This window comes from Scardinius erythrophthalmus (assembly GCF_964197995.2).
Source record: "Scardinius erythrophthalmus genome assembly, chromosome: 11".
Lineage (NCBI taxonomy): Eukaryota > Metazoa > Chordata > Actinopteri > Cypriniformes > Leuciscidae > Scardinius > Scardinius erythrophthalmus.
The window spans coordinates 44,669,492-44,813,670 of record NC_138231.1 but is presented as its reverse complement, the minus strand read 5'-3'; the positions used below and the strand labels follow the sequence as shown (position 1 = coordinate 44,813,670).

General features: G+C 40.8%; 4 protein-coding genes and 1 long non-coding RNA gene across 6 annotated transcripts; all 5 read left to right on the top strand.

Moving 5' to 3' along the window:
• Window positions 1-37,889: 37,889 nt before the first annotated feature.
• On the top strand, window positions 37,890-54,423 carry lrfn2b (leucine rich repeat and fibronectin type III domain containing 2b; the record flags this gene model as incomplete). The annotated part of the gene is made up of 2 exons (XM_081379645.1): window positions 37,890-39,283; window positions 53,457-54,423. Exons 1-2 carry the CDS (start codon window positions 37,908-37,910, stop codon window positions 54,421-54,423), a joined length of 2,343 nt encoding a protein of 780 aa, XP_081235771.1. The 5' UTR covers window positions 37,890-37,907.
• A 17,841-nt stretch (window positions 54,424-72,264) lies between these two features.
• olfcb1 (olfactory receptor C family, b1) lies at window positions 72,265-84,599 on the top strand (the record flags this gene model as incomplete). The annotated part of the gene is made up of 6 exons (XM_081378996.1): window positions 72,265-72,461; window positions 74,468-74,759; window positions 76,665-77,420; window positions 80,039-80,242; window positions 80,331-80,448; window positions 83,461-84,599. 6 exons carry the CDS (start codon window positions 72,265-72,267, stop codon window positions 84,597-84,599), a joined length of 2,706 nt encoding a protein of 901 aa, XP_081235122.1.
• A 1,183-nt stretch (window positions 84,600-85,782) lies between these two features.
• On the top strand, window positions 85,783-95,098 carry pcare2 (photoreceptor cilium actin regulator 2). Of its 2 annotated transcripts, none has more exons than XM_081378950.1 (2): window positions 85,783-88,583; window positions 94,446-95,098. In XM_081378950.1, the coding sequence occupies exons 1-2, from the start codon at window positions 85,999-86,001 to the stop codon at window positions 94,504-94,506; spliced, it is 2,646 nt and encodes an 881-aa protein (XP_081235076.1). In that variant the 5' UTR covers window positions 85,783-85,998; the 3' UTR covers window positions 94,507-95,098. The 2 variants fall into 2 exon arrangements, with proteins under 2 accessions (XP_081235076.1, XP_081235077.1); XM_081378951.1 differs by lacking the exon at window positions 94,446-95,098 and adding an exon at window positions 91,247-91,262.
• Window positions 95,099-120,403: 25,305 nt separating this feature from the next.
• On the top strand, window positions 120,404-121,789 carry LOC308698476. Its single transcript, XR_014031065.1, has 4 exons — window positions 120,404-120,503; window positions 120,572-120,705; window positions 120,779-120,871; window positions 120,955-121,789. It is a non-coding gene; the product is annotated as an uncharacterized lncRNA (long non-coding RNA).
• A 5,432-nt stretch (window positions 121,790-127,221) lies between these two features.
• Window positions 127,222-137,576, top strand: LOC308698404 (NLR family CARD domain-containing protein 3-like; the record flags this gene model as incomplete). Its single annotated transcript, XM_081378440.1, has 3 exons — window positions 127,222-127,308; window positions 132,952-133,139; window positions 135,713-137,576. Exons 2-3 carry the CDS (start codon window positions 132,973-132,975, stop codon window positions 137,574-137,576), a joined length of 2,031 nt encoding a protein of 676 aa, XP_081234566.1. The 5' UTR covers window positions 127,222-127,308; window positions 132,952-132,972.
• Between the last annotated feature and the right edge of the window lie 6,603 nt (window positions 137,577-144,179).

Here is a 144,179-nt window from a genome sequence, read left to right as displayed (position 1 = left end):
CTCGAGACAGATCTCAGTTTAAATAAAAAGTTTGTAATATACTTTAAAAATTCTCATTAGTATTGTAAGAAAACACTAATTTTACCTGGTCAAAAACAGCTCTGTTTTCAGCACGCCGTTCAAGTGCATGTGTCTTTAAATGATAATGAGCTTTGCTCACCCCGCCCCTCTGTTCTGTGCGTACACCGTTTGAAATAATAACACAATATCCATAACGCCTTGTTCATTATAAATGTGGGATTATGAATTATATTGAGAACGTCGTACATAGAAAACATGCCGTAATGTACCCTGAGTGTAAACCTTAGATGCATTCATCTTGAAGCGTGCAGCAAGGTTTGCAAATTTGCAAAGATTAATATAAATATTAATATAAAGGTTAATAAAACATTACACTCACTTCTGGAGGTTCAGCAGGAACACGTTGGTACTGATCCGTTTTTTCTCGTTTGTAAAGCTGTCTGGTGTGAAATGATTCGTGCAAACATGAAAGCATGGACGATCCCTCAAGGGGAATCCCCACATCAATCCTTTGGGCATATCCCTTCAAAAACAAAACTCGGCCACTGCGTCTTCAACGGTTCGGATTTAGGAACATCAAAATGACTGCTGTGTTCCTTATTACACCGAAGAACAATCGCAGACGCCATTCTGCTCATAGACAGCGCTCCAGTGAGGGTATCAACAATGACGTGCGGGCAATGATTGACAGCTCGCTCACGAGCGAGGGCGGGTCTGTGTTGAAACGCTGCTGTCACTCACCAATCGTGGGAGGGGCGTCGATTTTGTGACGTCACAAAATCGAACGGCTTGATTTCAGAGAGGGTCAAACATTAAAAGGAGATTAAAAAAAAAACACTGGATAACACTGGATGGATTTTTATCATTTTATGATGGTTGTGTACAGGCACTGCCAACACACATTTCAGTACAATCAACTTGTAAAAGTGCATGTACCATTATATGACCCCTTTAATATAATTTAAACGGATGAGTTATAAAAATATTCAACATTAGCTTTATAGACCAAAGCCACTTTTTGCACCAGACTGTAAACACATTTCTTTCTGCTGTAAATTTGGGCATTTTAACATGGGGGTTTATGGGATTGAGTCTCTTTTGGAGCCTGTCTCGAGTGGCCAGTCGATGAACTGAAGTTTAAGTCACTTCCTTGGTCTGTACAGGCTTATTAACACCCCTCGTTTACATTGACTGATTGGAAATGAGTGGAGCTGCTTCTCTTCAGACCCGCAGAAACTCTGTCCTCAACAGGTCAAAAAGTACACTTTAACATACTTTTAAATATCAATACTTGATATTGGAGGGGACATAAAAGCAGGACCCCCCCTCCCTTCCCCCTTCAAAAAACTTTTCTCCCACAGTTTTATGTCCCGAACACAAGAATTGTGAACTCTGCGTCTGCGGATGGACTTGAGGTTTAATGTGGTGATGTGAAGACTGAGCTCAGAACAGGTTTGGTTTCATCAGAAAGCACAGGGATTTACAGACTCTGTCCAGCCTCAGGCCAGAGACTCCCACTGCTCATCTCCTTCACTCATCATTATTGCCAGTCTTCTTTATCTTTCAGTACTCCACATTCACATTCAGTCCCATCTAACCCAACGCTGCAGCTTCCCAGAGCCCACTGCAGCAAGCACACATCCCCAGTCCCGCGGCACAGGCTGATTCTGTGAGGACTGGCTGGTTCACACTGAGGTGTTAGTGATGATGATGATGACATGTTGTCCAGTCGGGCAGCCCTAAGGGTTTGTTGAAATGACCAGCATCAGCAGCCTTGAGTTTCTCTTATCATTAAATTCTGTCCCAGGTTGTAAAAGTATTAAATATTCTTCTTATAATGAAATAAATTAATTGTATAAAAAGTAATTTCTTTAAAGGCCCACTGAAGTGCCTTGGAACGTGCAGCTTTGTTTGATGCGTTAACATAATTTCCACTGAAACAGGAAGCTAAGGCAGAGGCGGGACATTGAATGGCCCCTCCCCCTTTTCAAATAGCGAAACACGTTTGGTTTACCTCACAGACTGACAGCACCATGGCAGTGAATCCGAGCGCTGATGATACGCTGGATTCAATTGTAGAGATGTGACTGAATTCTAGCCATTTCATTCATTGGAACCCGGAATAAAACTGGAGCATTTGAGCAACTGAACACACATCTCCAACCCATATAGCTCTGTGATGTGTCAACGCCGGTCGCTTGGGCCAGGTGGTGTTTATAGCATATGGGGCAGAGCTTTAGATTCTAGAGAGCATTTGATTGGACAGAAGATGTGATGAGAAGCTGAAGTCCGCGGTGATGTCATAAAAAATTGTGATCCATTTTAGTGGAAGTGAGAGACTTTAAGTTTTGAATGCTTATATCTTCTAAATGCGAATTTTATCATTGTTTTGGAACACACCAGCTTATTCATGACCTTAAGGCTAACATATTCATACCAAAAGCTAAAACACTTACATTTTGATTTCCGGGGGCCTTTAAAATGAATGCATTTAATCCTGCCCTCTGAGCTTTATGTACTGTGTATGTCTGGTAATAATGTAATGATTCGGCACATGATGCCCACACACAGACACAAAGCTGTAGTCATGTGATTGTGTCAGTGAGTGTGTTGTCCCACATGATCATGAGAGAACATGAGATAACATGAGAACGCTCACTTGATGCTCTCCTCTCCTCAGGAAGTGTCATCAGCCTCACACATGATCATGAGAGAACACTCACCTGATGCTCTCCTCTCCTCAGGAGTGTCATCAGCCTCACACATGATCATGAGAGAACATGAGAACGCTCACTTGATGCTCTCCTCTCCTCAGGAGTGTCATCAGCCTCACACATGATCATGAGAGAACATGAGAACGCTCACCTGATGCTCTCCTCTCCTCAGGAGTGTCATCAGCCTCACACATGATCATGAGAGAACATGAGAACGCTCACTTGATGCTCTCCTCTCCTCAGGAGTGTCATCAGCCTCACACATGATCATGAGAGAACATGAGAACGCTCACCTGATGCTCTCCTCTCCTCAGGAGTGTCATCAGCCTCACACATGATCATGAGAGAACATGAGAACGCTCACTTGATGCTCTCCTCTCCTCAGGTGTGTCATCAGCCTCACACATGATCATGAGAGAACATGAGAACGCTCACTTGATGCTCTCCTCTCCTCAGGTGTGTCATCAGCCTCACACATGATCATGAGAGAACATGAGAACGCTCACTTGATGCTCTCCTCTCCTCAGGAGTGTCATCAGCCTCACACATGATCATGAGAGAACATGAGAACGCTCACTTGATGCTCTCCTCTCCTCAGGTGTGTCATCAGCCTCACACATGATCATGAGAGAACATGAGAACGCTCACCTGATGCTCTCCTCTCCTCAGGAGTGTCATCAGCCTCACACATGATCATGAGAGAACATGAGAACGCTCACTTGATGCTCTCCTCTCCTCAGGAGTGTCATCAGCCTCACACATGATCATGAGAGAACATGAGAACGCTCACTTGATGCTCTCCTCTCCTCAGGAGTGTCATCAGCCTCACACATGATCATGAGAGAACATGAGAACGCTCACCTGATGCTCTCCTCTCCTCAGGAGTGTCATCAGCCTCACACATGATCATGAGAGAACACTCACCTGATGCTCTCCTCTCCTCAGGTGTGTCATCATCATCTTCAGCTGGAGACGGGAGGATCCTGAGACGGACTGACTCTATGTCTGAGCAGCGGCTCCATACAGGTAACAGCATCATTCCTGACGTCTCTGCTGACTCTCACTGACAAAGTACAGTTAGTGGTGTAACAATATATCGTGTCACAATATATATCATAATATATCACAATACAAATATATAACGTGGATAGTTCACCCAAAATTAAAATTACTGTGAGAAAAAAATTCAAGTTTACAGAGTTTTAGTGTCAGTACTACATTACATTAAACTACTACAGTGCTATGCATAGGTTTAGGCATCCATGCTAAAGTTGACTAAAAAGAGGAATAAAAAATCATCTTTTGGAAATTGAACTTAAAGGGCACCTATTATGCAAAATTCACTTTTACATGGTGTTTGAACATAAATGTGTGTTGGCATTGTGTGAGCAAAACCACCCTAGAATGATAAAAATCCACCCAGTAGTTTTTTTACTATCTCAATAAATCATAAGCACTGTCTCAGAACACCCTGTTCTAGATTTCCCTCACTGTGACGTAGAAATGAGCTAAGCCCCACCGACGTGATTTGATTGACATCTGGTTTTGGCATAGACCCCGCCCTCGGTGATCTGCATCCTCAGCGACAGCCGGTAATGTCTCCTAAGAAGTGTGTTGTGGGATGTAAGAATGGACATACTAGTCTTCACTGACATCAGAGCCACTGAAAACGCAGCGGATGGATTTTATTTATGAAGAAAAGGCACCACTTAAACTTCCTAAATACGAGATTCATTTTCTGACTGACTGTTTAGTGAACGAGGGTCAAAGTTAATCCTAGAGTGTGGATCGTTGCCTACAGTTCGCGATCCAACGTCACCTCCAGAAAAAGTAAGTGTATTTTATGATTTTTGAGCAAATAGTCATTTCAATCGATGTCAGCAAGTTCAACAACAAATGCGTCTAAAGCTATTTATTGTCGTCGTCAACTCGTCATAGGATGTCTCAACAAACAACGTCAGACAGTTTTATGTCACGTAGGCATTTTTTTTTGCAGCATTTACAAATGTAAATAAATTAAGGTCTGCTCTATCTCCATAGACAGTAGGCTATATAAACGTCTATCTCCCTCCCCTTAAGAAATAAATAAAAAAATTCGTTTGTACTTCACAGTAGTGTGTGTGTGTGTGTAGTTTCAAAAAATTGCGCGAACGTTATCACAGTTCGTGTGTGTGTGTGTGTGTGTGTGTGTGTGTGTGTGTGTGTTGCACATCCATAATGGCAAAAGGGACGCGATTATACAGAAATGTATCAAATAACCACTCCGAGACGTTTAGTCCATTCTCATTCGTGTTTATTCTGTGCCGGACTCTCTTCATCATCTGGGTCCAGCAGCAGGGCGGGGATATGCAGCTCATTTACATTTAAAGTGGTAGACGCCAAAACAGCTCTTTTTAAAACAGGCCCCAAAAATGACATTTTCAAATGGTTATAATAAATTAACTGTGGCGTATTTTGTGCTGAAACTTCACAAATGCATTCTGTGGACACCCAAGGCCAATATTACATCTTCTAAAAAGGGGCATAATAGGTGCCCTTTAATGCCTTAATTTAAAAAATTAGGAAAAATCCAACCTTTAAGGACACCAATTTTCTTTGTGAATGAATAATGTATCGTAAATAAATAAATGTTCTTCCTTAAAATACAGGGTGCATAAGTTTGGACACCCCTATGTTAAATTCCCATAGAGGCAGGCAGATTTTTATTTTTAAGTATTTTAAAAAAAAAAATTTTTTAGGATACTATGCATCCTGATAAAGTTCCCTTGGCCTTTGAAATTAAAATAGCCCCACATCATCACATAGCCTTCACCATACCTTGAGATTGTTATGGTTTTATTTCAGTTAGCCTAATAGCTAGTTTGATTTGCATTGCTCTCAATTTTAATTCCAAAGGCCAAGGGAACTTTATCAGGATGCATAGTATCCTAAAAATTTTTTTTTTTTAAATACTTAAAAATAAAAATCTGCCTGCCTCTATGGGAATTTAACATAGGGGTGTCCAAACTTATGCACCCTGTATTTTAAGGAAGAACATTTATTTATTTATGATACATTATTCATTCACAAAGAAAATTGGTGTCCTTAAAGGTTGGATTTTTCCTAATTTTTTAAATTAAGGCATTAAGTTCAATTTCCAAAAGATGATTTTTTATTCCTCTTTTTAGTCAACTTTAGCATGGATGCCTAAACTTATGCATAGCACTGTATATGTAATGTTGAATAAATAATAATGCAATGTGGGAATATTTTGGGGTTCTGATAATGCCAAATGTCTGATGTTACCAGTAAAAAGTGGCCTACATTATTTAAATATATCTAGTCAGAATGAAAGCATGGTTGTGTAAAATAATTCTGTATTTTCAGCTTCAGAATTATGAATATTGTTATTCTGGTGTCTCTATTGTCCTGTGCATTGGGTTGTCCCCAGCATCATGTCCAAACCTATTAATTTACCCCACAATGTAATACCAAATTTAACATTTTAATCAACTACATTTTTTGTTGACCTTTTATCACATGTCTTGGAGTATAATAATATTGTATTGTGAGTTCAGTATCGTGATTTGTATCGAATCGTGACATGAGGGGATCGTTACACTCCTGTGTACAGTGTTAACATAAGTAGAATATGTCAGTCATTCCCTCTTAGCAGCCACTGATCCTGAAACCTTACATAACTTCTGCTATTAGAGTCATTCAACTGTGAATATCTGCGACACACAGCAGTCCTGCTTCAGGCCAGATCTCTCAACTCTCCTGCAGAAATGAAGGCCAAATGTCTAATAAATCATATAAAAACAGTGCACTTTTATCCTGATTGCTTTTGAACCGTCAGAATCATGGATTCAGATCTCTGGTGTTCAGCCCAGATCCCGCCGCACATTAACTTCTGTGCAGAGCTGATAAACACTTCCTGCAGGATTTATATCTGCACACCAAGAATTAATTGAACATGAAAATATTAATATATTGTATATGACAGCATGATCATCAACGTTTGTGGCAGATGGCGTGTCAAACATTGTACAGTGATGATGGCAGTCCATAGGAGTATGTGCTTTTAGACACGCATACGTGTGCAGCTTGTGTTTGTGCTATTCATCTATACATCATGGGTGTTATTTGAGCTGGAGGAACAGGATTCATCCCACTAAATAATCTTTCTTTTGGGACCACTCTAGTGTTGGACTTTACATGAAAAAGCAATAGCAGCAGACAGTTTATCTGTGGCTTGTTCTGGAGGGACACTGCTTACCGCAGGAGTCCTGTCAGGATCAGTGTTATTTTTAGAGCGGCAGCTTTGTTTGGGAAGTGTTTCCCAGCGGGATTATCTGCCCTGTTGGAGGCATTCGAGTACCTCGCTGTTTTAATCTCTCAGTGTGACTGTAAGTGATAATAGATTATGATGGCAGAGCTGATCCCGCAGTGACCACAGCTCAACCTTAATCCGGCATCCTTACGGATCGCTTCAGTCCAATCTAGAGGGATGAGCAGAGCGGCTCCTCACTCCTCTCAGAAGATCATTTATGGTCAGCACTGGACCGGCCATCTTTGGCTTCTCTCACTTTGATCCTCTGGGAAATTTCATCAGTGGGATGCAGAACTGATCCGTTCAGTATTAAAGTGCTGTCGCTTCCTTCCCAGAGAAATTGGCAATTGATTTTGCTTTCAAAAGAGGAGCTTTTAGTGTGACGTCCAGAACGAGAGAGATTGAAGTGGATTCGTTTCTTTTCTGACCTCTGTGTCCAAAACGGCGTCCACTATGAAAGCATCTCTCCCTCGGTGTGGATGTGAACTATTCATGCACTGATAACCCATTTGCAATGCAGATTTATTACATACTCTAGGGATTAGGCTGATCAGTGTCCTCCCATTATGGAGGAAAAGCTTTCAAAACTCAACAATATACTGCAAGCAATATACATAGTACATCTTTGGTACATTTTTCAGCCTCTATTCCCTTTTATCTGAGATGAATGGGAACGCTAACGGACAGAGGTCTCCAGGTCACATATTGTACATCAAACTCTTATTTGATAAGTAATCTAGTGTTGAGGGTTTGATGAGTAATATAGTGTTAAGGGTTTGAGAAGTAATCTAGTGTTAAGGGTTTGTTTAGTAATCTAGTGTTGAGGGTTCGTTCAGTAATCTAGTGTTGAGGGTTTGATAAGTAATCTAGTGTTGAGGGTTTGAGAAGTAATCTAGTGTTATGGGTTTGTTTAGTAATCTAGTGTTGAGGGTTCGTTCAGTAATCTAGTGTTGACGGTTCATTAAGTAATCTAGTGTTAAGGATTTGTTTAGTAATCTAGTGTTGATGGTTTGTTAAGTAATCCAGTGTTGAGGGTTTGTTCAGTAATCTACTGTTGAGGGTTCATTAAGTAATCTAGTGTTGAGGGTTTGTTAACCTGTATACACCTATACATCATTAAAAAGATATAATACTCAAGTTTCAGTATTTGACCACTATTGTATTCTGAGAAACTTGTAGCGACAGTTATTTCTTAATTTCTGTCAGGAGTTATGAAATGAAAAAATGAGTCGATACCTTCAATATGAATTATGCGCGTCAGCCGCTTTCATTCATAAAAAAAACTCTGTGCTGTCGTCATGACAGCGATACACAAAACAACGTCCCTCAGGGCTTTTAGCTCAAAAATGTGCAGATTTGGAGAAATATTGATAGATTCTCATAGGTTTACATCAGATTTCTATTGACAGGAATAATATTTATTGAATTTATACCCAAATGCGTCGATGTAATCTTTATGAGCGTTTGGCACTCTCATTTACTTTGTTTTCAATTCATACCAATAGCCTGAGGGCGCTATATGCACAATAATAACCCATATATGGAACATGAAGAAGAGCCATGATCATGTGACATTCCAGGACGTCACTGATACACACAAAGCTAACAAGAGATCGTGCTGTATCATGCAGATACAGATATTTTGAAGACAATAAACATGATTGCAATGATATTTGAGTTACCTGTGTTTTTCAAGCCTTGCCAGGTATTTTCATAATAATAGATTATATTTATAATGTAATGCTAATCTATAGACCATCATTGTGCAGAATATGATCAAATAGTATATTTTCTGTCAGATTTTTTTTTATCTGATGTCAAATTAGATCACAGAAGATTATTTAAAACACTTCACTTGCGTTTTAAAGTAAGTTTGGAGCACAAACATGGTTTTAATCTCATAAATTGTCATATATTGATGGTGTGCTAAGCTAACATGCTAGCTAGCTCTAGGTGCTTCTATCTTGAAAAAAATAAACTAAATACAGAGTTTTAGACTTATCATCTTCAGATTTTAAACGTAAAATGGGGCGACAGTGGCTCAGTGGTTCATGTAGATTGTCTACAAACCGAGAGGTTGGTGGTTCAATCCCCGGTTCCACCTGACCAAGTGTCGAGGTGTCCATGAGCAAGACACCTAACCCCAGCTGCTCCCGGCGAGCTGGATGGCGCCTTGCATGGCTGACACCGCCGTCGGTGTGTGAATGAGTGAGTGAATGGGTGAATGTGAGGCTATGTAAAGCGCTTTGGTGGCCATAGGTCTGTGAAAGCGCTATATAAATGCAGTCCATTTACCATTTACCAAAATGTTTAGACAGATGGCTTTAGCTGTAGTGCATTTCTAGATTGCTACAGGGTCAACTTCAATTTGATTTTTATGAAGATGTTTCATAAAAATAAATTTCTAATAACTTTACAAAACTTTAAAGCTATTTATAACAATTTTTTTCATTATGACAATAATTATTTCTACATTTACAATAAACTGCCAGGTGTCAGCTTTCAAATGAGATCATACTTGTGCTTTTAGTACAAAGGGATCATGAACTGTATCTGTTTCAGTTTGGGTATGTCATTTCTGGGGATTTTTCAAAAGTGGGGTTGCAGCTTAACAGGTTAAGTAATCTAGTGTTGAGGGTTTGTTCAGTAATCTAGTGTTGAGGGTTCATTAAGTAATCTAGTGTTGAGGGTTTGTTCAGTAATCTAGTGTTGAGGGTTCATTAAGTAATCTAGTGTTGAGGGTTTGAGAAGTAATCTAGTGTTGATGGTTCGTTCAGTAATCTAGTGTTGAGGGTTTGAGAAGTAATCTAGTGTTGATGGTTCGTTAAGTAATCTAGTGTTAAGGGTTCGTTAAGTAATATAGTGTTGATGATTCGTTAAGTAATCTAGTGTTGAGGGTTCGTTCAGTAATCTAGTGTTAAGGGTTCGTTAAGTAATATAGTGTTGATGGTTCGTTAAGAAATCTAGTGTTGAGGGTTTGTTCAGTTATCTAGTGTTGAGGGTTCATTAAGTAATCTAGTGTTAAGGATTTGTTCAGTAATCTAGTGTTGATGGTTTGTTAAGTAATCTAGTGTTGAGGGTTTGAGAAGTAATCTAGTGTTGAGGGTTTGTTAAGTAATCTAGTGTTGAGGGTTTGTTCAGTAATCTAGTGTTGAGGGTTCATTAAGTAATCTAGTGTTGAGGGTTCGTTCAGTAATCTAGTGTTAAGGGTTCGTTCAGTAATCTAGTGTTGAGGGTTTGTTCAGTAATCTAGTGTTGAGGGTTCATTAAGTAATCTAGTGTTGAGGGTTTGTTCAGTAATCTAGTGTTGAGGATTTGTTCAGTAATCTAGTGTTGAGGGTTTTTTCAGTAATCTAGTGTTGAGGGTTCATTAAGTAATCTAGTGTTGAGGGTTTGAGAAGTAATCTAGTGTTGAGGGTTTGAGAAGTAATCTAGTGTTGAGGGTTCATTAAGTAATCTAGTGTTGAGGGTTTGAGAAGTAATCTAGTGTTGATGGTTTGTTCAGTAATCTAGTGTTGAGGGTTTGTTCAGTAATCTAGTGTTGAGGGTTCGTTAAGTAATCTAGTGTTGAGGGTTCATTAAGTAATCTAGTGTTGAGGGTTCGTTAAGTAATCTAGTGTTGAGGGTTTGTTCAGTAATCTAGTGTTGAGGGTTCATTAACCCTCTGGGGACCAAGGTGTTTTTGGGGCCCTTGAGATGTTCTGACATGCCTTGACATTTGTGCTTTTTTCAGTTATTTATAAACATGTTAATGGCAAAGGTGTAAATTCACTCTATATAGCACAAACAGGGCTACCATAATATGCGAGCAACTTGTATGTAGATGTTTGTATTTTTAAGAGAATAATGTTTATGCGTGGTTATTGGAAAAAATTAAAATGAAAGTTGCTGAATTAAGACCACAAAACACATTAAATATGTGTCCACAAGACTTTTGACTAATGGATGTTGTCCCTTTGAGTTCTAGCTTCAAAATTATGTGAAAATAGTCTTGCTTTATCGTTCACAAAAAAAAATACATTGATTTAAATGGTGTAAAACAGGTTTTGCTTGGAAAGCCAATATGCGAGGGGGAGGAGTAGTTTACAACTTGGATTACAATGTCCCACCCACTCTGCATAATGACTCTGCCTAATGAACCATTCTTTCAGGTGTGACACTGACTAAGCCACAATGCAAGGACAAAAGATATATTTAGAAGAAGACTTATATTGACCATTTAAGATTTCGCTTACATCTCTCTTGTAAATATGTTTTGCTATTTTATTAAAAATGTTACAATTACAACAATAATTACAATTTCAACAATATTTCAAGTGTACTCTTTCTTTGTAAAAAAATAAAAATAAAAAAGATTATAGGCCTACATTTTATCATATGTATTCTTTAGTTTGAATATAGCCAACATTGAAACATCTAACATCTTAGTCTATGACTTTATTTTTGACAAATATATATATATATATATATATATATATATATATATATATATATATATATATATAATGTTAGATATGAGCAGAAATTGCTAAACAAAAGCTTATTTGATGTGGCACAGTGGCAGTATATTCTACAGTAGCCTAAAAACTGTACCCAAATCTAGTCAACAAGTGACTGACTGTAACGTTGTTTTTATGAAATATTAGGGCATATAAATGCTAATTTGCAGTTTAATACATTGCTTATACAAATACATTTTATTTCAACATATTCCAGTCGATTTTTACTCATCAGTAGGCTATAGCAAAGCAGTTTATTCTTTCACACACAGACGCGCAATTTATATTTAGGCTAAACAGTCTTTACAAATATGTACCCTTCATTCATCTCACAGAAAGGCGAGTCATATTATAGAAATGCGATTCATCTTTTTGCGGTTTGCATAGGCCTACACTAACGTTATTCCAACGTTATTCCACACTTGAGAAAAGAAAACAGCCTACCTCACTCCTCAGCGGGATCTGCTCCTCATATCAGGAGATATTGCTCCTCATATCAGCACTGTTCTGAGGAATCTTTTCTCCATAAGGTAGGCTATATTATGCCTTACTCGATCACGACGCGCTTTGTTTACAGCTGATGTGGGCGTTTCACAGGTCTGCAATAGTTCTCAGAATTTGCGTTTGAATAGCTCGCGCTCTCCGGGGAGTGGTCACATTACTGTGAATTAGCTTGTAATGAGCTCGACTGGAGTCGCTCTCTTTTTATACAGATTACAGAAGCTGAGAATATTTGTTTTTTATATAAGTTACTTCATTTAAAAGATGCGATCTCAAGCTTTATGCCCGTGGGTCTGTTTGCCTGTTTGACTGAATTTTCGCGGAGTTATAGATCATTTTCGAACGCGTTTCAAATGGGAGTTTACTGACAGAGAGAAGGCAGAAATCGCATCATGTTAATTTTTCTTTATTTGTCAAAAAGCAAAACACTTTATTTTTATTGTGAGTATACAGAAAAAAAATAGAAACTGAACAGGATCGATTGATGTATTACACGAAAATGAAAGATCAAAATTAACAGAGCATTTAGTGTTTATTTTCATTGCTAAAAAAAAACGAGCAAAACGCGCGGGCGCGGGCGCGGGCGCGGGCGCGTTTTTGGTCCCCAGAGGGTTAAGTAATCTAGTAATGAGGGTTTGTTCAGTAAAATAGTGTTGATGGTTCGTTAAGTAATATAGTGTTGAGGGTTTGAGAAGTAATCTAGTGTTGATGGTTCGTTAAGTAATCTAGTGTTGAGGGTTTGAGAAGTAATCTAGTGTTGATGGTTTGTTCAGTAATCTAGTGTTGAGGGTTCATTAAGTAATCTAGTGTTAATGGTTCGTTTAGTAATCTAGTGTTTAGGGTTTGTTAAGTAATCTAGTGTTGAGGGTTCGTTCAGTAATCTAGTGTTGAGGGTTTGTTCAGTAATCTAGTGTTGAGGGTTTGTTAAGTAATCTAGTGTTGAGGGTTCGTTCAGTAATCTAGTGTTAAGGGTTTGTTCAGTAATCTAGTGTTGATGGTTCGTTAAGTAATCTAGTGTTAAGGGTTCGTTCAGTAATCTAGTGTTGATGGTTCGTTCAGTAATCTAGTGTTGAGGGTTCATTAAGTAATCTAGTGTTAATGGTTCGTTTAGTAATCTATTGTTGAGGGTTCATTAAGTAATCTAGTGTTAATGGTTTGTTTAGTAATCTAGTGTTGAGGGTTCATTAAGTAATCTAGTGTTAATGGTTTGTTCAGTAATCTAGTGTTAAGGGTTTGTTAAGTAATCTAGTGTTGAGGGTTCGTTTAGTAATCTAGTGTTGAGGGTTCGTTAAGTAATCTAGTGTTGAGGGTTCGTTCAGTAATCTAGTGTTGAGGGTTTGTTAAGTAATCTAGTGTTAAGGGTTTGTTCAGTAATATAGTGTTGATGGTTCGTTAAGTAATCTAGTGTTAAGGGTTCGTTCAGTAAAATAGTGTTGATGGTTCGTTAAGTAATATAGTGTTGAGGGTTTGAGAAGTAATCTAGTGTTGATGGTTCGTTAAGTAATCTAGTGTTAAGGGTTCGTTCAGTAAAATAGTGTTGATGGTTCGTTAATTAATCTAGTGTTGAGGGTTTGAGAAGTAATCTAGTGTTGATGGTTCGTTAAGTAATCTAGTGTTGAGGGTTTGAGAAGTAATCTAGTGTTGATGGTTCGTTAAGTAATCTAGTGTTGAGGGTTTGAGAAGTAATCTAGTGTTGATGGTTCGTTCACTAATCTAGTGTTGAGGGTTCATTAAGTAATCTAGTGTTAATGGTTTGTTTAGTAATCTAGTGTTAAGGGTTTGTTAAGTAATCTAGTGTTGAGGGTTCGTTCAGTAATCTAGTGTTGAGGGTTTGTTCAGTAATCTAGTGTTGAGGGTTTGATAAGTAAACTAGTGTTGAGGGTTTGAGAAGTAATATAGTGTTGATGGTTCATTAAGTAATCTAGTGTTAAGGGTTTGTTAAGTAATCTAGTGTTGAGGGTTCGTTCAGTAATCTAGTGTTAAGGGTTCGTTAAGTAATCTAGTGTTGATGGTTCGTTAAGTAATCTAGTGTTGAGGGTTCGTTCAGTAATCTAGCGTTGAGGGTTCGTTCAGTAACATAGTGTTGATGGTTCGTTAAGTAATCTAGTGTTGATGGTTCGTTCAGTAATCTAGTGTTAAGAGTTCGTTCAGTAATCTAGTGTTGAGGGTTCATTAAGTAATCTAGTGTTGAGGGTTTGTTCAGTAATCTAGTGTTGAGGGTTCATTAAGTAATCTAGTGTTGAGGGTTTGAGAAGTAATCTAGTGTTGATGGTTCGTTCAGTAATCTAGTGTTGAGGGTTTGAGAAGTAATCTAGTGTTGATGGTTCGTTAAGTAATCTAGTGTTAAGGGTTCGTTAAGTAATATAGTGTTGATGATTCGTTAAGTAATCTAGTGTTGAGGGTTCGTTCAGTAATCTAGTGTTAAGGGTTCGTTAAGTAATATAGTGTTGATGGTTCGTTAAGAAATCTAGTGTTGAGGGTTTGTTCAGTTATCTAGTGTTGAGGGTTCATTAAGTAATCTAGTGTTAAGGATTTGTTCAGTAATCTAGTGTTGATGGTTTGTTAAGTAATCTAGTGTTGAGGGTTTGAGAAGTAATCTAGTGTTGAGGGTTCGTTAAGTAATCTAGTGTTGAGGGTTCGTTCAGTAATCTAGTGTTAAGGGTTCGTTAAGTAATCTAGTGTTGAGGGTTTGTTCAGTAATCTAGTGTTGAGGGTTCATTAAGTAATCTAGTGTTGAGGGTTTGTTCAGTAATCTAGTGTTGAGGATTTGTTCAGTAATCTAGTGTTGAGGGTTTTTTCAGTAATCTAGTGTTGAGGGTTCATTAAGTAATCTAGTGTTGAGGGTTTGAGAAGTAATCTAGTGTTGAGGGTTTGAGAAGTAATCTAGTGTTGAGGGTTCATTAAGTAATCTAGTGTTGAGGGTTTGAGAAGTAATCTAGTGTTGATGGTTTGTTCAGTAATCTAGTGTTGAGGGTTTGTTCAGTAATCTAGTGTTGAGGGTTCGTTAAGTAATCTAGTGTTGAGGGTTCATTAAGTAATCTAGTGTTGAGGGTTCGTTAAGTAATCTAGTGTTGAGGGTTTGTTCAGTAATCTAGTGTTGAGGGTTCATTAACCCTCTGGGGACCAAGGTGTTTTTGGGGCCCTTGAGATGTTCTGACATGCCTTGACATTTGTGCTTTTTTCAGTTATTTATAAACATGTTAATGGCAAAGGTGTAAATTCACTCTATATAGCACAAACAGGGCTACCATAATATGCGAGCAACTTGTATGTAGATGTTTGTATTTTTAAGAGAATAATGTTTATGCGTGGTTATTGGAAAAAATTAAAATGAAAGTTGCTGAATTAAGACCACAAAACACATTAAATATGTGTCCACAAGACTTTTGACTAATGGATGTTGTCCCTTTGAGTTCTAGCTTCAAAATTATGTGAAAATAGTCTTGCTTTATCGTTCACAAAAAAAAATACATTGATTTAAATGGTGTAAAACAGGTTTTGCTTGGAAAGCCAATATGCGAGGGGGAGGAGTAGTTTACAACTTGGATTACAATGTCCCACCCACTCTGCATAATGACTCTGCCTAATGAACCATTCTTTCAGGTGTGACACTGACTAAGCCACAATGCAAGGACAAAAGATATATTTAGAAGAAGACTTATATTGACCATTTAAGATTTCGCTTACATCTCTCTTGTAAATATGTTTTGCTATTTTATTAAAAATGTTACAATTACAACAATAATTACAATTTCAACAATATTTCAAGTGTACTCTTTCTTTGTAAAAAAATAAAAATAAAAAAGATTATAGGCCTACATTTTATCATATGTATTCTTTAGTTTGAATATAGCCAACATTGAAACATCTAACATCTTAGTCTATGACTTTATTTTTGACAAATATATATATACATATATATATATATATATATAATGTTAGATATGAGCAGAAATTGCTAAACAAAAGCTTATTTGATGTGGCACAGTGGCAGTATATTCTACAGTAGCCTAAAAACTGTACCCAAATCTAGTCAACAAGTGACTGACTGTAACGTTGTTTTTATGAAATATTAGGGCATATAAATGCTAATTTGCAGTTTAATACATTGCTTATACAAATACATTTTATTTCAACATATTCCAGTCGATTTTTACTCATCAGTAGGCTATAGCAAAGCAGTTTATTCTTTCACACACAGACGCGCAATTTATATTTAGGCTAAACAGTCTTTACAAATATGTACCCTTCATTCATCTCACAGAAAGGCGAGTCATATTATAGAAATGCGATTCATCTTTTTGCGGTTTGCATAGGCCTACACTAACGTTATTCCAACGTTATTCCACACTTGAGAAAAGAAAACAGCCTACCTCACTCCTCAGCGGGATCTGCTCCTCATATCAGGAGATATTGCTCCTCATATCAGCACTGTTCTGAGGAATCTTTTCTCCATAAGGTAGGCTATATTATGCCTTACTCGATCGCGACGCGCTTTGTTTACAGCTGATGTGGGCGTTTCACAGGTCTGCAATAGTTCTCAGAATTTGCGTTTGAATAGCTCGCGCTCTCCGGGGAGTGGTCACATTACTGTGAATTAGCTTGTAATGAGCTCGACTGGAGTCGCTCTCTTTTTATACAGATTACAGAAGCTGAGAATATTTGTTTTTTATATAAGTTACTTCATTTAAAAGATGCGATCTCAAGCTTTATGCCCGTGGGTCTGTTTGCCTGTTTGACTGAATTTTCGCGGAGTTATAGATCATTTTCGAACGCGTTTCAAATGGGAGTTTACTGACAGAGAGAAGGCAGAAATCGCATCATGTTAATTTTTCTTTATTTGTCAAAAAGCAAAACACTTTATTTTTATTGTGAGTATACAGAAAAAAAATAGAAACTGAACAGGATCGATTGATGTATTACACGAAAATGAAAGATCAAAATTAACAGAGCATTTAGTGTTTATTTTCATTGCTAAAAAAAAACGAGCAAAACGCGCGGGCGCGGGCGCGAGCGCGGGCGCGGGCGCGTTTTTGGTCCCCAGAGGGTTAAGTAATCTAGTAATGAGGGTTTGTTCAGTAAAATAGTGTTGATGGTTCGTTAAGTAATATAGTGTTGAGGGTTTGAGAAGTAATCTAGTGTTGATGGTTCGTTAAGTAATCTAGTGTTGAGGGTTTGAGAAGTAATCTAGTGTTGATGGTTTGTTCAGTAATCTAGTGTTGAGGGTTCATTAAGTAATCTAGTGTTAATGGTTCGTTTAGTAATCTAGTGTTTAGGGTTTGTTAAGTAATCTAGTGTTGAGGGTTCGTTCAGTAATCTAGTGTTGAGGGTTTGTTCAGTAATCTAGTGTTGAGGGTTTGTTAAGTAATCTAGTGTTGAGGGTTCGTTCAGTAATCTAGTGTTAAGGGTTTGTTCAGTAATCTAGTGTTGATGGTTCGTTAAGTAATCTAGTGTTAAGGGTTCGTTCAGTAATCTAGTGTTGATGGTTCGTTCAGTAATCTAGTGTTGAGGGTTCATTAAGTAATCTAGTGTTAATGGTTCGTTTAGTAATCTATTGTTGAGGGTTCATTAAGTAATCTAGTGTTAATGGTTTGTTTAGTAATCTAGTGTTGAGGGTTCATTAAGTAATCTAGTGTTAATGGTTTGTTCAGTAATCTAGTGTTAAGGGTTTGTTAAGTAATCTAGTGTTGAGGGTTCGTTTAGTAATCTAGTGTTGAGGGTTCGTTAAGTAATCTAGTGTTGAGGGTTCGTTCAGTAATCTAGTGTTGAGGGTTTGTTAAGTAATCTAGTGTTAAGGGTTTGTTCAGTAATATAGTGTTGATGGTTCGTTAAGTAATCTAGTGTTAAGGGTTCGTTCAGTAAAATAGTGTTGATGGTTCGTTAAGTAATATAGTGTTGAGGGTTTGAGAAGTAATCTAGTGTTGATGGTTCGTTAAGTAATCTAGTGTTAAGGGTTCGTTCAGTAAAATAGTGTTGATGGTTCGTTAATTAATCTAGTGTTGAGGGTTTGAGAAGTAATCTAGTGTTGATGGTTCGTTAAGTAATCTAGTGTTGAGGGTTTGAGAAGTAATCTAGTGTTGATGGTTCGTTCACTAATCTAGTGTTGAGGGTTCATTAAGTAATCTAGTGTTAATGGTTTGTTTAGTAATCTAGTGTTAAGGGTTTGTTAAGTAATCTAGTGTTGAGGGTTCGTTCAGTAATCTAGTGTTGAGGGTTTGTTCAGTAATCTAGTGTTGAGGGTTTGATAAGTAAACTAGTGTTGAGGGTTTGAGAAGTAATATAGTGTTGATGGTTCATTAAGTAATCTAGTGTTAAGGGTTTGTTAAGTAATCTAGTGTTGAGGGTTCGTTCAGTAATCTAGTGTTAAGGGTTCGTTAAGTAATCTAGTGTTGATGGTTCGTTAAGTAATCTAGTGTTGAGGGTTCGTTCAGTAATCTAGCGTTGAGGGTTCGTTCAGTAACATAGTGTTGATGGTTCGTTAAGTAATCTAGTGTTGATGGTTCGTTCAGTAATCTAGTGTTAAGAGTTCGTTCAGTAATCTAGTGTTGATGGTTCGTTAAGTAATCTAGTGTTGATGGTTCGTTCAGTAATCTAGTGTTAAGGATTTGTTAAGTAATCTAGTGTTGAGGGTTTGATAAGTAATCTTGTGTTGCGGGTTTGATAAGTAATGTAGTGTTAAGGGTTTGAGAAGTGATCTAGTGTTGAGGGTTTGATAAGTAATCTCGTGTTGAGGGTTTGATGAGTAACCTAGTGTTAAGGGTTCGTTAAGTAATCTAGTGTTAAGGGTTCGTTTAGTAATCTAGTGTTAAGGGTTCGTTAAGTAATCTAGTGTTGATGGTTTGTTCCCTTTTAAGAGGAGCGGGGGGAGAAATGATGGTGTAGCTCAGCACACAGAAATGATCTAATATTAGAGTAAAAGCGAGGCCACTGAGAGTATTTTCTCCTCTTAGCAACGGCTCTGCTCATGATAATGGAGCACATGTTCGTTAGTCTATTGATAGTTCATTAACACTCTTCAGCGGTGCTTTGTTTGCTCTGCCTACGCCTGTTCAGCTTTCTGTAGGTGGAAGCACAAAATCAAGCTCAGCTGCTCTGTTTTCTTTCCCTGCTTGTGATCCTCGGCTCATAACATGCCTTTTTATGTTGTTTTAACCTTTCTTAAAGGTCACTTATGTCAATTAAGGTAATTTATGTGCAAAAACAGTCATTGATGCACAAATACACAAATAAATAATCATTTGTGTATTTGTGCATCAATGACTGTTTTTGTGACACTGGCTGAAATACTCAGTTTTAGTAATACATCTCCTTTAAAGTGACCACATTATGCCTATTTCCAAGTTTACAATTTCAATTTTGGGGTCTGCTAGAATACATTTACATGACATACAATACTCTTTTCACCCTCAGTCTGAAACGCTCTGTTTTATTTTATTGTCTCTTTAAATCCTGTCTTTCCAGAAAAGCCCAGTGTGCTCTGAAGGGACCAAAAAAAAAAAAAAAAAAAAAACATATTCTAATAATTTATTTATTCTACTGACATCCTGTTCCTCTGTATGAGAGATCTGCAAAGTTCAGACTTGCCAAGCCCGACTCAGGAGAAAGACTCCCAAGGACGCGAGTCCGGTAATTCTGCAAATGGAACAGCGCGTTCTTCAAAGGGTCACTCAGCTCGCTCTGCTACTCCGGTTATCTCTGTATGTACATTTTAGGCAACAATAAAACTGAATATGTTATAAAACACCACTCTGCCTCTTTTTGTTTTCATTTAATGAAATCTTAAACATTATAGCCACACAAATGTGTTTCAGGCAATGTGTATTGATTATATTCACTGCATGTATAACGTAATTTATAACAACACGAAATATAAAACACAACCCTGCCTCTTTTCGTTTAAATTTTAAAAATATTAAACTTATTAATATGGTTCAGGCAATATGTGCATTTGTACTCTAATCATCTTCACTGTAATAAAATAAAAAATTACAAAACTCAACCCTGTCTCTTTTTGTTAAATTTCAGTTTTACCAATAATAGCCATTATAAATGTATAAGTAAAAAGTACAAGAAGCTATACAATAAGAAATAAAGCAAACAATTCAGTCAAATATACAAAGTCAGCGCTCTAGTCTAACATTTCAACGGTAAAGTTAAATAGCCTAAGTATAAAGTAAAATAAAAAATAAAAAGAACAAATTATAGATTCACGAGACCAAAGATCGGCCGTTAGGTCTACACAAGATGCATTATATCTCATGTTTAACCACTACAGAGATGTCAGAGTCAGCAGCAAACGTCAGAAGGACTAGCCGAGGAAAGGCTGTTCCAGGCGGGGTACATGAGCACCGAGCGCCTGGTGATCGCCTGGATCTCACAACCTGGATCTCACAACCTGGATAACATTTTCGTAAATCTTTATGAATAAACCACAGATTTCAGCTTTAAACAATTACATTCTTGCCTGAAAAACTCTTAAAACTACATTTCGTGACACAATAACAGTAGTTTTGTATTCAACTGTATATTAAAAATTGGTACCTCTTATGTAGTCATTCCCCTTGTAGCACGCGCAGGTGACGATTCTCTGTCAACCAATCAACGTTCTGCAGTGAGTCTAGCCCTGCCCTTTAGTACCGTACCATTGTGCTAGGAACCCATCGGAAGGGTACCGAAAAAGTGGTACGGCACGGTTCAGCATTTTGGTACCATTCACAACTTTTAACAGTGGAAACGCAAATAATTGCATACCGTACTGTTCCGCTCAGTGGAAATGAGCCATTACTGTAACTGACACTAATCACATTACATAATGAATATTGGTGTGTTTCCACAAGCCCTGTGAGAACCTGGTGGGGTATAAAGCTGCTCACTGAAGTGGGACGGGACTTTCTGTTTCCCGAACATTAAAGGTGCTGTATGGGATTTCAGACATTCTGCTGGTGGAGACGTTGTTCTGAAGAGATCGAGTTTAAAGGGGCTTATCCTACACTCTTGGAGCATATAATCCCACTTATCATGTTAGTCAAGGTTTCGGTGTGTGGCCTCATGAAAGGTGAAGAAGATAGCGAGAGAGAGAGAGAAGTGGCACATGTTTTCTACTTATACACCTGAATCTGCTGATTGTTGCCTGGCAAACAGTTACTACAGGTGTTCAGTGTTACTGCTAACAGATGACAGACCCATCAGGATTTTACAGACCTTTTTTCCCAAAAATGGGTGTGATATTTACAGGAAATTTTAGATGAACATGGTAACATGTTCTTGGAGGCAGACGTAAAAAGCACTCTAGGGCTGTCAAATAAAAATTTTAATTTTGAATATTCTTTGAATTTAAAAAAACCTGCACATTAGAATTTTTGGAATGTTGAGAGACGTGCAAGACATGATGATGATGATGATGATGACAATGTAGCTGACGCGGTGTGTTTCTGTTAGCTTATCCAGTATACAGTGCTGGATTGCGTTGTTAATGTGAAAAATGGCATGAAAAGGCTCTTCCTGCTGATGAAAACCCTCTCTTTTTAAAGTATTGCCTTTAGAATTCAAATATAATTTGAATGTTGCTAATATTTCAGAAAGAAATTCGAATTTAGCTTTTCAGTCATTTTGACAGCCCTAAAGCACTCCACAGGCTAATGTGTTGAACGGGGCTGTTATTGTGTAAGGCCTCGTCTCCAGGCAGACCCTGAGGGCTGATCATGTAAATAATTAAAGACAGCAGCATCTCAGCAATGCTCTTTATGGTTGATCTCATCTGAAGACTCATTACGCTCTCGCCAACATCCCTGTACAGTCGGTTACGCAGCACTCATTCGCTCTATCCCAACAGTGTGCATGAAGTTTTAATGAGAACGTACCCATCTGGCAATGACCAATGAATTAGGGACAATTCTGGTTTGATTGCAGTTTTATTCCACTTTTCTATTTGCAAGATTAAGTCTTGGTGATTCTTGCTAAGTCAGCTAGGGTTGAGTATGTTGTGAGTAGTGTTAACAGTTGTTAATGTGGGCTGAAATGCAGTAACATCAGTGGACAGTACAGACTAATCAATTAATAGTTTTCTCGTGACGTCACACCCATAAAGGAACACACACCTCCAGGGCAAAACAAGGCTTTCCTCCACTGCCCGCCTGTCCAGGTTCACCAGGTTTGTACTAAGTACTAATGTAGACAGTGATATTACAAGAAAAATTCAGTATACACCTTATTGATGATGTATAATAAATACAGGCAAGCGATGAACCCTGAATATAAACGCAATGCACACCTTCTCGTTAAAGGAACACTCCGACTTTTTGGGACTTTAGCTTATTCACAGTATCCCCCAGAGTTAGATAAGTCCATACATACCTTTTTCATTTCTGTGCGTTCTGTAAGTGTTATTTGACGCACCCACCGCTAGCCGAGCTTAGCACAAAGACTGGATGTAAATGGATAGTGTTAGCATAGTAATCCCAATAAGTGACAAAATAATGCAAACATTTTCCTATTTACATGTTGTGATCTGTATAGTCACAGCGTGTACAAATAACAAGGCTATATGAGACAGAGACCATTTTTAATCGTATAAATACTGGGAACTATATTCTCACTAGGCGTAGGAGCACAGCTACTTGGGCGGAGTGATTAGCGCAGCTCACGAGACGCCCTGACTGTTGATGGTTCCGTAAACAAAACAAACGTGACAGACTAGCTAGTAGCGAACGCGACTCGTGATCATGGCTGACTTTGAGGAATTGTCAGAGGAATTTTACTGTGTATCAGACCAAGATCCAGAACCACATAGTTTTGAGCCAGAATACACAGACGAGGAGTTACAAACTTTGGAAGCTGTAAGACAAGATGCCGAACAGATTGATGTCGAAGGGAGAATCAGAACGAACACGGACTGGTGGTGTAAATGTGGAATATGCCGACAGAAACCGAGTGCCTTTGTTGTAATGAATGGGACCGGGTATTGCCATCAGTGTCAAGGCTTGATGAGTGATGATCAAGCACACAATCTGTCACGGTTGTGAATTCGTTGTTTCCTCTGTGTCTCGTGTCATTGTTGTTTACATGTCTGTGAGTTTGCGTGAGTGGGCGTTGTCCCGCTCACGTGTTTGTTCAGTGCTCCAGCTGCTCGCAATCTTCTCATTCTCCACCTCAGCTGATTCACATTACCGTTCCCTATTTATACTCACTCACCTCTCCATTCCAGTGTCCATCCGTTGTTTGCCTGTTCCTGCCTGTATGTTCGTGTCGTCTTCCGGGTTGTCGTGTCTACAGTGGATCCCTGTTGTTTCACCGCACCCGAGCACAGACCACCGAGCACCTGCACTCAGCACCGAGCACTTGACCATCGAAGTCCCTGTGTGTCCGAGTCTGAGCGTCTTCCCCTGTGTGGACCGTCCGGAGCTGCTGTTTACTCGCGAGATCGCGACCACGCCTTGAGAGGAACCTTCTTTCCTGAATTGTCTTATTCTGTGTTGAAGTTCCAATAAATATATTGTTCACCCGCAATTGCTTCCAGTTTTGTATCATGACAGAACGGATGGACCAAACGATGGGAGCAGCGGGTGATTCATCGGCTTCCTTAGAGGATTTCATTCGAGTGTGCATCGGCCGGATGGATGCACAGGAGCGCAGCCAGGGGGAGACAGGACGCGCCATCCAGACTCTGGTCACACAGGTGTCCGAGCTCACCCAGCGATTCCATCAGCTACAACCCCCCACTGCGCCAGCACCTCCAGCAGCACTTGCAGTTCCCCCCACACCACCCGTGCCTCTCTCCCAGTCGGAACCCAGACTGCCCACGCCTGAATTATACTCTGGTGAGCCGAATTTCTGCCGTCCATTTCTGACACGTTGCAGTATGCATTTCTCATTACAGCCCAGAACTTTCGAAAAGGAGGAGGCGAAAGTAGCCTTCGTGCTGACGCTATTGACTGGGAGAGCGGCGCTTTGGGGAACTGCAGTGTGGGAGAATCGAGACCAGTGCTGCTCCTCGTTCCAAGCCCTCTCGGCGGAAATGAGACGGGTCTTCGATCGAGCCGTCGAGGGGAAGGAGGCTGCCAGGGTCTTGACTGACCTACGTCAAGGAGACCGATCGGTGTCAGATTATTCCATCGAGTTTAAGACCCTGGCGGCCGGGTGTCGCTGGAACGAGGAGGCGCAGTGGGACCATTTCCTGCATGGGCTGGCCGAACGTGTCCAGAGAGAAATCTACGCCCTGGACCTTCCTTCAACGCTCAATGGACTCATAGACCTGGCCCTGAGAGTGGACGCCCGTCTGTCCAGGATAGGGCAGAGAACAGCCACCAACCCAGTTCCGAGTAGGAGTGAGAACCAGCGGTCCAGCGGCCTGGACACGTTCGGCTCCCACGATCCCGAGCCCATGCAGGTGGGGCGAGCTCGGCTTTCCCGGGAGGAGAAAGAAAGGCGGAGATCCCAGGGCCTTTGTCTCTATTGTGGTGGCAACGGACATTATGCCTACAGCTGTCCAGTAAAAGGCCCAGCCCGATAGTAAGTTTGAGGCTACTATCGGGTGGGATCTCCGCAGGTAAGACCTCATCCACTTCCACCATCCTCCCGGTAAGACTGAGATGGTCAACTCTGGATCACCACTGCACTGCACTCATTGACTCTGGGGCAGAAGGTAACTTTTTGGATCATCAGTTTGCACTTCAATTACAGATTCCCCTTCATACACTTTCCCAGAAGATCACTGTCAACGCATTGAACGGACAGACTTTACCCCCCATCTCCTTGGTCACCGAGAAACTTACACTCATCACTTCTGGAAATCATGCTGAAACCATATCGTTTTACATCACTGACTCTCAACTCACACCCATAGTTTTAGGACACCCTTGGCTCAGTTTACACAACCCCCGCATCGATTGGAAGAGACGTACCATCTCAGCTTGGAGCACTGAGTGTCACAGTTCGTGTCTTGTGTCTGCTTGTTCTGTTGTTTCTGTTCCTGTGTTACAGGAGGAAGCGGTGGATTTATCAAACGTGCCCGAGGAGTACCGTGACCTGAGTGAAGTGTTCAGTAAGTCTAGAGCTGCTTCTCTCCCTCCGCATCGTCCCTATGACTGTGCTATAGATTTATTGCCAGGTAAGTCTCCGCCTAAGGGCAAGATTTATTCACTTTCAGTTCCTGAGAGAGAGGTTATGGAGAAATATATTTCTGATTCTCTAGCAACCGGGTTCATCCGCCCTTCCTCTTCTCCAGCGGGGGCGGGGTTCTTTTTTGTGGGGAAGAAGGACGGGTCTCTGCGACCTTGCATTGATTACCGAGGGCTGAATAACATCACGGTAAAGAATACTTATCCTTTGCCGTTGATGTCTTCAGCCTTCGAGAGGTTGCAGGGAGCGTCTCTCTTCACTAAATTGGACTTGCGTAATGCTTATCATTTGGTCCGCATCAGGGAGGGGGACGAATGGAAGACTGCTTTTAACACCCCCAGGGGGCATTTTGAATATTTGGTTATGCCTTTTGGGCTTTCCAATAGTCCCGCAGTCTTCCAGGCACTAGTCAATGATGTGTTGCGAGACATGATCGATCAGTTCATATATGTTTACCTGGATGACATATTGATTTTTTCTTCGTCTCTCCAGGAACATGTGCAACACGTACGACTAGTACTTCAGAGGTTGCTAGAGAATGGGCTTTTTGTCAAGGCGGAGAAATGCGTTTTCCATGCACAGTCAGTTCCTTTCCTGGGACACATCGTGTCGTCTGAAGGTATGCTTATGGACCCTGACAAGGTTAAGGCTGTGGTAGAGTGGCCAATCCCAGATTCCCGCAAGGCCCTGCAGCGGTTTCTGGGATTCGCCAACTTCTATCGGCGTTTTATTCGCAATTTCAGCCAACTAGCCGCACCTCTGACCGCCTTGACCTCTCCCAGAACTGCGTTCAGGTGGTCAGACGCAGCTGAGGCTGCGTTTGCCAAACTCAAGAGCCGCTTTGTTTCAGCTCCCATTCTCATAGCCCCTGATGCTTCACGTCAGTTCGTGGTAGAGGTCGATGCGTCGGAGGTGGGGGTAGGTGCAGTGCTTTCACAACGTTCACCTTCAGACGACAGAATGCATCCCTGCGCGTTTTTGTCACATCGATTATCTCCTGCCGAACGAAACTATGACATTGGTAACCGGGAGTTGTTGGCAGTCAAGTTAGCTTTGGAGGAATGGCGTCACTGGTTAGAGGGTTCAGGGGTACCCTTTACAGTCTGGACTGATCACAAGAATTTGGAGTACATTAGAACCGCTAAAAGATTGAACTCCAGGCAGGCTCGGTGGGCACTTTTTTTCGGTCGTTTCGATTTTACACTTTCCTATCGTCCGGGTTCCAAAAACGTCAAACCCGATTCTTTGTCGCGTATTTTTGATCGTCCCGAACACGAAGCTACTCCTGAGCGCATTTTTCCTGAGAACCTGATTATCTCTTCGCTCACATGGGAGGTCGAATCGAAGGTCAAGAGGGCCTTAGAAGGGGTAACGCCTCCGATCCGGTGCCCACCTAACCGCTTATTTGTGCCGGAGGAATTACGATCAGAAGTCGTCCAGTGGGGTCATAGTTCCAGTCTAGCTTGTCATCCAGGGGTGAGTCGTACCATATTTCTAGTTAAGCAGCGATTCTGGTGGCCCCTGATGGCTCGTGATGTTCACAATTTTGTTTTGGCTTGCTCTAGTTGTGCCATTGGTAAGTCGTCCAATCGACCCCCAGCTGGGTTACTTCAACCGCTGTCGGTGCCTTCGAGACCTTGGTCCCACATCGCTCTAGATTTTATCACCGCCCTCCCACCCTCCCAGGGTAACACGGTAGTTTTGACCGTGGTGGACCGATTCTCGAAGGCAGCCCACTTTATTCCCTTGCCCAAATTACCTTCAGCCAAGGAGACAGCGGTGGCAGTCGTTGATCACGTCTTTCGGTTACATGGCCTCCCGACAGACGTGGTTTCTGACAGGGGACCCCAGTTTGTGTCCAGATTTTGGCGAGAGTTTTGTAAGTTACTGGGGGCGACGGTCAGTCTGTCCTCTGGGTTTCATCCCCAGAGCAATGGCCAAACTGAGAGAGCCAACCAAGATTTGGAAAGATCATTACGATGTTTGGTCTCCAAGAATCCCTCCTCCTGGAGTCAACAACTGTCCATGGTGGAGTACGCCCACAATACGTTACCAGTGTCATCCACGGGCCTATCTCCGTTTAAGTGTAGTGTAGGGTACCAACCACCTGTTTTTCCTAGTGCTGAGTCCGAAGTCGCGGTCTCCTCCGCCCACGCCTTCATCCAGAGGTGTCACCGTACTTGGACGAGGGCCCGTGAGACTCTCCTCCAAGTGCGGGAACGCACCAAGGCCAAGGCCGATCGCCACCGGTCAAGGCCTCCCGTATACGTCGTCGGTTCCAAAGTGTGGCTTTCTACTAAGGACATTCCGCTCCGCTCCGTTTCCAATAAGTTGGCACCCAAATTCATTGGCCCGTTTTCTGTCACTAAGATCGTTAGTCCGGTGACAGTCCGCCTCAATCTTCCTCCAGTGTACAGGAGGATTCATCCCGTTTTCCATGTGTCCAAAATTAAGCCCGTCTTTTTTGCACGCATTAATCCGCCAGCCCCGGTTCCCCCCCCGCCGCGTCTCGTAGATGGGGAACCATCCTATTCGGTTCGTCGTATTCTGGATTCCAGGCGGAGGGGACGCGGATTTCAGTACTTGGTGGATTGGGAAGGTTACGGTCCGGAGGAGAGAAGTTGGGTTCCTGCTCGTGACATCCTGGATCACTCCCTTATCGATGATTACAATCGACAGGTAAGGAGTTCTGGGAATGCCGTGAGGCATTCCTAGGAGAGGGGGTACTGTCACGGTTGTGAATTCGTTGTTTCCTCTGTGTCTCGTGTCATTGTTGTTTACATGTCTGTGAGTTTGCGTGAGTGGGCGTTGTCCCGCTCACGTGTTTGTTCAGTGCTCCAGCTGCTCGCAATCTTCTCATTCTCCACCTCAGCTGATTCACATTACCGTTCCCTATTTATACTCACTCACCTCTCCATTCCAGTGTCCATCCGTTGTTTGCCTGTTCCTGCCTGTATGTTCGTGTCGTCTTCCGGGTTGTCGTGTCTACAGTGGATCCCTGTTGTTTCACCGCACCCGAGCACAGACCACCGAGCACCTGCACTCAGCACCGAGCACTTGACCATCGAAGTCCCTGTGTGTCCGAGTCTGAGCGTCTTCCCCTGTGTGGACCGTCCGGAGCTGCTGTTTACTCGCGAGATCGCGACCACGCCTTGAGAGGAACCTTCTTTCCTGAATTGTCTTATTCTGTGTTGAAGTTCCAATAAATATATTGTTCACCCGCAATTGCTTCCAGTTTTGTATCATGACAGAATCAAAATATTTGCGTCACTACCACGGAAGATCAACTGGAAGAAACGCCCCATGCCGAGTGAACCTAATGGTCAGCTGTCCACCAAGTGATTTTGTTATAATGATCATTCATAGTACAGTGATAATAACAATAAAGGGGACACACAGAGCCTCTATTCACGTAATAGTGTCACTACTAAGGTTACATTACATTAGCATGGCACTGTTACAGTATGGCTAATGTTAGTCATCTCAAAACATAACGGAACACTTACCGCAGCAACAGGTGATTCAATTTGTCCTGTCTTTATTATCGATGGGATGGCTGTATCCTTTAGCACACGTTTCATGGTCCGTGTGGCAACTTGCATTTTTTCAAAATAGTCGTCTATAGTAAAATGTTCAGAGCAAACGAAATACTTATTGATGCTGTTTACAGGTGTGTTTGGATAAGTAGCCATCGATTCATCAGGTCAGCGTTTTTGGTTGGAATTCTATGAAACATCATAGTATTACCTGGTCTCCCTTGTTTATTGTCGCAGCTCTTTACAATACAGCGAACACCCATGATTGTAAACTATAAATTTACTATCTAGTAATTGCTGACTCTATTACTCCAACTCTGAGCGAACTCTCTGCTCCTCACCACAGGGTGTCTCGTGTGCTGCGCTAATCACTCCGCCCAAGTAGCTGTGCTCCTACGCCTAGTGAGAATATAGTTCCCAGTATTTATACGATTAAAAATGGTCTCTGTCTCATATAGCCTTGTTATTTGTACACGCTGTGACTATACAGATCACAACATGTAAATAGGAAAATGTTTGCATTATTTTGTCACTTATTGGGATTACTATGCTAACACTATCCATTTACATCCAGTCTTTGTGCTAAGCTAGGCTAGCGGTGGGTGCGTCAAATAACACTTACAGAACGCACAGAAATGAAAAAGGTATGTATGGACTTATCTAACTCTGGGGGATACTGTGAATAAGCTAAAGTCCCAAAAAGTCGGAGTGTTCCTTTAAGCACTTTTCCATAATACCATTATAAAGAAAACACTTAACCATTGAGCGTGTTGTGTTCATATTCTAGGCTCATCTGCTCGCCTGGATGTAGTCTGCATCATCAATAACCTGTATACTGCATTTGATTGTATAATATCACTGTTTTAGTACATTAAGGCAATTCAAGTATTTTTCACAGTAAGTGTTTTTGGATGGATATCCTGCTGTTTTTACTGATTGAAATACTGCAGCAGGTGCTGTATATGGATCATATATTAGTTTTTCTTCTTTTGAGATGTGATGTAAATATCCGTGGTTTGAAACAGATTTACAGGCCTGTGCAGCAGTTCTACAGTTTGCCCTCCAGTTCCCTTTCGTGGTCACTATGAGTTACGTCGTGATGACGAATGGGGTTTCGCTTAGAAAGCCTCTCATCTTCGAGAAATAAAACGAGCCAATGGCAAAGAAATGCCATGGGTCTGCGGAATTTGCATTGAGTAACTCCGCCTAACCTCGTGGGTATATAAAAGGAAGTATGCTGGCAACATGCAGATGTTTTCACTTCAGAGCCAAGAGTTCTCTTCACTCCCACAAGCCATTCTGAATCATCTTCAATCTACAATGTTAGGGTAATGTTATTTCAGAGGCTCCTGGGGCACATGGCATCCGCAGTGTAAGGACCATCCATTGGCCCAACGACGGAATCCAACGGCCTGGCGAAGGTTTAAAGCGTGTATGTCTTTTCAGCGATCCAGTGAAGTTCACTTAATTTATTGGAACTTAGTTTTAGTATTACTTTAGCTCTATGCGTAATCTGACTCCAATTTCAAATGATAACCAAATTTAGATCGTATTTCTGATTAGAAAATACTCATAAATATTGATTATGAATTAATTTAGATCTTTGATTATTCTGATTATCCCATACTTTCAATTATTCGTTCATTACGGACCTAGTGTCGCTTTGAGACGTCACGTCGCGACTGCGCGCTCACGATCACAAACCAGCCAGTCCTGAAATAGTCAGAGGGTGTAGTACAAATATTTTACCCTATGCGGTCGCACACTACAGACCCATAGGTGTAATTTATATAATATTTGTAGCATACAACATGCTAAGTCAGGGAATAGTCAGAAATCAGAAGGTCTCCTAAGATGTGCCCCATGGTCCATTCAAAGTGCCTTCAGTTTGATCTATTCTGGACAAGGATTTGCGGAAACACCAGACTACACATTAATCTACTGGAAATAATGATTTCAGAAGAATGCAGAATAAATCAAGGTTAACATTTATTTGTCAGGTAAAAATGTATCATGCCAATTACAGAAGTAAATTATTAAAAGCCAATTCAAAAATACATGACATCATTTACTCAAAGATGACTCTAAAAGTAAGTAATGTTTTCCTGACAGAGACACACAGTAATGTGTCAGGACCTTCCAACAGGAAAATACTGAAACATTACTGTGGGGGAAAGATCCTGGTAAAAGATTCCCAATGATTGCTCTGTCCCCTCACCTTAAATACCAGACCAGAACAAAAGGGGTTAAACAAATGTTGTTTAGAGTTGGTTGGGCCAATCCATGTACCCTAGGGGGGTAGCACCTGGTTTCTTGAGATATCGTAAAGAGATATCAGCCAGAGAGGAGATACAGGATTCTCCTAAGTTCTTCAATCTTTTTCATTAAACCAATGACTGCAATGAAATTAAGACCATTTTACCAATCGCACTGTGCCCTTTAAAATGACACCAAACATGAAAAGGAAAAACAACATATTCACAAGATACATCATATGTGATATATAGACATTCTTAATGAACTTTCAGTGCCTTGAGGAGGGAGAGGGGGGATGAGTTGAAGTCAAACAGGGGAACAATGAGATAAGTTTGGGCAGTACAAGGTTCTGTGCTCTGCCTTTGTTGTCCGCTGTCCAGGGTGCATTTTATGGCGTTATTGCAGGGTGAGTTTTGTTTTAACAGGAAAATCAGTTCTTACAGCAGTAACGCCGCTCGGACTGCTTCATATGAGACCGCTTCAGCTCTGGCTTCGTGATCGAGTCCCGAAGTGGGCTTGGCAACATGGCCTGCTCCGAGTACCCGTTACTCCGGCCTGCCGTCAGACCTTCACCCCGTGGACGAACCTCAGCTTTCTACGGGCCGGAGTGCCCTTAGAATGAGTTTCCAGGCATGTTGTTGTCTCAACAGATGCCTCCACCACAGGCTGGGGTGCCATGTGCAATGGACAATACAATAGACAATACCGCGACAGTAGCATACATCAACCGACAAGGTGGTCTGCGCTCCTGCTGTTGCAACTTGCCCGCCACCTCCTCCTATGGAGTCAGAAGCATCTGAGGTCGCTTCGAGAAATTTTTATCCTGGGAGACCTGTACTGTGCAGCCGACGAGCTCTCACGGCTTCAGCCTCTCCCTGGAGAATGGATCCCCAGACGGTTGGGGCCTGCGACATGTTTTACTCCCTGACCGAGGGCACACTCGGCACGGATGCACTGGTGCACAGGCCAGCTGGGGCCTTCGCAAGAATGCGTTTCCTAACCCAGTGAGCCTTCTTGCACAGACCCTGTGCAAGATCAGGGAGGACGAGGAGCAGGTCATTTTGGTTGCCCCTCATTGGCACAACCGGACCTGGTTCTCAGAACTAGTACTCCTCGCAACAGCACCTCCCTGGCCAATCCCTCTGAGGAAGGACCTCCTTTCTTACGGACGGGGCACTCTATGGCACCCTCGTCCCGATCTTTGGAACCTCCACGTGTGACTCCTGGACGGGACGAGGCAGGTTTGAGGACCCTACCACCAGTGTATGTTGCCGCCATTACCGCACATCACAACACAGTTGAAGGTAACTTCATGGGAAAGCACGACCTGATCATCAGGTTCCTGAGAGGAGCGAGGAGACTGAATCCTCCTCACCCTCCTCTCGTAACCTCTTGGGACCTCTCAGTGGTTTTAACAAAGAGTGCTCCCTTTGAGCCTCTGCAATCAGTGGAGCTTAAGTTCCTGTCAATGAAGACAGCGCTCCTGGTTGCATTGGCCTCCATCAAGAGGATAGGGGACCTGCAGGCATTTTCGGTTGACGAAGCATTCCTGGAATTCGGGCCGGCCTACTCTCATGTGGTCCTGTGACCCGGCCTGGATATGTGCCCAAGGTTCCCACCACTTCCTTTCAAGACCAGGTGGTGAAGCTGCAAGCGCTGCCCTTGGAGGAGGCAGAACCAGCCTTGGCACTGCTCTGTCCAGTACGCGCCCTCCGTGCTTACGTACACAGAACGCAGTGTTTCAGGACCTCAGACCAGATCTTTGTCTGTTATGGTGGGAAGCTGAAGGGAAAGGCTCTCTCCAAGCAAAGCTTGCCTCACTGGATAGTGGATGCCATTGCTTTGGCATACCAGCAGCAAGGTCGACCGTGCCCCCTTGGTGTGAAGGCCCACTCCACCCGGAGTGTGGCCTCCTCTTGGGCTCTAGCGCATGGCGCCTCGCTAACAGACATCTGCAGAGCTGCAGGCTGGGCAACACCTAACACATTCGACAGGTTCTATAACCTCTGAGTGGAGCCAGTGTCCTCTCGTGTACTCGCTTCAACCAGCCGGTACTAGGACCCGCTCAGGTGTCTTCGCTTGCTTGCCATTCCACTCCACGGACTGGATACGTGCAATATTCTCCTCAGGTGAGCCTTCCCGAGAGGCCCTGAGTTCCTCCAGCACTGTTGACATCAACGCCAGAGTTATGACACCAGCAGCTTTCGCGATTGGCTAGGTGCCGCCATGTGCATGGTTCCCCCTCTGGGTGACCCCCACATGTGTATTTCCACTGTAAGCCTCTCTGAGCATCTGTGTTTCCCTTGGCAAGCCACCTTGCCACCCCTGGGGTTGAAATATTCCCCCTGCGGCTGGACACCCCAGTGATTCTCCATATGCAGCCCCTCCGGGTCATATGTGTATTCTGTAAGTCCCCCCTTTTCGGACTGGCACTGATTGCATATTTCCACTGAGATATGCTTCCCATTGTACCTTGGTATTCCTGTGTTAAGTAGGAGTCCACTTCTGCTGTACCGCTGGAACGCCGGAGTTCAGTCTTGGCTTCTCAGCAAAGAAACATATCTGCATGTTGCCAGCGTACTTCTTTATATACCCATGAGGTAAGGTAGAGTTACGTAATGCAAATTTCGCAGACCCACGGCATTTCTTTGCCATTGGCTCATTTTTATTTCTCGAAGATGAGAGGCTTTCTAAGCGAAACCCCATTCGTCGTCATGACGTAACGTCTCCGTTCCCTACTCAGGGAACGAGGGTTACATACGTAACCGAGACATTCTCCACACCAGTCACGTGACTGAAAACTGTCAATACCATGTTACTTAACATTAACTCACAGTGAAAATACTTTTTAGTTCATGATACTTAATGAATTAACTAATGTTACTGTTTCTTTCGTCTACTTATTCCATGTTTTGAGAAATCTAGTTCTTAATTGTTAGTGCATTTCACATGTTTTATATATATATGTTAGTAAATTAATTAGATTACTAAACTTAAATAATATAAATATTTTCATACTTTTCTATGTACAAGAGCATTAATTAAGTCTGAACAAGGAGCTTTAATCAGTCAGAAGTGGCCATGCATGTATTTAGTTGTGGGCCTCCTCATAGTCTGGTTTAGAGCTGATAAATGAGGCTGCTGTTATGCATTGACAGCTGATTGACATGCATTGACATGGGGAAGTCCTGTTGAATCTCTACACCTGCATTGGGGACGCGTTGGAATAAAAGTCTAAATTCAATCCGGCTAAAAATATCCGGATACGAACATGTTAATTCCAGATATACTGTAAAGGGTTATACTGATCTGATCAAGATCGTCTTAGGCCCATCACACATATGTGAGATAACCGGGATCTTTTTGCACTTTAGATTTTAGTCTCCAATAGGAACCCAAATAAAGGAATTTTAAGCAAATCCAGAAATGCTCATTTTAAAGTCTCTCTCTCTCTTCAGTGCAGTAGGGTGATACTCTACTGTATGTGAGCGCTCCAAATTAAGTCAGGCATCTCAATTACCCGCACTGTGGACTTAATGTGAACCACACTAAACTTATAAAGTATAGATGCAACTGGAGCTCTTTTGGCCTACTGAACTCATTTATTTATTTAGCAGACACTTTCATCTAAAGCAACTTACACTGTGCTTAAAGGGATAATCCTTGCAGAACCTGCGAAAATGTTAACAATTTTAACAAAAAAAGAGGGACCATAAAAAGTGCATGTTATTTTTTTTATTTAGTAATTTTTTACATATAGATCACAAGACAAAATAATAACTGACCGTATAAAAAAATGAGCCTGTTCAAAAGTTTACATACCCTTGAAACTGTTGGTACCAGGACGACTGTTTCTATGTTTTGTGATGGTTGTTCTTGAGTCCGTTGTTTGTCCTGAGCAGTTAAACTGTCTGCTGTTCTTCAGCAAAATCCTCCAGCTCCTGCACAATCATTGGTTTTCCAACGTTTTCTGCATATTTGAACAAATGATTTCTCGAGGTGTTTGTGTATTAAACTTGCTTTGCATGTCACATGAACAAAACAGACAATTCAACCATTATTCACAGTTAAGCTATTCCTATAGCAATGAATTGTTGCCCATGGTCATGGCCAGACACCAATCTGTCTGTTTTTCTCTTTCTTTCTTCTATTTTCTCTTCTTTCTTTTGCTAAGCATGCGATTGTGCAGTTTGCACTATTGACCGCAATTAGGACCAGCCGGTTAACTGAAGTATCAAGCATCCTCTATTTTTCAGACTTTAATTAGGGAAAATCCTCTGTGACTCTCTGTCATGGTCTGAAGGTGATGAGGCCTTGCACGGACAAATGCCTCACCTAAAGCCAAGCATGTTAATGAGCTTGCTGGGAAATAAAATGTGTAATAAGCCTCAAGTGAAGTAAAAACCCATAATGATAATGTTAGATAGCTTCACACTGGTTCCCCAGAAGCCATTGCCCCGGACCACCCATCAATGTCACAGTTCTAGCAGAGGCAGATACTCATGACCTCCCAACCCTACAGCCACACGGAGTGTATGAAACACTCTGCATGCACAGCAATTCACATATAAACATTGATAAGCGAATATAAAAAGAAGCTCAACCATACCAGCTCGAGAACAAACCTCATTGGTTCTTGCTGAAACTCAAACGTGCGTGTGCACTGATATGTTTTTGTATGTGAATAAAAGTCTAAATGCAATCTGTTCATCATATAAAGCGATCTAGACTATTCAGAAAATGTGACTAAACTGCTTGATTCATATGTTTTACGATCTCTTAATGAACTTTTTGTGGTGTCAGAGTGGTAGATGTGTGGACTGTTAATGGAGGGACAGAAATCTCTTAGATTTCTTTTAAAATATATTCATTTGTTTTCCGAAGATGAACAAAAGTCTTACAGCTTTGGTACGACACAAGGGTGAGAAATTGATGACAGAATTAAAATTTTTGATTAACTATCCCTTTAATTGACCTTGTTTGCAGTCAGAGACTTAAGCCTAAAAATTTTTCAGGTAAAGCCCCAGTTTTTTTTACCATACCGTCTTTCACTATTACGCCTGTTTATTTTTGTTGCAAAAAAATATAAAAAATTCAAACCGTTTGACTGTTTGTAACATATTAACTTATTCTGCAACTGAAAGCTTATTTAAATGATTGTTAAATGTGACATACTGTGAACACACAAAATTGAAGAGTTAAGACTTTCTGATGCTTCATTCATTGTCTGACTAACTAAAGTACTTTACCTGTCAGAACCAAGTGAGACCCTGGCTTTAGTCCACCCTCATTTATTCTGCAGTATTGGTGTGTTGGGTCATGTCCCTCTGATGGAGTGGTAAGGGGAAATTCTCCTTTATGTAACAGGACATTGTATTTGCTTACTTTAAGACTGTAGAGGAAGATACAATGGCCCTATTCCAAATGACACATTTCATGTGAATTTGCGGGCTTGTGGACTTACAGTGGGTGATACTGTAGGGTGTCATATTTATCATTTTAGGTTTCAGAAGAGTGCCTTTTAAAGTTATATTTTGGGCATTTTATGCATTTATTTAAATCAATGGGGTTGGGAGAGAGGGGAACAGGACAGGCAAAAGACCTCAAGCCAGGACTCTAACTCGGGTCACCTGATGCACAGCTGCACCATATGTTGGAGCGCTAGTAGCCACAAGGCTATTGCTCTGACACAAGCTCAATCATTGTGGCCACTTTACACACTTCTGCTGAGCCCACACTGGGGTGAACTCCACAGCAGACTTCTATCCAACAGTCAAATCTGCATTATGTCACAAAAGTGTGGACTCAGAGAGACTGCAAGGGCATAGAGTGCCATTTGGGACAGAGCCAATTTCTTGCCCAGGCACTCCATACCAGTATTTTTGTTTGTTTGTTTGTTTGTTTTAGCACCAAAAATATACCTTGTAGTTGATGTTAGCCTGAGGGAGAGAAATCAGTTTCTTTAGATACAAATATTTGTTCAGACACTTCACACATCCTGTGTCTGCCACGACCACAGGTTTCTGCATTCACACTGCATGCGTGAGCAGCCCCCCGCTGCGGCACCAAAAGAAGAACTCTGCCTTTGAGCCTATTTTTGCAGAGCATCATGTGCAACTTAGCAGAATACACTCTGAAAATGCACTATATAGGCTTTTTTGAAGCAACATACAATACAGAAAGTAAAGTTCATTGCTCAAACAAAGACATCTGCATGTTCTACACAGAGTGACAAACTTTTGACGCAAACTTTTCAGTGTATTTAAGACAGTGCACTTTGGCCTTTTGTTCTGTGTAGATTAATTATCATTTGGATGCAAATGTGTCTCTGTAATGTAAATTGGATTTCATGACAATCAAGTTGTAATTACATTAACTTAATGTTAAAGCCATAGAGCTGTACCCTGTGCTGTCCCAGACACAGGCCTTTTCCATCTCTCACAGCTCTGGACTGTTTCATGGCATCCTGCACACTTTAACACACATTAATAGGGATGTCCTGGGATTGGTATCGGGTCCAATTAAGCATTTTTTAACTGATCGGTATCGGCACGATCCTTTATTTTACATCAGCTGTCACACAGGTGTTGTGAAGTAAGTGGCGGTATGCACCTTCAAGTGGGTTTTCCTACCGCCATTAAAAGGAAAAGAATGTAGATGTTCAAATGTAGACTTAATATTCAGTGACTCGGATCCTGATCAAAAATCGGGGTTATATATAAGTATATATAAAGTCAGGATTATGCATAAGTACTTAATTTGCATAAGTGTGGTTACCATCTGTACAGCTGATCAGTATTCACTGAGTGATTATAGAAAGTTACTGCATATGCACAAGTCCTCTGTAGCTTCTTAACATCTGTCACAGTAATCTTTTACTGATCCTCTATTTCATGATACTGATTGTTCCTTGTGTGTTGTTGTCCTCCAGGTCCCTTCATGTGAACCTACCATGGACCACATGCTCTATCAGATGCTGGTCCTGGGTATGGCTGTGATGATGGCCCGAGCGTGCCCCAAGTACTGTGTGTGCCAGAACCTGTCTGAGTCGCTTGGGACCCTGTGCCCAGCTAAAGGCCTGCTCTTTGTGCCACCTGATATAGACCGCAGCACTGTGGAGCTCCGATTAGGGGGAAACTACATCCTTCGAATCACACAGCAGGACTTTGCCAACATGACAGACTTGGTGGACCTTACTCTCTCCCGCAACACAATCAGCTACATTCAGCCCTTTTCCTTTGGGGACCTGGAAACCCTCCGTTCTCTTCATATTGATAACAACCGTTTAGTGGAGTTGGGCCCTGATGACTTGCGAGGGCTGGTCAGCCTGCAGCATCTCATCCTCAATAACAATCAACTGGGTCGCATCTCCGAGAGGGCGTTTGAAGACCTTGCCGCATCACTTGAGGATCTGGACTTGTCCTACAACAACCTTCAGGCTCTGCCCTGGCATTCAGTCCGGCAGATGATCAACCTGCACCAGCTGAGCCTGGACCATAACTTGTTGGACTACATTCCCGAGGGGACCTTTGTGGATCTGGAGAGGCTGGCCCGCTTGGACCTCACCTCTAACCGGCTCCAGAAGCTTCCGCCGGATCCCATCTTTGCCAGAGCACAGGATTCAGAGGTGATGACCACATCATTCACTCCTCAGCTGTCACTCAGCTTAGGAGGGAACCCGCTTCACTGCAACTGCGAATTGCTTTGGTTCCGACGTCTGGAGCGAGATGATGACCTGGAAACTTGTGCCTCGCCTCCCGGCTTGAAGGGCCGCTACTTCTGGAGTGTTCGGGAGGATGAGTTTTTGTGTGAGCAGCCACTGATTACTCAACACACCCACAGGATGCTTGTTCTGGAGGGGCAGACCGCCAGTCTACGGTGCGAAGCCATAGGAGATCCCACCCCAACTATCCATTGGGTGACCCCTGATGATCGATTACTGGGCAACTCTTCCCGCACTGTGGTGTACCGCAATGGGACCCTGCAGATCCTAATAACCACTTCAAAGGACTATGGGACCTTCACCTGCATTGCAGCCAACCTGGCTGGTGAATCAACCGCTTCAGTGGAGCTGTCAATTATTCAGCTACCCCACATAAGCAATGGCACAGGCCAGGCATCACAACCCAAGTCCCGTCTGTCAGACATTACAGGCAGCTCAAGGACTAGTAAAGGCTCTACCAAGAGCCCACCAGAGAAAGCAGTCTCCGTGTCTGAGGTGACTGCTGTGTCTGCCTTGATCAAGTGGTCCGTCAGCAAGACCGCTCCCAAAGTGAAAATGTACCAGCTACAGTACAACTGCTCAGATGATGAGGTCCTCATATACAGGTATGAAGCAGAATGTATTCTTTCACATTTCCTGGGCTATGACAGAAATACTGATCCCAGAGAATAATATGTTGTGATTTAACAAACTGTGGGGATCCAAGTGTTTGTTGGATTGTTGGGGGGGAGCGGTGGGGCATATCAATAAATTATGAACTGGTATGTGAGCTGGGAAGGATTTGCACGCAGGTATGATGTTCATTCTATTCATCAGTGTCCATGTTTTATTAACGGCTCCTGTTAGTATTGTGTACTGTAACTTTTTTCATTCAAAATTTATATAACGAGCAAGTACATCATGAATCCATCTTCCAAACTGTGCTTTTGTCTAATTCCTAATCACTACGTTACTCCTCTATTAATATGATCTATCTATTTTCAATCTTTTTGACCGAGGGGCACAACAGACAACCACTGCAAAGTAACCCAAGTATCTGCATGACGCGTCATATACATAAACAGAGAGAAGTAGCTCTGGCTACAATATTCTGCCTCAAGACGCATGCAAATCAACCAAATTTTGGAAACTTCCTTGGCTCAAATTTTAACCTGTTAACCGTTGCCAGTGCACTGAAGCGTTTTTTTTTTTTTTTTAGTTCAAAGTTACTATCAGATTTAATGTTATACCTTGACAAACTATACATCATTAAAAAGATGTAAGACTCAAGTTTCAGTATTTGACCACTGTTGTATTCTGAGAAACTCATAGTGACAGTTATGTCTTAATTTGTGTCAGGAGTTATGAAATGAAAAAATGAGTCGATACCTTTAATATGAATTATGCGCGTCAGCCGCTCCCATTCATAAAAAAAACTCTGTGCTGTCGTCATGAAAGCGATTCACAAAACAACGTCCCTCAGGGCTTTTAGCTCAAAAGATTTGGAGAAATATTGATTGATTCTCATAGATTTACATCATATTTCTATAGACAGGAATAATATTTATTGAATTTATACCCAAATGCGTCGATGTAATCTTTTTGAGCGTTTGGTACTCTGATTTACTGTTTTCAATACATACCAACAGCCTGAGGGCGCCCTATGCACAGTAATAGTCCATATATGGAACATGAAGAAGAGCCATGATCATGTGACATTCCAGGAAGCCTCGAACACACACACAGCTAACAGAGATCTCGCTGTAACATGCAGATAAAGATGTTTTGAAGACAATAAACATGATTGCAATGATATTTGATTTACCTGTGTTCTTCAAGCCATGCCAGGTATTTTCATAACTATAAAATAATATATTTTCTGTCTGATTTTTTTTATCTGAAGCCAAATTAGATCACAGAAGATTATTTAAAACACTCGACTTGCGTTATAAAGTAAGTTTGGAGCACAAACATGGTTTTAAAGGTGCACTAAGTAAGTTTTTTACCTTAACCGAACAGCTTCGGAGTCATTGAAATAGTTATATGACTTGTTTCGGGTTGAATGGTGGTCGTCGCGCATCCCCCGAGCGCCTGTGAGCGGAAAAACCACCCTTGCAACTTTGGGCCGGCGGGTCGTGTCAGGAAGTATCGCGTGATATCAGGTCTTGCGATGTAACAAATTGCTTTACGGCACTGCACACAAAGCTGGGAAAGCTTTGTCGGAGGACGAAAGAAAGGAAACGGCAGACTGACCGAGCAAGGAGTCAGACTCGAATAAATATCGTTCTTGTTGATGGACCAGTAGACATCTTCAGAGGTTATCTGTGCCTGTTCGATGTCCGACGCTTTGTAACGCGTTCTGTCAGGAGGAGAAATAGGGATAGCTCACAGATGAAGTTATTACCGAGAGCCAGACAGACTCACGGAGGCGATTGGCATCTCACAACTTGCACTTTATTCCCCAGTCAAACTCGTGTAACTGTCTGTCACCCGTTCTACCATCCACATCTTTACTTGATAAACAAAAGTAGGATAAGAATGAGCATCAAACCGAAATAACCCGCACACGTGTGTTTGAGGTGCACATGATACAACACAGACTACCGACGACAGTTCAACAGGGCGCGCGCAGCTCTTAAAGGGGCCACACCTTATTTCCACTCATTACAGCTTCCATCCTATTGAACAGGTACCGGTATAGAGGGCGGAAGGGATCAGGCCGTGAGTGCAGAGACGGCTCTGCGCGAGTGCTATTTACGACAGTAACGTTAAATACAAGTACTCCACAGCGACTCTAGGGGTCGCTGTTTGACAAAAACGGAAAGCTGCATAGTGTGCCTTTGATCTCATATATTGTCGTGTATTGATGGTGTGCTAAGCTAACATGCTAACGTTAGCTAGCCCCAGGTGCACCTGCCACCTAACTGTTAATATTTTATGATTTTTTCTAAATAGGAATGCTTACTGAAATGTTTCTTTATTCAAGAATGGCATTTGATACAGTTTCAAATGTGAAGTGAGAACTTTGATAAAAGAAATTAGGGTTTGAAACCCTATGAATATAGCCTGTGAATAGCCAGTCGTTAGTAACTATAATGCAGACAAAAGAAGTGCATATTTAGAGCCATAACCAGGCTGGAGAGGTGTAAATGTGTGCAGGGGGAGACTGACACTGAATGGGGCTCGTTTGCACCACAAAACAATAGAGACAAAAGACTGAATGGATGTTTAGATGATGACTAAACATCAGTAGCATTTTAGAGTAATCAAAATAAAGTCATATGAAATGATCTTGAAAAACATTTAACTAAATACAGAGTTACAGACGTACAGACTCTAAATACAGACTTACCATCTTAAGATTTTAAATATAAAATGTTTAGACATGTGGCTTTAGCTGCAGTGCATTTCTAGATTGCTACAGTGCCAACTTCAGTTTTATTTTCATGAGGATGTTTCATAAAAATAAATTTCTAATAACTTTACAAAACTTTGAAGCTATTTATATTTAAAAAAACATTATGACAATAAGCAATTCTACATTTACAATAAACTGCCAGGTGTCAGCTTTCAAATGAGATCATACTTGTGCTTTTAGTGCAAAGGGTTCATGAACTGTATATGTTTCAGTTTGGGTATGTCATTTCTGGGGATTTTTCAAAAGTGGGGTTGCAGCTTAACAGGTTAAGGCTGTTTATAAAGGCTGTTTTCAAGTCCTGTTTTCAATATCTCAAGTTGTTATGACATAAATAATATTCTACATTTGAATCAGTTTCAGAGATTTTTGGAAGCACGGATTTTGTTCATTTTAACAGCTTCTGAAGCTAGCAAGAGTTCAAATATGCAGTATCATAACTACTTGTTTGAAACAAGTTTAATGGAAAGTGTGGGTAACACTTTATAATAACTGCACACTATTAATCATTAGTTAAGCATTAGTAAACAGTTAATTCATCATTTATAAAGCATTAATAGACATTAATAAGCAGTTTATAAATACAGTTATAAATGCTGTATTCTTGATTTAAAGGCATATCTATAATGTGTTTAACAATTGTATTTTCATACTTTATTAATGATCAATTTATCATTTCTAAATGAAGTATTGCATTATTTACAAACCAGTTATTTAGGTTTTGTCAGTGGTTCATAAGATCAATTGGAAAGTGTAAGTAAATGATTAATAAACTATTTAAATGTACATTCATACATCTTATTATTCAGACATAGAGTAATAGTTACTTAGTGTGTTAATAAATGCTTTATTAACATGTATTTCTACTGTAATTCATGGTTAATTCAGGGAGTTATAAAGCATTTAGTAGTGGTCAGTTAACTATTTTTGTGAGCTCATCTAAAGTGAGGACTATTTATGATTTGTAAAGCATTTACAAAGGAGATTTAAAGGCTGTTAAATATTTTTATGTTCTGTATCACTGTGTTGTGTTTCTTTCCTTTTTCTGTTTAGAAGATCAGTGAGCCTTTAAATCTCCTTTGTAAACGCTTTACAAAGCATAACTAGTCCTCACTTTAGATGAGCTCACACACATAGTGAACTGATCATTAATAAATGCTTTATAACTACCTGGATTTACTACATTTACTTACACTTTCTAAGTGATCTTATGAATCAATGACAACACCTAAATAACCAGTTTGTAAATAATGCAATACTTAATTTAAAAATGATAAAGTGATCATTAATAAATTATGAAAATACAATTATTAAACACATTATAGATATGCTTATAAATCAAGATTAAAGAATTTATAGCCGCATTTATAAACTGCTAATTAATGTCTATTAATGCTTTATAAATGATGAATGAACTGTTAACCTATGCTTAACTATTGATTAATAGTGTGCAGTTATTATAAAGTGTTACCATATCTCCTATTGTTCCAACACGTGAAGCATAGACAAATTTATAAAGATCAAGTATCCACTGCTAAGGAGCATGTTTGGTGAAATCGCTGATAATACCTCAAACTATGGAACATTTAAGGGCTCCCAAACTTGAAGTAGTTCACCCTGGGTAATATAAAACCTCAAAAAAATTGGATCCTATATGCAAAGAGACGTGTATCACTGCAGCGTATCAGGAAAATGCCATACCAAACACATTGCTTTTCATCAATGACAGTTACATCGCATTGTTTTCATCCTAGTAGCCTGATAAATACATAATCTCTGTAAAGTAACAGGCCATCCATATCCAGAGTATTATTAGTAATAGTCAGCAATTGTCTATTGAGCAAATTACCTACATTTAATAAACCAATGAGTGGCAAACCTCTACCCAAAAACCTTTCATAACCAGAACATAACTAACATAAGTAAGGGATAAGCCACGGCTAACTGTGCATTAAACGGATTTACAGCACAATGGGGAGACCAAAGAAACACCCAACGCGAAAGGGGAGACTGAAATTATCAAAATGATGGTTATTTTGTAAGTTAATTTGTCTACTAGATCTAGCATTCTGCTCTCTTTAAATCATGTTTGCATGTCAGTCAGACGGCCTCTGTGTGGTCCTTGGCCAATGAAGGCTGTGATGGAGTCCATACTGTCTGCTGTCAGTCTGAAGGTCTGGCTACGCGAGACTACAGGTGTACAAACTAAGGGGGAAAAACACAAGTGCTTTTCCCATTTTTGAACTATCACTGTTGGCATATAATGCAGCAAAGATTGATAAAGTCAACAGAATTTATTACAATACAATATTGTTTCAAAGCAGCAGGAAAATGATTTGATTAAACAGAGTTCAGTTCGGCTGTACAGCAGCTCTAAGGGAAATAGTGTCATTGTTCAGCTGAAGTCAGTTCCGTGCAGGGCCGGAGTGGGGCCACTTTTCAGCCGGGGAGTTTCAGGCCCAAGACCGGCCCACTTTTTCCATGGTGGAATTCCAAGTTAGCACTTTTTCTAAATTGGATAAATGAAGCAACAGTTCAGCTCTTACTATTGTGTAGTTTGTATTAATACCATGGGTTAACAAATAATGTAAAGGTTAAATAATAATTCACTTAGACTTTATAAGAAGCAATTGCGACTTTATTTCACAAAATTCTGACTTTATAACGTGACTTTATATCACAATTCTGACTCTATATCTTGCAGTTCTGACTTTATAAGAAGCAATTGCGATTTTATTTCACACAATTCTGACTTTATATCTCGCAATTCTGACTTTATAACACACAATTGCGACTTTATATCACACAATTCTGACTTTATATCTCGCAATTCTGACTTTATAACACACAATTGCGACTTTATATCACACAATTCTGACTATCTTGCAGTTCTGACTTTATAAGAAGCAATTGCGACTTTATTTCACACAATTCTGACTTTATATCTCGCAATTCTGACTTTATAACACACAATTGCGACTTTATATCACACAATTCTGACTATCTTGGAGTTCTGACTTTATAAGAAGCAATTGCGACTTTATTTCACACAATTCTGAATTTATATCTCGCAATTCTGACTCTATATCTTGCAGTTCTGACTTTATAAGAAGCAATTGCGATTTTATTTCACACAATTCTGACTTTATATCTCGCAATTCTGACTCTATATCTTGCAGTTCTGACTTTATAAGAAGCAATTGCGATTTTATTTCACACAATTCTGAATTTATATCTCGCAATTCTGACTCTATATCTTGCAGTTCTGACTTTATAAGAAGCAATTGCGATTTTATTTCACACAGTTCTGACTTTATATCTCGCAATTCTGACTTTATAACACACAATTGCGACTTTATATCACACAATTCTGACTATCTTGCAGTTCTGACTTTATAAGAAGCAATTGCGACTTTGTTTCACACAATTCTGAATTTATATCTCGCAATTCTGACTTTATAACACACAATTGCGACTTTATATCACGCAATTCTGACTTTATAACACACAATTGCGACTTTATATCACACAATTCTGACTATCTTGCAGTTCTGACTTTATAAGAAGCAATTGCGACTTTATTTCACACAATTCTGAATTTATATCTCGCAATTCTGACTTTATAACACACAATTGCGACTATATCACACAATTCTGACTATCTTGCAGTTCTGACTTTATAAGAAGCAATTGCGACTTTATTTCACACAATTCTGAATTTATATCTCGCAATTCTGACTTTATAACACACAATTGCGACTTTATATCACGCAATTCTGACTTTATATCTCGCAATTCTGACTTTATAACACGCAATTGCGACTTTATTTCACGCAATTCTGACTTTATATCTCGCAATTCTGAGAAATAGAGTCAGAATTGCGAGATGTAAACTCGCAATTGTGAGATAAAAAGTCGCAATTATCTTTTAAAATGTTTTATTCTGTGGCGGAAACAAAGCTTCCATACCTCCTGGCCTCTTCCTCCCATCCATCCTCCCTGACGTGTACCGTTACGGTAGGGCCGGCCCAGCTATCGGTAGGCGCCGGCGGTGCCGCGGTAGCCTATACGTTTTGGAAAAGACGGGCTATGGACCCAACCAACTCTATAGGAGGGGAGGGGAGAACTCCCTCACATGGTACAACCCATGCAGAGGCTGTGCGCTGCGGTGTCAGAATAAGAAACGTGTGTGGCCTACTAACGTGACATTGAAATGTGAAGAAAAAAGGAAAAAGAACAAAAAAAACAATCCTCGACCGGCCCAAAAGTGAAGCGGCCCACTGGGAATTCTCCCGATTCTCCCGATTACCCACTCCGGGCCTGGTTCCGTGTTGACTCAGTTCTGTGCAAAGATCATCAATTATTAAATTAAGGCAGTTCTTAAGAAAACATTGATGTCATCGTCCAGTTCAGTTCTCATACAGCTGTGTGAGTACAGTCAGATCAATACTATTCCTGAATATTAAGTGTCCCCAACTAATAAAGCCAGAGGCGACAGCGGCAGGAACCCAAACTCCATCGGTGACAGAATGAAGGAAAACTCTTGGGAGAATCCAGGCTCAGTCGCTCAGTTCTCCTCTGTGTCACTATGATTCAGGCTGCATCACTAGTCAGAATTCAGATCAGGATTGGTAACATTCAAATATTTATCCAGTTCCCATATCTACTTGATTATTCTGTGTATTCACAGACTAAGGGGATACGGAGACTCCGTGGGTGAGTAGCATGTCAATCCTCTGCTCTTCGATGAGGTAATAGTACATTATTGCAGCTGCTAAAGTGCCCTTACAGAGAGGGAATCCAGACAGAGGGAAAATCAAATTACTGAAGCCATTCACTCATGAATCTCTGAAGAAACTGCTTGGCTCAGCTCATAGGCTGTAATTCTGTGTGGCATCTTTATCAGAGGCATCCATGTTGTGCCGGTGTGAGAGAATACATTATCGAATCATTTCTTCATAACGGCTCAATGAGCTGCCTTGGAAAATGATTACTGGGTAATAAACTCTCAACGTGGCAAAGATGCAGTGTCAAAACCAGCTGCGACAGATACCTAGGACAAGCAATATTTCTGTCTGCTGAAAGTGCTGTGCTATACAACAGTCCCAGCCTATTAGAGCCGTGAGGGTGAGATCTCTCTGTCTGCATGCTCTCTTTCACACTCAGAAGAGGGAAACTAACACACACACCTTGTGTTTTGATGAATTCTGTGATGCTTCTCCAGATGACATCAAAACTTGACGGTAGTATATATGAGGAGCAGAACTTTTGGTGTTGGCAGGGCTATTAAAATAAACCATCCACTTGTTAATGTCGCTGGGATCCTTCAGAAGTCTGTACAGAGACATAAACAAGTTGTTTAAATGAAAAAAGCAAACGTTCTTTCACTCTTCCATTTGTCCTGTTCTGAATCAGAATCTGAGCACACATCTGTATCAGTTTCAGCGTCAGTGATTTATAATGGCTTCTGTTTGCTTCTGACGCGACACTCACATCCAGTGAAGGCAAATGTCAGCCGTTAAAGGCATACTAGGCAGTTTCTGTTTTTGTCAAACAGCTGTCGTCAAATATGTTGTTGATGTATGTGACGTTGTGCCGTAAAGCAAGTCGTGATTCGGCGGGGCGCCACCTATCTAACCTGCATTGCTATGGGTGCCTATGATGCAATGATGTATAACTATTGTATAACTGCATTATGTATAATGCATAACTACTTATGTATAACTGCATAGGCTACGGGGCCTATGATGCAATGATGTATAACTATTGTATAACTGCATTATGTATAATGCATAACTACTTATGTATAACTGCATAGGCTACGGGGCCTATGATGCAATGATGTATAACTATTGGTAGATGTCTTGCTCTGGAGGCGGGCATCTGCAAATGTACATGACGTGTGTGATGTCACAGATCCCACAAGTTCAGAACAAGCTGTTTGATCGTATGATTTTTGGCAAATTTGATTTCTCATGTCATTGTAACGTGGAGTCAACAGAGTTGGGATCCATGTGCAGCTTTATTGTGAAACAATGCTCGTAGTTCAACAGACAGGAGTAAAACACCGGCAAAAGATATAAGGCAGAATCGTCAAGATAACACAGGCAATGGTCAGGGCAGACAGCAAACAATACCAACAATATCCAGGTAAACAGACAGACAATCTAAAGGCAGCAACAGGGTAAACAGTCCAAGGTCATATCAAGTTCTTTACTGACATTGTTGTCTCATTGGTAAACTAGTACAGTAGCCTTCGATAAAACGTTATGAGTGGTAAAATTGTTGGTCTTGGTCGAAATGAGTCCTAATGTTAAAATGAATATAAATAATTTGCACACAATAAATATTGACATGAATTTAGATGAACATAGTTAAAATGTAATAAACCATATTTTGTTTAATGGATTGTTATACTTTAAGAGTACAAGTTTGGTCCTGGAATAAGATATATATTTTTTTAAAGAATCAAAGAGCGGTAGGTATGTATTAGAAACCTGAGCTATTTTGCAAGCTGTGAGAGAATAAAAAAGAAGAAAAGATAAGAGAGGACGAGAAGAAGATGAAAGGAGGAGAGCAATGGCTGGATGAGAGGCTTTATTTAATGATTTAATGAGCTCATGCTGATTGCTTACAGCAAACCTGAGAAGAGCGTGCATGTGTGAGTTATCAGCGTTCACTGCAGTGACTGTTCCTCGTGTCTCTGTTCTAATGAAACACAATGAACCTCGTGCTGACGGTCTGAAACTGATGTGAAACAGGCATCAGAAGAGCCGTACCACCATCCTTTCACTGGCGAGCCACAGATCAAACGCTTTACTGTCGTTCTTGCTGTGTTTTTCCTTTCCTGCAGTCATTTCTTTATTAATATCTGTCAGTGATATGAGCTTGGCCATCTGCTCATGGCAGCAGCACAGATGGGTTGAAGAAGTGAAGCCAATTACTGTTGGCTGTCAGCTCAGCATGGACCAGCTCAAGGGAAGTTCACACTCAGATAAGAGGCGTCCAGTCAAGTCTAGTGGACAGATGAGCAATATTTTTAGACATTTGACTACTAATGGCATACAATCTGGTCTTGTTTGTGGCTTATTCTGGTCGAGAACAGGAAGAGAGTGTCTGACTTTCAGAGATCTATGATGTTTGTCTGAAAATAATTCAGTAGAAAAAAAAATTAGAACGGAAAACACTAAAGAAGTGAGCAATAACATGCGTAGACTTTGTGATCGATGTCAGAATACAGAGGGGCTGATTGTGGATGTCAAACAAACAGTTTAATTTTTTCAAAGATTTTAAAGTCAATAGTAGTAGTAAATAATTGTATCCCTTAAAACTCAACTTTGATCACCAAAATTACATATTTAAACGTTTTTTTCCTTTATATTCTTCATGCCTTAAGATATCTTGAATGTAACTCTACAGCCTTGCTTCATTTAGTATACACGGTCCATGAATATGCTAATTAGCCCCGCCTCCACTCACTCACGCCAGCTCACAGATACACTGATACACGATGGTATCGCTCTTTACAACATTGGACACATAACGGTTAATAAAATGATTAGCCTTTTGCTTGACTGTTATCAAACAGTTAATAATGTGTTGCTAATGTTACACAAAACATGTTCCCGTTCGCCATCTCAGAGTCAGCTGCTTTCTAACAATCATCAGAAACGCTTTGAACAACGCAGAACGTCAGCGGAAAAAGGCATGTAGTTCATCATAACATCGTAATATACATCATACACCCGCTATATTGCTAAATCTACCCGATTTTCCATACCAACAGAAAAATATCCCGGGATAACCTGGCATCTCTCGAGACTCCCCTGCTAGTTCACTGTTAATGATATGCTGAAGCCCGCCGGCACGTTGATCTGATTGGTTACAAGGTAGTTTGTGACGTCAGAAACACCAGCGATTTCAAAGCGTGTTTTTGAGACTGTCTTTGGTTCACTGCAGTTTTACGGAGGAAATACTCAGCAATGGTGTCGACTTATGAATTTACACATGGTTTGTCTTAAAGCATATTAAAAACACCACATAGACACATAAACAACATTAAAAATGGGATTTTCACCACAGGGAGACTTTAATACATAATTGATGCCTCTAGCATTGGCAAATCCATAACTACACAAGTAACTTCCCTAAATGTCTTCATTGAATTGGACCGCTACCATCAACCTAACTCCTGATCAGACAGCAGCAGTTTACCTCATGGGAAAAGAACAATAGTGCACTTGATTTAGACTAATATATAGTGAACTCTGTGTGATGCCACAGCACGGCAGTTACGAGTCCTGAAATATGATCTGACACTCCAAACACAATAAAAAAAAATAAAAAATCTGGTTTAAATAGGATGCCCAATCTTCTGTTTTTTTGTTTTGTTTGTTTTTCTCATTTCTGTGATATGTTAGATTTCAAGTAGTTTTTCTTTTCTTTTTTTGTAACTTTGTAAAGTGCAAATTGTGCTGAAGCGTCTGCTGCTGTCTGAATTTTCATCTTCTCTTTCCCTGATTTGCATAACAAAGCATCTGCAGCCATATCACCCTGTAGCCCAAGACTGGTTGCCCACTGAAGCTAAGCAGGGCTGAGCCTGGTCAGTACCTGGATGGGAGACCTCCTGGGAAAAAACAGGTTGCTGCTGGAAGAGGTGTTAGTGAGGCCAGCAGGGGGTGCTCACCCTGTGGTCTGTGTGGGTCCTAATGCCCCAGTATAGTGACGGGGAAACTATACTGCCAAAAGAGCACCGTCCTTCGGATGAGACGTTAAACCGAGGTCCTGACTCTCTGTGGTCATTAAAAATCCCAGGATGCCCTTCGAAAAAGAGTAGGGGTGTAACCCCGGCATCCTTGCCAAATTTGCCCCTTGGCCTCTATCCATCATGGCCTCCTAATCATCCCCATATACTGATTGGCTTCATCACTGTCTCCTCTCCACCAGTAAGCTGGTGTGTGGTGGGCGTTCTGGCGCAATATGGCTGCCGTCGCATCATCCAGGTGGATGCTGCACATTGGTGGTGGTTGAGGAGATTCCCCCCTTCTATGTAAAGCGCTTTGAGGTCTCAGATAAAGCGCTATATAAATGTAACGAATTATTATTATTATTATTATCTGCTAGATAAATAATGTGCCCTTCGAGTGAGTCGGAAGTATTGGGATTACTAGTTCAACACATGAAACACTGGGATAAGTTGTGTTTTCCAGTGGGAATCTCTTCATATTAGCTGAAACACGAGTGGTCAAGTGACGTTAGAAGAGCCGTCTTGATTTGAAACAAGGCAGAAACACTGATCATTGATACAGATAACATGTAGAATTGTTACGAAGTGCTCTGAGACTTGGTTTGAAGATCCAAATGCAGCTTTATTGGGACAATCCAGAATCGTAATCCATATAACAGGCCAAAGGTCAAACACACAGTCCACATGAACAACTGGGCAGAAAGCACAGACAAAAGGGTAATCCAGAAAACTGGCAGAGAATCAGAAAACCTGGACACAGGGAACCAGGATAACGCTCAGAATGGCAGAGTAATAGAAACACAAGACTTTATTAAGTAAGAGTTAATACACAGGGCTTAAACAGGAAAGAGTAAAGGAGAAGATAACAGTAATCTGAGCAGGATTAGTCCAGCAGTGGTTGTGGGAGTTGTACTGTAGATAAAGCAGAGGTACAGAGCGCCCTCTGGTGGAGATCATGGGATGGGACAGTCCTCTAGAGAGAGACAGTGGGTGGAAAGCAATGTTTTTCATCATTCTGAATTCAGATGTAGTTATTTGGGGTTATTGTTCACAGTACTTTTGTTTTGCTAATACTACTTACACGTTGCGTTTCCAACATCAGTGTGTGGTGTATCGTAATAAATAAAGAATGCCTGAGGTTCAAACTTCCCAAATGTACTTCAATCATACACTAATGATTTTTTATGTTTTTAAAAGAAATCTCTTTTGCTCACAAAGGCTGCATTAATTTGATTAAAAATACAAAAAACCTCGGGAACTTTGTGTGATGAGAATGGATTCAAATCTATTGTGACAATCCAGTCCTCAGACTGAATCTGAGACACGATCTGTTTGAGTGTAAGCATTTTGAACTTGAGTTTTACAACTGTGCGGTTTAGTTGACGCAGGTCTAGAATAGGACGCAACCCTTCATCCTTTTTTGGAACAATGAAGTAACGGCTGTAAAACCCTGACTCCCTGCTGGGAGGAGGAACCCTTTCTATCGCCTCCTTTCGTAGAAGAGTCTGAACCTTTTTGCTCCATAACCAGAGCCTGGGCGGACAAGAACCAAACTGAATTCTGGAACCCTATTCATTTGTGAGCGGGACCCAATGAGGTATATTTGGCAGTAGTTTCCACACTGCCAGAAAATCTGCTAAGGGGACCAGTCTCTCGAAACTGGCCTCTGGAGAAGCGGAGAATATCCGTTTCTCCCTGGAGCGGACTGCCCTCAGAAGTCTGACGGCCTTCTTCTTAGTCGAAGCCTTCTTCGAGATGATGACTGTCCTCAGATCTGTCTCATCCCAAGATGGCTGAGACTGCTAAAGGAACCAGCCTCTCGAGACTGGTCTCTAGGATAGCTCAAGAAGCCAATCCAGCGTCCTGAAACGGATGACCGGCAGGAAACAACCGAACTGACCTCTCTTAAATCCTCCTTCTGGGAGTCAGACACTGAGACTAGAACTCGCTGGAGACCGCTGCGCCCCGAAGCACACGAGGTAGTGGGGTTGGCAGAACCGCACCTGAGGGCACCGAAGGGAGATGGGCACCGTATAATGAGGTGTTATTAATTTCCCCCCAGGAATTGCGGCATTTATTTCCTCAAAATTAAATGCAGCCAAAGATCAACCAGACAAGTAAACACAGTCTAGATGAAAGTCTAAATACTATAAATGCAGACATCTAACTCCTAAAAGTTCAGATGAGAACTGCCACGGCAAATGTGAGATCTGAGCCATTCCCTTCCCCATTTAATAATCATAAATGTTTCTTGAGCATCAAATCATCATATTTGTCATCATTATTCATGATTTCTGAAGGATCATGTGACCCTGAAGACTGGAGTAATGATGCTGAAAATTCAGCTTTGATCACAGACATAATTTATACTTTACTATATATTCACATAAAAACAGCAGTTTTACATTAGAATAATATTTCACTATTTTACAGTATTTTCGATCAAATAAATGCAGCCTTGGTGAGCAGAATAGACTAGAGACAAAAAAAAAATACCGATCCCAAACTTTTAAACGTTAGTGTACGTCAGATGTGTTTGTTGTTTGCTTCTATCAAAGCCTGTTTATACTGTATGAACGCAGTGGATCAGATGATGAGATGATCTGTGTCTGAAGAGTCTGTGGTTGTGTGTCCGCAGGATGATTCCTCCCTCCAGTCAGGTGTTCAAGGTGTCCAGCCTGGTGTCGGGGTGTCGGTATGACCTGTGTGTGCTGGCGGCCTGGGACGACTCCGCCTCCACGCTCACAGCCACCAGCATTGTGGGCTGCGTGCGCTTCCACACCGGCGACGGGCTCCCGCGGTGCCAGGCTCTGCACGGGCAGCTGCTGGGCGGCACCATGATCCTGGTGGTGGGAGGAGTGATCGTGGCCACGCTGCTGCTGTTCATCGGGATCCTCGTGCTGCGCTACAAGGCAGGAGACGGAGGGAGCGCTGAAGCTGATGCTCCGGTCAGCAAGATGAGCGACAGCACTGACTCCTACTCTCAGCCCAACGGAGGACGGCTGGGGCAGAACGGCGTTCCTCTGCTGCGGCCCAAACCCAAAGCGACCCAGCAGGACAGAGTGGTCCAGTTCAAGTCTGGTTCTCTGCAGAGCAGCCTGTCCTCCTCTTCCTCCTCTTCCTCCTCAGGTTCAGGAGACGCTCCCCCCTACAGCCCCAACAGTGCCCTCGCCAGCGTCCTGAGGGCGGCGCCGCACAGACCCCGGCACAACCTGGACCAGCTGCTGGGGGCCTTCACGTCTGTGGATCTGCGGGGCCCGTCCTCGGAGCCGCTCCCGTCCGGAGGCCCTGCTCCTGCTCTCCCGACTTCGGAGCCTACGGACCGGGAGCCGCTGCTGGGCCAGACTCTGGACTCACGGATCGGCAGGTTACTCACATCGCCTCTGCCCTCCAGGCCCCGGAGGAGCCACTCGTTCGACACCGGCGACTTCACCGTGTCCCGTGCGCAGCAGCTGTGCTCGTACCCGCGGCGGATCAGCAGCATCTGGACCAAACGCAGTCTGTCAGTGAACGGCATGCTGCTGCGCTGCGACGAGGACGGGGACAGCGGTGGGAGCAAAGGCTCCGGCGGGAGCGCTGACTGGGTCATGGAGAGCACTGTATAGGGCTGAACCTACACCTCATACACTCCATCCTGCAGGACATCACCATTATTACTGTTACTCGCCTTGCCATATCCAGAACAGGGGAAGAGTCAGGGGGAATTCACCAAACAATCTAGAACGTTATATGTGACCCTGGACCACAAAACCAGTCGCACGGGTATATTTGTGGCAACAGCCAACAATACATTGTCTGGGTCAAAATTATCGATTTTTCTTTTATGCCAAAAATCATTAGGATATTAAGTAAAGATCATATTCCATGAAGAATTTTTTAAGTTTCCTATCATAAATATATATATAAACAGTTATTTTTGTGAGTGGATACAGCAATATCGAGGACTTTGGACAACTTTACAGGCGATTTTCACAATATTTAGATTTTTTTGCACCCTTTGATTACAGATTTTCAAATAGCAGTATCTCGGCCAAATATTGTCCTATCGTAATAGACCATACATCAATGGAAAGGTTTTGTAGTCTAAGGTCCCATATTTCGGTGTAAAAAACCCTGCTAAATTTAGCAAATCATCCAGTTTTCAGCTAAACACGTCTATTTTCTCAGTAAAGTACGCTTGTTTAACGCTTGTTTGTTAAACCAGTGCTCGTCAGGGACGATCACTATTATGATACGGTTCTAAAGAAATTATATACATATAAAGATAAGCAGAGTCCATGGATTCTTCCTGCTGATGCATTATAAAAACATTGACAGCCAATCAGAATCCATCCTGCTTTAATGAGCTCAAGCATTAACAGACGCCAAACTGCAGTGTGTGTGTGTGTGTGTGTGTGTGTGTGTGTGTGTGTGTGTGTGTGTGTGTGTGTGTGTGTGCGCGTGTGCATGTCATCTTTATGTCTTATTGGGGACTGAAACTATGGGATGGGTTGGAATATAAACTCTTGAGCTACTGCAGTTTTCTAGGCTGGTTTGAGAACGGATGAACATAGACTGAGGAAATGAATTTACCATTCCAATGGTTTCCCTGAAGAGCAGCATAAAGACTCTGTGAATATCTTCTTGTGCAACACTGTATATATGTGTAAAGAATTTAAAGTTTTATATTTTTTATCTTGTTGATCAATCGCTCCTCTTTCTTGATGAAAGAGAACTGAAATGCATTCATCTCATCCTCACTCTCTTCCAGCTCTCGTTTACTCGTGTTTCCCTATGAGAAATCATGTGTGCAATTTCAATGAATCTTCAAATATTTGAAGCTGGTTGTTTACATGTGATGTTTTTCTATATTTATGTATTTACAAAGGTGTTTGAACGACATGAGCCATTAGTAATGAAGAATGACTGTGAAAACATGTCTATAGTGTTATTTTGAGTCACTTTACAATGACAAGCAATTGGATTTCTTGTGATTTAAAGCAAGGCCAGTTCAGATGTTCTCCAACAGGTTCTGGAGTTCACTAACCTCCAAGTGTGCCATGGGATTACTTATAAGTATTCAAGTATTTAACACTCATACAATTAACAATCCCCAAACAACTATTGTGTTTAATGAAGAGCATCCAGTCCTTCAAACACTGTGTTGGTCAGCCGTAGAGAAGCACTGGCCGTCCCGTCCAACACAGCTGGAGAAAACAGCCTTTGACATTGAAACATCATTCTGGGTTCACTGTTATCTGTTCTGCTTCACATGCATTCATCCGGTTCTGTTCACACACAGTTCAGTAACAGGAATGACACCGCATCACACACCCCAGATCATTCCTGAAGGATTCAGTGTGTTTACATCAGGAGTTCAGCTCGTCTGAGGAACAGAGGTATGTGTCTGAGTTTAAGTTAACCCTGAAATATCCCACTGATATTACTGTAGTGATATGAGTCATTTGAAGTAAAAAATGAAACAAATCTGAAAAAGCATCCCAGCAAACGCTGATGGCTTCAGGATTGTGTGTCGTTTACCCTTTCATTTTGTAATGAATTTAAAAAAACATTTTGCAGCCATATCTATTGTGTGATCTGCCGTGTGTAGCAGTTATGAGCCGAACTGTGGCTGACAGTAAGTTTACACCAGAATATCACATTATGGCATGAATTATACATATCTGATATCATGGTAGCAGAGGTGGACCGTCACAAAGGACATTTACTTGAGTACTGTACTTAAGTACACTTTTTGAATATCTGTACTTTACTTGAGTATTATTTTTTCTGGAAACTTTTTACTTTAACTTGACTACATTTGAAAGACAAATATTGTCATTTTTACTCCACTACAATTCTGTCAAGGTCCTCGAGTAGAGAGTAGTAACGTCAGTCAGGGGATGATTTTGGTTGGAAATGAAAATCAGATTGACGTTGGAACTCGACTGATGTTGGTTTCTGACGTCAACCCGATTTTCGTTTTCAACCACAATACGTCTGTCCAACTTTGGAGATTAATGTCAATCTGGCGTTGGATTCTGACATCAACCTGATTTTCATTTTCAGCGTTGGGTTTGCACTTCTAAATGCGAATTTTGTCATTGTTTTGGTGCACACTAGCTAGATAACAATAAGGTTAACATATACTAAAAGCCAAAAAACTTTAAAGCCGAACTCGGCAACTCTAGCGAACTCTAGTCACTTCTTCGCTGATTTTCCCTTTTGTTGTCGCATGTTTTCCCCACGAGCTCCCCCTACAGCTGTGGGGCGTATATTTCACAACACAGTCGTAAAAAACTCACTTGCGGCGGCCTCCTCCCCTTCTCTACCGCTGCTCATGTGCGTTTGTTTTGATCGGAGCAAGCCAACTGTATCGTGTGGAGTTATGTCTATCGAGGTGGGTAATCTGGTAATACATCATACATGCGTGTGTGTTTATGTCGAATTGCCGTAAAGCAATTTGTGTTTCGCGCTCGTTCTCGCTTTCGCTTCTCACGAGACTTCCAATTTCTTGCCGGGACGGTAGTGAACAAGTTGCAAGGTTGGTTTTCCGCCTGGGAACGCTGGGGGGAGTGGGGAAAGTCACCAATATCACCAGAACAGGTTGTTTAACCATCCAAATGATTTCTAGACAGTTTTATTAAGTTAAAAAAGCTACCAAGTTCTCCTTTAAATAGGGCAGTATCTGAGGGATCAGCCATTTGGGTGTCCGAAACCATTGTGGACGTTATTGAGTGACTTATTCAATCCCACATTCAATCCCACTGGAACTGTGTTCTGGAAACACATCTGATATTGATTTGAGGGTTAGGCAACAAAGCATTGACATTTACTTTTGATACTTATGTACTTTTAAAAACAAGTACTTTTGTGATTTTACTTCAGTAAAAATGGGTCTTTACAACTTTTACTTGTACCGGAGTAATATTTGACCGGTAGTGTCTGTACTTTCACTCAAGTAAGGAAGTTGTGTACTTTGTCCACCTCTGCATGGTAGTTATTTTTGCTGGGAATTCAATGCACAAAATTGTATATAAAATAATCATGAGTTAATGTCTATTTTTGATAATCAGCTGAATTAAATCTTTTAAAAATTAAAGGTGTTGGCCTTTTTTCACATTTTTATTTGCATCTTTAAAAAAAATTATCAGATTATTCATCACAAAAGTTGAGCTGGTTTGTTAAGAGTAATGCGCATCTCAACTCTTCCTCACTAGTTTAAAGATGACTGGAGAGTTCTGTGTGAAGAAAGAGCTTCATATCAATGTGCAATTATAACAACTTTAGCATTTCATCATTTATTTTCATTTTGATTTGTTTTCTAAAGAAAAGAATTATAAAACTATGTCAATTATAGACCTGGTCAAGCAGCGCTGACCCTGATCCGGGAAGAGTCCAAGAGCTCCGGTTCATCTTCCCATCCATACTTCCCCATGCACTTCATATTAGGGTTAGGTTAGAATGGCATCTACGCTAATTTTAGTGTCTGTGTTTATCCCGAGGTTTTCCTGCAGCCTGCCGGATCCAGGCCGTATCCAGATCTGACGAAGGACCTTCGCCTGGACCGATGACAACGCAGTGCTGAAGTGCCAACTAGTCTCTCCCTATGGAGGATCCCTCTACCACTCTACAGATAAGGCGTTGTCGGGAAAATTCGTTTCGTGTTCCTACCCCAAAGCAACAAATAAAATAAAATTCTTTATCAAAATTTATAAGGAAAGACAAGTATTTTGTTTAGGCTTGGCTTGTAGGGAATTCCAAACCTGCGTATATTCTAACGCACATAACTATAGAACCCATTCTAAATGCGCATGTGAACGCCATCAGCGTTTCTCACAGGTTCGCGTTTAAAGTCTGTGTAGAGAGAATGGTGTCGTCTTAGCGGCCCCTAATTTAATAACAAATTATCGTTGTGACGGAAGCAAATCAATCAAAACTAACTTTAGATGGAAATAACTTAACTCTGCTGTAAAGCCAAAACAATCTCTGTTACCTTAAATTATACGCTTATCTCTGTAAAGCTGCTTTGAAGCAATCTACATTGTTAAAAGCGCTATATAAATGAAGATGACTTGACTTGACTTGACTTCCGTGTCCCATCACTCATCCGACAGCTCTGAGGACTGAGTCCAACTGAGGGCCGCTTCTACAGGCCTCTGGTCTTCTGTGTGTGGCCACGCTGTCATGACATCAGTCTCAGGGGAGCGTGTGTTGAATGGAGATGCTTGAGTCTGGCAGTTTAACCACTGTCTTATAAAACAGGCCAGAAACACTCGACCTGGGCCAGTGCATTACTCTCAATCCCAGAGGGAGTTTTAGGAGCATCTCTAGAGTTTGCAGGACTGTCCCAGGATCTGGACCTGGAGTCTTCAGTGCTGTTTATAGCTCAGAGAAAGAGCAGCTCTCAGTCTTCTGTGCTGGATAACACGTTCGGCAGAAGCTGTAGCTGTGCTTCAGTGACTTGCCGCTTGAGTTCACGAGTCCCGTGATGAAACCAGGATCAGTGATTGGGAAATGAGTGGATTCCCCTCCCCGTCCCAGGGCCCTGTCCACAGGCTCATCGGCGAGCAGGTCTGATCCTGCTCTTGTCCATCTTTATCCGTCTTTAGTGTGTAATGTTGTTGTTTGATCATGAGTTCTTCTCTATATCAGTGTCAGTGTTTCTGAACTCCTGAAACGCCTCCACTGTAGTCTTGAGTTTCTTCCGGGAACGAACACGTCACATTATTCCTCATTATAATAATTAATGCGCAGAATAAAGGGGCGGGGCCTGGTTGAGTTAGTTAGTATTGCTTTGAAACTTGTGGTTATGGAAAGGGGCGGGACATTTCCCAAACACACTTGAAGCTCTCAACCAATCACAACAGACTGCTCCAGCCGACCAATCAGAGGACAGTGTGCTCTTCAGAAGGAGGGGCTTCATAGAGACAGGAAGTAAACAGAGCACTACTGACAGACTGGGAAGAGAGGAGCCGCAACAATGGAGAATATGAGGAGAATAATCAACATTCAAGCAGGAAAACCTGTTCTAATAGAGCCTGAAACAACATCAAGAGTTTGAGAAAGGGTTAAATATTGGCTGATGTTTCCCCTCTTGCACACAAAACAGATTAATTTTGCAAGAAAAACATCTTGAGACTGAACTGAAGCACAAGAGCATCTCTAAAGATTGACAATGTGTTTTTATTGTGCTTTTCCTGAAACTACATGGAACAAGAGTATATTTCCCCAGTATAAAAAAAAGCAATAGTTTTACTCATACTTTTCTTGAAACACGAAAGCCCAAAATAAAACAGCTGCACTTTTGATATCAAAATAAATCCCTGTATAAGCACAGATATGCACCCTGATACACTCTTATTACAAGATGGTACGCAGTTTATGTTCTCACTACATTGCTCCCAAATGTAATATTGTTGTATCATAGTAGAATAAGTATCCCTTAGTTCTAAAATACTTACAGTAAATGATTTGTTGATTCTCCTGGTTGTTTCCCCTTTATTCTCCAAACTTAACATATTGTTCCCTTACACTTGTAAGTGCTTTATAGCTACACTATAATTACTGAAAGTTAAGCAGTAAATTCGTTTTACTTTCTGGGCTGTAATCTAAAGCATTCCCAGATTTGAGATCTGCAGCAGAGCGAACGATTGCCAGGATAATTACAGGATAAATTCAGTCTGTTCAAGTGTTCTTATTCTGTACCATAAAAACAATCACATTAAACATGTTTAGAGCAACATTAGTAAATAACAACAGAAAGACAGAAATGTCATCATAATAGCAGACTACTATAGTCTCAGATACTGGAGTTGGGATCTTCTTTTGTTTATGTTTAAGTCTTTTTCCTCATTCTCTGTTTGTAATCAACACGTTTTCTTTCTTCTCTCTTTACGCAGCCTATCAATAAAGCCTGTCTGGTATCTGAGATCTTGCTGTGACTCCATTAACAAATTAGTAGAGCACTGTAATCTGACCTGAAGGAAGAAGAAATGTGGTGATGTTCATGTAAATGCTGTAGAGATTAATAAGACACTATTTTAACGATCTAAGCGCATGGTCTAAAGCGCAAGGCTCAAGTTCCCTTAGGGCGCGTCCGACTCCAAGCGGAAAAACTCAACGCGTCTCTAGCGAGGATACGGATCTGCTTGTGCACCAGGTTAAACCCATAGACAGTATATAAAATGGACACAGCGACCCCATTGGATTCAACGGAGAGAAGTGAAGCAAATTAGAAGCACTCGCTTCCTGGGGGTCGAGCGTACTGCGCAGACTCACACTGAGCTTGACGACGTAGATGTGATGTGAGAAACCCGTTTGTCTTCTAGTAGCTGTGTCAAGAGAAATCTGAATCATTCCCTTCCGAATCTTGCAGAGACGGAGAGTGTGAGTAGGAGCTGTCCATGAGCTGGAGCAGGAGCAACTGTATGACTCTCTGGGCTTCTCTTTCTGATTTTATCGGACTCTATGCCTCCTCGTCCCCCCGATTGACTGCAAGCTTCTCCTCCTCTCTATACGGTAATCTCGAGAGAGAGTCGCATGGTTATGACGCAATCGTTAGCCTACTTTTACAAAAACTGCTTCTACGGGGCCATAACGTAAGATAATGGAGCCTACAAGGTGTTTCTTTTGAAATAAACAATGGACAAATGGAGTCTTTAAACGCCTCAGATGTAAAGTTATTCGCTGTCAAGGTGACGCCAAAATGAATGGGAGTCATTTTAAAATAAAAATGTTTTTTTTGTAGTAACTGTTTTTTTTTTGTAGTTACCATAGTTTAACTATGATTTTTTGTAGTAAAACCATAGTAACGACAAAATGGGGGGGGGGGGTTGTGAGCATGTTTTTGTTCAGTCCAGTCCAGCACTGACTTGTTTGGTGAAAAATAAAAAATAAAAAAGTTTCAACAGCGTAAGTGTATCTGCAAATATTTATGTGAACAATCTGAATAATTTTCTACAATTTGAACTATTTTAGTATTATGGCAAAGCATACTAAAGTGATTTTATGCCCAACAGTGTAGTTGGTTAGACAACAATCTGGTGATATGAATGAAGTGTGTGCCATTTTGTGGTGAAGTGTGCAACCAATATGTAGCGACTGACCGAATCCTGATTGTTTTTCTCATGCTGAACAAATATGAGCACATATATGTTCAAAGTGTGAAAGCCTTAAATGATGTGGCTTGGTGCCGCGGTGTCTGCAAGCAGGCCGCTTGTTGACATTTTTTTACGATGCATCGATTAATCAACAAACAGGCCCCGGTTGTTATCGAACTATCACCGTGCTGCAAGAACACCTCCATACTGTGTCTAACGTTTGTTCTTTTTGAACTAAAGGCAAATTACAAAGACTGGCTCCGTTCAGTGTCTAGGACTAACTGCTTCCCTCATCAATTCTACGACTCCTCAGGATGATAAGTGAAGTTGCATACAAAACTACCTTTGTCTCTGAGACTGCCATTTTCAAATTAAACCCCCAACCCCTCACGTGGTACGCGTAACACGGGATGCAACAGACACACACACACAATCACGCACACACACATGCAGAAACCCACTACACAAGGGACTTTTACCCATAACGTCACTTTTCGATGTACTACATATATCCCTCTTGTGTTAAGACGTGTTTATAAAGCATAGGAAAGCATATATATGTCCTATTGTAACATTAATCAAACTGCAAATGCCTATACTAATGCATAATAATGTATCTTTGCATTGCTACAACGTCTATATTCTATTTTTGATATCTCTGTAATCCTCTCAATCTAATGGAGTCGAATTCCGATAGCAGAATGCAGTAATGTACATTGTTTTCTACATTTCATATGTCTTGAGCAAATCTTCTCAAATTCGATCTCACTTATGACTCATTCGAGTGGGCGTGTCTAACAGGACAAAGGAAAATCTTCCGTTCGGAATGCTCTAAGATGATTCGATGACTCTCTCTTCTCCCTCCTTTGGAAAACTTTGGAAACCCAAGTCCGGACCGGCTTCGGCCTGCTTCTCTTCTCTTTTATTTCTTTGTATGTTTTCTATAGTCTAGTTTCGTTTCCTATTCGCCTCTGTTCATTCACGAGCTGAATGAACTTAGCCTGAATCATTCCCGGCAACTTCACCTCAAAGAAAGAGACTCTTTGAATTTCCCGCGACCTCGCTCGCCCGGGAGAGATGGGAACACACGCACGCTGCTCTTAAGGACATACGCAGGACTCTGCTTTCCTCAACCAACACAAGAGGACCATTTTGCAAGATAAGTTTACTGAACTTTTAATGTGATCTGATTTCCTTGTTGGCTCTCAAGGTCCACTTTGTTTGTGATTTTGCCATAACCTAAAGAGATCATTCCAGAGGATCTCTTTTTCCTCCAGTCTCTTCTTCAATTCTCTCTCATTCTCTCTCTCATCCTTTTCTGTCATTCTATCTTTCTCTAAGTCTGATCTTTTATTCTCCCTCTCACTGTTATTCGTTATCTTGTATTGTTTAACTGTATTTTATGTACATATAATCCGTGAATATTGTGTAGTTTGATGTATTCTTAGTTCAATTATTAAAACCCAATATATCTGCGATTGATTCTGGCTATATTTCCCACATTACGAGTCCCTGAAATGTTGGATCTAGCTACAAGCTTTACAAATTGATAACGGTTTTAGTAACATAAATCTATAAGGACAGGAGAATAGTTTTCATGGCCAGGCAACTGATCTTCCTGGAATTATAAGAAGTGATAACTTTTATGAGAAGTTGATAAGTTAATCTTATGGTCGTTTGCTGGACAAACAACTGTTCGATAATTACATTAATTTCCAGTAAAGGATATCAGGATAATTGATCTGAAGAATGGAATATTGATATTTCAGCTTCAATAATTTTAACCAAGATGTACTGCTCAATACCAGCGCTGCCATCATCTTCCATCGGATCAGCGCTCTCTCTTAAGAACGCTTCTGGTCATCTGTCAGTGTCAGTGTCAGATCTGTGATCAGCTGGTCTGGAGTTAGATAAAGTCTCTTCCATGGGTTGTGTCATGAACACGCAGTGTGCTGCAGGACACCAGACCTCCACAGACTGATCTGAGAGCATGGTGATTCCACTGATTGACGTAAAGCATGGATATCGACAGCAGAAGTGGAGTCGAGCAGTGAATGCTGCTCCTAAAACTGAAATAGATCTTTGTAGTGATCAGCCAGAACTCTGTTCGGTTCAGCCCAGAGTCTCTCGATGCGTTGGTTATGAACGCTCCGGCCCACAGCAGAACTTCCCCTAGGGCCTATTGCTGGATCAGGATCCTTGCAACCTGCGATCAACCTGAATCTTGCCTGTGATTATAAAGACTGTGTGCCCTTCCAAATAAAGCAGCAGTTGACGTCCAGCTAAAACCCAGCTCTTGAAGAGCCACAATAGGTGTGTTCCTATTACAGATTTGCACAAAACTTTTGCGATTTTTTTTCTAAATGTTGACAAAGAACTATTGCAAAACTATCATGCGACTAAAACTTAAATTTTTCCTCTCGCGATAAGTAAAGTCATTCTAAAAACCATGGCAACAGACGTTGGTGGGTTTATGTACTATATCCCAGCCACTGCACTGGCCATTATTATTAATGGAAGGAGATGTATGTGTGTTATCCAAGCATTAATGGTAAGGAACGACCCTTATACTGTGAGCTGCTCATATGAGGAGTTTCTCCCTCAGATCTGCTGCGAGGTCTTGATTGTGGCATTTATTTGAGGGTTAGAATCAATTATTCCTGTTATTATTTTGTCTTATATGAATTTAATAAAGAACTCTGTCTGGTCTTCTGTCCAAACACACCGCGTCATCTACGTCAGGTGACCTGTAAATGCGCAAAAACTCCACTGCAAAAAAACTCTTTCCATTGCAGTTTTTTGCGAAATATTTATTTTTTAATTGCCTGAAAACTCTCATACGAGCGTAAAAAAAAAAAAAAAAAAAAAACGTTTTTGCGATAAATTAGTAAACATAGCTTATTAAACATAAACATGGCTAAATTAAATGCCTAGTTTAAAAAAGCTGTGTTAAAGATGACCCAGAAGCAAACCCAGAGATGTGTAAATATCACTGACCTATTGCTATATGTTGTTGTGTTAGTTTTAACCAATTTTTTACAGTCTATAGTTTTAACCAGTAAATTAGTTTACACAAATACTAATTGTTGCATTAACCAGTATGTTGTTGTTGTTGTTGTTGTTGTTATTATAGCCATGTAAATACATTTCAAGTTCAGTGCACTGACAATATTTGCATTCAATTAGAAGTAGCAAAAAACTTATTCTTTCAATTTACAAACCAAGCAATGAAGAGACAAAAAGAAACAAGCTGAAGTCAAGTCAATGTAATTACAAACTCTCATAAGCTGACAGTGTGTTGAGGAACACCTCCAGGAACACACACACAGGATGAACGCCTAGAATGTGACAAGGCAAAATAACAGGTAGCAGTCTTTAATTGGTGCTTGTTAGTGATGTAACAATATGTATTTATTTGTCAATTTATGTAACCTGGAAGGACCCTTTGAGATACAGTGTGTCTTCTACCGAGGAGCGTCATCAGGATGGGCAGCAAAAGGCAAAAACTAAACACCAATATCTAGAACACAATGTAAAATGTATTTATTTATTTATTTATTTATTTAGAAAAACAGGGACAGCCTACAATAAACATTAACCTCAAGGGGAGAGATGCATAGTACCAGGTTTTAGCTCAAGAGCTAATTTCCACCCGTAATCCCTGGGCAGGCTGATGTTATAATAAAATACATAATACATCATACATACATGAATAATGAAATTTACATTGACCAAATAAATAAAAGTCTTCATATGGACAACAATCAGAGGCCAGGGTCCCTGCTGAAATCTGATTGGCCCCTGATTGGCCCCTGTTCCTAGGGGTGGGGGAAAAATCGATTCTTAGATACATCGCGATGCGGACGTGGACAATTCTGAATCGATTCACATATGTCAAAAATAGATTTTCTAAAAATATATATATATATTTTTCCTAATAACGTAATATTGACGGAAAGCAAAATGCGGAACTCCAAAGCGGACGTGCAGTGCGCGGACAGTCTGTGACGCGCACATAACAGAGACGCTGATGATGGCTCAGCACCAAATACGAACGGCACCCTCTTCGTTGAAAGCTAACGTATGGAAAATTGGCAATTTCATTGTGACCTATTTAGTATTTTTTGTATGAGAGCTGCTTTCTGTAGGCTATTGTTTAGTTTTCATATCAATATGCTGTAAACCGATCTGTTATACGTACGTTATACTGCAATATGTGCAATGTCAGTCACAAAAAGTTACATTTTGACTGTGCTCTCTGCAGAATGTGCAGATGTTCATTCACTTTTTTTGTATAAGCTGTTTTTGATTGTAGTACAGCAAACATTTCAAGTCATAACTCTTTATTATTTAGTTGTGAATAAGAGCGGCTTTGTATGTTACTAATTATTCAGAATATGCTTAAGTCCACAAGCATTATATGAGAGCTGCTGGTACATAATTTTATATTTTTGAACGAAAACTGTGAATTTGCTACAGCAAAATGTTTTTTGTCTGAAGGATTATATTGCTCATTGGATATAACAGGAGGATGTTGGTTAGAAGTCTATTATTAAATGCTAGAGATTCAGAATATGCTGAAGTTTGTATTAATTTACTACAAGTATGCTGCTAGTACAGGCACACATTTATTTTCCTGTTGGTTCTTTGCAATGTTGGGACAAATGCTGGCAAAACCTTACAGTTGACTTGCCAAATCACTTCCATTTGTTTTATTAATAAAATTAATATAGGAAGTATTGGAAGTAAGTTCGTTATGGGTCATCATAAATACTTTGCTTTAAAAAAAAAAAAAAAAAAAGGTGCCTAGAGATTCCCACCCATCAATCGTCGACGAGAAGCGCAACCGAAGAATTCTTCACGATCACAGATGCAATTCCACCCCCAAACAATTAACAATAATTTACTGTTTATAAGCGACGACATGATTATGAAACTTAAAAGGTGGAATTCAGAAAGAAGTGCATTGTGTCCTTTATGCACAGTATAAATAAATGAAAAAAAAAAATCATTAAGAACTTTACTGGCTCATAATTTTTTATTAGAGCGGTTGAAAAAGGAATGACTGCCGAAATGTATTTGCACCGTACTGAATAAATTATTTTGTGTGCTTGAATGTACCCTGTATTTGGCCCCTGAATGTAACATGTGGCCCCTTAATGGCCCCTGTTACAGAAAAATCCTAGAACCGCCACTGCTGTCCTGCGATTAAGGATCCTACATTCGCCTCGCCCTGTAGATCTAGTGGCTCGAGCTGTTGTTTCAGAGCCCAAAGATATAAACTCTTTTAGTGGAGGAGCAGCGATGTCATGAAGGATCTTATATATCAAACACAGATTTGTGTGGATCATCAGATTTTCAAAGCTGAGAAATTTGTGTTTTATGAGGATATGACAGTGATGGAATCGTCTGCCTTTCTTATCGTGAATCTTTAGAGAACTTTTATATAATGACTCAAGTGGCCTGAGGACAGATTTACAAGCCTGTGACCAACTTGTCATACAATAAAGAAAATGTGGAACAATCATTGCATTTAGATAGGCTCCTGAAGCCTCGATTGTAAGGGAATTTTGAATGTATCTGAACTGTGCCATGTTAAATTTGATTGTATTTGATAACTTGTTTATATGCTTTTTAAAGCCTAAATTTGGTTCCAATATAACACCTAAATATTTTACCTGATCTGGATTTGAAATGATTTGTCCATCAATTAAGATCTTACGGCAATTTTGTATTTTATAACGATTTGTAAAAAACATCGATACAGTCTTATCTAGATTTAAGGTGAGGCATGATTTTTTCAGCCACAAAGAAAATTTCTTCATCTCTTTGGTCAGTTTTACCATGTGCATATAGCACCGTATCATCAGCATTACTAGGGTGGTGCTTTCATTATTATAGGCAGGCTGCCAGTTTATGAATACAGTGTGGGCTTAATAAAGCATTTTGCACGGGTCAGAGCAGACATTATGTTTTCTGCCTTTTATGCAGCATTGCATATTTATGCAGAATTTAGATTGGTCACAACGCCATCTTAGCTGTGTAAAAACATTGTGATCGTTCTTTTGCATGTTTGATATTGGTTCAAATGTGTTTCTGTCATTGTTCTTGTCAGTAGAACATCAGAAAACACAGAGCTGTTAGACAGATGAAAGAAACAGAAGAAGTGTGTGGAGGACGAGATAAGGGTATTGTGGCATGAAGCACCTGGTGTTCGCCAGAGTCCGAGAGAAGAGGCAGAGTTGAGTCCTGGCCAAAGATTGATTTGTGCCTGTTGAGGTTTTCTGAGTCATGAGTCTTAAAAGCATGAGGCTTGATTTTTATTTATAAAAATTAAGTCAACAAAATTAAGTAATAAGGATAGTTAACTGAAAAAGGTCGTACAAATATGTGTTTGGTTTAAAAACTGCAGTGATGTGTGAATATGACCATAGTCTGTTGGAAAGAAGTAAAGGTAAAGTATCTGTAATACCAGTTTGTAGCCACTAGATGCCTGTATATCTCTCTATATAAATGTATGCTGGACTGTTGGCTGAGCTTTTCTCTTCTGTCTTCCGGTTTGTATTTTTCTACAGCTCTCGGCAGCATGAAGGTACGATCCTGTGGTTTCATAGGTCTGGTCATGTTATGACATCCAGTCAAAACATTACACTGCTCATGATCAGGGTCGGCCCCCTCGGTGCCACCAATACGATTGACTATTGCCAGTTCTTGATAATTCACACACACATTATCAATGTTATTAGTTGAGGCTGTGTTGCTTACATCATACCAATGTCATGTTTTTACCCTTCTACGGTTTTTAACTGTTACAGTAGCACACCCACAAGAGTGGTCAGGTGTTAATATTCAGAGTCTTACAGTACTACAGTTCAGACTGGGATATGTCAAAATAATAATAATAATTCTCTTATGCTGAATATGCTCATTTTCCCCCAGGATTTTCTGATGAATAGAAGGTTCAAAAGAGCAACATTTATCTGAAATATAAAGCTTTCAAAGAATCCTAAAAAATAAAGGTGGTAAGACTTCACTTGAAGGGGTGTGCATAAGACTGACATGACACACGTCATGAATATGAAGGAGGTTTTATGCATGTTTATGACAACTGTCATTAAGTGTCATTCGCTCAATTATGACATTTTTATGCAAATTTGACATTGTTTGAGATGTCTTTGTTATTATGATAACTTTAGATAAACCAATATGTTTTCATATTGTCCAAGTCCGGACTGCGGAGAGGATTATTGGTGCCCCCCCTCCCCCCCCTCCCATAATCCATAATCCATAATCCTAGGTATTTATTTGAAACGGTGGCTAAACTAACGAAAAATAAAGCTTCAAGCACCGACGTTTCCAAGCAACACAGCAGTAATGACTTTATGAACTTCTTCACTTATAAGATTGATAATATCAGGGACAAAATTATAACTATGCAACCGTCTACTACAGTATCGCATCAGGCAGTGCATTGTAGTCTCCCTGAGGAAAAATTTGATTCATTCGTTGCTATAGGAGAGGAAGAATTTACTAAACTCGTTAAATCATCTAAATCTACAACATGTATGTTAGACCCTATACCGACTAAGCTACTGAAAGAGATGCTTCCAGAGGTCATAGATCCTCTTAATAACATTAATTCGTCTTTGTCATTAGAATACGTACCAAAAAAATTTAAGCTGGCTATGATTAAACCGCTTGTTAAAAAAACGCAACTTGATAGTACAGAATTAGTCAATTAATGGGAGTCAATGGAATGCTAACTTGTTTTGAATCACGCTTCGGATCAGTGTTTTGAAACATCTGCGCTTCGGGATCTCGAAAAGTTTCGGAACATCAGTTTCGCATCAGCCATCCCTATTTCTCGTTCGAGAGACCAGTCTGAGAGACTGATCAGTGTCTGGGGTTCGCTGCTTTTATGATCTGGCAGTTAGATCAGTTCTGTCATGAAATCTTCATATCAGTTCACCGTCCAACCTTGTGTAGACTGGCGGGAGAGGTGAGTCAGGTAAGCAGGTCGCGACCTACATTTGCACACGTAGTTTTCTATGAGATGTATTAGACACACTAGTGTTAGGAGTGGTGCTAATTATGTATGTTTTTGTTTTAGTTAGTATAGTTTAGTCATAGCGTCTCGTACGCTGAAGATGTTTCTTTCTACCTCTTTTGTTGATAGTTAGTTTAGTTCTTTAACTTTAGTTAAAGGGGCTTTTTGTTATATTCAGTTTTTTTATTTAAACACCACTCTCTTGCTCTTTCCTCTCCCCCAGATTGTCTGTTGATCTGATTATTCTTGTTACGAATTGTACGAATTGTAAATATTCATTACTTCATTACTTTTCAGTACTTTATTTCTTTATTACTACTTAATTTATTGCAGTTGAAGAATTAAAATCTTTCAACTAAGTTGTGGATTGTTGTCTTCCTTTTCTTTTGTTTTACGTCTAATAATATGCCTAGACAATTAACATCTAATTAACGAGGGACGTAACAATGGTGAAATACATTTTTACTGAAACTCATAGCCACGACCTGCGAGAATGAGACAGATGATTGACACGACGATAGTGGAGGCAATTAAAGCGCAAGATAACTTCTGTTAACAAATAAATACATAAATAAATAAATATGTGTTTAATATAAGTGACTTTGTCTTTGTTTTATTGTTTTTGTTGTTTTCAATCAAATAATAGTGAACCACAAACTGAGCCTTCGTTTTAAAGAGCAAATATCTTTTATTTATTTGTTATAATACGTCTTATTAGTTTGGTAGCCTAAAAGTATAAGTGAGTTTTTTTTTTTTTTTTTTTTTATTGTACTATTTTATTAATGTTTTTTTTCATAAAAAATATATCATAAAAACTTACACAGATCAAAATCTACAGAAGACATTAACAAATAACACTGGTGTTGTCAAAGTGAACTAATCAGTGGGAAAACAACCCTATTCTTAATGTTGGCTACATGTTACAGATTTAATGTTCATTATTGTGTGTTTGTGTGTGTGAATGTGTGATGCTACGCTGCATCTCCAGCCCTTTCACTGCACCTGCACAAAGACATGTTTATTGTATAATAAAGATATGTATATTTCACAAAAATAATTTGTCAAATAGAGCAAACGTATTTTTGCAGCACAGTCCTGACTGGAGGCAAGATAAAGATAACGATAAGAAAGTAATCAGCGGTCACGGCCGTCACGCCTCCTCTACTTACACTCGGTGTTTACTGAAGAATCACGTTCATCCCGTTTTACTACATTCTCTGTTTCTGGCTTTAAAGAACCTGAAGAAAAAAAATCCCTATTCTGAAGCCAGAGAACAAAGTCTCCATCTGAAATATTAATGTTTTTATTTCTGTACTATAAGTTCATGAGAATATTAATGAGAAAATATAGTTTTGAAATAGATTTGTAAAATATATCTTTAGAAATCAAATCCATCATAAAGATCATAATGTTCCCAACTTGAATCTTTTGATAAATACACAGAAGATGGACACAAGTTGTGAAACGTTTTTCAGGTGTCTGTCTTAGTATTCTTTTATTGTGTTTTCATATTCAGAGTTTCATGTTGAGATGTTTAATACTGTATGTACAGCATAACTGTGTTCAGGTTCCGTCAGTATAATATCATATTGACATATATGAGATAAATCTGTCATTGGAAATCTCCCTCTGTCGCTGTAAACTCAAGCAAGGCACCATAATGACCTGAGTTAGGCACCATGTGAGCAGTGATGTACATTTATCATTATTAAAGTGTCAGGTTGGGGTTGATAATGTGTAACACATGAGTCCACTTCTTCTTCATTCTTCATCATCACTGGTTTAGCAGATAAAACATCTCACTATACAGGAGACATTCAATGGCATGAAAGGTCAAGATGTCGAACATTATACTGTATTACACCATAAACTCTGTGTGTGTGTGTGTGTGTGTGTGTGTGTGTGTGTGTGTGTGTGTATGTGTGTGTGTGTGTGTGTGTGTGTGTGTATGCCTCAAGCCTCTCTACATTTCACTCTCACCACTTCTTTTACTTTATAGCTATAGCTTCAGTTGGTTGGTTTGCCATGTCCCCGATCCCCCTTTCATCAGGAATGTTTCTTTGGTTAGGTGTGACGGTGGATTGATCACAGACCCGCTGAACCAGATCCTGAAATTTCTCCGTTCTACCAAACGTAAACAAATGTTACTGTAAACTCCACATTCCTCCAGATCTGCAGAAATGTGCCGGAGCAGGGGGATTTCCCTGAGAAACAGGTATTGTTCACTGCCAGTCCTCCGGCTCACGTCACCCGAAAAGCAGAACCAGTTTACAATAAATAGATGCTTGATTTGATGTGTGTGCTCATGTTCTTTCGTGATGCTGTCCCACCTGGATCTGCGTGTGCTGGCCCTGCTGATGCTGAGCTCGGGTCTCTGGGTCCGCTGTGATATTCCCAGCTCCCTGTGCGGAGCGTACATGGAAGGAGACGTCAACATCGCCATCCTGAGCTCCATCCACTCTAAAGTGATCGACCTCCACAAGAGAACCAGACCTAAGCCCTTCGTCTGCACCGAGTGAGTATCCACACCTGTGAACCAACACACTAACACAGCACTCACATATTTACTGTTTACAAGTTCAGTTCTTTGAAATCTCACTTGGTATCATTTGAGAATTACAGTAAAACACAGGGACAGTGCATTTTTGTTTTTAATAGTTGTGGGTTCCATGTACTATTATTATTATATTTAAAGGATAAGTTCACTTCAGAATTAAAACCTCCTGTTGAATTACTCTGTCCCACGTCATCCAAGATGTTCATGTGTTTCTTTCTTCAGTCGAAAAGGAATGAAGGTTTTTGAGGAAAACACTCCAGGATTTTTCTCCATTTAGTGACTTCAATGTGGTCCAGTGGGTCGAAGGTCCAGATGTGAGTTTCAGTGCAGCTTTAAAGTCTCGACACGATCCAGCCGAGGAATAAGAGTCTGATCTAGACAAACCAGCGGACATTTAATAACAAAAATAAACATTTTAGTGTTGGGTGATATGCTCCATTTTCATATTGTCCTATAGTCATCCTGAGAGATCGGCGATACACAATATAATCGTGCGGGGGGAGGGGCTTACTTATTTGATCATTAACTTGCTTATTTACTCAGTAATTTGCTTGTTTAATTACTTTGTTTTATGCATGATCTTTTTCTATTTTGCTAGCAAAGGTGGAGTGTTTAATAATAGGCTAAATCAGGTTATTTCCTGGTATAGTGAGGTAAAAAAAAACATCCTAATCTAGATGCTTGTATCTGACTATGAGTATTTAAATTATTATGTCTGTTGTGATGTTAAATAAAGCATTAAAAATGCAATATTATTTCAACATGTCAGCGGGACACATACAAGCCGTGCAGAATTATTAGGCACGTTGATTTTCTGATCATATTTTATTCCCAGGAACTTTTTGCCAATTCCAACTTTTTGCCAATTCTCTGTGCGCCGCTGTTGCCTGGAAAAGGCAGCGGTGTCAGCAACATGAAGGTCCCGTGACCGCTGGTAGACGATATAGTACAACCTTATTTGTAGTTTTATAAATTTATAAATTTCTCATGGCCGGTTTTCAGGGACGACTTAACTCCAGACATGACTCCCGCTTCTTCTCAGATTCGAGAAAGGGGGCGGGGATAGGTTAAGTTTTGAAACACGACACCCATTGGTTGCCTGGGTTCTACGTAGCAAAATACATCAAATTCTAACTGGGCCGTTTAGCTTGGAGGCGGTCTAGTTTTGTGGGGGGTGAAGAAATTGCGGCAGTGAGCGATTTTACAATTTCACAGCTTTCAGTTTACACCCTGAGCCTATATGACACACAGAATCCCATAAAAACCCATATGGGACCTTTAAATTTATGACTTTACTCCAATAAAGGAAAACAGGTTAATGTGTTTACAAGGGTACCTCCACTCCAGAGTCTCCACTCTACCTGTGTCCGCAGGTAATCTCTCCACTATATCTCTCCACTCTCTACCTGTGTCTGCAGGTAATCTCTCCACTATATCTCTCCACTCTCTACCTGTGTCTGCAGGTAATCTCTCCACTATATCTCTCCACTCTCTACCTGTGTCTGCAAGTAATCTCTCCACTCTCTACCTGTGTCCGCAGGTAATCTCTCCACACCCTACTGTATCTCTCCACTATATCTCTCCAATCTCTCCACTCTACCTGTGTCAACAGGTAATCTTGTGAATACTTCTATAAAATGAGCGATGGTTTGTCTAGATAAGACTCTTATTCCTCGGCTGGGATCATGTAGAGCCTTTGAAGCTGCTCTGAATCTGCAATTTGGACCTTCAACCAGTTGAAGTCCACTATATGGAGAAAACCCTGGAATGTTTACCTCAAAAACCTTCATTTATTTTTAAATATTATTTTGAAAGAAAGATATGAACATCTTGGATAACGTGGGGGAGAGTAAATTATCAGGAAATTTTAATTCTGAAGTGAACTAATCTTTTAATAACAAATAATCATACAGCTGGTCAGCTAAGAAATGAATACTAAGAAGTGTCTTTCTCTATATTTCCAGTTTTGATCTGATCCCATTTCTACAATCGCTGGGTGCCATCTACACAATCGAAGAAATCAACAACTCTTCATTACTTCCAGGGATTAAGCTGGGATATGAAGTGTGTGATTCGTGTGCTTCTCCCACCAAAGCTCTGCACTGTGTGGAGCATCTGCTGGCCGTTAACGGGTCGCTGCCAGCGCTCTCAGACTACTCCGACTTCCGTGCTCCGGTGAAAGTTCTTCTGGGAGAGAGGTACTCTGAGCTGTCCATCGCCATCGCCAAGCTCCTCAGCCTCTACCTGTTTCCACAGGTAATCTCTCCACTCTCTACCTGTGTCCGCAGGTTATCTCTCCACTCTCTACCTGTGTCCGCAGGTAATCTCTCTACTCTACCTCTCCACTCTACCTGTGTCCGCAGGTAATCTCTCCACTCTACCTGTGTCCGCAGGTAATCTCTCTACTCTACCTCTCCACTCTACCTGTGTCCACAGGTAATCTCTCCACTCTACCTGTGTCCGCAGGTAATCTCTCCACTCTACCTGTGTCCGCAGGTAATCTCTCTACTCTACCTCTCCACTCTACCTGTGTCCGCAGGTAATCTCTCCACTCTACCTCTCCACTCTACCTGTGTCTGCAGGTAATCTCTCCACTATATCTCTCCACACTCTACCTGTGTCCGCAGGTAATCTCTCCACTCTACCTGTGTCCGCAGGTAATCTCTCTACTCTACCTCTCCACTCTACCTGTGTCCGCAGGTAATCTCTCTACTCTACCTCTCCACTCTACCTGTGTCTGCAGGTAATCTCTCTACTCTACCTCTCCACTCTACCTGTGTCCGCAGGTAATCTCTCCACTCTACCTGTGTCCGCAGGTAATCTCTCTACTCTACCTCTCCACTCTACCTGTGTCCGCAGGTAATCTCTCCACCCTACCTGTGTCCGCAGGTAATCTCTCTACTCTACCTCTCCACTCTACCTGTGTCCGCAGGTAATCTCTCTACTCTACCTCTCCACTCTACCTGTGTCCGCAGGTAATCTCTCCACTCTACCTGTGTCCGCAGGTAATCTCTCTACTCTACCTGTGTCCGCAGGTAATCTCTCCACTCTACCTGTGTCCGCAGGTAATCTCTCTACTCTACCTGTGTCTGCAGGTAATCTCTCCACTATATCTCTCTCCACTCTACCTGTGTCCGCAGGTAATCTCTCCACTCTACCTGTGTCCGCAGGTAATCTCTCTACTCTACCTCTCCACTCTACCTGTGTCCGCAGGTAATCTCTCCACTCTACCTGTGTCCGCAGGTAATCTCTCTACTCTACCTGTGTCTGCAGGTAATCTCTCCACTATATCTCTCTCCACTCTACCTGTGTCCGCAGGTAATCTCTCTACTCTACCTGTGTCCCCAGGTAATCTCTCTACTCTACCTCTCCACTCTACCTGTGTCTGCAGGTAATCTCTCCACTATATCTCAGTGTCCACACTCTACCTGTGTCCGCAGGAAATCTCTTCAATCTCTACCTGTGTCCGCAGGTAATCTCTCATTACAGTCAACGTTACTTCAATAATTCACCATATAATGTCCCTTCTGTTATCTTTTACCTGCACTTGTGTCCCAAATCTATTTATTTTTTCTGTGGAGAATCTTCATGCAGCTTGTTTCCATACAGTAACACTTCATAGCCTATCAGACATCAAAAAGATGAAAGAGAGACCTGAAAAGCATCATAAACGTATCAAAACTCTAGTCTTTATGCATGATGTTGTTTCAGCTGCGTTGTTGCAGGGATAGAAACCGTTAATAAAACTTTACAATAAGGTTCATTAGTTAACATCAGTTAACTACATCAGTTAGTTACCATGAGCTAATAATTAACTGCACTTTTACAGCATTTATTAATCTTTGTTCATGATAATTTCAACATTTACTAATTCATTATTAAAATCAAAAGTTTTTATTATCATCTGAAATCTGTATTTTTATTCACGAACATTAACAAAGATTAACAAATACAGTAACAAATGTATTGCTCATTGTTAGTTCATGTTAGTTAATGCATTAATTAATGTTAAGGTTTATTAAACCTTATTGTAAAGAGTTACCAAACCATTTCTGAAATAGAATTGTCTCATATTTAACGTGGAAAAGACGTTGATTGCATGTTGCAGCATCACATCTGTTTAGGACCCGGTGTTAAGGCATGATGTTTATCTGCCAACAGGTCAGCACCTCATCCTCTGCTCCGGTCCTGAGCGACAAACTGCGGTACCCGTCCTTCATGCGTGTGATTCCCAGTGACGTCTACCAGGCTCAGGCGCTGGTCAAGCTCATGACTCATTTCTCATGGAACTGGGTCGGTGTCGTGTACGGAGATGATGACTACGGGAGAGCGGCCTACCAAAGCTTCGTGCAACAGTCAGCTGGATCGATATGTGTCGATTTTGAGAAAATGGTAACGCACTACTTGGACCACGTCGATGTGGAGAAGTACATCAAAGATGCTGGTAAGAGCATTAGAGAGTCTCGCGTCAAGGTGGTGCTGCTCATCCTGAAGCCACAGCTGGTGGAGAAGCTCTTCAAGGAGATGATCCAAACCAACACAAGCAGAGTCTGGATCGCGAGTGACGCCTGGGCCCTTTACCGGCCCTTAACAAAGATGACCGACATAAACAAAGTGGGTAAAATCTTTGGCTTTTCCTTTACCATGGGAAACATACCAGGGTTTGCAGACTACTTGAGAGACCTCAGGCCGACGCCAGGAGCAAGAAATGACTTCATAGAAGAGTACAAGCAGCTGAGACTGAACTGCTCGCTTTGGCCCAGGAACTGCTCTACAGATGACGTGCTGTATGCCGTGGATCTGAGAGAGGCCTACATGGAGAGGCTGGCCATATATGCTATAGCACACGGGCTCAGGACACTGCTGGACTGCAACCACACCACCTGTTCCGGAGACAACAACTTCCCTCCCTGGAAGGTGAGATCTCTCAAGCCCACGGCGCTTTGAACTTACAATAAGAGAAGAATACTTCCCTGTCAGGTTCAGCTGGTTAACATGACGTTTATTAGGTTGATGCTCATTGTTAACTCACGCTCATTCGTAATACATTAACTGATGCTAATTGTTGCAAGTGTTTAAATATTAAAAATGCATTCGTATATGTAGAAATCAACGTTAACCTAGATCTAGAACCTAGAACTACATTACCGCTACACATTTGCATAATTTCCAATAAAATAAAATGGACTGAAAATTGCCTGTTGAATATTATAGGTTGTAATTTTTAAACAGACTGAATATTTTGGAAGTGAAGTCTGGATGGCGAATGTGGATTATTGAATTTTAAATAATGAAAATGTGAGTGAAATGTTTTGAACTGAAATATTCACAGCTTAAATATACAACCATGTTGAATTTCAGACCCTAAAAGGCAAGCCCTGAAAATGCAGTGCATTAAAATCATAGACTGTAAAAAAATATGGACAAAGCGTCTGTGACGTCATCAAATTTAAAATGACAAAACTCAACCCAGTCTCTTTTTGTTAAATTTCTGTTTTATCAATATTAGCCATTATAAAAGTATAAGTAAAAGGTACAAGAAGCTATACAAATAAAGCAAACAATTCAGTCAAACATACAAAGTCAGCGCTCTAGTCTAACCATACAACAGTAAAGTTGAATACTTATAAAGTTATGAAACTTCCCCTCAGCCGAAACGATTGCCCAGGGATCAAATTATAGATTCACGAGACCAAAGATCGCCCATTAGATATACAAAAGACGAATTATATCGCATGTTTAACCACTACAGAGACGCCAGAGTCCGCGGCAAACGCCAGAACGACTAGCCGAGGAAAGGCTGTTCCAGACGGGGTACATGAACGCCGAGCGCCCGGTCATCGCTGGATCTCACAACTGGATAAAATTTTCATAAATCTTTAAATAAACCACAGATTTGAGCTTTAAACAACTACATTCTCGCCTGAAAAACTCTTAAAACTACATTTCATGATACAGAAACAGTAGTATTATATTTCAACTGTGTTAAAAAATGGCGCTTCTTATGTTGTCATTCTCCTTGGTGCAGCCTATGCTCGTTATCAGCTGTCAATCAAGCTGTCAATCAAAGTTAACCACGCCCTTATTTGTCATACATTTTATATTTAAATACGATCTAAACTAACGAGTTAGAAAAAAAATCACCCCCCTCACAGTTGTCAGGCACTCGGAAGCTATCGAAAAATACAATAAAAGTCCATGGGACCAACCTGTAAAAACATGAATTTATGCTGTGAAAACAGACATTTTAACATGGGGGCTATGGACATTTGCTCCCTTTTGGGACCTCCCTCTAGCGGATTTTCGATGTATTGCAGTTTTTCGCACTTCCGGGTAGGCTTCATTTTTCAGATTAGAATGTTGCCGCTTGATTAAAATGCAAGAACTGTTAAAGCAGCCCTATGCAGCTTTTTGCCGCTTTTTGCTCGCAGGTTTCTCTATAGAGCTCCCCCTACAGCTTCGGAATAGATATTTGACAACACTGTCGTCAAAACTCGTTGGTGACTCGCCCCCCTCCCATCTTCTACCGCTGCTCATGTGTATTTGTTTTCAAAGAAGCCGGCGAACGCACCGAGCCATGTCCACTGAGGTGTGTATGATACACAGAAGGCTAGCATATATGTTTAGATAGTGTATGTGTGCAGTGCCGTAAAGCAATTCGTTACATCGCAAGACCTGATATCACGCGATACTTCCTGACACCGCTTTGGGCTCACCGGCCCAAAGTTGCAAAGGTGTTTTTTCCGCTCAAAGGCGCTAGGGGGGTGCGAGACGACCACCATTCAACCCGAAAACAGTCATATAACTATTCCAATGACTCCGAAGCTGTTCGGTTAAGGTAAAAAAGTTACTTAGTTCACCTTTAAAGCAATATTTTTTTTTAATTTTTTTTTATTAGTGCAATTCAACAAGCTTTTTTATTTCAAATATATTTGTCATTAATTTACTTACATAGTCATGTGACCATCAGAAAACCGTGTACATGCGTATTGCAATATTAAAGCCACACTGTGGACTTTGTGACCTAAAGAGTTGACGCATACGAGTTATTTTAAATGATTCCTCAGGCCAATATACAGCGTTTGACACTATTAATGCTCCGAGCGGGGCTGCCCTCTTGAAATACCGCCTATGTAAGTTTGGAGGAGACGGACCGTCGTTAAACAGGTCATGTGACCTGGAGAACGTATCGCTTTACGGCCGTCACGTGACCATAGGCTCTGATATACTGTCTTCTAGACTTTTGCGACAGTGCTGCGGCGCTTGTGGCCTCTAGGTGGCGCTCGACGTGAAAGTTCCAGGGCTAGTGCCCCTAGCGCCCGCAAAAGTTCCGCGGTGTGGCTTTAACTTAAAATCTCAAATATTTTACATCTAAAACGTTCAGCTGAAAAAAAAAAATGATAAATGCTGTTTATTGTTCGTAGATAATAAAATTAACCATACTGTAAAGTGTTACCAAGATCAAACACCATATTCTCCAGTGTTTTTGTTTCTCCCAATTGTTTAATCTCAAGAACACTTGTACTCTTTTGCAGCTATTGGAAAGTATGCACAGTGTGAATTTCACACTCGATGGCACTAGATATTTCTTTGACGAAAACGGAGACTTTGTGGATGGCTACGACCTCATAATGTGGCAGGAAAAAGATGATCAACGAATTATTGAAATTGTGGGGAAATTCCTCTTGAAAAAAGGAGACGTGGAGATCCTCAGTGAATACCAGTCGATAAATGAGAGCGTGAGTTGTGCTGTCTCTACTTTTGCTATTCTCTCGACCACCTCCACAAGAAAACAACCATCTCTGAGATGTCTCTTTTGTCCTCCAGCTACCCTTTGCCAGGTGCTCAGACCCTTGCGGTCCTGGCACTGCGAAGAACCAGTCCAAGATCCCCTGCTGCTACAACTGCGTTGATTGTGCTGAGGGAAAATATACTGATGGATACGGTAAATAAGAATTCATTCACAGATTCACTAGGACATTTTTTTATGCAGACTATCTGACTACAAATAGCAGAACACAGCAACACTGGAACTGTCTTCAGATTGTATTTAGGGGCCAAGCACCGAAGGTGCGGAGGCACCTATTGTATCTGTTCCCGATCTTATTATTATGGGCCAAGCACAGAATGTGCGTAGGCACCTATTGTATCTGTTGGCGTACCAAAAATAATTCTTCTTTTTCTTCCGACTGGGCTTCTATGGCAGCCCATAGAACCGCTTGCGGGAAAGTTGTGCAATTTGGTACACTGATAGAGGACAGACTGAACAGTCACCTTACCAAATTTGGAGTCTCCAACTCATTCCCTCTAGCGCCACCAGCTGTCCAAATTTGCACTGATGTTTATGCTAATAACTTCTGAACCACAAGGGCTAGAAAAATGTTTTTCACGTCATGGAAATTTTTTGGTCTGATTTACACGGAAATCGAACCAGATCATCTACAGACGATGCTGACAAAAATGTATGGAATTCAAGTTGATTCGCTTAACCGTTTTTGATAAACCCACAAACAAATTTTACGTAGCGCTTGCGAAAACAGATGTAAGGCTGTATCTCCGCAACGCTTTATAGGATTCAGACCAAACTTGGTACATGTCATCACAAGCATGACCTGAGGCAACATGCTGCGTTTCGGCGCAGTGCCACCTACTGGTCCGGAGATATGAAAAATACCTAGTGGTGAATTTTTTTTTAAAATGCTTATAACTTTGGGTGTGGTCGACTTATTTTCACGAGACTCATCTAATTAGACTCCTGAAACCTTGCCAAGTCCTACGATACCAAACATGCTAGGTTTCGCCTTACGGTTTGTGTAGCGTTGTGATTTAGTGCATAAAATACATTAGGCTATATCTTCGAAACCACTTGTCCGATCGAGACGAAACCACCGTCAGAAGTTTGGAAACATAGGTCGATAGCTAAAAGCCAATGCCCAAATGCGAAAATATTGATAGTAAGGGGTAGTAAAATTCAATCAAAGTCATGTGTCAGTCATTTTTTACGTGTTTTTTTCATATAAATGTCTGTAACTCTGAAGTAAATTGAGATATTTTCACCAAAATTTACACACATATGTATGGGCTCACTCTGAGGACACATAAAAAAAATGTGGGACTGAGCCTCTTGGTGGCGCTATAATAGAACAAAACATGAAATTCCCATTGACTTCAATACAGTTTTGTGAAATAAAATGCTATACTAAACAAATGCATTGGTGTAATATTACGAAACTCAGAATGTGCCAACAAGACCATCCCCTGAAGGTACTCAAAATATTTCGAAACAGCCTCCTAGTGGTCAAAAGTTATAACAAAATTTCCAAAACGGCTAATAACTTTTGAATAATTCGGCCTATTGTAATGCCACTGGTCTTAATAGATTCCTTGGGTCAAGCCGAGAACATAGATACCAAGTTTTCTTTATTTGGCCGAACTTCCTGTCCGCCATCTTGATTTTCATTCAAAACCTACTTTTTCGAACTCCTCCTAGACCGTTTGTCCGATTTTCACCAAAATCGAATCGTATCATCTCCAGACCTTGCTGACTAAAAGTTATGGATTTCGTATCGATAGACAAAACCGTTTTCGTATAGCACAGCAGCAAAGTTGAGGCATGATGCCAAAAGCACTATTCAGGCTTTATCTCTGCAATGCCTTGACATATCGACACCAAACTTTGTATGTGTCATTGTCTCCTCTCTCTGACCACATCACATCAGCTGTGTAACTGTGCCACCTATTGGTCGAAAGTGATAATCCATTACACCATATTTTTATTTACTGTTTCTATGATTTTTCAGGCATTTTGCCTAAAATCCTCTTTAAATGTCTTTAATTGCTCATTGTTGCAGTTGGTCTGACACTTTTAGACATGTTGGCATGTCTTGTCGTCTTATTCTGCTTGGCCCCGGTAATGGCTGCTTGCAGCTATATTTAGGGGCCAAGCACCGAAGGTGCGGAGGCACCTATTGTATCTGTTCCCGTTCTTCTTCTTCTTCTTCAGCTCTGAGAGTCTATGGCAGCCCATAGAACCGATTGCGGGAAAGTTATGAAATTTGTCACCCTGATAAAGGACAGTCTGAAAAGTCACCATAGCAAATTTGGTGTCTTAAAACCAATCCCTCTAGCGCCACCAACTGTCCAAAGTTGCACTCATGTTTATGCTAATAACTTTTGAACTGTAAGGCATATCAACAAAATTATTTTGTCCTCTTATTCCCTAGCTCAAGCCGATTCGATTGCACCCTATGACATCCTTTTCCGTCATGAAAATTTTTCTGCCATTTTGAATTTTCCAAAAAACCTACTTTTAACAAACTCCTCCTAGGCCGTTGCTCCGATTTTCTCAGAGAAAAGCCGCCAAGTTGAGGCATGATGCTAAAAGCACTATTCAGGCTTTATCTCTGCAATGCCTTGACATATTGACACCAAACTTTGTATGTGTTATTGTCACTTCAATCTGACCACATCACATCAGTTTTGTAATTGCGCCACCTATTGGTCGAAAGTGACAATCAATGTCAATCAATGAATGTCTTTAATTGCTCATTGATGCAGTTGGTCTGACTCTTTCACCCATGTCTTGTCGTCTTATTCTGCTTGGCCCCAGTAATTGCTGCTTGCAGCTATATTTTTATTATTAATATTATTATTGAAATTATTGAGTTAAGCCAAACCCATCAGTCAAAACAAAAAGTTATGACAAAATATTTAGTAAATTCATTTGCATTTTTCACTGCAGTATGTCACACTCAGAGGTATTTCTTGCCAACAAGCCTATTATTTTAACTCTTTCCCCGCCATTGACGGAATTTTCATACGGTAGGGGGCGCTATTACACATCTTCTGAAAGAGTACTGAATCTCCTGATAAAAACACAGGAGAAGAAGAAGCAGAAACAAGTGATAGAAGCATTGCTGTCGCACATGTAAAATAACATGATCATTTTCCTTTTCAGATTTCCCCGAATGCCTGAAATGTCCCGAAGGAAAATGGTCTACTCCGAGAGCAAGTGAATGCGAGTATTTCCAGGAGATTTATCTGGTTTGGGATGGCAGTTATCCCATAGCTCTGTTAGTGGCCACAGCGATAGGCTTGATTCTAGTGTTCACCTCCTTCATCATTTTCAGTGTGCACAGAAACACCACAGTCATCCGAAAGGCTGACAACACGATGTCCTGTTTCATGTTCCTGGGGCTGACGGTCAGCTTCGCCAGCGTGATCATGTTCATCGGCCGGCCGAACGAGCACCAGTGCAGGGCTCAGCAAGTCTTGTACGGGCTCGGATTCACCCTCTGCGTTTCCTGCATCCTGGTCAAAGCCTATCGCACTTTCCTGGCTTTCCTGGCCTTTGATCCGGACAAGCAGCACCAGCTTAAAAAGCTCTACAAGCCTGTTATCAATTTAGTCCTGCTTACCGGTGCTCAAGGAATCATCCTGTTGTTCTGGATGACTCTGGGAAAGTCTCCTGGACCGGATATAAAGTGGCCTGAGACTGGCCTAAAGAAATATGTTGTGTGCGACGAGGGCTCCATCATAGGTTTTGTGGTGATGCATGGTTACATAGCTCTATTGGCCTTCATTTGTTTCGTTCTTGCATTCAAGGGTAGAAAAGTGCCACATGATTTCAACGAGACTGGCGTCATCATCTTCAGCATATTGATTCATCTGTTTGTCTGGCTTTGCTTTATTCCCATTTATATTGAAAGAAACAAGACCGAACAGCGGCACATTGTTCAGGCCTCGGCCATCCTGGCATCCAACTATGGCATAATCTTTTGTCATTTTATCCCAAAGTGCTACATAGTCCTGTGGGAGCTGTCGGAGAACTCGAGAGCATCAATCATGGGGAGGTTGGCTAGACGCATTAAAGAGGACACAGCCACCGCGAACATTACCGTACTACATGAAGCGGGCCGGATCACTCCAGGCGTCACCAGCCCTGGAGTAGCACCATCGGTGAATGAGATCAGTGTCATTTCTAAAGATGTTTTCATTTCTAACAAGACTGAGGATTTTTTTAATATGGATAGAGGCGGTACAGATCCCCCAGTGTCCCGCCATTTACCGCTGACGCAAAGACACACTACGAGATAAAAATAAAAGTGTTGTCTTGTATTCTAGCAATTCCAGCAACAAACAAACGCTTCCTTGGCCAGAACAGTGAATCTTTCAGACTTAAATAATCTGGATTTTTCATCTTTTGCAAAAATGCTTTTCTTACTTAATATTTTTACTTAGTCTTGTTTCCGGTCCTTAAATCAAAATGCATCTACTATGTCATACTATGTTTTCTGGGAAAACAAATTTAAGTGATTTTTCAAAATCAAGTGATTTGTTGCTTAAAAAAGCTAAATTATCTGCCAATGGGGTAAGTAAAATAATCTTACTTTTGATTTATATTAGCAGAAAACAAGACACAATATCTTATGGCATTTTACTACTTTAGTAAAGACATCTTGATTTAAGAATCTTTAGATATTTGGACCTGAAACCAGTCTAAGTAAGAAAAGCATTTTTTGCAGTGATGTACATTGTACATATATCAGTACTACATGTAACCTATGAAAGTTGTTAAAACAGTGATTTGATTAATTTTGCTGTATGTTTTTTTATATATTTAACTTAACAGGGAGTCTGCATTTACATATTAATGTACTGAATGTAATGGTGAAGTGTGTAATCCTACAAATAACGAACCAAACCGTTGCTACATCTGACCCATGGCACAGAAATTACACACCTATTTCTGTACTGTTTCTTTTTTGCATATTGTATATGTAAAACTGTACATTTAATAAACTATAAAAACTAATTTGAGCTTTGAACTTTAATGCCATTATCAGCATCTGCCACTGCTTGTGATTCTTGTGATCATTTTGCCCTGTTCAAATCCTTTGCCAGCTTGCAGACATCACTGGCATAAATCCAGGGAGGATTTCAGTCAGAAGTAAACATCTATAAATACTGCAACCTCAAGCCACACTGAACTTAATTCCTCATCTGCTGGTTGTTGTTCAATTTCACAGAAACAAAATTGATACAGTCACTTAATGAAAACTGTTAACACGTAAAAAAAAACTGAAGTCACTGAAGATTTTTACTATATATTTTGATTCTAACGCATATATAAAGTTAATTCAAGAATTAACCAGTGGTAAAAAGAAAATAAGACAAGGTAACCAGCAGGGTATCTGATTAGTGAGATGAGCTTATGGTCTTAAGCATGCGCTTTATTTCTGTAGCGTGATCATGTGTGTGTGTGTGTGTGAGTGGGAAAGACTGGAAGCTTCAATCCTGGGCTCTCTATGGCATACAAAACCAACTGGCCAGCAGCAATAAGTAGAGAAAGACAGGGATTGTGGACAGGGACAGTAAAGGACAACGGGACACAATTAGTATGGTATGTAAACAAGAATCAAGTTGAGGTTTCCTGACACACCACTTTCAAATCTGCAGTCAATCAAAAGAAAAGGAACAGGATTCTCCCATCAACATGGGGTGCTCTCCTTCTAAAGGTCAACTCTTCAGCAAAAAAGCTTTGCTGCCTGGATCACCGGAAAGCCAGAAAAATGCTGACCTGCCCTCTGATGGGGCACAACTGCAAAGCAAAGCAGAGATAAACACTGCTTCAGAAGGACTAGAGACACGAGAAAATGCGAAACACATTCAAGGTAAGAGATCCTCAGTCGATGATGTAGTTTGTGACGCCACTGTGACAGTCGAAGAAGATGCTTCTGAGAAGATGCTAGATGTGGTCCGCTCTCAGGATGAACAGAGTGCACAAGAGGGGCTCTTAGAAAACCAGAAAGAAGGAATAGAGGAGGTACGGACAAAAGATAAGCAAGGAAAGCGGAGGAGGCAGAGGAAACAAAGACTGAGAAAAAATTCCTATGCGCAGTCAAAGGCAGAGTTCATACTGAAAGCCCACCAGGCAGCCTATACGTACCTGAACCCCAGCATTTCCAAATACGAGTCTCTTTTAGGGCTCGTGGGCCAGGCTGCTAAGACCCATCTCTCCATACAGACCGCAGTAGCGGCAGCAGTCTTGCACTACGAAGAGATCAACCAGGCTTTGGAGGAAATGGCCGCTGAAGGCGAGCAGCTGCTGAGGGAACATGGACACAACATGAAGTGGCCCGCTTTGCTTAAAGACTATCCACCTACGACCAAACCAAGCAACGACCTGAACCAGCTTCCCTCCGAACTGCTGCAGCACATGCTTCTCCACTCCACAGTTCAGATGATCTCAGTGGGAGACTCTGTGAAGTGCCTGGGTGACGCAGCCTTACAGGAGCTAGCCGACTACGTTGGGTCCCTGTCTGAGGTCTTAGGAGAGAAGCTGCTGGCTAAGCATGCGGCCGAGGGGCGCCTGAAGCAGGTTCTGTCCCGTGTGGAAGCTGCTGCCCTCAGGAAGCCCGGCCCAGAGGACTCTGCGCTGCACAGTGAGGACAGTGGCATAGGTGCGGACAACGAGTGCCAGAATGGCTTCCGTCGGAAAAGAGGGAGCTCAGAATCAGGAGAAAACGCTGGAATAACATCTGTCTTTACCACCAGTTGCTCTCCAGATCAGCAGCTCCTGAACGCCAATGAGGAAGGCACAGATAATGATGATGATGATGATGAAGATGAGGATGATGAGGATGCAGAACTTGAGGATGACATCAGTGCAAAAGATGAGGTGGGGAGTTTAACTGACAAGACAAGGGGAACAATGTGTGGTTCTTCTGAAGCAAACTCCAGCTTTCCCACAGATCAGGGTGGCCTTCAAAACCAAGATCAAGTCAAGACCAGTAACTTGAAAAGGAAAATCAGACGGCCAAAAACCGCAGACAATACCTGTCAGATGAAACTAAAACACCGCCATTTAAGACGACCAAAGCGCTCACAATCCGCCGAGTGCTTGTGTAGCAAAGCGGAAGAATCAGATCCTAATGAGGAACAAGGAAACCCGAGGAACATGCTCTGGAGGAGAAAAAATAATCTCCCAGAAGATCATGGAGGCTGTGTACGGACAAAGATGGGAAGAGGTTCATCTGTAGGACAGTGCTCAGCAAGGTACTACGGCCTCCAGTATGGCAGCAAAGGGCCTTTCAGGGCAGTGCGATCTAGCTCTCCTCCAAAGTTTGCTCCAGAACCACCGGGGCGACATGCTGTCAAGAGGCTCATTAATACGTTTAGCCAAGGGGTGGAGGACAATTCAAGACAAAGTCCTGTAGACCGAAGACCGGTGAGAGTTAGGGGTAACAAGAAATGCTCTCTCCCACTGCTGCAGACCAGCAGAGACGCACTTACCACCAGTAGGACCATCAAGAGTAGCATCCGTTCGCTTGAGCCCAGACCGGCTGACAAACCTGAGCATCTGGATATAGACAGCCTCCCGCCTCCTCCCCCAGAAATGCTCATGGACAACACATTTGAAAGCAGCGTAGGGTTTCCCGCTGAGGACCGGGCTCGTGATTCACAGTGCAGAGGGCAGCGACTCCGCACTTTAACACAAAGAGAGACTGCTCCCCCCATCAGGGCACACATGCAGAGAGCCACTATTCAGCCACTGAGGCCGGATGCTTTGCAGGGATCCTGCATTGAACAGGAATACAATGCAGGTTTGCGAGGTTCTGCGCCTCATCAAGGATGCAAGACCCACAATGAGGGCGAGACCGCAACTATGCACTCGAAAGTTTTCCCCCCAACGACCCCCCCTGTCTCAAGGACACGGCTTCCACCCTCCTGTCCCACTCTGCACCACCCAGTGCCAAGCCCTCCATCCACGACCTGCCCCCCGACTGGGAAGTGGACTCCACCAAACACCTCCAGTGTTTATGGCTCTCAAGCTTATTTTGAAGCCCGGGCTGTGTTCTGTCAGGAGAACCCGCCACTCCCTTACACATGGACACCTTCATGTACGTCTACATTGCCTCGGCCTTGGGGAGAACCTGCCAGACCTCGCCTTCAAACCTCTCTCATGGGACGCCGTCCGTCGGGTCATAGGTCATCCCACAGTGAGCCGCCACAGTCATTGCCTGATGCCAAACAGCAACAGGGTCTGGGCAGTGACGACACACCTTCGACCAGTGAGGGGTGAGTACCTTCCAGCGGCATTCCTTGTGATGCAATATGTAGCAAATCTATGACACAACAAAAGTCTGAATACAAAAAGACATAAGAGGTAGAACATGACTGAGCCTGTTGAATCAGATTTTGTCAATCTTTATAACCAGGGCTGGAATTGGCTGAGATTCACTGGGGAAACTTTAGTTGGGAAGAAGTTTATTTTTACTTTTTTTTTTAATCATTTTTTAAATTACTTTCAATGGCTTTTTTGATGTATTTAAATATAAAAGTTCATGTTTCCTCCAAAGATTTTTTTTATTGTGCATCAAGACAGGCATATGAAAGGTCAATAAACGACATTTATGAATTGTGTGTGGTACAAACTCTTCTTCATTCAAGAGTATCTCTGCTTGGAGATAATTACCTGTTCAAATCTGGCCAAATTAAAGATACATTTCTTCGGTTTCGGTTTCAAGTAGTCCAAGACTAAAATGCAAGTTTGAGCTGTCTGAACTGAAAGCAACTTGCACTGACAAATCTTAAAATATATCAGTGCCAATGTTTTGTCTCAAGATGCACATCAGGAATGTTTTTTCTAAGGCATGTTTATAAAAGCCACTTAAATGCCCTAGTTGACATGCCCTAAGGCCTAATCTGTGAAACCGAAACATTGTGTAAGAATCTGCATATGTACATGCAGAATTTAACAGGCGACACAAACGTATAAAGTAGAAAAGGTGTAGAATGTTTTGAATGGCGAATTCTCAGTTTAGTGCTTTGAATATAAACAATTATTAAACACATTTAAAGATGAATCCAGTTTTAAAGGAAAGGGGAGTTAATGTGCATTATAAAATTTTAAATAATTTTGATAATGCTTCAAGAATACATAATAATATTATTGAATAATATTTGTTTGAAGATGTTACCATAGACATTGGTGTTTAAACATGTATGTATTCTAATATAAGAATTCTCAGAAATAATTTCAACTGTATTTCAACAATTTAATAATACTTACTAAAACATTTTTGAAGAAAAATGTAAACAGTATTAATAAGTTGATCTCCCCCTCCTTCTCACTCCTGCTTCCTGGAAATTAAGAATCACAACTTTTTTGTTTTAAAACTGAGATCACGATTCTGAATAGACAACTAAACAAAATAGCATATACTTTACTAGAGGTTCTGACAAAATGTTAACTGCTGCAGTCTGTTTAAAAATAAAATTAATGAATTCAAATTGTTTTTATCAGTTTGAATAAATGATTTAATGATTCACTTCTCTTGTTTCAGTACTGGATGAATCAGTGTTTTAAAAAATCTTTTGAATGAATGATTTAATGACAAAAAAATGTAAATCATGTAACAGAAAAATTTAACAGTCACTTGTCGCCACAGCACTGGTGTAACAATATAATTGAAACAATCTTTATTTGAAGCGTCAAGTTACTTTCAAAAGGCCCTATTTTAGGATTTGCGATATTTTAATCGCTACCGTAGCCATCAGTGTTTATATCCGAACTATAAACTTTTATTCCAGTACTTCTTTGATAATTTGAGTTATTGTAAGAAATATTGATACAGTTGAAAAGACTGTTTGTGAAGCTGTTTCATTTCTATAGGCTAACTGCTCTCTTTGGGTCAGCGCCAACACACAGCTGAATGTTCGCAGTGATCGTACATGTCAAAGCTTTAATAGGATCGAGTGTTTGATCTTCTAATGATTAATCGTGCAGCTCTGCTATGTGTCTCATAACGGAAACTTTTCTCTTTTCAGGCAAGAAATCATTATTACACAGAGTTTGCATTAAATCTGATTAAACCTGGATCATTTCAGATAGCCTATGTAAATGCGGTTTTATCCATATCAAATTTAAAGTCTATAAAAGGAACGATTTCGGCTAAAATCTCAGTTCAGCCCACTTAATTAACCTGAAGTGATTTGCTTTGATTCATATCCATCAGCTGCAACCTGCAGATATTATGGCCAATCACAAAAGTTGATTGCGCAACCAAATGAATAATACAATCCTTTTAAAAAAATCTAACGAGTTTGAACCGGAACGCCACCCTCATTAACATACACTAACTGGATTTGTTTAGTGCAGCTATGGTTACTGTATCAGCTATTTGCTTATAGCCCATTGTCGGTAAACAAACTCTCATCTCCTTTCCATCTTCAGGGTTTCTCGTTGAACTAGTTTGACCGAAAACGAAAGAGCATATTTGTAACTGTACAGATTCAGATCTTGCGATTACAACTGATTTCATCACCCCAGTCCTGCCTGCACTGTCAAGAATTTGCTGTATCCATCTGATATGTAATCAAATCTTACGTTTATAAGAAATGCATGTGTTTGACAAGCAGCTGTGTTTACCACATTACTGTACCTGAAGCGCTGCAGAAACAACTAAAAATCAACAACAAAAACTCAACTCAGAGCTTTATTCACAGTGTGATTCACAGTGATTGCTGGTTCTCTATGAACATAAAATAGTCATTCTGAATCTAAGTTCTGACTGTTTGAGTTGTGTTTGTGCTGACAAGCTCACCTTATTATAATATGACAATTTACCATGTTTCCTGTAACTGTAACACACAACTGCACTTAATGGCAGATTCTCCAACTAATAACGTTTGCAAATGCATTTATTTATTGAACATTGGTGTCTTTTATCATCTTACAGCACCTGAGGCTTTTCTGTCTGACGCCCTCGATATTTTAAAGGTCTCTGAAAAATGATCTTGCATCACGTAAACTTTTTAACTTTAATATTTCAACTTGTCAATCAAGGGGAAACCTCTGCAGAAAACCAGAAGGACTGGAACTCTGTTATGATCGCACATTCTTCTGGCTACGAACACACACACACACACACACACACAGGCTTGCTGAGATGACCAGATAAAGGCAGTCGCTGGGGAAGTTCATGAAGATCGTGGAGAGCTCTTCTCACATGTTTCTCTTGTTTTACCGAGGGTTGGAGAGCTGCTAATCTGATCAGTGTTAATCTGAGCTCAGCATAATCCCTGTAGAAGAGCATCTGTGTGGATCCACTGACTCACCTGTCCTACATTCACCATCTGTGTGTCTATACACACTCCTACACACACCTGCTGAACACAGTCAGCACACTGTAAATCAGCCTGATTAATGGTAAAAGACTATGGTAAAAATGTTACAGTGAAAAACTGTTAATCGGTGAACAGAAAGTTTCTGTACGGTGAATTACTGTGATAGATCTAACCATACATTTAATTTAATTTAACTGTAAAATACCGTTAAATTTACAGTTTTTGGAAGTGAAAAAGAACGCCATTGTATAATTTACAGAAAAAAAAATTAAATTGACATTCCCACAATTCCCTGCGTGACACTTCACGTTTGATGTATTTTCGTTGAAATAACTGTTTCTTCATAGTTTTTCAGATCTTTTTCTAATCGGTTATGTACATTAGGGTTTTATATTACATTCAGTGTTGTTAAATTAATGTTTATTGCATTTTTAAATTTCATGTGTTCATTTCGATCATGTGTGTTGCATGATGGTGTTCAGTGTTTGTGTGAATGACACTATATATTAATATGAACTTTCTCAGCGAGTGGAAAAGCTGCTTGTGATGAGCTTTGACTGATCATGTGACTCTCATCTCCACTGTGATTGGAGGTTTTCAGTGTATTTTAATCTAAGTTGAGTTAGGGCTGTGCAATTAATTGAATTTGGATTTCGATTTTGGCTCCCAACGATCACCAAAATAGTACAATCAAGTAAAACCGATTATTTTGCCATGTTCTGTTTTGCAAGAACACTCTTATTTTGTCTTGTGTTCTGAATGACACGCGCGCACACACACACACACACACGCCCCTCCTGAAGCCGTAAACTCTCTCAACTTGAATGTTTAAACTGATAAGACTTAAAGAAGTCAAGTCAAGTCATCTTCATTTATATAGCGCTTTTAACAATGTAGATTGTCTCAAAGCAGCTTTACAGAGATAAGCGTATAATTTAAGGTAACAGAGATTGTTTCGGCTTTAAGCAGAGTTAAGTTATTTCCATCTAAAGTTAGTTTTAATTGATTTGCTTCCGCCGCAACGATCATTTGTTATTAAATTAGGGGCCGCTAAGACGACACCATTCTCTCTACACAGACTTTAAATGCGAACCTGTGAGAAACGCTGATGGCGTTCACATGCGCATTTAGAATGGGTTCTATAGTTATGTGCGTTTGAATATACGCAGGTTTGGAATTCCCTACAAGCCAAGCCTAAACAAAGTACTTGTCTTTCCTTATAACTTATTTGTTGCTTTGGGGTAGGTACGCGAATTGAATTTTCCCGACAACGCCTTATCTGTAGAGTGGTAGTGGGGTCCTCCATAGGGAGAGACTAGTTGGCACTTCAGCACTGCGTTGTCATCGGTCCAGGCGAAGGTCCTTCGTCAGATCTGGATACGGCCTGGATCCGGCAGGCTGCAGGAAAAACCTCGGGATGAACAGACACTAAAATTAGCGTAGATGCCATTCTTCTCATGATGTAACGAGTACATCAGGATTTTTGGGAAGTGTTCCCGGTTCCGGCTGACCTAATATATGCAGCCTAACATTAAATTATAGAAGTCTATAATGTATTATGTGAAAGCTAGGTCAAAGAGATGTGTCTTTAATCTAGCTTTGAACTGACAGAGTGTGTCTGCTTCCCGGACAATGGTAGGAAGACTGTTCCAGAGTTTTGGTGCTAAATAGGAGAAGGATCTACCGCCAGCAGTCGATTTTGATATTCTAGGTATTATCAACTGGCCGGAATTTTGAGATCGTAATAGACGTGACGGACTATAATGCGTTAAGAGCTCGCTCAAGCACTGCGGAGCTAAACCATTCAGTGCTTTGTAAGTGATCAGCAATATTTTAAAATTGATGCGATGTTTAATAGGGAGCCAGTGCAATTTTGACAGAACCGGGCTAATATGGTCATACTTCCTGGTTCTGGTAAGAACTCGAGCTGCTGCGTTTTGGACCAGCTGTAGTTTGTTTATTAAGCGTGCAGGGCAACCACCCAGTAGAGCATTACAGTAATCTAGCCTTGAGGTCATGAACGCATGGACTAATTGTTCCGCATTTGTCAATGAGAGCATGTGACGTAATTTAGCGTAAGCATCGCTGAACACTCACGCTGTTTGTGAAACTGCGTCTTGAAGAAAGTTTTTAAATGATTGACTTGATTTTATAATCTGTGTGGATTAATTTAGGCGACTCATACAATCTACATGCTAAAGTGAATAAATGTTTGTGGGGTAATTTACCGCATTATAAGTGGCAGACCTGCAGGAATTTTTAAAATACTTATTGAAGTATTATCTGTTATATTATTTTAATAGTTCAAAAAGTACAATAAATGTTCAAATTTAGATTTTTTAATGAATTGTTGAAAAGTGTCTTTTTAATAAGTGAATCACGTTCCCAAAGTCATGTGAAATAATTGTGTTACATAATCGTGATTTCAATACTGACCAAAATAATCGTGATTTTAATTTTTTCCATAATCGAGCAGCCCTAAGTCGAGTCTGTAAATCCTAAAATGTTGCTACCGTATTTTTTACAGTAAACTTCGGGCAACCACCGCTACCTGTTTTTACCCTGAATTTAACAGATATTTTTTACAGTGTAGGCTACGTATTATTAATCCTATAGCACCGTTCAGGGGTACACTGGCCCCAGAGTCGTCCTCAGGCCTCTGCCCCAGTATGAGCCGCTGAGCTCTTAATCCTAGGATTTCTGCAGATCTTAAAGTATTCGAATAACCTTCCCATTGTGTGAGCGTTCAGGAAAGTGTGCTTGTTTTCTGGAGTTTTCCTACATCTGTTTCTGTGTGTGTGTCTTCTCCAGCACGCTGAGAGCGGATCTGAACACACACGGCCGGGCGGACGTCACACACCAGCTGGACTAACTGTTCCCCCTACGCAGATCTGGGATATTTCAGGACACTTTTCCTGATAAACATCAACACCACAATGCTTAAGAGCTTAGAAGTGTAGAAATAACACTGTCTGAGTATTATGTATTACTCTGTTAATCTCTTATTTAAGTGTGTGTTCTCCTCTCTGTTTGTAGCCTGATCTATCTATGGTTTTGATATGTAACACAAAGGAAAGGTGTTTCAGTTTCTCCTTGTATTCTGTAATACAGCTCATCATACTCTCTCCTCATTTATCAGGAGCTGTTATTGTTCTTACTGTTAGAAATATATAATCCTGTCATTTCACAGTGTGTCTCGTTCATAAACTCTTACGCTTATTCTGTGGTCATGTGAGATCATAGTCCGTCTGGGAGGAAGACGCTGAGCCCTTCAGAGTTCTGCATGATCTTCTGCTGTGATCTTCACAATAAAGCTGTTGTAAACACACACGCTTCTGCAGCTTCCAGTAATACACCAAAATATCTCACACTTGTTCTCTGTGGAAACCATAAAGTCACTGTGTGTGTGTGTGTGTGTGTGTGTGTGTGTGTGAGAGAGTCTCTATCTGTCAGCGCCACCTAATGGATAGCAGTGAGAAACACAATTCAGTCTGAGTCTCTATCTGTGTGTGTGTGTGTGTGTGTGTGTGTGTGTGTGTGTGTGTGTGTGTGTGTGTGTGTGTGTGTGTGTGTGTGTGTGTGTGTGTGTGTGTGAGAGAGAGTCTCTATCTGTCAGCGCCACCTAATGGATAGCAGTGAGAAACACAATTCAGTCTGAGTCTCTATCTGTGTGTGTGTGTGTGTGTGTGTGTGTGTGTGTGTGTGTGTGTGTGTGTGTGTGTGTGTGTGTGTGTGTGTGTGTGTGTGTGTGTGTGTGTGTGTGTGTGTGTGTGTGTGACAGAGATTCTCTATCTGTGTGTGTGTGTGTGTGACAGAGATTCTCTATCTCTCTGTGTGTGTGTGTGTGTGTGTGTGTGTGTGTGTGTGTGTGTGTGTGTGTGTGTGTGTGTGTGAGACAGAGATTCTCTATCTGTGTGTGTGTGTGTGTGTGTGTGTGTGTGTGTGTGTGTGTGTGTGTGTGACAGATTCTCTATCTCTGTGTGTGTGTGTGACAGAGATTCTCTATCTCTGTGTGTGTGTGTGTGTGTGTGTGTGTGTGTGTGTGTGTGTGTGTGTGTGTGTGTGTGTGTGTGTGTGTGTGTGAGACAGAGATTCTCTATCTGTGTGTGTGTGTGTGTGTGTGTGTGTGTGTGTGTGTGTGTGTGTGTGTGTGTGTGTGTGTGTGTGTGTGTGTGTGTGTGTGTGTGACAGAGATTCTCTATCTCTCTCTGTGTGTGTGTGTGTGTGTGTGTGTGTGTGTGTGTGTGTGTGTGTGTGTGTGTGTGTGACAGAGATTCTCTATCTCTGTGTGAGTGTGTGTTTGTGTGTGTGTGTGTGTGTGTGTGTGTGTGTGTGTGTGTGTGTGTGTGTGTGTGTGTGTGTGTGTGTGAGACAGAGATTCTCTATCTGTGTGTGTGTGTGTGTGTGTGTGTGTGTGTGTGTGTGTGTGTGTGTGTGTGTGTGTGTGTGTGTGTGTGTGTGTGTGTGTGTGTGTGTGTGTGTGTGTGTGTGTGTGGTGAGAGTCTCTATCTGTCAGCGCCCCCTGATGGACAGGTCTATCTTCTATAGCCTTAGTTTAGTCTGCATTACCATATGAACTCTGATTGGATGGTTGAGAGTATACTCATGTTTATGTAATGATCTGCTTGAAAGAATCTCTTAATATTTTCTTACTAGTTCCTTGTGAGGTTGAAGGTATCTACAAATTAATAGACAGAGAGGGAGATAGAGTGTTAGTATTAATTGATCAGGTGTTGATTTTATGCCACTATATCTCTAAATGTACTGTAAAAAATATATATATATTTTTAAGGCAGGGTAGGCAGGTTTTTTCTAAAAAACTATTTCCCCAAATTTGTTTAAACTGTCTTTATATACCAATACATAATTAAAATGTAAGTACTCTGAAAAAGAGTGTAAAAATCGAGTGTCTGTAGTCCCCTCAGGCTGCAATAAACACAGCTTCCGATGGATCTGAGAAGAGCTGATGATTAAACTAGCTTTTAGTGTTTTATAATTTAGGCTTTTATTATGATATATTTCTTTTATTTATTATCATCTTTTTTTATTCTATTTTGTTTTATTAACATTTGATGCTTTTGTCTCCAAACTATAGTCGTTTATGTAGAAGACTTAATAATAGACTTCCCGTCAGCAGCGAATGCTCTGGGAGATCAGCTCGGCCTTTTCCCTTCTCCTCCTCCAGCTGGGAGAGAACATGCTGTTTACTGTCCGACAGACTGCTAAGGCACGGCCTGTGCGGGCTTTCCCAGTCTCCTCAGTAGTGTTGGACACAGCTAGGCTCAGGGTGTGCCCAGAGCAGCTGAACCAGGGCCGGCCTAACCTGCGAACGGCTGCCTATGTTGGTGCCACTGTCAGTCGTGAGACGCTTTGTCTTCCTCTAATCCCGTCATTCAGAGCTCCTGCAAAGCCTCTGCCCAGTGAACGGCAGTGTGGTCCTCAGCCAGAACACTTGTCTGCAGGCATTTTGACACCAGTGCCCATTCTGTGTCAGTAAAATGGAAAGTCAGTAAAATGTAAGGTGTCATTTTTGCGCTGGACCACATATCTGTCGTGAGTGAGAAACGCTGGACTGATGAAATAGCCTGTTCGCTCCGGACACGGCTGTAGGCGCGTGGGACAGCTGTGTAGTATAGGCAGTGAATGGTTCTGACCAGGACACCCCCATACAGTTTGTGTATTTGGTATTACCCTCTGGTGTATGGCATGTGGCCTATGGAATTCCAAAGCTGCCAATATTAAAAATAAATAAATACATAAATAAATATACAAATAAATGTAAAAAAGAAATAATAAATAAATAAATATATAAATAAATATACATAGAAAAAAAAATTATTTATACATTTATTTCCTTATGTATATATTTATTTTTTTCCATATTTATTTATTTATTTATTCTTTTATTTATTTATACATTTATTCATTTCTCCATTTATTTATTTATACATTTATTTATTTTTACATTTATTTATTTATTCATTTATTTCTTCCTACATTTCCTCCTGCGTAGGGTAATGAGGAGGGCGTGGTTTACCTCAGACATAGCAATCGAGCTCAGAGTAAGCGAAGGAGAAGGGTTGAGGCCACAGTGACACCCTGTGGCAAAATACAATAAGTATAGCTGACTGACGTTGATACGGTCTGTGACTGCGAGGTATATAGTCAAAATTCTAAATCTTACTGTGTGACATGGATAGGCTAAAGGCTACTCTTTATTCCGCACATGGCCGTAGAACATCGTTTGGTCTGGATTTGTAAAATGTCCTGGGTTAACAAACATGAAACAGGGACTCTGAAACGAAAGCGCTTGATATTTTCCATTTTTCGGTCAGAACTCATGGAAAGGAAGCTGGGCACATATAGGCTACAGTGAAGTCAACGCAAGCATATTGACCAATGCTTTTGAAACGAGACCATTGCATTTTAATGTAGCCTAATTTCCAAAAACAATACTGACAGCAACAGAAATTTTTTTTTTATTCTATTAAGCGGTGGTAGTCTTTAGCCTACCTCCATAAACTCATGTCCAGGCCAGGGGCAACCTTATTAAATGTATGAATGTCACGTTAATCCACAAGCTGCTGAATTTTCTGGCAAAATTTATTTTGAATTGCAGATTCTGACATGATAGCCAGGGGACTAAGGTTTTCACGGATGAAATAGTGCACATAGAAATGTCTCCGTGGACGGCGCCGTCTTTTATTTCAACCCGTTATATTCGCTGTAGGCTATCACTGCCATAGTTTGACCAAACTCCTCGCCACAATCATTCCTTTTAAATAGACTCCATAATGGTTTGCCAGCTGCTGCTGATGATGATGATGATAACAATAGCCTATAATAATAATAATAATAATAATAATAAAAAGAAAGAAAGAATGATAATAATAATAATACAAATTAAAAAGTTATGTAGGCTACTAGCTATTTTTTGTTATGTTTTTGGGCTACAGAAATGTTTACAAAATTTAACAATAAATAACTTGATTTGATCTTTGAAGTAGCCTATTAGATAGAGATAGCTTCGATATTTGATCACTATGGTTGGTTACAAAGACTTTACTATTCTGAAAATAATAACGAGATACAAACCTGTAAACCTGTATATATTCATTCAATATTTCCATTTCTGAATAGTTGCTATATGGTCACGCAGGTTTGCGCATTAAACTCATGGCCCCGAAAAATAGCCTATCAACAATTATGTTGTTTCCCCGAACATGACCCCCTCTCTGCCAACTTTTTGAACATTTGGTCATTTATTTATTTATTATTATTATTATTATTATTATTATTATTTAAATAACGCATAGGCCTAAATAGAAATGATCAGAAACAAATCCACAGCTGAACCGCTTCAACGTCAAGTTGTTTTTGATTCTGTGTATTTTAAGTAATCAAACGAGTGGATTGAACTGACTCATTAAGACAGTGACTTTCTGCCACCTGGTGTCTGTTTTAGTTTCATATTAAACGTAGGCCTATCACTTTATTGATTCCATCATACATATTTATGTCTTCAAAATGTAAAACACTTCACAATATTTGTATGCACTTGTAGGCTAATTGCTGTGTAAATGCATTAAGATCTATTCTGTATTGATGGCTCTGATGAAGCTCTGGTTGGATTTTAGTGGTAGGCTAACTGCCCTGTCTTATCCTCTAACTGAATTTAACGATGTGGATTAACGTGACGTTCATACAATTAATAAGGTTGCCCCTGGACATGAGTTTATACTACCACCGCTTAATAGAATAAAAAAAAATGTTTCTGTTGCTGTCAGTATTGTTTTTGGAAATTAGGCTACATTAAAATGCAATGGTCTCGTTTCAAAAGCATTGGTCAATATGCTTGCGTCGACTTCACTGTAGCCTATATGTGCCCAGCTTCCTTTCCATGAGTTCTGACCGAAAAATGGAAGATATCAAGCGCTTCCGTTTCAGAGTCCCTGTTTCATGTTTGTTAACCCAGGACATTTTACAAATCCAGACCAAACGATGTTCTACGGCCATGTGCGGAATAAAAAGTAGCCTATAGCCTATCCATGTCACACAGTAAGATTTAGGATTTTGACTATATACCTCGCAGTCACAGACCGTATCAACGTCAGTCAGCTATACTTATTGTATTTTGCCACAGGGTGTCACTGTGGCCTCAACCCTTCGCCTTCGCTTACTCTGAGCTCGATTGCTATGTCTGAGGTAAACCACGCCCTCCTCATTACCCTACGCAGGAGGAAATGTAGGAAGAAATAAATGAATAAATAAATAAATGTAGAAATACATCAATGTATAAATAAATAAATGTAAAAATAAATAAATGTATAAATAAATAAATGTATAAATGAATAAATGTATAAATAAATACAAGAATAAATAAATATGGGAAAAAATAAATATATACATAAATAAGGAAATAAATGTATAAATAATTATTTATTTTCGTTTTTTTGCTTTTCTGTGTATATTTAATTATATATGTATTTATTTATTTTTTATTTTTTACATTTATTTGTATATTTATTTATGTATTTATTTATTTTTAATATAGGCAGCTTTGGAATTCCATAGTGGCCAACAGGGTGAGTGAAGTTCTTGGCATGCTATTAAAAGAAGCTCAGCGTTATATAGAAATATCCACGCCCTGGCACTCCATACTGGCGGTCCAATGTGGTTATGAGTTCTTTAACCCTCTGGGGTCTAAGGTGTTTTTGGGGTCCTTGAGATGTTTTTGACATGCCCTGACATTTGTGCTTTTTTCAGTTGCTTATGAAAATATTAATGGCAAAGGTGTAATTACACTCTATTTAGCACAAAAAGGCCTACCATAATATGTGAGCAACATGTATGTACATGTTTGTATTTTTGAGAGAATAATGTTTATGCATGGTTATTGGAAAAACTAAAAATGAAAGTTTCTGAAATCAGGCCACAAAACACATACTAAATATGTGTCCACAGGACTTCTGAATAATGGATTTCGTCGCCTAGAGTTTTTTCTTCAAAATGATCTGAAAATCATCCTGCCTAATCATTCACATAAAACAATACATTGATTTAAATTTTGTAAGATACTTTTTGTTTGGAAAGGAAATATGCGAGTGGGCGTCAATGATCCAACACCATCATGAATATTGAGTGGTTCACACCTGAGGAGACAATGGCCTGCGTAATGGGGATGCATAAATAATGAGCCATTCATTCAGGTGTGTGACTGAGCCACAAGAAAGAATGCAAGGACAATATATATATATATATATATATATATATATATATATATATATATATATATATATATATATATATATATATATAATACAAAATTGGTTCATAGTTGGAAACACAGTTGTTGTTGTTTTTTCACAAATTGTGCTTGCAAATTGTATAATATCCAAGGTAAACATTTCTAGTAATTGTGCAGTTAATTCTCATACTGTATTTTCAGAACGTTTTGGAATATATTCTCAAATGTGTCACTAATAAAACACAATAAAAATAATTTAAAGAGAAGGCTTATATTGACCTTTTAAGATTTTGCTTACATCTATCCTTGTATTTATATATATTTTGCTATTATATTAAAAAGGTTATACAATTACAACAACAATTAAAATTTTAACAATATTTCCAGTGTAATCTTTCTTTGTAAAAACTAAAGTATACATTTTATCATACGTATTTCAAAGTTAAGGATTCATTAGTTTGAATATAGCCTACATTGGAACAAACACTATAATAACATCTTAGTTGATGACTTTATTTTTGACAAAACATAATATATATACAGTGTGTATATATATATATATATATATATACATATATATATATATGTAAGGGATAATGTATAGAGAGGCGGTCGTTATAGCAAATAACAAGCCCGACAGGCTGAACGAGAACCCGATGCGAAGCGGAGGGGTCTTGACAGCCTGAAGGGCTTGTTATTCGCTATAACGACCGCCTCTCTATACATTATCCCGCTTATTACATGGCTACCTACAAAATAAATAATTCATTTGACACAAATAATTGATTTAAAAAGGAGTTTATTGTTTTAAAAACGATTGTATTGCTTACGCCAAAGAAAATAGTCCGTTCCGCGTCCATAGCAACACGCTGTTTTGCATGGCAACGGTCTGTTATAGCTCGCAGCGGTCTGTTATCAAGAAATAACAGACCGCATTCTACATTGGAATTCAGCCAAGCCATGTAATAAATATATTTAACATATGAGCAGAAATTGGCAACATTATAAGCTTATTTGATGTGGCAGTATTTTACAGTTTATAAAGTATTTTAAAACTTTATAATCTATCCGATTTTTGTAGTCGATTTTTACTCATCTCAGTATAGCAATAGAGTTTGGTAAAAGCCGTTCATTCATTCACACACAGAAACGCGATTCATATTTAAACTGTATTTTTGCGTGTACAGACACTTGCGATTAGAACAAAGCAAATATAGAACTGACCTATTCCTCAGCTGGATCCGATTTCTTTCTTTCAGTGTACACAACTGTTAAATGTAAACAAGTCAAGTCAAGTCAAGTCAACTTTATTTATATAGCGCCTTTCACAATACAGATTGTATCAAAGCAGCTTCACAGTATTAAATAAAATAGTACATCAGTGTTTGTTTCTGGTGTAAAACATCCACGTTTGGTAATGCAGATCAATAGCACTGTTGAATCGATCAATCAATTTAAGTATCCCCAACAATTCAACTAAAAGAATGTGTTACGTCCTTCTTCTTCAGTGAATATTATTGGCAGCTTGCAATCTTTGTGGTGTTACGTCCTGTGAGTTTTGTGTTTATATTGTGCTGGTGATTGTTTTGCTCTGTCTTTCTCTCTCTCTCTCTCTCTCTCTCTCTCTCTCTCTCTCTCTCTCTCTCTCTCTCTCTCTCTCTCTCTTTCTCTCATGCAGCTCTCCAAATCGTCCGCAGCTGATGCTAATTAGCAGGAGCGTGGCTTTTCTGTTGGCAGCCTGTATAAAGCAGCAAAGAAACTATGATCAGGAGGAAACTCCACAAGGAAGTGTATGTGGCCCAATGCTTTTTAATATAATGATTAATGACATTTTTAATGGAATAGATCAGAGGATGGGTAGAGCATTATATGCTGATGATGGGGCATTATGGGTGAGAGGAAGGAATATTGACAATCTGAAGGTTAAAATGCAATCAGCAATTGTTAAGGTTGAAAAGTGGTCATATGAGTGGGGCTTTCATCTATCTATTGAAAAGACACAATTTATATGTTTTTCCAAAAAAAGAACGAACCCTACTATAGATCTTAAACTGTATGGGCAGCATCTTAAACAAGTTGATTGTATAAGATATTTGGGGGTATGGTTTGACGTTAAGCTAAATTTTAAAACGCACATTCAGAAAATGATAGATAAGTGCAAAAAAGGTGTAAATATACTGAAGTGTTTAGCTGGGGAGCATCAGGCATGTCCCTGCAAAGGATTTATACTGCACTGATTTGTTCTGTTTTTGATTATGGAAGCGTAGTTTATAATTCAACAACTAAAACCTTAATGCAAGAACTAGATAGAGTACAGGCCAAGGCACTTCGAATATGTTGTGGTGCGTTTAGGACAACACCTATTCCATCATTACAAATAGAAGTAGGAGAAATGCCTGTAGACCTAAGGCGATTAAAACTATCCATGTCTTACTGGATAAATCTGCAAGGTCATGAAGAAACACACCCCACAAAGCAGGTGTTATTAGAATGCTGGGAGTATGGGCGCCCATCATGCAGTTTTGGGTGGCATGGGAATAGGCAGGCAAAGGATATGGAAATTGACAGCATTGCGTGTTGTAAACTGTTAGCATACCAACAATTCCACCATGGATGTTTTGTTCCCCCAGGGTAGATGTGGAAGCTAAGAACATAATTAAAACAGGGATATATCAAAACGTTCAGCAATATATTGACATAAATTATGATGACACAGTTCAGATTTTCACAGACGCATCAAAAGATCAGACTGGGAAAACGGGTTGCAGTCCACATTTTAAAGTATAATGTTAATATTAAAAAAAGGACAACAGACCATCTGGCCATTTTTACAGCAGAAATGTTAGCAATAATTCTGGCTTTACAATGGGTGGAAGAAGTAAAACCCAATAAGGTGATCATCTGTTCAGACTCAATGTCCTCACTTGCATGCATTCAGAGTGAAAAGTCTACATGTAGACAGATCTACTAGATGAAATTAATCAACTCATTTTTACAATAAACCAACAGAGCATGAGCGTAGGATTTCTATGGGTTCCTGCACACAGGGGAGTGGAGGGGAACGAGAAGGCAGACATGCTGGCGAAGGAAGCTGTTACATCAGAACTGGTTGAACTGGATATCAAATTAAGCAGGACAGAAATTAAAAGTATTATTAAGGACAAAATTAACAGAATGTGGCAGGAGAGATGGAATAGGGAGGGAAAAGGCAGACATTTGTATAACATACACAAAGAGGTCACAGCTAGTAAAATCAGTGGATTGGAAAGGCAGGAGGAAACATGGTTTACCAGACTGAGGATACAAGTTTAAATAGTGGATTACATATTATAGGGAAACATCAGACTGGACTATGCACAAATTGTGGAGTAATAGAAAATGTAAAACATATACTTCTAGATTGTACACAATACACCAGAGAAAGGGAAAATATGAAGAGAGCGGTAAAGAAAGACTTAACAATGGAAAATGTATTGAGTATAACCAGCACACAGTCCACAGTTAGGGCGGTTATAACTTTTCTTAAAGAAACCCAACTAGCAAGTTGAATTAAAACCTAGAACTATTTTTTTTTAGTTTCCCTCCTGGAGGTTGAGGAGCTCAGGGTGGAAGCTGGAGGAGCTGAACATGCAGCGCCAGCTGAAGCTTGGGCTTTTTGGTCCTATAGGATGTTAAAAGTTGTTTATTTTTTTATTTTTTTTAATGATGACGTCCCAATGTGATCACACCTCAGTCCAGTGGATGGCGGTAATGCACAAGGATTGCAAACTGCCAATAAAATTTATCGAAGAAGAAGATCAGGAGGAATCCCTCTCCAGCTATCACAGATGTTGTTGTGTTAACTGCTGTTGAAAAAGACCTTATATTCTGTTGTGAAATCTGTTGTCTGAGTACAATGACAATTTAGACTGTGTGAGTTTAAATTATTAAACCGTGTAGGGAGACGGATGCCAATTTATTGGAATTATCCATCCCTAAACTTTTCTCCTGTTTATTTCTCGTTAGTCAGGGAGGGAGGTAAGATAATTGCCTTTAATTTTTTATTTCTTTTGTTAGGGAATTTAGCTGGGCTTAAACTTTAGGAAGCCCCTGTTTTGTTTGTTATTTTGGCCTGTCCCTCTCCTGACGATCTGGTTATTATGTAAATTTGTTTGCCTGTTTGTTGATCTTTGTTTTATAAATATATTGGTTAAGCCTTTAATAAAGGAAAAACTCATTAAGCATACTCTTTCAGTTTCCTTTTGTGACAAGGTGTAAATCAATGGGTGTTGTGTAGCCTTTTGGATATAAATGTGAAAAGGAATTCGATCTGGGATAGACGGAAAGGAGATTTCTCACGTTTATTTATTTATTTTTGTTACTCACCAGTTTAGTGAATGAAATATACAAGTAAAACTATTGAGGCCACATTGTAAAATATTGTGGAAAAGAAAGAAAGCACTGCAAAAAGTGTTTATCTGTTTGGCAGTTTGGAAGTTGAGAAAAATTGACTCAAATATTCAGGGTCTTTTTTTTTTTTTTGTCTATTCTACGTTGACAAACAAAAAGATTTAACAAACAGGTTTTCAGATTTATTTTCACACAGTTAATGAAAGTCGATGGGAAATTTAATTGCAGCACATTTGATATTTTAAGTCAGCAATGTCTTCTGTGGCAATCAGAACCTCTTTCTGTTGTTCCTGGCTGAGGTCAACACTGGGTTGTTGGACATTAACGGCAGGGAACTGGTCGAACATTTCAGCTGGGAAGTTGTTAATGCCATGTTGTGCCAGAAGTCCCTCTAGAGTCTAAATTGTGCTCCATCAATGGATCATCACCAAACACACTGTTAATAGACGTGCTATTTACCCCCATGTTGGTCAGCATGCCATCAGTCCATATCTGAGCGGGTGTTCGTTGTTTTCCGTTCTCAGACGGTGACGATTCCAGGCTTCACGAAACCTGCAGGTAAATACAAAAGATGAAGAGAAAGCTTTTGGACGTTGTTTGCAGGCTCTAGCTTGAGGATCATTGTCCTCAAAGTTGTAGAATTCATTGTAGAAACTGTGGAAAACATGCAGGAAAACATCTCTCCAAAGGCGCTCAATCCTCTGATTGTGGACAGACTCCCTGTGATGTGGCTTCTGCGCTCCACACCATGAACAACATTCATGAGCTATGCACTTGTGTTTTCTCTCCACCGTGATCTGACCGCACTCTAGGTGGAAGTCCATGAACACATGAGGCTTTTAAGAACTGTGTGAGCACTGTGGCAGATCTGATGTCTGTATTACAGTTCAAGTTATGAGGCGAGAGTATCCATCTATATCTCCATGAATGACTATTGATATTTATAAATGAACAGATATTTAACAGCTCTAACATACTGCTATAACTCACTAAAAACTAAGCAGAAATTAAAATGATTTGTAATTGTTTTATTTTACACCTAGTCTAGGCCATTATTTTGCTGATTCATACTTTGTGGATTAGTTGTTAGTCTTAATGAATAGTAAATTCAAAGAAAAAATCTGATCAGTCAAAACACAGCCATTACAATGCACCCATACTAACTGTCTATTTAGATTTGTTTTACTGGTTTTCACAGATGTGCATGTGGAGGTTTCAGCTGAGCAGATTTGCTTTAAGTATGAAAAATATTTGAAGGGAATTTTTTTTTATTTCAATCAAGGTCAGTCACATCAGACCATGAGGGTTAATATGTAAATATTAACATTATATATTAAATGTTAAATGGAGGTGTTTTTTTTTTAAAGAAAATCCTAAATACCTGATGAGACGCATATTTCCATCCATATGCCACAGACTGTTTGGATATTGCACATTATATGTTCTTCTGGCCACGGCAGTTCTCCATCTACGTGCAGCTGCTGCTGGGTTAGTGTTCATCAACGTTACTCTCACTCTCTGTCGTGATACCAGCAATCCCTCTGCTCATCTGTACCATCATCTCATACCAGCAGTCCTTCAGCTCATCTGCACCATCATCATCTCATACCAGCAATCCTTCAGCTCATCTGCACCATCATCTCATACCAGCAATCCTTCAGCTCATCTGTACCATCATCTCATACCAGCAATCCTTCAGCTCATTTGTACCATCATCTCATACCAGCAATCCTTCAGCTCATCTGCACCATCATCTCATACCAGCAGTCCTTCAGCTCATCTGCACCATCATCATCTCATACCAGCAATCCTTCTGCTCATCTGCACCATCATCATCTCATACCAGCAATCCTTCAGCTCATCTGCACCATCATCTCATACCAGCAATCCTTCAGCTCATCTGTACCATCATCTCATACCAGCAATCCTTCAGCTCATCTGTACCATCATCTCATACCAGCAATCCTTCAGCTCATCTGTACCATCATCTCATACCAGCAATCCTTCAGCTCATCTGTACCATCATCTCATACCAGCAGTCCTTCAGCTCATCTGCACCATCATCATCTCATACCAGCAATCCTTCTGCTCATCTGCACCATCATCATCTCATACCAGCAATCCTTCAGCTCATCTGCACCATCATCTCATACCAGCAATCCTTCAGCTCATCTGTACCATCATCTCATACCAGCAATCCTTCAGCTCATCTGTACCATCATCTCATACCAGCAATCCTTCAGCTCATCTGTACCATCATCTCATACCAGCAATCCTTCAGCTCATCTGCACCATCATCTCATACCAGCAATCCCTCTGCTCATCTGTACCATCATCATCTCATACCAGCAATCCTTCTGCTCATCTGCACCATCATCATCTCATACCAGCAATCCTTCAGCTCATCTGCACCATCATCTCATACCAGCAATCCTTCAGCTCATCTGTACCATCATCTCATACCAGCAATCCTTCAGCTCATCTGTACCATCATCTCATACCAGCAATCCCTCTGCTCATCTGCACCATCATCTCATACCAGCAATCCTTCAGCTCATCTGTACCATCATCTCATACCAGCAATCCTTCAGCTCATCTGTACCATCATCTCATACCAGCAATCCTTCAGCTCATCTGCACCATCATCTCATACCAGCAATCCCTCTGCTCATCTGTACCATCATCATCTCATACCAGCAATCCTTCTGCTCATCTGCACCATCATCATCTCATACCAGCAATCCTTCAGCTCATCTGCACCATCATCTCATACCAGCAATCCTTCAGCTCATCTGTACCATCATCTCATACCAGCAATCCTTCAGCTCATCTGTACCATCATCTCATACCAGCAATCCCTCTGCTCATCTGCACCATCATCTCATACCAGCAATCCTTCAGCTCATCTGTACCATCATCTCATACCAGCAATCCTTCAGCTCATCTGTACCATCATCTCATACCAGCAATCCTTCAGCTCATCTGCACCATCATCTCATACCAGCAATCCCTCTGCTCATCTGTACCATCATCATCTCATACCAGCAATCCCTCTGCTCATCTGCACCATCATCATCTCATACCAGCAATCCTTCTGCTCATCTGCACCATCATCATCTCATACCAGCAATCCTTCTGCTCATCTGCACCATCATCTCATACCAGCAATCCTTCAGCTCATCTGTACCATCATCTCATACCAGCAATCCTTCAGCTCATCTGTACCATCATATCATACCAGCAATCCCTCTGCTCATCTGCACCATCATCTCATACCAGCAATCCTTCAGCTCATCTGTACCATCATCTCATACCAGCAATCCTTCAGCTCATCTGTACCATCATCTCATACCAGCAATCCTTCAGCTCATCTGCACCATCATCTCATACCAGCAATCCCTCTGCTCATCTGTACCATCATCATCTCATACCGGCAATCCTTCAGCTCATCTGCACCATCATCTCATACCAGCAATCCTTCAGCTCATCTGTACCATCATCTCATACCAGCAATCCTTCAGCTCATCTGTACCATCATCTCATACCAGCAATCCCTCTGCTCATCTGCACCATCATCTCATACCAGCAATCCTTCAGCTCATCTGTACCATCATCTCATACCAGCAATCCTTCAGCTCATCTGTACCATCATCTCATACCAGCAATCCTTCAGCTCATCTGCACCATCATCTCATACCAGCAATCCCTCTGCTCATCTGTACCATCATCATCTCATACCAGCAATCCTTCTGCTCATCTGCACCATCATCATCTCATACCAGCAATCCTTCAGCTCATCTGCACCATCATCTCATACCAGCAATCCTTCAGCTCATCTGTACCATCATCTCATACCAGCAATCCTTCAGCTCATCTGTACCATCATCTCATACCAGCAATCCCTCTGCTCATCTGCACCATCACCTCATACCAGCAATCCTTCAGCTCATCTGTACCATCATCTCATACCAGCAATCCTTCAGCTCATCTGTACCATCATCTCATACCAGCAATCCTTCAGCTCATCTGCACCATCATCTCATACCAGCAATCCCTCTGCTCATCTGTACCATCATCATCTCATACCAGCAATCCTTCTGCTCATCTGCACCATCATCATCTCATACCAGCAATCCTTCAGCTCATCTGCACCATCATCTCATACCAGCAATCCTTCAGCTCATCTGTACCATCATCTCATACCAGCAATCCTTCAGCTCATCTGTACCATCATCTCATACCAGCAATCCCTCTGCTCATCTGCACCATCATCTCATACCAGCAATCCTTCAGCTCATCTGTACCATCATCTCATACCAGCAATCCTTCAGCTCATCTGTACCATCATCTCATACCAGCAATCCTTCAGCTCATCTGCACCATCATCTCATACCAGCAATCCCTCTGCTCATCTGTACCATCATCATCTCATACCAGCAATCCTTCTGCTCATCTGCACCATCATCATCTCATACCAGCAATCCTTCAGCTCATCTGCAGCATCATCTCATACCAGCAATCCTTCAGCTCATCTGTACCATCATCTCATACCAGCAATCCTTCAGCTCATCTGTACCATCATCTCATACCAGCAATCCCTCTGCTCATCTGCACCATCATCTCATACCAGCAATCCTTCAGCTCATCTGTACCATCATCTCATACCAGCAATCCTTCAGCTCATCTGTACCATCATCTCATACCAGCATTCCTTCAGCTCATCTGCACCATCATCTCATACCAGCAATCCCTCTGCTCATCTGTACCATCATCATCTCATACCAGCAATCCTTCTGCTCATCTGCACCATCATCATCTCATACCAGCAATCCTTCAGCTCATCTGCACCATCATCTCATACCAGCAATCCTTCAGCTCATCTGTACCATCATCTCATACCAGCAATCCTTCAGCTCATCTGTACCATCATCTCATACCAGCAATCCCTCTGCTCATCTGCACCATCATCTCATACCAGCAATCCTTCAGCTCATCTGCACCATCATCTCATACCAGCAATCCCTCTGCTCATCTGTACCATCATCTCATACCAGCAATCCTTCAGCTTATCTGCACCATCATCTCATACCAGCAATCCCTCTGCTCATCTGTACCATCATCTCATACCAGCAATCCCTCTGCTCATCTGTACCAACATCTCATACCAGCAATCCTTCAGCTCATCTGTACCATCATCTCATACCAGCAATCCTTCAGCTCATCTGTACCATCATCTCATACCAGCAATCCTTCAGCTCATCTGCACCATCATCTCATACCAGCAATCCCTCTGCTCATCTGCACCATCATCTCATACCAGCAATCCCTCTGCTCATCTGTACCAACATCTCATACCAGCAACTGTGATGTTTTGGTAAAGAAATAATTACACAGAGTTTGATTTGCCCCCAGTTTCACAGACAAATTTTAGTTTCCCTGCAACAGAATTTCTCCTTTAAAACAATCAAGCCACATAGTGCTCTGTTATCGCAGTGTTGAACAGTCAGAAGTTCTTCAAAAGGCAAAATAAAAAAGTGCCCTTGATACTTCTCATCTATTACACGTGTCCATTGCTCTGTTACAGTTCAACAGCACCTTTCCAGTGCTTCTTTACAATCCTTCAAAGCATCCAGGTCCCTCCAACTCAACAGAAGAATCTTCTGCTCTTCTGTCTGCCGTGTCTTCCGCTGCATCAGACGGCCCTGAACTGCTGCTGACACTTTTGTCATTAAAGGTCACTTTAGCGACAAACTCCCTCCATGTCTGGATGCACATCTCATCGTGGACAAGAATGTCTGCAACCAGACTGAATCCACCGATTCACCAGCCTTCAATTTCAGCAAATCTGGGATCTGCACATCATCCAGATAAATCTTCTGCTGTGCAGACTTGACCATAACACTGACATGGCCCCGAAACTCAACCGTTGTTTTGGACGTTTTGCAAAATGCTTGGCGTTCATTGCAGCGAGTCATCAAAGTACTTGCATTGACGGTCTGCAACAAGTGGTGTTTAGGGCAAAAGTGTTCCACCTTCACTCCCGCGTCCACTATTTCACCCAACACTGTCTGCAGGTCAGCGTCCGTGAGTTCCTTAGCTGCACCACAATCTTCCATCTGACTGATGGTCGTCTGCATGGTGGTGCTCAGCATGGCCATTCCCTTGAACGGTCTCATAGATACGTTCTCCAATCTGTACCAGGAGCCTTGCACCAGCTCATGCTGCCCCCAGACAGTGAGCAACAGCAAGTCCATGGCATAGGCTGGCTATCCGACACTCTCCATATGAAGGACGAGACATTAACACCTATATTGTCCTGCACCCCCTCGATAAAGCCACTGAACTGCCCCTCCAAACCCCCTCCGGCTCTGAGAGGAGAGGAGCGTCTGAGACAAAGAGAAGTCGCAATTCATTAGCATTATTAAAGTGTTGACAGTGAAGGAATTAAATAATTTAGGCTACATGTAGTTATATTTCTGTCATTAAACAGTTTATTAACAAAATATTTCATTATTTCAATAGGCTAATTGAAGAATTAAAACGCTACTTTGGTTTAAGCCAGCTTTTTCCAAGAAAAATGAAATACAAACTTCAAACTGTTCAAATGTTCACTTGTTGTCATGAAAAACAAATTCAACTCAATATTAAATTCCACAGGGATCTTTGGATCCTTAAAACCATGGTGTGATTTGTGAATTAATCAGAGGGCAGTTATTTTATTTATTCAAATAAATCTCGAACCACTGTGGGTATTTCGTGCTGCTGTTAAACTAAAAACATTTATAGAATAATTATGAACTTAAATGAAACAATATCGCAACATTTCGACAAAGAAATTATAAATTATTTGATCTGTTTTTAAATTTTAATTCAGAGTGATTTACGTTTAATTAGAGCGAGAGTTTCACTCTTGCGTTGTCCTTTCCTCATTGGGAAGCGCTCATACACATGATAAACGTCTCAGGTTACGACTGTAACCTATGTTCCCTGAGAACAGGGAACGAGACACTACGTCAGAATGACGCTATGGGGAACGCCTCAGGCGTGACAGGTGTCTGAAATAAATATCAACTCACGTCAATTATGTTGACCGGCGACAGCCCGTGAATCATCAGCTTGATTGATTAACGCGCAACCTGGATGTATAAAGGGAAGCCTTGCATACATGACAACATCCTATCGTCTGAAGGGACTGTTGCAGGCAGGCCCCGAAGCATGGCAGGAAGACGTAGTGTCTCGTTCCCTGTTCTCAGGGAACATAGGTTACAGTCGTAACCTGAGACGTTCCCTTTCGAAAGGGAACTCTACACTACGTCAGAATGACGCTATGGGGAACGATATACCAACGCCACCATGCTGAGGGGAGTGCATGCCCAAAGGCAGTGACAACTGTCCGAACCAGTAATTCAGAAAACACTGGAACCACTCACCCTTAGGTCACATCGGGCTGTCAGTGACAGCACTCCCTACCGGTCATCACCCAAGCTAATGAACCAAGAAACCGCCAGAACATAGTTAATGGGGGGTATATCTGGGCCAGCTCAAAGGCTTAGGACCACCACTTCCAAAAGAAGGGGTCCCTTCTAGGGAGTGTGGCTAGGGGGCCCAAGGGACTCCCAGCCAGTCACTATTCAGGGGAGCGTGCCACCTGAAATACCACCAGGCAGGCCTGACCTGGTGTCACTACATAAGACACTAGAGTCTGGCCACTTCCTGTCTGTCTGAAGACAGAGCCTCTGGACACTTGCCTTAAGAAGGCATCCAACCCGAGGGACTGCAAAACAGGCAGTGAACCACTCAGCCCGGATCTCAGAGACGGGAAACCCTGGAGAGTATGACTCAGCATAGTGCTTTACAACCCTTGCCAGCGAGGGGAGTCTCTCTACTCGATCCATGGATCTACCCAGTGTTTGTGTTTCAAAACACTGAGGAGGCCTGAGAGGGCCTAAAAAGGAGCTACCTCCAGGAAGGCCTGGTAGGACCTCTAGCCTGGCGACCACAACATGGGGGAGCTTACAATATATGGAAGCTCAAATACAGGAAGGCCTGTGTAAGGCCTGTGACCTGCCAACCACAGCATGTGGGAGCTCAAATACAACCACAGTATGTGGGAACTCATATTCAGGAAGGCCTTGTGAGGCCTCTGACCTGCTAACCACACTATGTGGGAGCTCAATCATAACCACAGCATGTGGGAACTCCTATCAGGAAGGCCGGTGAGGCCTCTAACCTGGCAACCACAGCATATGGGAGCTCAAATCAGGAAGGCCGATGAGGCCTCTAACCTGGCGACCACACATGTGGGAGCTCATATCAGGAAGGCCGGTGAGGCCTCTAACCTGGCGACCACAGGATGTGGGAGCTCACTTTCAGAAAGGGAATAAAGCGTATAGCGCACACCCTTACCATAAAAAATGGAAATAGAAAATGGAAATAGACAGTACATGAAAGAAAGTGCATGTACTTAGCCATTCTGAACCCAAGAAGGCCTGATAAGGCCTCTAACCTGGCAACCACAGCATGTGGGAGCTCATACTCGAGAAGGCCAGTGAGGCCTGTAACACGGTGACCACAATGTGTGGGAGCTCATCAGAATGTGAAAGTTAACTAGAGAAAGGCGTCTGTCGTAATAAAGTGACGACAGGCCGCATCTAGAGTGGGACCCGAGGCAAAACCAGGGTCTGATCCACATAGGAAGGGACAGAAGCGATACGCGCATGACCCTTACCATAGAAAATGGATTTAGAAAGTACACAAGACATAAGTCGTGTGACTTACCAAAAGCATGGATAAAAACGTAAGGAACGTATGTACCAAAAAGGAATGAAGTAAAGGATTGCCCGTACTTCATCACTCTAAAAACACAGTATGTGTGAGCCCACATTCGGGAAGGCCGGATGAGGCCTGTAACCTGACATGTAAAAGCTCAAACCCAGGAAGGCCTGGTGAGGCCTGTAACCAGGGAACCACCGTACGTGGGAACCTATAATCAGGAAAGCCAGAAGAAGCCTGCAACCTGATAGACACAATACGTGGGAGTTCTCATTCAGTAAGGCCTGGTGAGGCCTACCACCTGACATGAAAGAACTCATAACCAGGAAGGCCGCAGAGGCCTAAAGCCTGGTGACCACTAATTGTGGAAGGTTAAAACTCAGGAAGGCCGGTGAGGCCTGTGACCTAACGACCACAGCACGTGGGAGCTCATAGGATGGCCTGGAGAGGCCTCAAACCTGATAATCACAATATGTGGGAGCTCCTATTCAAGAAGGCCTGGTGAGGCCTATAACTTGATAACCACAGAATGTGGGAGCTCATATTCAACCACAGTAAGTGAGAGCTATACTCAGGAAGGCCTAGTGAGGCCTATGACCTGATAACCACAGTATGTGGGAGCTGATATTCAAGAAGGCCTGGTGAGGCCTATAACTTGATACTCACAGTAAGTGGGAGCTCATATTCAGCCAAAATATGTGGAAACTCTCATTCAGGAAGGCCTGGTGAGGCCTCTGACCTGATAACCACAGAATGTGGAGGCTCATATTCAAGAAGGCCTGGTGAGGCCTAAAACTTGACAACCACAGAATGTGGGAGCTCATATTCAACCACAGTATGTGAGAGCTATACTCAGGAAGGCCTAGTGAGGCCTATGACCTGATAACCACAGTATGTGGGAGCTCATATTCAAGAAGGCCTGGTGAGGCCTATAACTTGATACCCACAGTAAGTGGGAGCTCATATTCAACCAAAATATGTGGAAGCTCTCATTCAGGAAGGCCTGGTGAGGCCTCTGACCTGATAACCACAGAATGTGGGGGCTCATATTCAAGAAGGCCTGGTGAGGCCTAAAACTTGACAACCACAGAATGTGGGAGCTCATATTCAACCACAGTATGTGAGAGCTATACTCAGGAAGGCCTAGTGAGGCCTATGACCTGATAACCACAGTATGTGGGAGCTCATATTCAAGAAGGCCTAGTGAGGCCTATAACTTGATAACCACAGAATGTGGGAGCTCATATTCAACCACAGTATGTGGGAGCTCATATTCAAGAAGGCCTGGTAAGGCCTATAACTTGATAACCACAGTAAGTGGAAGCTCACAGTATGTAGGAGCTCACATTCAGGAAGGCCGGCGAGGCCCGAAACCTGACATGTGAAAAACTCCTAACCAAGAAGGCCTGGTGAGGCCTATAACCTGGCGACTACAGTATGTGGGAGCTCATGTACAACCACAGTATGAGGGAGCTCACATTCAGGAAGGCCGGTGAGGCCTGAAACCTGACATGTGAAAAACTCCTAACCAAGAAGGCCTGGTGAGGCCTATAACCTGGCAACTACAGTATGTGGGAGCTCATATACAACCACAGTATGTGGGAGCTCACACTCAGGAAGGCCTAGTGAGGCCTCTGACCTGATAACCACAGAATGTGGAAGCTTATAACCAGGAAGGCCAGATGAGGCCTGTAACCTGACGACCACAGTATGTAGGAGCTCACCTTCAGGAAGGCCGGTGAGGCCTGTAACCTGACATGTGGAGGCTCGTAACCACAATATATGGGAGTTCAACCACAATATATGGAAGCTAAAATACAGGAAGGCCTGGTGAGGCCTCTGACCTGCCAACCACAGTATGTGGGACCTCAAATACAACCACAGCATGTGGGAGCTCATATTCAGGAAGGCCTGGAGAAGCCTCTAACCTGATATCCACAATATATATATATATATTTTTAAAAAGAGGACTATCTGGTCAAGGAGGCCTGCAAAGGCCTACTACCTGCCATACAGCACCTCCAAAAATCTTATTTTTACCTTCTTACCAAAAACATGCCCCCAAACTCTATACAGGATACTCGGTCTGTAAGAGAAACAGAAATATGTTATTTGCGCACAAAAAACATTATACAAAGAAGACCAGACAGTACACCTGCGGCGTGTAAAGTAAAGACACGTTAGGAACTCTCTCTTTTCCAAAAGAGTACCTGGGTTAACCACTTACATGCCTGAAAGAGGCGCTTCTACTAACCAGGCTGAAGGGGGGCCATCAGACATGATATTCATCATAGACCCAGCCCCAGGCCTGATGTAAGAGACGCCTGGGGAACATCAGAAGAAGGCATCCGGGGAAATCATCCCTAGCGCCGCTGAGTGCGCTTTTGCTGGATGACCTCCCTCAGATCCTTCTTCCTGCGGGAACTGCGTCTCCTCTGTGACCTACTCCGGACCGGAGGAGGCGCACGAGAAGAGACGCTGGCCCTCTGGGCCTGTCTATGGCCCTCAGACCCAGACTGGCCAGGCCTGCCCGCCTGTTTGGGCGCGGACTCGGATCTCAGCGGTATGCAGCTCTTAAATGCAGCTGAGCGCGCCCTCGCCTCCCTGAACTTTTCAACCACCGTCTGAACGGAGGGGCCAAAAAGTTCAGCGGGCGAAACCGGCGAATCAAGAAGAAAGGTCTTCTCTTTCTCCCCGATGTCGGCCAGGTTAAGCCACAGATGTCTCTCCGTGGCCACCATAGCCGCCATTGACCGGCCAATGGCGGCAGCAGATTGTTTGGTAGCCCGGAGAGCCAGATCCGTGGTACGGCGCAGCTCAATAACCGCCTCAGGGGACAGTCCTGCCCCCTGGTCGAGATCCCGCAGCAGGTCGGCCTGGTACGCCTGTAACACAGCGAGTGTGTGCAGAGCAGCACCGGCCTGACCCGCTGCAGTGTATGCTCTGCCATTCAAGCGCGAAGTTGTTTTAAGCGGCTTGGATGGCAGGGTAGGAGCTCTTAGTGTCGATGCCTGCCCAGAGACGAGATAGTTAGCCAACGTCTCGTCAACGGGCGGCATCGACACATACCCATGCTCCGCAGCTCCATCCACAGCAGCGAAACTACCCCGCTGATGTGGATGAATACGAGCAGAGTACGGGTTCTTCCATGCCTTCTTGATCTCAGCATGGAGATCTGGAAGGAATGGAAGGCTCACCTGAGCTGGTGGCCTATGGCTGGAAAGAAACCGATCGTCGAGACGACCACGAGCGGTTTCTTCCCTGACGCGCCTCCACGGCAGCTGCAAACTGTCGGTGGCGCGCCCCATAACATCCACCAGCTCCGCATACACAGGGCAGGATGGTTGAGATGGCTCAGTATCTGCCAGACTGACGACATCAATCATTTCCTGCCCGTCCGGAAGAGCAGCAGCTGCAGACGCATTTGGTGATAGTGATAACACGTCATCATCTACCTGCAGCTCATTCTCGTCAGTGGACGAGCTGTCTGAGAGGTGAACCTCCCTCTCAAGACGCTCGGCCAGCTCCTTCTGAGCCCCCCATGATGAGAGTCGCCGCTGAGCCTCAGCCCGAGCGGGACCCGCACCACGCGGCTCAGAAGCTGAACCCTCTTCCCTCGAGAAAAGGGTCAGACGAGAGCGGAGAGTCTTCAAAGAAAAACTCTCACAGTTCGCACAAAAAGCTCTCTCGAGAGCCTCTCGTGCATGCTCTTCACCCAAACAAACAACGCACAGATCGTGTGTGTCACCCGGCGTCAAGAACCTTGGGCACGGGTCTGCACACTTACGGAAGCTCTGCTTCTTCTCTGCACGTTTCATCTTAATATTCACTGTAAGCGATATTCTTACCAGACAAAAACAGTCCCTGAAGACGAAAAGATGTTGTCATGTATGCAAGGCTTCCCTTTATACATCCAGGTTGCGCGTTAATCAATCAAGCTGATGATTCACGGGCTGTCGCCGGTCAACATAATTGACGTGAGTTGATATTTATTTCAGACACCTGTCACGCCTGAGGCGTTCCCCATAGCGTCATTCTGACGTAGTGTAGAGTTCCCTTTCGAAAGGGAACATGTTTTGAGTAGATCCTCTGTGTCCATTAGGTTTCACATGGATTACATAATCAGATAACATTTATTAAATATTTAGACATTTAAAGCTTTAGACATATTTCTTATCGTGACTGAGCTGAGGCAAGTGGCTTTCAGTTCATTGTGATGCGCAGTTCCCGGAGACAGAGACCACAGAAAACGTTTAGTCGTTAGTCTATTGTGAGTGTACATGAATAAAAGTTTACAGTTTTGAATTATGTACTCTTATCTGTATGACCAAAAAATGGCAGAGTATATTAAGTTGTTTTAGCTGTTATGAGAAAAATAAATTCAAATGAATGCGCTGCTGCGTTTGTCGAACGCTAATTCAACGTCTATTTTGCAAAATGTCCATTTGCGCCACCTGGCGGTAATTTCGCAAACGACTTGAAATGCGACTGGTTTATTTTTGCCGCGTGGTTTTGCCGTGGCAGCTAACGGCGGTAATAGGCATTCTGGTTGACTACCAACTGTAGGGAGTCTGACTGCAAACAGCCGTATTAACGAGGTTACAGCAACGTTCGTAGTAACGCTGACGAGACCAGACCCTGATCTTCTTCGGTTTTATGGCGGGTGGCACCAACTTTAAGGTGCATTATCGCCACCTACTGTATTGGAGTGCTATTTTTCATGCAGCATATATGAATTAATTGCAAAAACATTAATTTAGAAATAATTAAAATTGAAAGAAATGATAGCTTAATGAAGTGTAAAGAAATACAGAAATACTGAATAAGCAGATGGAAGTAGGAAAGGCTTAACTGTTATCGTTAATAATCTTGATAAATCTGTGACTAAATCATCTTCTCTTTCCGCTATGTCCAGGTCTCTAATTTCGCTGAGAAATCAAACAGGTTGTGTAGATCCCTGGTGCTTTCTTCACCCCTCTGACAAGGTGTTTTCTTTCTTCTCTGGTGTGCACCATGTTTACTCTCGGATTGATTATTTCTTCAGATTACTCTGCCATTGTTATTTCTGATCATGCCCCGCATATGTTAGATATCTCCTTTTTGCCTGCTTTCAAGAGCCGACCTCAGTGAACATTCGATGTAGGGCTTCTCGCCAGAACTGACTTCTGTGAATTCTGTCCGCATCCCGCTATATCACGCAGAAATGATAACCATTCTGATAAGCTTGTTACTGACCCTCAAAAAATCAACTCTGTCTTTTCCTCCTTTTACTCCAGTCTTTATACTTCTCAACCTCCTTCTGATGCTTCCTTAATGGAGTCTTTCCTACATCATTTAAATATACCCACTATTAATACACTAACAGAGGAGACATTAGATGTACCTCTCAGGTTAGATGAAGTCACCTCTTGCATTGGCCTCATGCAGTGTAACTGTCACGCTTGTTCTGTGTTGTTCTTCTGTCATTAGTCACATGTCTGTCTAGTTAAGTTTCCCGCCTGTCATTATCAGTTCAGTTAATTCACCTGTGTTCTGTTAATTATCATCATCTGTCTCACCTGTTTCTGTTCATCAGTGTTAGTATTTAGTTCCCTTCAGTTCAGTTAGTCTTTGTCTGTAGTTGTCGTTGTATTCTAGTGTCGGCGAATACTCCTGTGTTTGAGTGTATACCCTGCCTGTCTGTACCTTTGGAAGTATATCTGTGATTAAATTCTTACATTGGAGCTTCTGCCTTTTCGTCTTCGCCTGCCTGTACTCACAACCCGTGACAGTAACAAGGCTCCAGGGCCTGATGGCTTCCACTTAGACTTTTATAAGACCTTTTCAGCGCAGTTTTTTTTTTTTTTGTATAATTGCTTGTAGAGACTGCCGATATTTTTTAATCCTCCTGGGGGGGGGGATTTTTTCTTTCTTTCCTCATTCAGTTATATGTGGGAAAGGAATGTGTAAAAAGATAAAAGAGCAGATAATGCGTGTCTCTTTAATGATTTAAAATACTGAAAAGTTACTATGCAGTATAATTGATTAATTTTTATTTTATTTTTATATTCACATATATACACAACTATTATAACTAACTACAATCTGTTACACACTTTAGAAAGAATGAAATATAAAGGTTTGTGTTCAAAAAATATTTCACACAGTGATATTACTGATTATTAGATGTCACGTCAATTATGATAACACTCAGAAGTCCGTTTAAAAACTTTTATTAAAATTGAACTCATTAAACTATAAAAACACTCTCCAGACTTGGCAGGGCCAATGCAGATCCCAGATTTTAATTATTACTAATAATAATGTGACATGAGAGTTATGACGCTTGTGTGACGTCAGTAATGGGCGCCGTGTTACGTACACATATAAGCGTCACACATTCGTAGCTCAGGTAAGCGACTCCCCTCTGGGGTGCTGTCTCTTCTCCTGGCTGGGTTTGTGATTGGGGTGAAGCATTTCAGGTAGGAAAAAGTGATGTATTGGCAGTTAAGAGTTGATGTGTAAACGCTAACAGGAGTGTTTTGTTTAGGTAGCTTCACTTGCCATTTGCTGTTCCCCTCCCGTGTGGCTTTGTCACTCCGTAAGCGAGTTTTATACTCGTATGTGCGCATGCCCTCTGATCTTGCCTTTTACGTTGGCGTGTTACTTTCTCTTGTCGGCCTGGTACGTATGTTTAATTAAAATCTTATGTAATTTCAGCATTTGGCAATGTTAATGACTGTTAATATGGCTTTAGGGCGTTAGTGTATAAGAACATACACTGGATCATTATTCCTTTTAAACCGCGTGCTTGAATGTGTTGACTAGTCAGTTCCGCAACGACCTGCTGGTAAGTGCAAAATCTCTTTGTTCGTAAGTCTCGACGAATGATTTTGCATGCCGTCTCTTTTTAATTGTTTGTTTAAATTTTAGGAGAAAGTGTGGCTTCGCTTTCACGATTATATCGCTGCTTTGTTCCCACGTGGAGCACACGTCCAGTGTGCTGTCTTCATCAGGATCGCTTTTGAGCGTACTCCCGTCTATTGGGGCGTGTGGAATATTATTATTTTTTTCTTTTGTTTTGGTTTGTGTGGTTGAGCTCTTTTCTTTAAGGGCATTTGTTTATTTTGTTTCATGTTGTGTTTTTGTTGTGATTTACTTATTTTTGTGTTATAACTCAGTGGCTGATTCCTTTTCATTTTGAAAAGAAACCATTTATCTTGAGTGTATTGAGTATTGTTTATTTTTCTGATTAGTCAGCTGACCTTATAATTTCAACTTAATTTAATTATTGGTTTGATTTAATTGGTTTGATGGTTGTAGCTGTCTTACCATTTTCAGATATCTGTTTATTTTTTCCTATTTTTGTTTTCTGACGATTCTTTATGGTTTAGTAAACTTAATCTGAAGTCTTTCTTTTATGTGGCTGTTTGGTTGCAAAATTTAACATTGTTACTAACTTATGTTTGGCGTGTGCGTGTGTATTCCTCAGGAGCTGCAGGTTTACTCGGGACGAGGGTGTGTGACGTGCGGTGGTGGTGTTTCTCACGGATTGCAGTGCTTTGCTATATGCATGAGATCTCACATTAGTACAAGTGTGTGTGGCACAAACTGGATTTGATCTTTCACCTAATTAACCTGAAGTAAGGTTGCAGCCCTGTGGATTGTCGTGTGTGTGTGTGAGTACGTGTGTGTGCCCCAATCTGTTGTTAAGCACTGGATTGTTATTTTAAACTGATTAAAATAAAGCACTTTTTGTAACTTTGTACACAAGTCTGTGTCTCCCATTTATAACTGCCTTGGTGGTAAACCTGTGTAGCCTTTAGGCATAATTCCTGGGGTGAAACTCCCAAGGTGGCGTAGTCGGTGCTTTGGTAACTGTAATTGTCTCGGATGCCACAATAATATAAAAATATAATAAGTAATAATATAAAAAAGACATAAATGTATAATTGTATAAAATGTATGATGAAAATTGGCTAGCAATTTCGACCAGCAAATCCCAAGAGATAGGTTGCAGCAGTTTGTGTTTCGACTACACTTGAGAAGTCCGCAATGGGACTGAGCTCGACCAGCTTCAGCATCAGCGACTTTTTATTGGATGAAATCGCTGTCAATCAAAAGGAGACGCAGCCTTTCGACAGACCGTCCAATCATCACGCAGAAGCCGGAGTCCAGGCCCGCCCACTCCTCCTTCACTCCAGAGACGCTGAGCGTCCGCGGCGGGACATAATCACAGCATTTAAAACTAACTTTAGATGGAAATAACTTAACTCTGCTGTAAAGCCGAAACAATCTCTGTTACCTTAAATTATACGCTTATCTCTGTAAAGCTGCTTTGAGACAATCTACATTGTTAAAAGCGCTATATAAATGAAGATGACTTGACTTGACTTGACATTTCTCCAATGGCCGTCTAGAAGCGCTGAGAGAAACTGTTCAGAGCAGCTCCACTGAAGTCACTGACGCTGGTGTGTGTATGTGTGTGTGTGTGTGTGTGTAGTGTACCTGTTTTTCTATCCCGGTGGGGACTTCAACCTGAATGCACACAGACTCATGGGGACTCGTGTCACAGTGGGGACCTAAATTGAGGTCCCCATGGGTAAACAAGCTTATAAATCATACAGAATGAGTTTTTTTGGAAATGTAAAAATGCAGAAAGTTGTGTATGATGGGTAGGTTTAGGGGTCGGGTTAGTGTAAGGGGATAGAATATACCGTTTGTACAGTGTGTGTGTGTGTGTGTGTGTGTGTGTGTGTGTTGGGCTTCAACAGGGAAATGCTCTGTGACGCTCCGGGAATGAGAAGGAGATCGAGTCAGCCGACCTGCTGTATGTAGCTGATTCTGAACTAACTCGTCTTCGAGATGAACCTGTTCTAACGCATTTTTGTCAATAAAATGTGAACATCCCCACTGAGTAACACTACAGCTTGACAGACATCAGTGTGATAAACAGCTTTCATTTCATTTACAGTATATGGAGCCACAACACATTCAGCCAGGAGATGTGCCGAAACGCAATACCTGTAAATGAGAATGAAACTATGTGAGGGTGAGTACATTTCTGGGTGTACTGTCCCTTTAAACTAAAGTCTAGGATCCTGATCTCCTCGATCCATGTTACAAAGCTAAAACCGCTCTCATTTATGAGTTTTAATGCGTTCTTCAATAGCTGAACATTGTATTGAAGAATATTGTGTATGAACAATAGTACTTACCTCTGTATTAACCGAAAGAGAAATACTCAACACTGCAGTGTGGAGCAACTGGTGTGAGTGTGAACACTGAATGCCTCACCCAGCATGATGACTCTTGGTGTCGTGGAGAGCCGGCTGAGCTTCAGCATCTGCATGGGTACTGGTGTCCTGATCTGCATGGGTACTGGTGTCCTGATCTGCATGGGTACTGGTGTCCTGATCTGCATGGGTACTGGTGTCCTGATCTGCATGGGTACTGGTGTCCTGATCTGCATGGGTACTGGTGTCCTGATCTGCATGGGTACTGGTGTCCTGATCTGCATGGGTACTGGTGTCCTGATCTGCATGGGTACTGGTGTCCTGATCTGCATGGGTACTGGTGTCCTGATCTGCATGGGTACTGGTGTCCTGATCTGCATGGGTACTGGTGTCCTGATCTCCATGGGTACTGGTGTCCTGATCTGCATGGGTACTGGTGTCCTGATCTGCATGGGTACTGGTGTCCTGATCTGCATGGGTACTGGTGTCCTGATCTGCATGGGTACTGGTGTCCTGATCTGCATGGGTACTGGTGTCCTGATCTGCATGGGTACTGGTGTCCTGATCTCCATGGGTACTGGTGTCCTGATCTGCATGGGTACTGGTGTCCTGATGCAGAAGAGCAGACAGAAGCAGTGCTCATGTGGGAGACCACAGTACATCTTTATACATCTGAACTGAACATATATATGCATCAGCCATTATATGAATCCAGTAAAATGAGAAGGAAAATGGCCTCATCTTTCTCTCTAAAGAAGGTCATCAGCAATATGACAGCGATTGTGGAGTCCATGTTTTTCGCCTCGGAGACGTTCAGTGTCGACAAGAACTTGCGCCCATTTCTGGCGAGCGAAGCTTTTGGGAAACGCAGCCCTGATTGGTTCAGCATCGGCCTGTGCCAGTGCACTGAAACCTTTGCTTCCTAAAAACTCCCACAATGCACTGTGAAAACCGTATTCCCTCAACAGAACATCTGAAGCATGAAACTTAAATCACGTGATCCAGCTCAGGACACATAATGACACGCAACACATGTTTTAAAATACAGATCATTATTTTATTATATATTTCAGCAGAAACACACATCACTAGACAGGTAATGAACATAATCTAATTAACATTTATTTACAGCTGAAGTGTTAGATGTAATGAAATGTTATGTATATTTAACAAGCAAAGTATTGATCATAATGTGCTTTATATGACAGCACGAGTAATGTGAGAGAGATATGAGCTCTGCTGTTGTTCATAAACACCAGGACTGATGTTGTACGTTGAGGACGTTGTGCCGTCGCTGGAAACAGAGTCATCAGTGTCCCGATGTGAGCTTTACTGTCCTTACTGTCCTTACCATGTTCACCACACACTGATTCACCAGCTAGGAAGCTCTGGAGCGGATCGAGACGCATCCTAAGCTTTTCCACACTTTGAATCAACTGAGTCAACCGATTCACTAAATGATTCACTGAAGCGCTCGAGACTCAAACACACACTGGCGACTCCTGCTGGTCAAACAGTGTAAATACAGCACAAACTGACCCGAACACACACAACAACACCTTTACAAACACATTACAGATGTTGTGTTGAACATCTAATTTAATAAATGAAATCAACAAATCATCTAATGACATTAAATATGAAGTGTCTGTATAATATCTGTTATTTTATTAAATCATAGGGTTTTTATGCGCAGCTTGGTTAATCAGGTCAATAAGAGACTATTCAATAAAACTCTTACCTTTTTAATACAAATATGGCATTACAATTATTATTAATATTATATTTACAAATTTATAAAACTTTACAAAACATATAGAAACTGGTTCATGGGTTGATAAATGTAACATATGTTAGTGATGGCCTTTATTTTTAAGTTAAATATTTTTGATTTTTTTCTGTAAATTATTGTTCTTTCAATTTATACTTACAAAATGTGTGAAATATGTCAAGAAAATGATATATTAAATATGTAAAATTATTATTAAAACTATGTCTAATTTAAAAGTAAATAAATATAGACATGGTTCATGGGTTCCCAGAGGAAAACAGTGAAAGTTAATTCTCCAAGCCCTGTGTAAAACACAAACACAAGCATTACAAAAAGCACAAATGATGCAGACACGTCATATTTAATGGTAGATTATATGTAATAACTGCCACTGATGAACACATGTGCAGTGTGCTGATAAAGATTGATCATTATAGATGTTTGGTCATACAGGGACACAGGTTTGACCAGCAGGAGTTCGCCAGTGTTTCCAGCGCTTCAGAAGAGTCCATCATTCTGGCAATCAATCGCTTCAGTTGATCAGAGTTTGGAGAAGATCAGAGTTTCTCCATCACTAGTTCTCGGCTTCTAAAGTTCAGTTTGTTGTTCATCTGCGCTAAAGAAATTATATTGGGTTCATGTTATTGGTTTCTCCAACGCTCATGTGAACAAAGACAACAATCCTAACATAGCAAAAGTACAGAAAGCTTTTATACATTTATTAATTTAGCAGATGCTTGTTGAGTTAAAAATCATTGAACATTCAATAATAAGTCAATGCCAAAGACCATATATAAAATGAATGATAAAATAGAGATCTCTCTTGGGAGAAATTAAAGGATTGGTGTTGTGTGTGGGAAATGTGCAGTGTAAATGTCTTTGATGACATAAATGAATTGAGAACGTTTGATGGCGACAGTATGGATGGTAGACACTATGCTTCACTCGGCCTTTTAAATCGGAAAGGGATGCATTTTATTCACGTTAATGCAAGGAGTCTGCTACCCAACTAATGAGTCTGCTACCCAACTAATGAGTCTGCTACCCAACGGGATGAAACTGGACACCTCGCGTCTACGTCTAAGGCTGCTGTGATCGCTGTATCGGAGACCTGGCTAGACTATTCCATTCAAGATTGTGAAGTTGGGCTTACAGGTCATTACATCTACGCAACAGACACGGAGGAGGAGTGTGCCTTTTTATAAGCACTGATATATCTTTCAGTCCACGCCGTGATCTACAGGTGTATGCTTAGAGGCAGCTTGGGTGGAGTTCATTCTCCCTAAAACCAAGCCCATCATTGTTGGTGTATGTTACCGCCCGCTAAGCAAACAGACCTTTATGAACTTCTTGAATCTGTCTATTGTAAAAGCAATGTGTGCCTAGAGAAAGAATGCATCATCAGGGGTGATTTTAATCACCCACGAAGTAGCTTGAAAGAATCTCTCTCACGTCTTTGTAGGGTGTTTTTGTTTACAGCAATTAATTACTGAGCCTGTCTGAGAGAAACTGGTCTGGTGTGTTTGAATGTAATGATGTTGATAAGGCTTGGGATTTGTTTAAGCAGTGTTTTATAGCAGCTCTTGATGAAGTCGCTCCAATGAGGGAAACAAGAATTAAGCATAGAAGTGCGTGTTGGATGACATCTGAAATCGTTGACATGATCAGACAACGTAATAGATGTTTCATAAAGTTTAAAAAGTCAAAACTCCCAGCGGATTATAACTCTTATGCTTATCATAGAAATCAAATTAATTACAAGGTACAGCAAGTCTGAATTTTATACTGATTCCATTGCTGCAAATGTAAAACAGCCTAAAAACTATGGGGAATTCTCAATGATATGGGATCAACAGCACATTTAACATAGACTGAAACTGCCCAAAAGTAAGAAAAATTTTTTTATTGCATAACAGAACAATAACAACATACACATACAGAGGATCACAATGTATTCGATTATTATCTATTAGATTCATAAAAGCATCAAAGGAAACAGAAAAAAAAATAAATAAAGAAAAATAAATAGACAGGGGATAACTACAGGGGATTAAATCCAAAAAGAAAAGGATTTAAAAATTCTATACAACCGTTTTGCTTTTTTATATTAAAAACACTTGGAAGAAGAAGAGATGGGCGGGGTTTATCTGTGGTTGACGCCTGAGGTCTCCTGCGCATGCGCGATTCTGAGGAAACACCTTTGAGTCCAAAGACTCGATTCTGAAGAAGTGTAAATTCACATTTCGAGGATTTAAAAACTGACACAAATATCCCATAACGGTAAGTTAATTTATCAGCTTCTGACATCATGTCATATTATCGTAGAATGTTTTCTGATTGCTGTCATATTTTAACGGATTTTAGGGACTTGTGATGCATAGGTGACAAGTTCATCTTCAGAGGCCAGTTTCATAAACAGAGCTGTTAAATTAAGAATGAGTTTTAAGAATTAGATTGACCAGCTATCAGTAATTTAGGGCTGATCAGGCTTACTTTTCAGACAGCAAACACCTTTACGAACAGGTGTTGTGCCGAATCTGACTCCCTGCCAGAGTCTGACTCCCCTTCGCGTGCACGCGCATGACGTCACTTCACTAGCCGCAGCGTCTCTTTAATGTTCTTCGCTGGAAGTTTCCACTCTTGATTGAGTGATTTTTAATTTCTCTTTAATAATGGTTGTTTTGCCCTGCTTTATTTTGATCTTTTCGTTCTTTTAACTAGCCTATATATATTTTTCATTAAACTCCTACGTTTGGGTTCACTAATTTCCATGTCAGTCTCTCTGTTCCCTCCACACATTTATCTATAGGTAGTACGTTTGTGTGTGTGAATTAAATAATATTAATATGAATTAATAAATAATTCCTTAATCAGTACATCCATACAGTGCACCTGCCTAAAAACAAACAAACAAAAACAGTTTATTAGATCTCATGGCTGAGGAAGAAAAAAAGGTTTGAAAAACGAAAAAAAAAACCTCTTATGGAGATACTGATATGAGCGAGTGCAGCAGCTCTCTTCTCTTGACTGCATGTCTTTCGCTTAAGGAACAAATGGTACTGAGTGTTCAAAAAGAAAACAGAAGTGAATATATATGAACATCTTTTTCCCTTTTACGAATTAACAACATATTATTATAACCATATGCATATAGTCTATGAGTGACCGCAGCTCCTGCCGAAATCGTTCTCTGTCAGCTTTGCTCGGTCTGAGACACATGAACTCATTCTGATGACTCTTTCTCCATGGAGGATCTCTGCAGAAAAGCTCAGGCCAGCTTCAGCAGGAGAAGCCTGTAATGTTGGAGAGCAGGATTTCAGCAGTGTGTATTCAGTCCCAAATCCCAATCCTAAGGTGTCACTCGAGTGTTCAGTCTGTGCTATTATAATTTACTCATAAATTATTTACTATGACTTTATTTCTGTTCTGTCTTGGGTCAATTCAGCCACAGCAGAAACACTTTAGAGAAAACTGCAATAAAAGTGCAATCAAATAAATAAATTGAATAAATTCCAAAAAAAATATATGTAACATTGTTGGAATCATGTTATCAAATTTTGTTTATAATCGTTTAAAATTAGATATAATAAGAGTCATAATGTATCAGCCTGAATGTTGAGTGTTGTTTTTTTCTTTTCCTGTCAGGACCATCGTCAATGATGATTGACAGTTTGCATACAGTTTGGTTTGGTTTGATTCTGTTCTGGGCTAGACCTCCCTGCACATCCATGCAATTCACTACATTTATGAACACATAATTTGAGAAATTAGTCTGATTCAAATGGGAATCAGAAGAGCAAACGATGACTGGCCGAGAGGAGGAGCTGGGGGTGGAGGAGGGTCATTAGCTGCTGACAAACACAATAACTTCTGATAATACTGAAGGACTTTATGGATTGTGTGATAGGCGTTGTATCCCTGAAGAGACGTGAGTCAGCTGATACGAGCTTGAGATTACAGCTGATACACTGGCATTGAGAAACCATGTGCAGTTCATGATAGAGCATTAGTTCTTAATAGAAATAACAACATACTCTGTCATATGTAAATCTAACAAGTGCATATAGTATTTACTGTGTAACTGACTTCCATCAGTTACTGGTGAATGTGGTCAGCACATTAATGGTAAAGGAAAAATCCTCTCTTGGCCAATTCCCTAATACTTACTGTCAGGATAAAGGCCCAGGATGTGCTGTCCTGTTCTTGTTGATGTGGCGGTGTGTCACATGCTCATCTTGATACATGAATGCATTTTTCTCTCATGAATGACCTGTTATCAATTTAAATAGCTCAGTATTCCACTATTTCTTTTGTCCATCCAATGTTCATTGATCATTTTCCCCATTGTAAGACTTGTTTAAAATGTTGGATTAAAAATGATAGTGATTTTGTGTCACTGTAGGTTATGCATATGGTTAAATATTGTTAATCCGTAAAAGGGACAAAGGTTTTATATATTTGCTTCGTTTTTTATTTTTGAACACTTTTTTCAAAACAACCGTTAATAAAAAAAAAAATAAAAAAAAAATAAAAAAACTCTTAATCCAAAATTCCTGACAGGAATTACACATATGGAAACTACCGCGAAAAAGGTTAAAAAAGACCGCCGCCGCTAGTGAAGTGACGTCATGCGCGTGCACGCCAAGGGGAGTCAGATTCTGGCAGGGACTTATTTCTACTATGGCAACGTCGCTGTCTACGTCTCGCAACATTGTAAAAACGTAGAATTGTTGTTACTGCGAGACATTCAGCAACTGAGAGACGACGTTCTGACAATTCTTTTTTTTTTTTTTTTCTACATATAGATTTATGCCCATTTAGCATGTAATATTTTGTGGTTAATTTTTAATTAGTCAGATGTTAGATATGTATATACTTTTTAAATATTGTTTATCATTATTATTATTTATGGGCCTAACAGTGAATGAATTATAATCAACACCTGCAAGAAGTGTACACTTTGAAGAGTAAAAATGACAGAAGGTTTCGTTAATTCAGCTTTATTATATGGTAATCAAATTATTATTATTATTTTTTTTTTAGCTTTATTTAGTTTGACAGAGACATTGTACATTAATAAAAACATTCCTGTAAATGTACCAGAATTTCACCCGTAGACCCTGGACAAGATGTTACAAGTCAACCTAAAGAAAATATGATTAAGAATACATAATAGAAAATGTAATAATTACACAATACAATAAAACATCTATTTAAACAATTTAAGATCAATTTAAAACAATTCAACAAAATACAAACAATAATAGGATGGCCAGTAGATATAAGATTCTAGTGTTGACAGATCTGAGTACTGATTAACCAATTCTTCAATTGAACCCTAAATAAAGCATATGTGTCTAGATCTCTTATAGTTGTTGGAATAGTATTCCATTCTTGTGCAGCTTTAACAGAAAAAGCAGATTGACTAAATTTCCTTTGTCTAACCGGTATGATACAGTCTTGTCTTAATGCGCCTCTTGTAGAGCGATAATCAGTTGTTCTAATACGAACTAGCTGACCAAATTGCACTTCCAAAAGTCATACATTTGTGAATAAAGAAAAAAAACAAAATAAACGAATACACAAATTGATATATGATATGAAAAAATAAACAGTGTGAGCGTAGTGTAACAGCGCAGCCAATATCACCGTTGATATCGTTACGTTGTTTCACTGTTGATATCGTGATGTTTTTTCACCGCTGATATCGTTAAGTTGCCTCACCGTTGATATCGTGACATTGTTTCACTGTTGATATCGTGACGTTGTTTCACTGTTGATATCGTGACGTTGTTTCACCGTTGATATCGTGACGTTGTTTCACCGTTGATATCGTGATGTTTTTTCACTGTTGATATCGTTAAGTTGTTTCACCGTTGATATCGTGATGTTTTTTCACTGTTGATATCGTGACGTTGTTTCACCATTGATATCGTGATGTTTTTTCACCGTTGATATCGTGATGTTGTTTCACTGTAGCCTGGCTAACGTCAGACCTCTTTCTCTTTGAGACGTGGTCTGGGAACCACGTTCATTTTCTCGTATTTGAGGGGTGGTTTACGAATGCCCAGAGCCGTTTATTGGGCGCTACAAATGTCTATCAAATGCGCCTGTATGTAGCTCATAGCCAATCGTTTTAATTATACCAGATGACGTATGTAGAGCGACAGATATTCAACAAAGAAGACGACGATGGGTCAGAGATTTATGTGTACACCAGAGTCCTGCACGGGTCCGATTTTGTAAATCCGCACCCGCCCGTACCCGCAGTGCTTAAAACCGCACCCGACCCGTTTTCCGACAGCAGCACTAATTAAAATCTGCACCTTAAAATCTTAAAATGTATTTAAATTGTACAAATGTTTGCCATTATAACACATTCACACAACATGAACAGAGTTCTGTCATCTTTGAGACTGTAAGTTATTACATGATTAAAAATGTAAACATACACTTAAAGCATGGCAATCCCATCATAAAAATGTGTATCATAGCAAGGAAATCACAAAAGAAAAGTCAATTGATTCACCAAAATCGAGGAGGTTATAAACATACTTCTAACAAATAAATGACGGTTTTATCACTTTACTCATTCCTTTTACCTCTCATGCGTTTGAGTTTTAAACTAGCTGACAACATTAACACATACCAACAACAACACACAGCAGCGTCAGATGGTATTACATTAAAATATGTGCTAATATCGCTAGCGCACTACGCTAATGTTAAACAGTACAAAAACGCACACAGAGGTACTTATTTATCTTATGCAGGTTGCAGTAGGCCTATGTCCATTACCCATTTGTGAAACTCTAATGTGTACAGACAGTACAATTTAAGTTAATGATTTATTTAATTTAACAATTTACGTTAATAATACTTATAGCATTATTTAATCTACCATGAACTAAATGCACACTCTATTCAACAGATTTTGATGTAATACCTTTTAAACATTTAAAATATTTATTGATATTAGTTTTACATATTTATCTAAAACTAAACTGGGGTAACAGAATTAGTAACAGGTTAAGGACAGGAACATAACGTTACATAGACTGTTAAAGACTGAAAAATGTTTCTTATCTAATATCGCCAGTATTTTTACAGACCACGTACGACCCCTTCCTCTGTTCACATTCCAGCTTTTGTTCTTCATGGACATATCAACTCAAATTCATCCAAAATAAGAATTTAACAGGCAAATGGGTCCGACTAAATAATGCAAGCAGCTCTGCTCACACCGACTCAAACAGTAACGGTTTTATTTAGTTTTATTTGCAGTCTGTATTATTTAATTAATTGGTCAAATCGTTTTTCCATTTGTATGAATAAAAATGTAATAATGCATGGTAAACTGTTAGGCAAGCACACAAAATTGTAAATCCACACAAAATCACGCAAGGCAAAAAGTTTCTGCTGCACTGCTCTCTTGAGGGTGAAACTATTATTGATAATAATGATAATAATTATATTTTCACATGTACATTGAAGAGCTGTTATGATCAAAATATAATTAAATACTAATAATGATGATAATAATACTTTAAAAGGCAGATGTTTCTGTTGTATGTTGTTGAAGACATTACGTTGTTTCAATGTACAGATCTTGGAAAAATGTCAGCGTTGATTTAGAAGTGTTTTTGTTAACCTTTTTCAACCATTTAGCATTAAACGTTAAATCAACGTTGTTTCAACGTTGAAACAACAACTGACATTATTTCAACCATATTTCAATGTTGAAGGTCGGTCATGTGCCGGCTGGGATTTATTTATTATCATCTTATTGCAATTATCTGAATTTTTTAAAGTATAATATTGTCAAGTAATAATAATAATAATAATAAAAAAATTAATAATAATTTAAGAAATAATGTATATATATTGTCATGTTTGATTTGTTCTCTGTGTTTCTATATGCAGGTGTGAAGTCAGTTTCTCATTATGGAGAACAGAGAGAGATCTTCATCTCCAGAACCCAGCTGTGTGTCTATGAAGAGTGACAGATCCATGGGTCCCCCTCCTAAATTCAGTGATGAAGCAGTGACCTCTGACCTCAGTGATGAAGCTCCTCTTCATTTCAGTGATGAAGCAGTGACCTCTGAACCCAGGTGAGATATAATCCAGTATTAGAGGCATCAGACTGACTCATAATAAATGAAACGGCTGGTAGAACTAAAGTTAGCAAAATGTAATGTAAATGAATAAATGTGGAATGAAAATTGGAGTTCATTGAGACAAAACTTGCTACACAAGTGATTTTGGTTAACCATAGTATGCAAGTCTGAAACATTAATTAAAGAGTTTAAAAGCGAGAATGAATACATCATTCTTGAAGTCGCATGTACAGTAAATGTATCCATTTATTTGTTGTATGTTACATGCAATCTTGTGTTCATATTTACGGTCAAGTTCTTGTGACAAATATCGGCACATCTCCTTTGACGTAGGAGCTAGTGATGTGTAATGGTTTAGTAGTAGTGTCCCATTTCTTAGAGGGAATATTTTCACCCCTAACTCACTCTGTTTCAAGGGTTAGGGTAGGGTAGGCGCAGGGTAGGCTTAAGGTAGCGTAGGGTAGGCGTAGGGTAGGGCAGGGTAGGTAGAGTAGGCGTAGGGCAGGGTAGGTAGAGTAGGCGTAGGGCAGGGTAGGCGTAGGGTAGTGTAGGCGTAGGGTAGAGGTAGTGTGGGGTAGGCGTAGGGTAGCGTAGGGTAGGCGTAGGGTAGTGTAGTGTAGGGTAGGCATAGGGTAGGGCCGGGTAGGGTAGGGCAGGGCAGGGTAGGCGTAGGGTAGGGGTAGGGTTATAAAATAGAATTGAGATAGGGCCTTAACTGCTCCAGTGAAACTAGCAGGAAACAAATAATGTGAGACTCAAAAACACACCGAATGCACACAGAGAAAATACAAGATTTAAATTTGCATTGATTTACTATATTTTATTTTATTTTCTGTATTTAACCTGTTAACCGTTGCCAGTGCGCCCGTGCACTGAAGCGTTTTTTTAATTATTTAGTTCAAAGTTACTATCAGATTTAATGTTATACCTTGACAAACTATACATCATTAAAAAGATATAAGACTCAAGTTTCAGTATTTGACCACTATTGTATTCTGAGAAACTTATAGCGACAGTTATTTCTTAATTTGTGTCAGGAGTTATGAAATGAAAAACTAAGGCGATACCTTTAATATGAATTATGAGCGTCAGCAGCTTAAAAAACTCTGTGCTGTCGTCATGACAGTGCTTGACAAAAAAACGTCCCTCAGGGCTTTAGCTCAAAAATGTGCAGATTTGGAGAAATATTGATAGATTCTCATAGGTTTACATCATATTTCTATAGACAGGAATAATATTTATTGAATTTATACCCAAATGCGTCGATGTAATCATTATGAGCGCTGTATACGCTGATTTACTGTGTTTTCAATGCACAATAATAGTCCATATATGGAACATGAAGAAGAGACATGATCATGTGACATTCCAGGAAGTCCCTGACACATACAAAGCTATCAGAGATTGCAGTAATATGCAGATAAAGATGTTTTGAAGACAATAAACATGATTGCAATGATATTTGAGTTACCTGTGTTTTTCAAGCCATGCCAGGTATTTCCATAATAATATATTATATTTATAATGTAATGCTAATCTATATAGACTTTATCATTGTGCAGAATACTATAAAATAATAGATTTTCTGTCTGATATTTTTATCTGAAGCCAAATTAGATCACAGAAGATTATTTAAAACACTCGACTTGCGTTATTAAGTAAGTTTGGAGCACAAACATGGTTTTAATCTCTAATTGTCGTGTATTGATGGTGTGCTAAGCTAACATGCTAGCTAGCTCTGGATGCACCTGCCACATAGCCGTTATTCTTTTATGATTTTTTTCTAAATAGGAATGCTTACTGAAATGGTTCTTTATTCCAGAAGGGCATTTTATACAGTTAGATACAGTGAGAACTTTGATAAAAGAAATTAGGTATTGAAACCCTGTGAAATAGCCTGTGAATAGCCTGTGAATAACCAGTCTTTAGTAATTATAATGCAGACAAAAGAAATGCATATTTAGAGCCATAACCAGGCTGGAGAGGTGTGAATGTGTGATGGGGGAAACTGAGACTGAATGGGGCTCGTTTGCACCACAAAACAATAGAGACAAAAGACTGAATGGATGACTTAGAAGATGACTAAACATCAGTAGCATTTTAGAGTAATCAAAATAAAGTCATGACATGATCTTGAAAAACATTTAATTAAATACAGAGTTTTAGACTTATCATCTTCATATTTTAAATATAATATGGTCAGACATATGGCTTTAGCTGCAGTGCATTTCTAGATTGCTACAGTGCCAACTTCAATTATATTTTCATGAAGATGTTTCAGAAAAATACATTTCTAATAACTTTACAAAACTTGGAAGCTATTTATAACTATTTTTTTCATTATGACAATAATTAATTCTACATTTACAATAAACTGCCAGGTGTCAGCTTTCAAATGAGATCATACTTGTGTTTTTAGTGCAAAGGGATCATGAACTGTATCTGTTTCAGTTTGGGTATGTCATTTCTGGGGATTTTTCAAAAGTGTGGTTGCAGCTTAACAGGTTAAACTTATTTTTTAAATATATTCTTTGTTTTGTTTTTGTGTGCCTTTTTTGTTGTTTCAGCAGAGTAGAGGATAGAGATGCTCAAACTGGAGATTCTCCTCAACCAGTGAATGATGAACACCAGAGAGTCAAAGACCGACACAAAACCAGCATGAAGAATAAGTATGAGAGATTATTTGAGGGACTGAAACTCCAAGAGAATGAAACCCTCCTGAACAGGATCTACACACAGCTCTACATCATAGAGGGAGAGAGAGAAGGAGTGAATGAAGAACATGAGGTTTTACAGATGGAGAAAACAGCCAGAACACGACACTCACAAGACACTCCAATCTACTGCAATGACATCTTTAAAGCCTCTCCTGAACCAGGACGCGAGGAGAAAGAGCAGATCAAGACTGTTCTCACTAAAGGCATCGCTGGAATCGGGAAAACCGTCTCTGTGCAGAAGTTCATTCTGGACTGGGCCGAGGGAAAAGCCAATCAGGATGTAGATTTCATGTTTGTGCTTCCATTTCGAGAGCTGAACTTGATCCGAGATCATCAGTACAGTCTTCACAGACTTCTGCTGGACTTTCATCCTGAACTTCAAGATCTGGACTCAAAGATTTATGAGGAGTGTAAAGTTGTGTTCATCTTTGATGGTCTGGATGAAAGCAGAATCACACTGATGTTTTCAGACGCTCAGGAAGTTTCTGATGTGACTGAGACTTCATCAGTGGGTGTGTTGATGTCAAACCTCATTAAAGGAGATCTGCTTCCCTCGGCTCTCATCTGGAACACCTCCAGACCAGCAGCAGCCAATCAGATCCCCTCCAAATACATCCACCGTCTGACAGAGATTCGGGGATTCAATGAGCCTCAGAAGGAGGAATATTTCAGGAAGAGAATCAGTGACGAGCATCAAGCCAGCAGAATCATCTCACACATCAGAAGAGCAAGAGGCCTCCACATCATGTGCCGCATACCTGTCTTCTGCTGGATCTCATCCACTGTGCTTCAGAAGCTCCTGGAAGAAGATCTGAGTGCAGAAATCCCTCAAACTCTGACTGAAATGTACATCCACTTCCTGCTGATTCAGATCAACATGAGGAATCCGAAGCATGATGAGAGAGATCCAGAGGAACTCCTGCGGTCCAACAGAGAAGTGATTGTGAAACTTGCTGAAGTGGCTTTCCATCAGCTGATGAAGGGCAATGTGATGTTCTATGAGGAGGACCTGATTGAGAGCGCCGTAGACGTCACTGACGCCTCAGTGCATTCTGGGATTTGCACTGAGTTCTTTAAGGAGGAATCTGTGATTCATCAGAGGAAAGTCTACAGCTTCATTCATCTGAGCATTCAGGAGTTTCTCGCTACTTTATATGTGCTTTACTCATTTATGATCAAGAACAAGGAACCGCTGCAGCTTCTGGATAAATTCAGATTTTACAGATCTGACCCTCTGTATGATCTACTAACATCAGCAGTAGATAAAGCCCTCAAGAGTGAGAATGGACGGCTGGATCTGTTCCTGCGGTTCCTGCTGGGTATCTCACTGGAGTCCAATCAGAGACTCTTACAGGATCTACTGACACACACAGAGAACAGCTCAGAGATCATCAGGAGAACCACTCAGCACATTCAACAGATGATCAAAGATGAGCAGAATATTAATCCTCTCTCAGCTGATCAATCCATCAATCTGTTCCTCTGTCTGCTGGAAGTGAAAGATCAGACTCTGTCCAGAGAGATTCAGGAGTTTGTGAAATCAGACAAACACTCAGGGGAGTTTCTCTCTCCGTCTCACTGCTCTACAATCTCCTACATGCTTCAGATCTCAGAGGAGGCGCTGGATGAGCTGAACCCCATGAAATACAACACATCAGATGAGGGTAGAAGAAGACTGGTACCAGCTGTGATCAACTGCAGAAAAGCTCTGTGAGTGTTTAATCAATAATAGCTAAAGAATCCTTTTTAATAATGCACCTTACATCTTTAAAGGGGTCATGACTAGGGTTGCCACCCGTCCCGTAGAATACACAATCGTCCCGTATTTAAAGGTAAAATGATGTGTCCCGTATCAAACCAATACAGGACGCAATTTGTCCCGTATATTACATAGACCAGTGGTGGCTGGTGAAAAATATCTTAGGTGGGGCTGTGTCATTTTCAGTCGGTTTCAATAGTCTGGTAACCATGGGAGTCTTTAGCGTAGTGGCTCCGAGGTTATGGAATGCTCTTCCTCAAGACATCCGTCAAACATCCACCCTTCTCTCCATCAAAAACACATATTTTATATGTATATTACTCTTCAGCTCACAGCCTATAAATTCTACATTGTTATTGATATGCTAATGCTATTTGTTTGAATCCCTCTTTGTTTGTGTCTTTAACCTAACTTTGTAAGTGACCTCTGAACATTAGACCTACTTTCTGCCCTTGGTATGTGTATTGTGCTTTTATGTTGATGTTTATTTTGTTCTGTTCCTTAACCCAGTCCCAGTGGTTCTCAAACGTTTTAGAGTTGTACCCCATGAGGCTTTTAACATCCTTCTACGTACCCACACTCTTCAGTCACACCTTTTTCAGTAAGGGACAATATTTGCCCCCTTAAATCGATTTTTCAGTGCATTTTTACCTTTACAAATACCTTTATAAAATAAATAATGCTTTAAATAAACAAATAAGGATTTTTCAGTGTGAATAATACTAATAGTAATTAATGAAATAAATTTTTACAAGATTAGAGAAGCTCAGTTGCGCGTGATTGCATGTTAGTGTCTTTTTCCCCCATAGCGACAGTTTCGAGAACATGCACCATAAACAGGCGTAATGCGCAGTTTTCTAAAAACATGTTGAGCTCACTTATCTCTCCAGATATCTGAATGGGAAAAAGGCATCAGTGGGTCTGTCCTGTAACTAATGATGAACGTAAGGCGAACTGCACAGTTTCATTTGTTCACGCGGTGGACTTCTGACTTAAAGCATTGTGCCATGACAGACAAATCTGTGCTTTTAAAGGTATAACGTTAGGCCTATTTTTTTTTTTTTTGATAATCTCCAAAATTATAATATAATTTTCCATACATTGTCAGAGCTTGATAGACAGGTAACTATTATATTTGTAGACGTTATAAGACAGATTAATTAATATATTATACTTATTTATTAATTTATTGTTTATAAATATTAATCATATCTATGCATAATAAATGGTGATCCTATCTGTCATACACAATTTATGGCATTTTAAAAAAGTTTAAAAGGTGCGAAATTATTTAAATAAAAATGGGACAAATAATGAAATAATAATTTAGTCACAATTTAAGTAATTTGAGTTTGGGTGATTTTTGTGAGGCGCTCCACAAACAAGTTGACGGAAAGGAAACCGAGACGACAGAAAGCGCATCCTGTTTGTTTTATTTATTTTACAAAAGCACAATGTTCTCTTTTATTGTGAGTGTACACAAATAAAAGTAAATACTTAGCAGTTTGAACATCCTACTCTTATCTGTATTACCAAAATGACGGAGTATGTTTTTATGTTGATGGCACCGGCACCTCACGCATGACCGGTCTTAGTTTAGCTTAAGTTGTGTGGGTAGATGAACGAGACCGGGTAACAGAAATTACTCTGGCCAGATTTGATTCTGCATGAATAAAAATACAAATGAATCAAAACAAGCTTGAAACTGTGGCCATCTCTCGCTATTGTATTATCAGCCTCTCTTTATTTGCTTACCGCAAACTGCAACACATTTTTCAGTTTCTATGTTTTTCATATAAATCAAAATCAATAGTGTTCAATATATTTAACAAAAAAAGTTTTACATAAATAAATACAAATATTAACAGAAGCATGAATGGGAACATACCTGCATGAATAAAAATACAAATGAATCAAAACAAGCTTGAATCTGTGGCAATCTCTTGCTACTATTTTAGCCCCAGAGCTTGCACACTCATGCTTAATAAACTCTCTTCAAAAATACATGCTTCACATCATTCACACAAACTTCATACATGTTTGAATAAGACTAAAGTGCATTAAAGAACAAAATTACCTTTTATTTCAATAAACAAAACTCATATCAAGCCTTTGAGACTGAGCTTCAGCACAACTCACCTCTCTTTTAAAGGGTCATGAAACCCCCCTCTTTCAGCTCAAGTCTAGCTCACAATCTTTTTGAAAAATGCAACCTAAATGGGCGTGGATGACTGTGAGAAGAAGGGAGGGGAGTGGGTGTGGTATGGCACGGCAGGGGAGAGGAGAGGGGGGAAACTGTCATTGCCAGTGGATATCAACTGTCACTAATAATCAGTGGTAAAACGTGAGGAAATGCTAGATTTTTTTATAGCTGGCAGAGTTAAAGTCTAATGAAATACACTGACACTGGCAGGCGAAGATACAAAATAGCAAAGGTTTATTAATAATAAAGAAAAACACGAAACAGTGAGCGTGTGCTCAAACAATAACCAGCCATGAAAAGGAGTGAGAGGGGAACTTAAATACACAGATAATGACAGACAACAGGTGATGAGGATGATGAGGAGCAGGTGCAGGTGATGATGACAGAGGATTCTGGGTAGTGTAGTGCAGACAGGACGATGACAGACGGTGAATGTGACATTACTCCCCCCTCCCGCTAGGCGCGACCCGTGCCGCAGAAGGCAGAACACGGGAGGGGGGGTGGGCATCCTGGAGTCTGTGACCGGAGGGTGGACAGGGAGATGACAGACAGGAGACTTCAGGATGGTATCGCCGACCCCGGCGGCGCAGGACGAGGAGGAGACCATGGCGGTGCAGGCTGAGGAGGTGGCCACGGCGAAGCAGGCTGAGGAGGTGGCCACGGCGAAGCCGGCTGAGGAGGTGGCCACGGCGAAGCCGGCTGAGGAGGTGGCCACGGCGAAGCCGGCTGAGCAGGAGTTCCAGAGATCCCCAACTGAGCCGGAGGGACCCAGACCCGAGGCGACACCACAGGTCTGGAGGGCCAAGGCGGATCTGCAGGCTCATGGGACCGAGGCGGAGAAGGGGCTCTGGAAGCTTGTGGCGTAACCAGTGCGAGGGAGGACGACTGAGGAGCAGGAGGGAAGATGGAGCCCGGTGGAGCAGAAGGGATGCAGAGCAGAGGCGCAGCCAGCAGCACGGAGTCCCGAGGTGGAACCAGGGTGACGGCTGACCAATGCAAGGAAGGAAGGAGGAGTGAGCCTGGTGGAGCTGGTGAGCCTGGTGGAGCTATAGGGCTGACAAGACCCGGCGGAGGTGAGGGCACAATGAGCCGAATAGAAGCTGCAGGGTCGGAGGACCAAGGTGGAGTCAGAGGTTCAGGGGACTGAGACGAGGACAGGGGATCCACTGACCAGGGCGATGCGGAGGCTTGGAGTCCCGGAGGTGGCTCCACAGCAACACTGGCGGGTAGCTGTGGATGGGCAGCAGGGTCGACAGGGCTCAGTAGAGGCAAAACAGTAGAGCATGAAGACACCAACAGTGGAGGTGGGAGAGGGAGGCTGGGTGGGATCAACGATGAGGGCCTTGAGCTGGGCAGGACCAGCGGCAATGAGGGCTTAGAGCTGGGCAGGACCAGCAGCGAAGAGGGCTCTGAGCTGGACGGGACCAGCGGCGAAGAGGGCTCTGAGCTGGACGGAACCAGCGGCAAAGAGGGCTTTGATCTGGGTGGAACCAGCGGCGAAGAGGGCTCTGATCTGGGCGGAACCAGCGGCGGAGAGGGCTTTGATCTGGGTGGAACCAGCGGCGAAGAGGGCTCTGATCTGGGCGGAACCAGCGGCGAAGAGGGTTCTGAGCTGGATGGGACCAGCGGCGAAGAGGGTTCTGAGCTGGATGGGACCAGCGGCGAAGAGGGCTCTGAGCTGGACGGGACCAGCGGCGAAGAGGGCTTTGAGCTGGGCGGAACCAGCGGCGAACAGGGCTTTGAGCTGGGCGGAACCAGCGGTGAAGAGGGCTCTGAGCTGGATGGGACCAGTGGCGAAGGGAGCTTTAAGCTCGGCGGGATAAAAGAAAACAAAAGCTCTGCGGACATGATGCTTAAATGAACTTAAATACACAGATAATGACAAAGACAACAGGTGACGGTGAAGATGATGATGAGGGTGATGAGGAGCAGGTGCAGGTGATGATGACAGAGGATTCTGGGTAGTGTAGTGCAGACAGGACGATGACAGACGGTGAATGTGACAGACACCTTATGTTTGTCCTTTCAAAAGTAACTGAATGCACTGCTACATATATTAACCTACTACAGCAATCATAATTGTGTTTAAAACATATAAATGTACGTATAATTATGTCATTATAAAATATAAATTTGATTATATACACACTATAAATGTATATATTTGAAAGTAATACATTTTCCGCTTAAAAAAAAAAAGTTCCGTACATATCTACGCGCCCCCTAAACCCACATAATAAAGATGGACAGTGACAGAAATTTGCACAAATTAAGCATACGTTCCATACAATTGAGGTATTATCGAAATATTTCAATTTTAATAATGAGTGATTATTTAACAAAAGGCATGTAAAACGGTCAGGGTTACATTTTAGACAGACACACACACACACACACACACCTCTGAAGCGATAGAAAAGTCCTCGGGACCGCATCACTCGCAAGACGCAACCTGCATTGGTGTACAAGGCCGAAGTCCACCATTCTCCCGTTGAATGGTTGCTACACACACACAGTTAAGATGTGTCCATGGTTGATGGCCAGGGTTAGGGTTAGGGTTAGGGTTAGGGTTAGTCTATCCCTGTCAGCATCGCGAGGAAAGATGCACTGGAACTTTTGCACCACGAAAACAAACGCGCGTCCCATCATTGCCTCTCTCATCTACTACACGATATCACAGTTTGACATGTCTGTCATTGGAAAGTTCCAATGACAGACTTTTGTGTCATGAATAATCAAGAGCAAGTGTCTTCTCATTGGATAAGAAAACTCAGTACATGAATAATTATGAGACACCGATGAGTCATCAGAGTACTATAGTGCTCTGCCACGTCACAGCCTGAGACGTGGACACGATGAAGATTTTAAACCCAGAAGACGAAAATAGCGGAAAAAAACTAAAATTTAACCATTTTTCCCCTACTATTCCCTCATATTTGTTTTTAAATCGCTAAATGGTCTTGCCCCACCCTACATTTCTGAGCTACTTCATCTTTATACACCCACTCGTTCTCTCAGGTCAGCTGATCAACTGCTCCTGTATGTGCCCAAAACAAGTCATAAGCTCAGAGGGGACCGTGCCTTTTCTGTGGCAGCTCCGAAATTATGGAATGATCTGCCTCAGTTTATTAGAAAGGTCTCTTCAATCTCTCGTTTTAAATCTCTTCTAAAAACCCATCTTTTTTCTTTGGCCTTTAACCCCCTGAGGTCGGCGGTATCGGCGCAATCCTGTGAATGCCCCCATATCAGCTCGAGAAAACATAAGTTTATTCGGATCATTACTTGTTTACACCGTCTTGCAGCGCTGTGAGGAAGAATAATAATGGAAAATGTCCCTCAGAAGTGCGGGTATTTCGAAGAGCAAGGATCAGACTGAGCTGAGGAATACAGTAGTAAGTTTTTTTTCCTTCTCACGTGAATCGGGTTTCTATTTATGAATGAATGAACGGCAGAGATGCGTGCTGTTTACCACTGCTCGCAAAAGACAGTTTAAATTTAAATCGCGTGTGTGAATGAATGATGATGTTTTAGCAAATTGTATTGCTATACTGAGATGAGTAAAAATCGACTGAAATATGTTGAAATAAAATGTAGGCTATTTGTATAAGCAACGTATTAAACTGCAAATTAACATTTATATGCTCTAATATTTCATAAAGACAACGTTACAGTCAGGCGAAATATGAAAGACAACATTTTGTTGACTAGATTTGGGTACAGAAGTTGACATTTTGTTTATTGTTTTTATGGTTTGGCTGTTTTTCATATGTTTTGTTCTTAATTTGTTTTATATTGTATTTTATGTTTTGTATGAGTTGTTATTGATGTTGTCATTGTTGTGTTCTGTTTTTGTATATTCTTCTGTATAGCACTTTGGTCTACTTTGGTTGTTTTATTGGTGCTGTAAAAGGGTTTAAGCATTTTTAGATGATTTAGTGTAGACAGGATGTAATCTCTCTAGTCAGGATTGTGAAATTGTGTCATCAGCTCTGATCAGATCTGACTGTGTGTGTCTGTAGGTTGTCTGGCTATATGGTGACAGAGGAAGGCTGTGGTTATGTGTCTTCATCTCTGAGTTCAAACCCATCACACCTGAGAGAGCTGGATCTGAGTAACAATGACCTGCAGGATTCAAGAGTGAAGATTATTTCGGATGGACTGAAAAGCGCAAACTGTCAGCTGCAGATACTTAGGTATTTAAGAACATATGAGAGATTATTTACAGTCTGCCACTCATAATGTTGATGTTTGTTTGTAGATGGTCTGACTGTGTGTGTCTGTAGGTTGTCTGGCTGTATGGTGACAGAGGAAGGCTGTGGTTATGTGTCTTCAGCTCTGAGTTCAAACCCCTCACA

Coding starts and splice junctions, on each gene's coding strand:
- pcare2 (XM_081378950.1), top strand. CDS start 85,999: ATGGGGTGCTCTCCTTCTAAAGGTCAACTCTTCAGCAAAAAAGCTTTG. Junction 88,584..94,445: donor ACACCTTCGACCAGTGAGGG/GTGAGTACCTTC, acceptor TGTCTTCTCCAG/CACGCTGAGAGCGGATCTGA.